This window comes from Syzygium oleosum, unplaced genomic scaffold (assembly GCF_021117445.2).
Source record: "Syzygium oleosum isolate NSW1041296 unplaced genomic scaffold, Sole_v2.1 Sole_v2.02, whole genome shotgun sequence".
NCBI lineage: Eukaryota > Viridiplantae > Streptophyta > Magnoliopsida > Myrtales > Myrtaceae > Syzygium > Syzygium oleosum.
The window spans coordinates 658082-781124 of NW_026607486.1; the positions used below are offsets into that span (position 1 = coordinate 658082).

General features: G+C 41.0%; 19 protein-coding genes and 1 pseudogene across 22 annotated transcripts; 6 read left to right on the forward strand and 14 right to left on the reverse strand.

Moving 5' to 3' along the window:
• The first annotated feature begins 8850 nt into the window (after positions 1–8850).
• LOC115686795 (agamous-like MADS-box protein AGL12) lies at positions 8851–12590 on the forward strand. 2 transcript variants are annotated; one of them, XM_030612200.2, is made up of 7 exons: positions 8851–9337; positions 9703–9790; positions 10701–10762; positions 11727–11826; positions 11959–12000; positions 12128–12169; positions 12281–12590. In XM_030612200.2, the coding sequence occupies exons 1-7, from the start codon at positions 9156–9158 to the stop codon at positions 12383–12385; spliced, it is 621 nt and encodes a 206-aa protein (XP_030468060.1). In that variant the 5' UTR covers positions 8851–9155; the 3' UTR covers positions 12386–12590. The 2 variants fall into 2 exon arrangements, with proteins under 2 accessions (XP_030468060.1, XP_056164721.1); XM_056308746.1 differs by lacking the exon at positions 12128–12169.
• Positions 12591–16862: 4272 nt separating this feature from the next.
• On the forward strand, positions 16863–19666 carry LOC115686792 (GDSL esterase/lipase At1g71691). Its single transcript, XM_030612197.2, has 5 exons — positions 16863–17199; positions 17638–17759; positions 18357–18596; positions 18871–19120; positions 19241–19666. The coding sequence occupies exons 1-5, from the start codon at positions 16938–16940 to the stop codon at positions 19459–19461; spliced, it is 1095 nt and encodes a 364-aa protein (XP_030468057.1). The 5' UTR covers positions 16863–16937; the 3' UTR covers positions 19462–19666.
• A 483-nt stretch (positions 19667–20149) lies between these two features.
• LOC115686791 (GDSL esterase/lipase At1g33811) lies at positions 20150–22895 on the reverse strand. Its single transcript, XM_030612196.2, has 5 exons — positions 22542–22895; positions 22201–22325; positions 21368–21616; positions 20684–20942; positions 20150–20591 (listed from the first exon to the last, which is right to left on the reverse strand). The coding sequence occupies exons 1-5, from the start codon at positions 22804–22806 to the stop codon at positions 20368–20370; spliced, it is 1122 nt and encodes a 373-aa protein (XP_030468056.2). The 5' UTR covers positions 22807–22895; the 3' UTR covers positions 20150–20367.
• Positions 22896–25020: 2125 nt separating this feature from the next.
• On the forward strand, positions 25021–28334 carry LOC115686794 (uncharacterized). Of its 2 annotated transcripts, none has more exons than XM_056308619.1 (8): positions 25021–25200; positions 25310–25376; positions 25626–25702; positions 26122–26266; positions 26824–26946; positions 27080–27304; positions 27873–28103; positions 28139–28334. In XM_056308619.1, exons 1-7 carry the CDS (start codon positions 25106–25108, stop codon positions 28011–28013), a joined length of 873 nt encoding a protein of 290 aa, XP_056164594.1. In that variant the 5' UTR covers positions 25021–25105; the 3' UTR covers positions 28014–28103; positions 28139–28334. The 2 variants fall into 2 exon arrangements, with proteins under 2 accessions (XP_056164594.1, XP_056164593.1); XM_056308618.1 differs by having other exon boundaries at positions 25022–25200; positions 27873–28119; positions 28156–28334.
• A 586-nt stretch (positions 28335–28920) lies between these two features.
• On the reverse strand, positions 28921–32064 carry LOC115686802 (uncharacterized). The gene is made up of 3 exons (XM_030612206.2): positions 31691–32064; positions 30071–30185; positions 28921–29276 (listed from the first exon to the last, which is right to left on the reverse strand). The coding sequence occupies exons 1-3, from the start codon at positions 31916–31918 to the stop codon at positions 29203–29205; spliced, it is 417 nt and encodes a 138-aa protein (XP_030468066.2). The 5' UTR covers positions 31919–32064; the 3' UTR covers positions 28921–29202.
• Positions 32065–34022: 1958 nt separating this feature from the next.
• On the reverse strand, positions 34023–35691 carry LOC115686789 (glucuronoxylan 4-O-methyltransferase 3-like). Its single transcript, XM_030612193.2, has 2 exons — positions 34853–35691; positions 34023–34692 (listed from the first exon to the last, which is right to left on the reverse strand). Exons 1-2 carry the CDS (start codon positions 35393–35395, stop codon positions 34309–34311), a joined length of 927 nt encoding a protein of 308 aa, XP_030468053.1. The 5' UTR covers positions 35396–35691; the 3' UTR covers positions 34023–34308.
• A 4340-nt stretch (positions 35692–40031) lies between these two features.
• LOC115686810 (isoliquiritigenin 2'-O-methyltransferase-like) lies at positions 40032–41848 on the forward strand. The gene is made up of 4 exons (XM_056308835.1): positions 40032–40562; positions 40822–41135; positions 41265–41334; positions 41434–41848. The coding sequence occupies exons 1-4, from the start codon at positions 40147–40149 to the stop codon at positions 41723–41725; spliced, it is 1092 nt and encodes a 363-aa protein (XP_056164810.1). The 5' UTR covers positions 40032–40146; the 3' UTR covers positions 41726–41848.
• Positions 41849–44727: 2879 nt separating this feature from the next.
• Positions 44728–51182, reverse strand: LOC115686755 (uncharacterized). Its single transcript, XM_030612149.2, has 10 exons — positions 50773–51182; positions 50331–50369; positions 49836–49959; positions 49420–49481; positions 48459–48526; positions 47660–47709; positions 46286–46355; positions 45579–45702; positions 45116–45232; positions 44728–45001 (listed from the first exon to the last, which is right to left on the reverse strand). Exons 1-10 carry the CDS (start codon positions 51061–51063, stop codon positions 44906–44908), a joined length of 1041 nt encoding a protein of 346 aa, XP_030468009.2. The 5' UTR covers positions 51064–51182; the 3' UTR covers positions 44728–44905.
• Positions 51183–51825: 643 nt separating this feature from the next.
• On the reverse strand, positions 51826–56656 carry LOC115686738 (disease resistance protein RUN1-like; annotated as a pseudogene).
• Positions 56657–59772: 3116 nt separating this feature from the next.
• LOC115686752 (lysine histidine transporter-like 5) lies at positions 59773–62895 on the reverse strand. The gene is made up of 9 exons (XM_056308774.1): positions 62852–62895; positions 62441–62524; positions 62159–62340; positions 61269–61652; positions 60734–61133; positions 60513–60618; positions 60271–60362; positions 60080–60148; positions 59773–59971 (listed from the first exon to the last, which is right to left on the reverse strand). The coding sequence occupies exons 2-9, from the start codon at positions 62474–62476 to the stop codon at positions 59873–59875; spliced, it is 1368 nt and encodes a 455-aa protein (XP_056164749.1). The 5' UTR covers positions 62477–62524; positions 62852–62895; the 3' UTR covers positions 59773–59872.
• A 2694-nt stretch (positions 62896–65589) lies between these two features.
• On the forward strand, positions 65590–69965 carry LOC115686754 (uncharacterized). The gene is made up of 3 exons (XM_030612148.2): positions 65590–65873; positions 68148–68275; positions 69041–69965. The coding sequence occupies exons 1-3, from the start codon at positions 65612–65614 to the stop codon at positions 69713–69715; spliced, it is 1065 nt and encodes a 354-aa protein (XP_030468008.2). The 5' UTR covers positions 65590–65611; the 3' UTR covers positions 69716–69965.
• A 456-nt stretch (positions 69966–70421) lies between these two features.
• On the reverse strand, positions 70422–75372 carry LOC115686744 (probable serine/threonine-protein kinase At1g09600). The gene is made up of 8 exons (XM_030612132.2): positions 73898–75372; positions 73293–73577; positions 72601–72918; positions 72225–72452; positions 71849–71949; positions 71558–71669; positions 71194–71481; positions 70422–70863 (listed from the first exon to the last, which is right to left on the reverse strand). Exons 1-8 carry the CDS (start codon positions 74360–74362, stop codon positions 70699–70701), a joined length of 1962 nt encoding a protein of 653 aa, XP_030467992.2. The 5' UTR covers positions 74363–75372; the 3' UTR covers positions 70422–70698.
• Positions 75373–76252: 880 nt separating this feature from the next.
• LOC115686739 (11-beta-hydroxysteroid dehydrogenase B) lies at positions 76253–79012 on the forward strand. Its single transcript, XM_056308921.1, is given in 6 exon segments — positions 76253–76612; positions 76614–76661; positions 77519–77711; positions 77870–77955; positions 78077–78208; positions 78584–79012. Coding segments are annotated over 6 exon segments (1170 nt in total). The 5' UTR covers positions 76253–76330.
• An 811-nt stretch (positions 79013–79823) lies between these two features.
• LOC115686831 (ethylene-responsive transcription factor ERF020) lies at positions 79824–80695 on the reverse strand. The gene has a single exon (XM_030612244.2). The coding sequence runs from the start codon at positions 80424–80426 to the stop codon at positions 79944–79946; it is 483 nt and encodes a 160-aa protein (XP_030468104.1). The 5' UTR covers positions 80427–80695; the 3' UTR covers positions 79824–79943.
• Positions 80696–83916: 3221 nt separating this feature from the next.
• Positions 83917–87223, reverse strand: LOC115686809 (uncharacterized). The gene is made up of 3 exons (XM_030612216.2): positions 86690–87223; positions 84519–84779; positions 83917–84413 (listed from the first exon to the last, which is right to left on the reverse strand). The coding sequence occupies exons 1-3, from the start codon at positions 87143–87145 to the stop codon at positions 84225–84227; spliced, it is 906 nt and encodes a 301-aa protein (XP_030468076.2). The 5' UTR covers positions 87146–87223; the 3' UTR covers positions 83917–84224.
• A 1198-nt stretch (positions 87224–88421) lies between these two features.
• LOC115686762 (uncharacterized) lies at positions 88422–93659 on the reverse strand. Its single transcript, XM_056308926.1, has 10 exons — positions 93221–93659; positions 92824–93131; positions 91950–92088; positions 91672–91793; positions 91325–91528; positions 90698–90757; positions 89797–89935; positions 89289–89407; positions 88920–89144; positions 88422–88790 (listed from the first exon to the last, which is right to left on the reverse strand). Exons 1-10 carry the CDS (start codon positions 93402–93404, stop codon positions 88596–88598), a joined length of 1695 nt encoding a protein of 564 aa, XP_056164901.1. The 5' UTR covers positions 93405–93659; the 3' UTR covers positions 88422–88595.
• Positions 93660–95246: 1587 nt separating this feature from the next.
• LOC115686807 (pentatricopeptide repeat-containing protein At1g71490) lies at positions 95247–98612 on the reverse strand. Its single transcript, XM_030612213.2, has 2 exons — positions 98512–98612; positions 95247–97841 (listed from the first exon to the last, which is right to left on the reverse strand). Exon 2 carries the CDS (start codon positions 97780–97782, stop codon positions 95620–95622), a length of 2163 nt encoding a protein of 720 aa, XP_030468073.2. The 5' UTR covers positions 97783–97841; positions 98512–98612; the 3' UTR covers positions 95247–95619.
• Positions 98613–100691: 2079 nt separating this feature from the next.
• Positions 100692–109045, reverse strand: LOC115686808 (uncharacterized). Of its 2 annotated transcripts, none has more exons than XM_030612214.2 (13): positions 108685–109045; positions 108027–108158; positions 107881–107907; positions 106895–106985; positions 105693–105736; positions 104681–104779; positions 103202–103259; positions 103060–103112; positions 102843–102944; positions 102520–102585; positions 101765–101883; positions 101257–101428; positions 100692–101109 (listed from the first exon to the last, which is right to left on the reverse strand). In XM_030612214.2, the coding sequence occupies exons 1-13, from the start codon at positions 108802–108804 to the stop codon at positions 101044–101046; spliced, it is 1149 nt and encodes a 382-aa protein (XP_030468074.1). In that variant the 5' UTR covers positions 108805–109045; the 3' UTR covers positions 100692–101043. The 2 variants fall into 2 exon arrangements, with proteins under 2 accessions (XP_030468074.1, XP_030468075.1); XM_030612215.2 differs by having other exon boundaries at positions 106895–106992; positions 108685–108844.
• Positions 109046–110717: 1672 nt separating this feature from the next.
• On the reverse strand, positions 110718–113520 carry LOC115686816 (uncharacterized). Its single transcript, XM_030612224.2, has 5 exons — positions 112924–113520; positions 112373–112487; positions 112181–112262; positions 111791–111842; positions 110718–111216 (listed from the first exon to the last, which is right to left on the reverse strand). Exons 1-5 carry the CDS (start codon positions 113488–113490, stop codon positions 111154–111156), a joined length of 879 nt encoding a protein of 292 aa, XP_030468084.2. The 5' UTR covers positions 113491–113520; the 3' UTR covers positions 110718–111153.
• Positions 113521–115438: 1918 nt separating this feature from the next.
• Positions 115439–116555, reverse strand: LOC115686806 (ethylene-responsive transcription factor ERF021-like). Its single transcript, XM_030612212.2, has one exon. The coding sequence runs from the start codon at positions 116494–116496 to the stop codon at positions 115960–115962; it is 537 nt and encodes a 178-aa protein (XP_030468072.2). The 5' UTR covers positions 116497–116555; the 3' UTR covers positions 115439–115959.
• Positions 116556–123043: the final 6488 nt, after the last annotated feature.

The window sequence follows — 123043 nt, forward strand, 5'->3', positions numbered from 1 at the left end:
GCTTTATATTAAGTATGAGCAAGCCCAACCGGGTAGTTGGCCGGTTTATTCAAGATTTTGGTTTGCTAGTCCGCGTTCACAAGTTTGATTCTTCAGTCTATCCTCGTCTCAGGAAATCTTGGTTGGTTTGCGAAGAACGGGCTTGGCTTAGGTGCATCACTAGTCTTTGTTGCTGCCTTAAATCGAATATTCCAGCAATGGGTGGGATAGGTCCCAATTCCGTTTGAACCCTAGACCGTGGGAAAATTGTCCAAAAAGTCCTAAACCCGTTACACTTTTGCCAATTCAGTCCTAAATCTTTTAAGTTTGCCAACTAAGTCTTAAACATTTACACTTCTTGCCGATTGAGTCCTAAACCTTTACACTTCTTGCCAATTGAGTCCATCCAGCTAATTTTGATCGGAAACCGCCGACGTGGACGTCGGCCGGCCACGTGGCGCTGATGTGGACATTTTTAAATAATATTTTAATAATTTCTGAATTTTTTATGGTTTTTTCTTCTTCTTTTTTGGGGATTTTGGAGTTGGCTGGCGAGGTTGGCCAGCCGACCCCTCGCCGGCCATAGGCGAGGGTCGGCCAGCCCTCACCTATGGCTAGCTAGGGTTGTCGGCCCTCACTTGTGGCCGGTGAGGGTCGACCGGCCAACTCTAAATCCAAAAAAAAAAAAAACAGAGAAAAGGAAAAAAAGAAAAGAAAAAAACCATAAAAAATTCAAAAATTTATTAAAATATTATTTAAAAATATCCACATCAGTGCCACGTGGCCGCTCGGTATCCACGTCAACGATTTTAGGCTAAAATTGGCCGGATGAACTCAATTGGTAACAAGTGTAAAGGTTTAGGATTCAATTGACAAACTTGAAAGATTTAAGACTCAATTGGCAAAAGTGCAATAGCTTTAGGACTTTTGGACAATTTTCCCCCTTGACCATGTATGAAAATAGTACAAGCTTCTCTTGTTTAAAAATCAATGTAAAACTAGTCCCATTATTTAACTAATCTTTTTTTTAAAAACTTTTGAAGGTGGACATTCATTTGCATCTTCACCTTCACTTTCACAGTTCCTTTCCAGCTACCCTCAGGGTATGCCATTATAGATTAAGCAAGAAGAAATAGAATTGAATCTAAGTGCACGCCAGCTGATTTATTCCTCAGACCAATATCAAGTACATGTCCGAGCTAAGCTAGGGTCTTGAAAGGCAAAACGTACAAGCTAAAAAATAGGCTCCACACCAAATTACTTTTTCATGAATGCTGGTTCTAAGTTTAGAATCGGGCCGAAGACATTTTCTTGAGGCTAATCGCCACAATGTCTTCTTTCGATAATTATTCTTTTGCGACAGGATGAGAACTATCGTGACCTTATCGAATCAGTTAATTATTCAAAGATTTATCATCATCTTTCTTTTCATAAACTACAATCAAAAAGAGGATGAGGTTTTGACTTGTTATTAGTGATTCATGTACTTTCATCAAGAACCAAGATGTTCTATAGATTTAAATGTTTGGATAGTCTGTTACTTTAAAGGCTCCCACCAAGTACCTCTATTATGCAAGACTTATGAGTACAATTATACGTGCCATATGACTATGAGCACACTAAAATACACAGAACGTATTGCATAGTACAGCTTGTGGGTGGCTACTGGCTACTGAGGATGAGTTAACGGGGAGCCCCTTTTAACTTTTTGCTATAGAATCCAATCCGATCTTTCTTCCTCTCCATAGGTGCCCAACCAAATATAAAGAAGCAAAAGACAGAAAAAAGTTGCAACAAAGAAGAAAAAGTTTTGTGGTGTGCAAAAAGGAGATCAAGAAACCCGAGACTGCGATGGTGTATGATGACTTGTCCTGTACCCTCGATAATATGTTTTCGCACTTGGGCCGATTATAATTATGCGCAAGTAGTCATAGCTTTTGAGCTTAATAGTGTCAGCTCGATCACCTTCGCTTTATTCGCATCTCGCTTTTTAACACACCCATCGAACCTGACAAGCCTGATCTCATGCAATGAAGGGACCAGTCTGATTGGCTCTTTCGTGGTCAAACCTTAAAACTGTTCAAAAATGGCATTGGCTCTTCTATGTTGCTGTTCCTCTTTAGGGTCTGTGTGCTTTAATGCGGGGTTACACATTCACGGATCATAATTCTCTTCAGATATTTGATCATACTTTGTCTTGCTTGAGAAATCTCGAAGTTATAAACTCGCTCTATCAATCACGATTAGAGACTATATTGGTTAGAAACTATATTGATGAAGTTAGAATTTCTTTGTTAGGGTCTTAGCGACGTACATCCATAACACCTATCTCCGGGTCAAAACTATATGGTAATTGAGCTGATTAGCCAGAGGGTAAGAAGTAATTTTTCTCGTTAAGTTAATTAAAGTGAGCATGCGTTATCTATATTTTCATGCTTCTTTTTACTTTTTCTATGATTTAATATTCCTTTTGATCTAGAGAGTTTTACAAAAAAGAAAAGAAGAAGCAGCATCTTCGTCCAGAATTTAATTCCCTCTGCTTCTGTGGGATATGCAATTAGTGACATAGTGACATCAAATATAATTAAGCCATAATTGATCGTGATCTTTCACGAACTGCACCATTAACAATAATTTTAATTTAAAAAATTGAACAAAAAAACACTGGTTGGTGGAGAGCCACACAAGAACTAAAATAAGAATTTTCCATTCGCCAAGAACCATCTTTCACTTTAGTCCCCTCAACTTGTGTTATTCAAATTACACTGTACCAAAAGATGTGGAATAATAAGCTTTATGCCACAAGGGAAACATTTATAAAACCATGCTTCCACGTGGCAACTCCAAAGGGAATATAAATATCAACGTGTCAATGATACAAACCATCTTCATGCTGCCTATGATCACAATCAAAGGGAAGATATCTTTAAATTGTTTGTATTGAACGTTGGTGTGATTTGACAAGATTCTTTCTTCAAATTTAAGAATGGGAGTGGAGCAAGATTAGCAAATGACCTTTCGAGGTTTTGATCTTATTGTATTTACCATTAGCGAAACACTCTGATTTTTTCATGTAATGTCCAATCAGATCGCGATATATAAGGTTTGGAATTCGATATTTGAACGTAAATTATAATTCCCGTCACAAATATCTCGCAACGAAACCATTCGTGGAAATTCAAACCAGGTATTTTATAAAAGTACAAAATAAATATCGAAAAGGAAGGCTATTTGAAAACAAGAAAAAAGCATTTTTTGGAGGGAAAAAAAAAGAGAGAAAAATAAAAGAATGTAAAGACCTTGGAATTCAGACAAATGAAAAGGTGAGGGGGTGTGGGAAAGCAAGACTTAATATGGGTGGCTCATTGGCAGGACGAAGAGATGGGACGCACATGAAAAAGCAAATTGGATGCTGAGTGGGATAATAGCATATGTCCCACATTTAATAAGTAAAAAGAAATGATTAAAATAAATAAAAGGCAGAATTTATATCTCCTCAAGCATGGGTTCTTAGGATACTAAATCTCAATTGAGAATCCCAGTTGTAAGCATGATTAGGCAGACATCAGATGTTATTGTCGCATTCCTTTGGCTTGATGTGACATACAACATCGGACGTAGGATGTGTTCGTTTCGAGAAAAAAATGAGTAATTTAAAAAATATTTTTTAAAACATAATCACTTATATCACTTATAAAAATAAATAAACGGAAAATTTTCATCACTCACGAGAATAATTAAGCATAGATTGTTATCGATGATGAATACATTTTCTATTGACTAATTTTTTTAAACGATATAAGCAATCATTTTTCGGAAAATATTTTCCAAATCACTCGGATGCACCCTAATGTTTTGTGTTAAACTTAGTGTTAGACCGATTATTTCAAATGCTTCATATAGGCATAATGTATTCAAAATGATCCTTACCATTAGTATGTGTAAACTTGTGCAGAATTACATCGACGTAATTTTCGATAAAGTTAGTCTTTGTAAGCACGGAGAGATTTGGATGAGTTGAATAGGGTAGAGTTGTATACAATTATTAACGTATTCTAATGCTCGTTTTTGAGTGAAGGTGGATATTGAATGGATAATGAAATCCTTTAATATGTGAACCAATATGCAAGAGGTATATGATTTTGTTAAGAAGCGCAGTGGGAGCAACTAGTAAATGCCAAATTGAGGAAAGTTTGTTATTTTCAAGTGCAATTAGTACGTGAAATGAAAATATTCCTCGAATAAATACGGTTGACAAGTGCTCCAAAGCATAGTTATTTTTTGATTTGACCTAGTTTTAATCCGCTCATAGATTTAATGCCACCATAATTGTGAACCGACTAAGTATGATTCGTATTATCTTGTTAATTATATTAGATTAGATGTGACAATGCTTTCCACCACACATTGTAGGAACATGTAGTCAAAGATATTCATGAATCAAAATCTTTCATTGTGGGTCCCCTCACCTCAAGCTAGTGTCTAAACCTACTGGTCCAAAGCGATTAATTAAGTAGTCTAGTATAATTACAATCCTCGACCTTTAATTATATGAACCCCAATGACCAATAAAATAAATAAATAAATAAATGTGTTCAAAGTTTTAAAACTTGCGAGGAAAGTGCAATTAAGTATTAAAATTTGTCACTAAAGCGCAATTAAATCTTAAAACTTTCAAAAAGTGTAATCAAGTACTAAAATTTATCAAATTGATCAGTCAAGTCCATCCGTTGATTGCATTTCCGTGATAAGTTTTATGACTTGATTGCATTTTTTGAAATTTTTAGAATTCAATTGCACTTTCGTGATAAATCCTAGGACTTTCTGTATACTTATCCAAAAGAAAAAAATAAAACGTGAAACCCCACGAACCATCTTGCCAAGGAAAATTGGGAAGTGTGGACACTTTGGCGACACTCTCAAAGCATCCCAATAGATTGGGAAACGGCAGTTTGGTGCACTGATCTTCCGGTCGAAGGCTTTTCGGCTAGATGCAATGATCGCCTGGTGGCTTTGGAGTACGTGATTGCTATGGAGGTCGCGATATGTACAATAGACGCGATGATCGCCCCGGAGGAGATTGTCGTGGAGATTTACTGAAACATCACAACTATTGCCAACCGCTGAGGCAATTATATGAGTCTCGTCGTGCTGTTGCTAGTTTTTTTTTTATATTTTTTTATAAGAATTTCATTGTTGAATATTTAATGTATTGGTTGGCACATGTGATGGATTTTTTTCATTATTCAAATATCTCTAAAGTAAAAGAAAAGTTAAACTAGCTAGTGACAACACGAGTTGAAGGCAAGGAATGTGGTTGTGGTGGGAGAGAACACAAGAAGAGTGAAGGAGAGAGACGGCAAAACGTCGGTGACGACCTGGTTGAAGATGCGAAAGATGTTTAAAACAATGCAATTCCTTATGACCAGACGTGCATCAATAACAACCGTCCTGCGATTGATGCTTCTGAAATTCCCAATCTCAATGGTGATTTGCAAGCCCACGACGACTTGTGCAGCTTATCCAACTTGCAGTATCCTGTTTGTTTCTTTAGTAAGCTTTTATGGAACCGCTGCCAAGTGTTTTAAAAGCTTAAACTTTTAAATTAAGACGTTGTTTATTATTTACATTGTAACACTCCCCCTCTTGCATAGACCGGACTTTGGCCTAAGTCTAAATCTCGGGAATATGCAATTGGGGAGGTAAATAGGGACGGGCCTGGAAAGACTTGAACTCAGGACGTCTTCTGATACTATGTGATATTTTGTGGGGCCACTCCCAAGTATTCTAAAACTTTAGTTATTATATGAAGGCATGAATAATAATTTAAATATTCGAACATCTTTTTCCCCTTTTACTATAGAAGTTATGCTAGGATTGTTAGAAAGTTCAACCAAAAAATTTAAACTATTAGGGGGAGAAAGACTACGTGAATGACGTGGGACAGTATTTCAATGCCTCACTCACATGCAAATCAGATTAATAGCGGCACTTGGAATTTGACTGATGGGTATGGACGTGCACACGCGAAAGGGAGCACTGGCTATGATACTTTATTAGAAAATCAGAAAAATTGTTCAAAACAATACTAAAGCTATTGTACGGCGGCTAATTCAGTCTAAAACCTTTCAAATGTGTCAATTTAGTCTTAAATCTTTTGACAATTTGCTAATTTAGTCATAAACTTTTCAATTGTGTCAATTTAGACCTAAATTTTTTGATGATTTGCCAATATAGTCTTTTTGGCCAATTTTGGCTAGAAATAACTAGTGTGGACACTAGCCATCCTACGTGGCACGACCGACATTGACGTTGATACTTTTTGCAATTTTTTTAATTTTCATTAAATTTGCATTAATATTTATGATTTTTTTTTCTTTTTTTCCTTTTCCTTTTCTTTCTTTTCTTTTTTTACTTTCTTTTCCTTTTTCTGTCGCTGGCCACAGGTGAGGGCCGTGCTCGCTAACAGAAAGTAAGGGTCACCCTTGCCCAAAATTGGCAAGGGCAACGCGGCCCTCACCCGCCGGCTATAGGCAAAAATGAAAAGAAGGGGAAAAAAAAAAGAAAGAAGAGAAAAGAAAAGAAAAGAAAAGAATAAAAAAATTATCCATATTAGCGCCGGTCGTGTCATGTAGGATGACTAGCGTCCATGTTAGTTATTTCCGACCAAAATTGACCGAAAAGACTGAATTAGCTGTCGTACAATTTAGGATTTTTTGAACAATTATCTTGTATTTCATGTTATTTTTATTTTTAATAACTACTCAACATCCCTAGACACTAATTGTTGTTTGAGAAGCGCTCATTGGGTCTGTTTTGCAACAACGCCAGCCGCATCAGCTGTGTTGCTTTACTTTCTCCACCAAGTCCACAACTTCAGTTGCTTTTGAGACTTTCTGTCTGCTCCTTGCGGAAAATAGACACCACATCAACCTTGCCACCCTTAAACGAGCTAGATTCCGAAATGTTGTTGAGCTGGTTTTCTCTTCAGCACATCAAACTACTTTTTTAAGATCTTAGTTATCCAAACTCAAGTTGACTTCTTCATTCATCTTGAGTTTAAGGGAAAATATTAGAAATAGTTAGGATTTTATCTAGAATATTATCCCAATGTTAGAGAAAATTATGATATTTCTCTTGATTTTTTGTATCTCTCAAGATTGCGCGTATATCTCTTTTTGATTGTGCATTCAATCACCTTATATAGTCATATAATAAAGCTTATAAAGCCTGCTTGTGTACTCTCCATCAAATATACATCAAAATACGCATAAATTCCACAATTTTCAATTCAGCATATTTCTTAACAAAGATAATAGGTGATTTGTTTCAATTTTGAGTAGTGTCCACTTTTTGTTTTTGGTCGTAAGTGAATATTTCATTCATATCTCAAGACGATACATGATAAGTTGAAAATAAAGCAATCTCAATTAGCAAAGTAGAACAACAAAGCATAAATTGCTACGATAAGCATACTCTCATTCATAAGAACATATATGTCTCTGTGTCAAAACAGAACAAGCAGCAGCCGATCATCAAATCTTGTATCATCATCAATGAGGCACACACCGTAATCTCGTTCTCCAATAGCTTGCCCAATGGGCAGTGTATGTCGTTCAGCGTCCTTAACACCATCATAGTATAGAGAAACCAAAAGCAGGTTGAATAGGCTCCCAAATCTCGATCTAGATCGGGAGAGTATAAACGAGCACATAAATACCTCTAAGGAACTCCCGAATCTAAATCTAGATCGGGAGAGAAGAGCTCCCAAATCCAGATCTAGAGGGAGACGAGGGCTTCCAAAGTTCAGAGAAGTCGTATAAATGCTTCCAATGCAACATGAACTCATCGTATTCCTTTGCGATCTTGTCATACTTCTTGGTTTGGAGGATTTGAAGCAACAAGTTGATTCCTAAAAATGCAAGCAGAAAATACACCTAGCGAGCAAAGAAGAGTATAAGCAGCAAGCAAAAAAAAAAAAAAACAAGATGAAAACAACAAAATACTCCTAGATAAGATCAGGAGAGAAAATTTCAACTCGAGTTGATAAGATGAAGCCTCCCTCGACTAAGTGTTATTTCTTAGTCGAGGGATCTTGGAGTGGAAGTAAAAAGCGGACCTAGAGAGAGGTGGATGAGGAGAGAAAGCTAAGGTTTCAATTTGAGTAGCGTCCACTTTAAACTTAAAATTTTATTAGGTTTTTCATACATGAATATAGGTTATGCTCTCTTGTAATTCAGCTTATCATTCGAATTAATAAAAATTGGAGAGGTATTCTAAGTGCGCTTTGTCCGTGTACTTTCATCGTTCGTGAGTTGCGATCGTGCCTACTCGTTTCCACGGCATCATTGGGACAATACGGTTTGTTTAACAACGTAGAACTTTTATGCGTTACACATCATTAAAAAATAAGTCGTGTGTCCATTGCCTGATACATTTGGTTGCAATTGGTCATAACCGAGGAGCTTGCATTTCTACCTTACATCACAATCCAAAAGCATGGCTAAAATGTCAAAATGCGCTATCATTAATTCAGCGACCGCGTTCGTCTCACTAATCAGGGAATCTTTTCATCTCAAGGTCGCTCGTATAAAATTGCTTTTTCCAACAAAAGCCATTGACAAAAGGAAAGGAAAAGGAAAAGCAGGGTTTGTGCTCACAGTATTGGGGAGGCTTGTGCTGTTGTGCGTTCCAAGTGTTGGTGTGTGGGGGGGGAGGAGCAGAAACGCAAGAAGAGGCCAAGAGAGGGAAGCACTTCTTGTTCTTAAACAAAATGAAATTTCCTTCCGGAAAGGAAAAGAGAGAGAAAGAGAGAGAGCGAGCGAGTGATGTGTAAAGGTGGATGGAGAGGGGGAGAGAGAGAGAGATGAATATTTATTCTCGTGTTTGTGGCAGTCTGTTGGAGAATCAAGGGGTGTGGTATATAAGACACGAACCTTGTGAAGAAGAATGGCAGATTTGTTCCCCGAGTCCAGCAAACAAGGAAGCAACAGTCTTGCAGCAACCAGAAGCTAGTTCAAACTAGTGGAAGGTTGTGTGCACTCCCTGTACTTTGTAAAGCCACCCCCAAGAAAGCAAAAAACCACAAGAATTAAAGCCTTTGTCGACGAGAGGAGTTCGTCGATATCTGAATCGAAGAAGAGCTGTTTAAAGTAGTATCTTCTTTTTCGGTGAACATGGCTCGCGGAAAAGTTCAGATGAAGCGGATCGAGAACCCGGTGCACCGGCAGGTCACCTTCTGCAAGCGCCGCGCGGGACTCCTCAAGAAGGCCAAGGAGCTCTCCGTTCTCTGTGATGCCGACATCGGCCTCTTCATTTTCTCCCCCCACGGCAAGCTTTATGAGCTTGCCACCAAAGGGTACCTCTCTCTCTCTCTCTCTCTCTCTACCGATCGAAATCATTTGATTTTCCCATTTGTATTTGTAAAGATTTTGAGATGTATTGACATCAAATACTCGCAACAGATATATCCGCACGAACACTTACCTCTATGCATAAGCGAGTCTTATACGTGAATGCTAAGAAGCTAACCGTGCGTCGAAACCACAACCGAGGGACGTCGTGTCATAGTAGCGCTCGAAATGACCGTCAAACATTTAACCTGTGCTTTCATACCGTGTTATAGGACTACATATGTCGAAAGTTTTAAGTTTGTCGATGCTTGGTGTATCACAAAGCGGATACTTCCTTTAGCTCGCTCAACTTATTTGGGTTTTGTTGCAGAACCATGAAAGGGATGATCGAGAGGTACATGAAGACCACCCAAGGCCAAGCTGCTCAGACTGAGGAAGCCACACCGAGCCAACCATTGGTACGAATGCTTTGCTCGCACCCTCTTTTTTTTATTATTATCTGAAAAGCTCAACATCTGTCAGGATAAGCTGCCGTATTAATCTATGGAATGATGTGGTAGAGTTCATAAAAAGTATGAGAAGGTGAGGGTCCAATTGTTTAAACACCCAATCCCGATCTGCCACGTGACTTTAATAAGTCGATTTAGTAGACCCTTCTTAATATGCTTGGCATCATTTCTTATTTCCTCCCATTTTCCAATTCCTCCAACACACCCGAGCATAAAGCTCCATTTCTTTCACAAGACAATACGTCAACACGTGTTCGACTTCACTCGAAGTACATAAACTATACGAATGGTTTTATACATATAATGCTTCTCTATAGACTCCCAAGAAATCGGACGAATCAATTTTAACGTCATTAATCTCCCCCTTGTCGCCCCACGCGACGTGATTACAGAGAGTGTGTGTGTGGGGGGGAAGAACAACCCGAAGAAGAACCCACCATATTATCTTTTAGATACGGGGTGCAGCAAGAATATTGCCTAATGCTCCACTCAAAAATTTCAAAATCTAGCGAAGAGAGATGCCTCTTCATATTTATCTGGCGGCGAATAGAATATCACTATTGACATATTGCATGCCAAGGAAGGGCATCAAAAATCATTCATATAGAATAGTTCTAAATATTCAGCGAATCATCAGCTGCATAGAAAACTGGAAATTAGGGTGTTCAATCAAAAACCCACATTTCCAAACAATGTCTCCACAAATTCTGCCCCATGGAGTGTTCCCAGCATCATGAGTACAAATAGAAATGTGTCCCCTCATTTGTTTCGTTGAATGATATCTCTTTGATTTGATGGCTGTCCAATTTGACATGCTAATAGCTGCTCATTGCCTTATGCTTCCTGTATTGAATTTCAGGATGCTAAAGAAGAGATTAACATATTGAAGCAAGAGATTGAAGTGCTTCGAAAGGGTCCCGGGTAATTGCATCATCATTGCTTTCTACGATTACTTTCTCCCTTGTGCAGTTCCAAACACTAGGATTAGAGCGTGGGCTGAGAGTTGCTGTTACTGATGTCTGCTAGTACTTAGAATAATAGTAATCATTCATCTAACTCTTTTCTCTCTCTATCATTGTAATCTTTACAGCTTCAAGAAATCTCAATCCTAGTGAGAGAACTTGACTATTTCCCAAGAATGAAAACTAGCTCGTATCACTAGTGTGTTGATTGTATGTGAGCGATAGCTTTTACTTCGTTATACAGGCAGAATTAAGGATGAATTAACATGAAGTATAGGTTCGAATATGCTCTTAAGTCTGATATAATCCGCTGTCACTTTCAAAGGAGTCTATTTCTTGTGGGTGAAAATATTGTACAGACTTAGTTTATGGGTATTGTGGTAGACAGAACCAAACACATTGCAGAAACTTTATAACTGTATGGAAACTTGTAGTACTTTGTCGGACTGTGCGATCCACGGAATTTTAAAATGCAATTTATTTAGTCTAGTAGACTTCTATTGCAATACTTGCTCATTACTTTTGAGCAAATATAATTGTTTTGGTTATCTCTCTTCCTTACTATGGAACATATTAATTGAAGCAAGGATGTGTAAATGTTTTTTCAACCAGAACTTTGAGAGTGTCGTGATCACATGAAATTTACATCTCTATGATTCCTATTCATAAGAAAGAAAGATAAATAAGTCTTTCCATCGAATACTATAATTCACTGGTGCTAGAAACTCAACTTTTTCAACACACTGGATTTTTCTAGCATCGTATGACATGTGTATTAACTTATAAACGAAAGGAACACATGGGTTGTGCAATCAAACTTATGTGGGAGTGTGCATCTATACCTAACTAATCAAATGAATTCGATATGGTGAGAAAATAGAGCTCATCCGACATACTAAATTGCTAAATGTGTGTTCACATAGGTACATGTTTGGAGGAGGAGCTGGTAATATGACGCTGGACGAGTTAGATGTTCTTGAGAAACAACTCGAGATTTGGATTTACCACACTCGCTCAACAAAGGTACATTATAGTCTTCCCTTGATCTCATATTAACCCGGATGGATATGAAGTTCGATGTTTTCATTGCTTTTTTCATAATAGATTCAATGTTTTCATTGTTTTTTCACACTCGTAAAAAAAAAATCAACGCAGATGGATATCATGTTTCAAGAGATCCAGCTGTTGAGGAACAAGGTTAGCTTTCTAAATCTCCGCAGAATAATTTTTGTTGAGGAAATTATGACTCGATTAATTAATTGTGAAAATGGTTTCCATTATTTTCGACGAAAATTAAAATCAGTCCCGTATTTGGTTTTTGAAGGAAGGGATACTGAAAGCTGCAAATCAGTATCTTCAGGAAAAGGTATCAAAAAGTTAAAAAAAAAATATCTTGCAAGACCTATTAAATCTTGGGTATTTCATGAACTTTTCGACCCACTAATTATAGTTATTTATTTATTTATTTATTTTGCAGGTAGAGGAGAACACTGCGATTACTAACATTGTGCCAATGACCACTAACTACACTTACCCACTAACTATACAGAATGAATTATTTCAAGATCTCCTATTGGTCTAGCCCCTCCTCTAGTGGAGTGGCACCGGTGTTTTTAGCATTAAAAGTAAGTGTTTGACCGTGCTTGCCCCAAGCGTTTTTGAGCAAATAAGTATGTTCAAGTGCTGTGTAAGTCCTTGAATTTGGGCTACTCTTTTGTTGGGTTCTGGTCACCTGGCTTGTATGGGACAAATTTGTGTTGTACTATTGGTAATGGGTTTGTGCTCTTGGTACTCTTGAATCTTTCACTAAATCATCAGTTCTCTGCATCACTGCGTGAGGGGATTAGATGCATCGGAATTACGAGACCGGACATGCAATCTGCTTTGAGTAAGGTATTCGTACCATCGAAGAATAAAAACAACCCCGTCTTGGTCAGGTTTGGTAAGGTTGAGAGCGTGGCTGCCTTTTGAAGTGCTAGTTGAATCGATGATACTTTCATGTTGCTGTTACGATGATATTTTCGATCTCCCATCGACCCATTCTTAAATGGGTGTCGAATTTTGGTTTCGGACCAACCATATGTTATACCCGTTCATATGTATAAATAGGGTGTTTATAAATGCGACAGCTTGACGGTCCTATTTATGCAGAAGTCCAACCACAGATTACTCCCGATTGAATTCGAAATACTTCCCCAACGCTTGCAATTACTTCAAGGTCGAAGCAGTTAGTCTTGTCCTCGGGAGTACAAAATTTTCACTTGGAAAGTTGATTGCATCGAAGACTGTCAAATTCAATTAAGTTTGGTTGACTTTTTAAGGGATCTGAAGACAATGTTCTTGACATTTTCGTCTCGAATTAAGATCGAGACAAAAAAGAAAGAAAGAAGAATTTAGTGTCGTCACGAAATCAGCTTGACATAGAGATCAAGACGAAATGATCAGCTAATATGTAAGATTAATTGCTTTTTTAGACACTTCGCCAAGAGATTCTTTTCTAATTTTGTGAACTGAGTAAGACACAAATTGAAATTTAAATAAACTCACAAATCTTTTGTATGGATTTTATTTACAAATGCCTCCTCAAGACACTTGTTAAGTAACCAATTAAAAAAACTTTGCAGTTTTCAACTTGTGCCGTGTGTAATCAATGTTTTACAAATTAAAGTATTCAAAGGAAATGTTAAAGAGTATCCCTGAAGCAATTATCGAGCGTTGTTAAATACAACTCTGAATATCTTAAATTTTCTTACGAATAAGTATATAGCTTTCTTGAAATAATGTTTCCTTAATTTTCAAGACTTTTTGCAAAACGTTATTTATACTTTTGGTTAACTTAACCAGTGATGTAGGAGCAAACCTTAATGTTTTTACAAGACCATTGTTCTAAATTAAGTATACTTAATAAGTGTCCTGAGACTTGTTAACTTTAGTCTCTATTTATGTCTAGCGATGTGAAAGTTTAATTCATGTAGTGACTTTAATTATGGCCGTCAAATGAGTGAGTTGGGTTGAAAAATGATCCAACCTAAATTGATTCAGCTATATGCAAAACAAATTTAGTGACATGTACTCGACCTGACCCATACACAACCCAAACTTACTCGACCCACATTACTAAAACACATAGATATTTAAAAACATGAACTTTTACACTATGTGTGTAGTGTGTAAATGATAAAATTTTTGATAGTTTTATGAGATTCCAAATAAGATTTCAACTTGTTTGTGACTTTTTTTTATTGCAAATACTTCGAGTTCCACAATTAAAGTATCCGACATCTCTTAAAATCAAGAAGTCAATAAATATTGACACGTAAAATCATATATTAATATTCACGATTTTCTAAAGCTTGAAAAATCATAAATATTTCACTATTTTTCAATTTTTTTTAAAAGAACAGAAGTAGAAAAATAAAACTAAAAAAATAAGTTGCCAACCCGAAAACTATTAACCGAATCTGAAGACAAATGAAAAGGGACAATAGGTGGACTGGGCTTTAGACCTATTAAAAATCCACATTTTATTGGATTTTATTACTCAAACCCATATCAACCTATTTAGCAAAATTGAGCTAATCTATATATGACACAACCCATCATATATGTGTTAATAAATGGTTCTTCAACCCATTTTGACACCTTTACCTTTAATTCACGCACACAAGCACATTATTAATGCTTTTTTTTCTTTAAGAACTTGTGTCCTATATGTTTTTTTTTCTTTCTTTTTTCCCGCCTTGATTGTCTTTTCTTTTCTCTCCTGATCTGTTTTAGGAGTTTTTGTGTGTGAATAAATTTCTGCAATTGATCTTGGGTGAACTTAGAGGCCAATTCGACCATTCGTCTAGTCAAAGGCCATCAAGGAGGATGTTCGTGATATGGCTACACAACCTCTTCGAGATTAGGCCGCTCTCCTCTCCCGATTTAGATTTTGGACTAGATCTAGGTGATTTACTCTCTATAACTAAATCTAGATATAAATCTGGGAGTTCTTTACATGTATTTGATATGTTTTCTTTCAACATATTGATGTTGGTGCGTGCCTATACACGGTGATGGTGTTGAGAACGTTAAACCTAGACGCATACTGCAAATTGTTGAACCTAGACGCACACTGCAAGCCGTTACAAATGGAGTGGGAGATCTCGGTGTGTGCTCATTACTAAATCTGGTGATCAGCCTCCAAATGTTTACAGTAACAGATATGTTATTGAGGAATGAAAGTGTGCATCTAGCTGCAGACTGTGTTTTGTTATTTGCATTCTGGCATTTGCTTTGTTCAGCAATTATCTGGGATTTGCTAGTCTTGAAAATTTTAATGTACCTCTCGAATATTATTCTGAAAAATGAATGGAATATTTTTTTTTTAAAAAACTTATAAAAAATTCTAATATCATGAAATCACATATTAAATTCATGCAACAGTATTCTAAGTTGACTTCATGTCGCCAACTACTTGCAGTTTACGAGGTTGCCAATATCGAGGCATAGGCATATCTTTTGACTTATCTCGACAATGGTTTAAATGTTCGTGGACTCAAACAATAAAAAGCAGACGTGCCTTATCGATATAAAAAATCAAAAGCCGAGGATCCACATTCGATTATTTATAATGTAATTAATTTTGCAACAACTTCTATAATTACTTTTAATTCTATTTTTGGTCCCAACCTATGTGTTACTTAGCAGGCAAAGTCCTACCATAGAGGCATAGAGTATGTCCTAATTGCAATGATTAGTCTTCACGAATAAATTCTGTAAGCTGTGTACACGTCTCAGCTACAAAGCCTCGCCAATTCAAATTCATTGAAAAAAAAAAGAAGATGACACAATAATTAGTTTAATCTCCAAAAAGTTCTTCTCATGCACTTCGAGCACCTCATAAATGCTATTTAATCAATCTCAACTTGGGTAATCTTCATTTGGGATTTTACCGCAATTTTCGAACCAGCTGGTACTAAACTCAAGCTACTTTCGTGTTTATTCAGAATATTCGATATTTATTAATTAGAAACAATTAATGCGATTTATCAGCACGAGAGAAGGTATAGTTAATAATCGCGCAAGCACTTCAAGCACCTATTCACAGTTGATTGAGTCCTTATTAGTCCTTGCAAAAAGTGATTTTAGGATTATTGGCTGCGATTTCTCCCTTTTAATTTTGATATACACGATTAAGCTCATAGTAGAGTCAAGTCAACGTTTGAGCATATCAAGCTTGCATGGATCGTTTATCAGCTTGAATCTAGAAAATGATCATTAAATAGGTCGCTTAATCATTGTTTCGCGCAGAAAACGTATCCAAACGACAGAATTACAACGCCTAGAGCATTCACTAGACAGCTTGATAATTAAACTTGATTTCCAAATGCCATGCTTCCGGTACATAGGATGTGAAAATATCTTGCATGCACCGGGCTCACAATAATTGAGCGAGCACACGTTAGATTAAATTGACTCGTACCAAGATCCATCTAAACCAAAAGCTTACGCTTACGTTTGGACCCACATAACTCGAGTGCACGGATACGTTACTAGTTTCATTTACGATTTCAAAGCTCGGGTCGGAGTCGGAGCCGCCATTTTTACAGGATCTCGAAACTGGGTTTGATAACTCAGAGCTCAAAAGAGGGTATCAAATTTGAAGACTAGGAAGTAGAGTGATCAGATTCAGAGGTAACTAGTGCTAACAAGGCTGTAATACGTGCAAAACTACTCTCTTTACGACTGACGAAGGGTCATTTACACCGTCAATTAGATTGCTAGGAGACTTGAATCATATTGCAAGAACCAAAAACCACTCCATGCACGCATGGACATGGATAATCCCTATAACCCTTCATTATCTTCTTCTCTTCTCAGCTTTGAATTCTCAGAACCAGACATAGAGAGAGAGAGAGAGAGAGAGAGAGAGAGAGAGAGAGAGAGAGAGAGAGAGAGGGTGGCTAAAACAGTGGGGAGGTAATTACTGTGGAGGAGGGGGAACAGATGAACGCATTTATGTCTCTCTAACCACCGCCTTCACTCACCCTTTCGTTATTAACCCCTCCTTCCTCCTCCATCTCTACCACACTGCAACATCGTTCTCCCGTACTCACACAGACGCGCACAGAGACACCGCTCATTCAATAATGGCGTCCGCCACAAGATCCGCGTGGTCGTGGAGGGTAGTGTTCATCATGGTGGTGGTGGTCAGTTCAGCAGCCGGCCAGAGGGTGAGGAGGCCGGAGCTGGTGCCGGCGATGTTTGTATTCGGGGACTCCCTCATCGACAGCGGCAACAACAACAACCTCCCTTCCTTCGCCAAGGCCAACTATTTCCCCTACGGCATCGACTTCAACGGCGGCCCCACCGGCCGCTTCTCCAACGGCTACACCATGGTCGACGAAATAGGTCCCTCCCCCTCACTCTCCCCATCCAGAATCTATGTTCTTGCAAGTCTGCTGCACATCGTTTATACGACGTGACATGCTGATGTCCTATGTCGATGATGAATGCAAAATGATTGCTAGTTTAGTGCTTCCTCTTTCGTTAGAAGAGGACAGGATGTGGTCAACTTAGTGGGATCCCACCAAATCTATCGACTACGATGGATATAAGAATCTACAGATGCAAGATTAGAGTTACATGGTCCACTGTAGTTGGTGGAAGAAAAAGAAAAGCAATTATATTTTCAGGAAGGATGTTATTTAGCTAATATATAACATACAAATATTTGTGTGGAGGCACAGAATTAGGTGAGGAAGGGTCAATCTTCATTTTCAAGTGTCATGTATGTCTACTCCAATATAATGTGGTTTCATATTTCTTTTGCTATTTGCATGCATGCAGCTGAGCTCCTGGGGCTTCCCCTGATCCCGGCATACTCGGAAGCTTCTGGACAGCAGCTGCTTCATGGAGTCAACTATGCTTCTGCCGCTGCCGGGATACTCGATATCACTGGCAGAAACTTTGTGAGCGCTTCCTAATCGATCTTCAATCAGCTCTATTTTTTTTTTTCGCGATTTTGCACGAATTGCGTGTGGATTAATCTGCTTTGCGCTACACTAGTCACGCTGTTATCTTGTGATTTCTAATTTATTCTCTTCAATTTCTCTCGAGGTGAAACAAACTCACTGCATCAGCACCCGTGGTCTGCATACTTCACATTGAACCTCAGAAAATAATGAAAAAAAATATCACCCTCTTTCTTGAATGAAATTTCTTAGTCTTATTGGCTGCATTTATTGCTTTTGTTAGAGTAGTGTTAATAAATATGATTGCGCTGTGTTTCTAGAACTGGTCATTGATGATATAAAATCTGACTCACGGTAGTCTCACCAAAGATAGTTGTTGCAGATAAGCATGCCATTTAGAAGTTTTTGAAAAGAAGTTGGTCCGTGTAAAATGCACCTACACTGACAGTATTTGCATGTGATGGGTTCCATGTGAATCTCACATGCTTCACGTTATTGATGTACGTAGTCCGTGAAAGTCCAATTCACACATGAAGAAACTGGGAAACTTAACAAATTAAAAAAATTGAATGTGCTTCCCGTCAATGTTATCAGGTGGGTCGCATACCCTTCAATCAGCAAATAACCAACTTCCAGAGCACGCTCGATCAGATCACGGATAATCTGGGAGCAGATGATGTGGCTCGGGCTCTCTCTCGGTGCTTATTCTTTGTGGGAATGGGCAGCAATGACTACTTGAACAACTATCTCATGCCAAATTATGACACCAAAAATCAGTACAATGGCCAACAGTTTGCTGATCTCTTGGTCCAGCAGTACACTCGCCAGCTCACTGTAAGATTTTCTTCCCTTTTAAATTTAGTCAGTCATCAGCGTCATGAAATCCGAGATAAGTTGCTTCCTTACACCTGTTCAAATTGCACATTACGATACATATGAGTGCTAGTCTTTTTTCGGGCATAGTCCAAGACCCCTTGCTAGCAAAAAGATGGAGGAAAAATAAGATGCTGGACAGTCCTAAATTTGCACCACAGTAATTCTTTTGCAGCATCAAACTTTATAAGGTTTGCACCAAAATCTCGGTTCTAAATGGGCCGCATAATCGCAGACCCTGTACAACCTTGGAGCCAGAAAGTTTGTACTTGCTGGCATTGGACAGATGGGGTGCATTCCCAGCATATTGGCGCAAAATGCAGCTGGAAAATGTTCAGAAGAAGTGAACAGACTAGTTCAACCCTTCAATGCCAATGTAAAGACGATGATCAACAACCTCAATGCAAACTTGCCAGGTGCTAGATTCATCTACATCAACATTGCTCGCATGTTCCAAGATATCGTCACTAATGCCAGATCTTATGGTATGGGTGCTAAATCTTCTGCTATGTACTGAGTTTTGCATTTCTGGCAGTTTACGTCACTTTGGATTATGACTTGGTTCGGTTTCCTCATTTAAATTTTTATTCCCAACTTTTCTGCAGGATTTAGCGTTGTGGATCGTGGGTGCTGCGGCATCGGGAGGAACGGAGGACAGATCACATGTCTTCCATTCCAAACACCGTGTACGAACCGAAAGCAGTATGTGTTCTGGGATGCTTTTCACCCAACCGAAGCAGTGAATGTGATTATGGGGAGGAAGGCTTTTAATGGTGATCCTAGCGTCGTCTATCCTATTAACATCGAACAGCTTGCTAATCTCTGAAATTGGACCTCAGAGAAAGAGGAAACGGATGCCACTTTCTTTTCTTCAAGTTTCTGTTTAGATTTTTAGCTGCTGATTTGAAGTTTCCATGTGCACATTGTGGAAGAGAATAGTTGTGGGGGGTAACTAGGTTTTGACACTGCTTGTGACTGAATTAATGGTGGTTGGACATTGCTGGCTTTAATTCAAACTTTTAATTATATCCTGGGCTCTCTCTCTGTCCATGGTTCACAATACTTGGTTTCTATAACCAGTGTTTAGAGATACTAATTGAAGTATTAGATGCGAATTACCAAAATCAAAGATCCAAATTTAATAAGCTCGAATTGATTCTTTGAAGAACTTGCAAAATGAAAAAAGATGAACCAAAGAAGAAGCAATTGAACATTTTCAACTGTTTGAAGTTTGGCTATCAGATTAACAATATCTTCTCTGCCAACTTCAGAATTTAATGATGCTTGATGACAAGTGCAAAACATTCTAGCCAATGTTCCATACGCGTTTCAATTTTACCCGTGAAAGAGGAAAGGTAAGTTCTCTGAAGAAAGTACAGAATGCCATTCCTGGATAGTGATACGATCAGTATGTTGGTCCAGTGCATTAACTTTCATAGACTTGGTTCATGTGAAGACAATGCATCTTTTCTTGACAAACATGGCATGCGAATACCCACATGGAAAATCACAAGTAAAGAAAACATAAAAGTCTTAATTGTTGTGCAGGTGCATAAACAGGGAACGATTGAAAGACACATCTAGTCAAACATAAGATGGAATAAATCCTAATCTCGAGAGGCCATTAGATAATGTCAAAAACTGTTCATATTATTGAAAATCAGAATCTAAAAGCAACTGCATTGAAGCCCAGGCCCAATGCCAAGTACATCCCGACTCGATTCAATTGTTTTCATAACTGAGCCAACCGTTGGATGTTGATTGGATAGGTGAAGGAGTGGGTTCTGGAGCTGTAGGATGTCTTGGCCAGCATAATATTGGCAGCTTCAGTGGGATGGAATGCATCCCAGAACAAGTATTTGGTCCTGTTTGTGCAAGGTTGTTGAAGCGGAAGACAAGTTATCTGCCCATTGTTCCTCCCCACTCCGCAACAACCTTTGTCAATCACCTCAAATCCTGCATCATCATCAAGATTAGCTCCCGCTAGCAAATTATGCAAAAATGCGCAAAGGATAATTTCCGTAAATGATTGGTATGCAAGAAATTACCGAAGTTTGCTGCATTTAGGTACAGATCCTTCGTGCTCTCGTAAGAATCCAAGTACACGAATTTAGCTCCGGGTAGCTGACCCTTGTTGAATGCATCGACCATCTTGCGGAGCCCAGAGTTGAAAAGAACAATTACATTGTTGATGTTCTCATTGCATCGACTATTGTTGCCATTGTATCTGGCAAGCTGATAAGGTATACAACCGATCTGGCCAACGGCAGTGACAATCACCTTCCGCGCTCCCAAGCTATAGAGTTGCTGAAACAATGTGAAACAGGTGAACTATAGGCTCCATTATAGCCCATCATCAAGCAAGTTTGCCTTTTTGGCCAAATCATTAAGCAAATTGAAGCTTGCACAAGAAACAAAAAATACGAACTTATTACAGGGCATCCATCCTATAGCATGCCAAAGAATTGCCAACATAACTTTGAAGTGAACATGGATTATAATAGAGAGGGAGGAATTGAAGTAGGGCCTATTGTATTATATACTTAGATTCTTAACTTCCATGAATTTATGTAGAAAGGTCAACATTCCTGTAATGACTTTCGAGTTATTTATTCCCCATTTAAAATTCAACATAAAAATTTACAGCTGAAAGAAGTTAACTTAGCATTATCGAGCCTGTTTGTTTAGAATTCAGATGAACACATGTCAGAAGCGAGAACTCGTCTACTTACCGTCAACTGGCGTGAGTAGTCCTTAAGCAGAACAGCTGCATAGGCTTTGGCAGTGTAGTCTGAACTCGTAGTGTAGAAATTCGGCATGAAATAGTTGTTCAAGTAATCGTTACTCCCCATCCCAGAATAGAAAAGGCATCGGCTTAGGTAGCTGTTGAGTGCATTGGTGTCTCCTCTAAAGTTCCTCCTCATCTGGGTCACTGTATCACCAAAGTTTGCAACCTGTTGGTTCATTGAAGCATGATCGCCCTGCAGGCAAAACCATTTCATTAGTCAAATATATAATTCCGCCATCTTGTGGTCTGTTGAACTTAGCATAGCATCAACTAATGACATGCTCAAAAAATTTGCTCCTGTTGTGGTGCCTGGATTTCTGTTTGCTGAAAACAACAAAATAGAATGCTCAGTTATAAGTGAGGTTTCCATATCGACAAGCAACGAATCAATGGAAGGAAATTTGCTGCGTGGTTTCTTTGATCGGAGGACACATGCATGTTGCAAAAAACAAATCATGCAACTACCCAACTCGAAGCATTTGCCTGTCTACTAATCAAAAACTTGTCGTGATACTTCTTTCTCACTTTGCCATACCAATGAAATTTTTCCACATCATTGTGCATGGAATAGACTTGAGCAAAAATTGTCTCCTAGCTTTTAACCTTTGGCAGTAAGTCTAACCAGTCACAGTGTGCAAAACCCCTCATATTTTCCTGGGGAGACTCAACTTGAATCCATTCTATGTTTTAGACAGCAGCATTGGACTTAGACTAGATAATAATCCATCCGAAAACAATACTTTGGAAAAAGCTAGAAGGTACGTCACGCGTCAGTACCAAATTATTCCCAGTTTCATCCCGTATACCGGCTGCTCCAGAAGCATAGTTCACTCCCCTCAACAAAGCAGGTCCCCTTGTTCTTGCATAAGGCGGTATGTAAGTTGGAAATCCAAGCAACTGTGCTGCAAGATCCCAACCAGAAACACTTTAGTCGCTCAAATCAACCACAATACCAAACAAATCATCAAAGTTCCTACACAAATTTTCCTGATTTATCATCTTGTGACTGATACAAAGTTTTTCTTCAGAGAACCATTAAAGTTCAACTTCTTTTTCTTCAGAAGAGACTTTTTCAGGTGTTTTTACTGGAAGAAAATGGAAATAAAATGAGAGAGTACCTAAAGCATCCACATAAGTTCTCCCATTGGTGAAACGGCCCGTCACACCGAGCGGGAAGTCAATGCCGTAAGGCCTGTAGTTTGCTCTCGCAAGCGTGAGCATCCGGTTGTTGTTGCCATTGTCGACAAGGGAATCGCCAAATATGAAGAAACAGGGCACTTGCGGTCCCTGTTGCTGTGAGCAAGCTCTCGTTGCCAGACAGGAAACCAAGAACAATGCGACACTCATGTCTCCCAAATGCCTCATCCTTAGTTTCATTTTCATTCAATCCGAGTATTGGTGCTGAGAGGGACCCAGATGGGCAAGCATTTATATAGTCTCTATATTCACCTCAATCTAGAGTTCTCGGCTTCTTTTCGCCGTCTCAGGACATCTGATGGGAGCTTTTATTGGTTTCATGGGGAATAAAGGACAGTGGATTGTGATCCGATCACTCCAAATTGGTATGCTTTACGGTTGCGGATCATGTGTGGCACGAAACTGGCGGTGATACAAGGTACCATCTCGTGATTATGAAAGCTGGAACATCCCATTTGAGGCATAAAGATCGCTTAACTTGCTGTAAAACAGTTGAAACATTTATGAAACAGAATCGCTTTTGCAGTGTTTCTGCTTTTTATGTGCTGCAGGTGATCTCAGGACAGAAGAATTCGTATGGCCAGAACGTTTGGCCAATAGGCAAATTGCAAAGCAACATTAACTGTGCCTTCAACAAACCAAGCAGCAGTAATCAGTGATATCTAAAGAAAGCGGGTCAACAGAGCATCAAAAGTAGCACCAAGCATTTACTGCTCGAGCAAGGCTTAGATAGTGACACAGAATCTGGCTTATTCTCAGAACTTACAGAAGAATGAACTATCTTAATTCAAACTAACCATCTCGGTTTCCATGTGTATATATGGCAAGAGTCTTGTTGACAAGTGCCTGTGCCCGTGCCGAATGAGTGATTTTGTTGAAATGCGTTGTCTCAAAATGTTCTTCATCCACCATGCTTCAATGGCCTCAAAAATGGAAATTCATTTGTTAGTATCAGATTTAGACGTTGAAAATCACGTTGCAGTCCTCTGAATAACGAAGATGATCGTCCATGCTTGCCCGTCGAATAAGCGGGCTAATTGGAGCAAGTCTTGCATACACCTGGTGAATACGGAATACGAGCCTTCTCTATCTTTATGATGGGATCACGTGTGGCCTACCTATTTAACGTGGGCCACATACTCTATTTATATAATGGCGAGTCTTTGCCAAGATGAAATGGGATTCTAATACTCAATATATGATAAATTCCTAGTCTTTTTCTTTTTTTCTTTTACCATGAGAAAAATTTTCGAAAGAGTGCCTCTCCGTTAATGCCTTGTCGGCTTATTCTTGGCTCATTGTTCATTGGATCGGGCAAGCAGACCATGGGCCTCACTAACTCAATAAAGCCCTGCCCGTTTCAGCCCAAATCTCAAATTGTGTTTTCGTCACAGAAACTGGCATGTCAATTTGTAATCGATTATCAAAAAGAAAAGATGTGTAATCGATTCTAATGTTTTTTTGTTTGTTTTCGTAGATCTCATTCCTATTTTACTTTTAAAAAAATGATAAAATGACATAAACAGTTCTTGAATTTTGGCCCAATGTGTAATCTGGTCCCTGGACTTTTAATTTGTTCAATGTAATCCCTGAACTTTAGCTTAAGGTTCAATATGGTCCCTAAACTATATAAAAATGTTTAATATTGTCCTTCCATTAATTTAAGTTCAGGGACTACATTGAACATTTTCATATAGTTTAAGGGCTAAATTGAATATATACCAAAAGTTTAGGGACCACATTGAATAAATTAAAAGTTTAGTGACCACATTGAACCTTAAAAAAAAGTTTAGGGACTATATTAAACAAATTAAAAATTTATGGATCAAATTACACATTAGGCCAAAGTTCATGGACTGTTTGTGTCATTATTCCTAAAAAAATTTACGATAAGGAAAAAGTCAATTTGACTTTCGAGAATTATCAGGAAAGTTATATTTGCTTATACATGTTAATCTTCGGATTTGCATTTTCTCGAAGGTTGTAAATGTTTCACATTATAAAAATCAAATTGCGAGGCTTGTGAAAAGTCAAAAAGTTAAAAAAAAAAAAAAAAAAAAAAAAAACAAACGGCTCCAAAAATCTGGCAAAGAAAAGAAGTGGCTAGTTTTTTGTGATGATTATGAAAATCGATTCACGTATTGGTCTTACTTATAATTGTAAATGCAAGAAGCTTCTGTCCCGAGCGAATCAATCTTGCTAATCATCCTCAAAAGGACTGTAGCATTATCCGGAAGCAGTTCGGTTCAATGGCCTCTTTTCTGTTTTTCCCAACGCTTAACGAAATGACACGTTCGTGGGAACGTAGTATAGTGGTGAAGAAATCGGCGTGAAGGGTGAGGAGGACACGACAAGGAGGTCCGTCCTCCAATTTGGTTTTGGACCACCCCCTGCTCAAGAAAACCATCAATCAACAAGAACAAGAACAAGACCAAGGAAGTGGAGGAGAAAGAGAAAGAGGAAGAAGAAGAAGGAAGAATATGTGATGGAAGCGCGAGTGAGTGGTTGTCCGAGTGCGGAACTGGTTGTTTCTCTTCCTTGTTCTTCATCCCTTCGAACCCCATCTTCTCACCCTCCGAGGTTCTTTCTTTCCCATTCCATACTCTGTTTCTTCCTCTGTGTTACGTTCATGAGGTACAATAACACGGCTGTCTTGTTCGTTACTGTTCTGTCCATTTCCCTCTTGCAGGTTCTGTCTGAAATCCTGGGCTGGCTATCAGAAATCCTTTAGGAAGCATTTTAGAGGTCTTGCTGGGGTACCCATCTCTCTCTCTCTCTCTCTCTCTCTCTCTCTCTCTCTCTCTGAATCAATGATGTTTGTTCTTGCGTTATCTGATAAGGACTAGTCTGGTAGTGCGGCTATTCCAAGGCAAGGTTAGGTGTCAAGCTGATGGGAAAGCAAATCCTGATTCATTTCTCCTGTCTTCTTTCTTGAAAACCCGAAAGTAGATGTTCATTAACTCCCAGTTAGAAATTCGACTGGACAGTTTTCGTTTTTATGGCAGACGTGGAGCTTCCACGTGAGGAAGATACTAAAGTGTCAAGATTTCGCTGAGGTGTTCTCGGTTCATGTGGTCGAAGAGTAAGTCTGAATTTTCAACAGCAAGCTTACACGTAGAACTAGTAACCCTTGGGATTTTATTCTTCATGGATCACGTGGGCTGTTCTTCAAATCAGGCGATTACTTGTCAAAAATCGATGGTATCACAATTTACAAAACATGCTTCTGTTTGGCAAGTGCAACCAAATGGCAGAACTTTTCGATACAGAGCATAGTGTTCTAGAGTTCGAGCTAAAATGAATATAGAATCAAAAACATTGAAATACTGAGTTGCTCCTCGCTGAAGTGTTGCCTGTGGTGACTGCCAAGTATAGTTAGATTTCCTTGATGTTTGGTTAATCATTTTGTGGCTTTGTAGAGTTGCCCACTATATATACTCATTTCATATGATTAGGTAACTTACTTGCATCAACCCACTAATTATGGTACCGTGGTAACAGGGGTGAAACATTGTCTTCAATATCAAAGCAGTATGGGATACCTATCCACACAATTACGACGTTGAACAAAAGTATTGTAGACCTTGACCTAGTTTATGAGGGGCAGGTCTTAAAGATTCCTCTTTCCAAGAGATGCACTGAAAAGGTGAGATAAACTCATAAACTTGACTAGTGGATACTCTGCCGTATTTTATTTCCATGCAAGATCTTTACTTAAGGTTCTAGATTTTGTGCCACATGTTTGTTCATGCTTACTTCTGTCTGTGCATAATTCTTGATATGTGAAGTTTGATTGTGGGTTTTTCTAAATCATTTGGTAGTATGAAGCTGCATCTTTCCAATATTTCATGCTGTGAAGTGGTCGGGTTATCTGATCTTGAATCTATTCTCTATAATCCAATCCAACTGAACGTATGAGTTGTGCAAATGCTCAATTAGCAAACTCATTCTTATATTGCGTGCCTTAATTTGTGTTGGAAAGTGCCACTTTGGACCTGAAGTTCTGTGACTTGGTCTTCTACATGAATATACTAAAAAATCTGTCGGCATAACTCACTGTTTCTGTTGCAATCACAAGTTTACTTGTGCTGTTCATTTTATCATGGTCTTCAGACCTAGGCCAGCACCATTTGATTTCTATGTTCTACTTTATATGGACCAGTCTTTTGCTTCTCCGTACTTATTCATGGCAGCCAATGTCAGACAGAGAAGAAGAAATTACTCGAGTTTGATTTACAGCAAAAGCAATGGAAGACGTCGAAGATGCTGGATCGCTTCTCAAAGAAGAGGAATTTCACTGTGTTGATCTCCCATCAATTACCATATGTACGTTCAGATTGTTCAGACTCAGGACTTTTGAAGCTCATGCTGTTGTAGTTTTAGAGATTTGAGGGCAATTTTTTATCTTGCATAATATTCAATGCTAGTGATCTCAAATAGCTTGTCATTTCATTATCAGGCTAAAACCACTGGTTATTTTCTAGTTCTGGTCGCTCTTATAGCATTTTGCATCAGATGCATAAATAGTGTCCTCTGCACTAGAGTTGCTGGTTATTTGAGACGGGAAGATATCATAGAGCCAAAGCAACACCATGAGGTCCCCAAAAGTAAGAGATGGAAATCTGCACTACTTGATGCCAGAGAGCTAGATGTTTCAGATCCTGAATCTAAATCAGACGTTGGTGTAAGTTCTTTGTTAACACGTCTTCTGTTCTTTCAAATACTTAAAAGTGGTTTTCTTGTTCATTAGCTTGTAAATCTGGTTTCCTGTAGAGCACCTCAATTCTGTAGCCACCAAGGTTGTCAAAACCGTTTCTTAAAATACGATCATTGTGGGGTCTATGAAATCGAATCGTAAGATTGCATTGTGAAATTAGTAAGATTATACAACTATCAAGAGGAAGCTAGATGTATAATATCATTCTACCATTGTATTTGACTCCTGAGAATTGTAATTTGAGCTATAGTTACTGATGACAAAGTTTGCCTGATTTATCGTTGTGAATTAAAAATGAGGATTCAGTGGGTCATGGACTGCTAATTCCAGAAACCTCTTCCATGAATGGCTTTTGCCATGTGTCTGTGCACCCGAGCTTGTGTTGTATTCCTGTTTCTTTGCTTAACAATATCTGCAAATTTTGTATTGATGAATCTGCTGATGATCTGTGATACAAAATATGAAACTCCTTTCTTTTTCTGCTTCTTGGGCCATGTGGCTCACGTCCTCATCTTTGGCACGAACTCTTGTGCAGTGTCCATCAGAGGATCAAGCTCAGAGTTCTTCTGAGGATGGCTTCCAGGCATATGGAAAACTTGAAGAGGATTATGAGAAATTCCTGTCGGAATGTGGGATAAGTTACTCAGGGTACTGGCGAGGAGGTCTGGATGAATAAAGTACTGGACCGTACTTAATACGACAGGGCTCGACAATTGTTAATGACTATATATCCATACGTGTGTGCGTGCAATTTCCGTTGTACAGAATAGTACGTCAACATATTTTTTTTTTTGGTAAGGTATAGTACGTCAACATATTTCATCCTTCATATCTGGATGTTCATGCACTTGCAATCATTCCAGATCATTTAACTCTGACCTGGTTGCAGATACCTGCTGTGATTTATGGATTATTGTAGGTGAACCCATAGTGTCAGAGTCCTTTTGGTTTTTCCTTTCATATTGGCTATGGAAACCAAACGAGTCGATATGACTTACGTTTGTTGCGTTGTCTTCTATTTATGCTTCAGAATGTAGGAAATTTTTGTTAGAATTTGAACTAGTTTGCTAGAGTACTTATTAAGGGAGTGATGAAGATTTTGTACCGAAGAAAAATAACGGATACATGAAAATTGTCCATGAGCCATTGGAGAAATAGAATTATCTTTATTTCCAAAGAAACACGAAGGATTAAATCATCGATTTGGATTAGCGAAAGTTCACAGCAGTTGTGATGAGGTATTTCCGTGATGCTATCGTGTAATCACCGAAATCCTCAATCCATAGACTTTACCTGGCCTTATGTTTTATGTTTAGGATCACTCCCTGAACATCTTCAATAGCCTCCAATTTGTTAACATGTCTCTCCGTTAAGTCCTGAGTTTTGCTCCTTGAAACGGAATATCAGGTCGATGCATCGATGGCATCTTTAGATGTAGTATTTCTGTTCAGGGACGCTACCAAACAAAATCTTTGTGCTTTCTATTTGGAATGAAGTCGCAAAGAACAGTGTCTTACAACAATGAGCACGTTCAGATGTTTTTGACACATGTATTCACTGTCTCATAAACGTGCCAACCTGACTTGTTTTCCAAGCTTCCAGGAGCAATTTTGCAAATAATGGAAGAGTCTCAGGATACACAACTTTGAAAAAGTACATGTGTCAACAGGTCCTGCAGAAAAGGTACAGAATTGCATGTGCTTCTTGTCTATTACAAAAATTTCACGTATCTAGCTCAGAAAGCTCAAGGACTGTTCCTGCTACAGTTTACCATCATAAACTCGACATCCCAGTTGAAACCCGGGATCAAACCAAATTGTAGCAAGGATGGTTTTCATCGAGTGCTGAATCCTATCACCGTATGTTCAACGAACACGGCGAGCTTTTTCTTCTTGTCCGATACCAAGCGATTTCTGCGCATTCGCAATTCCTTCTGGGTCTGTCAGGAGAGAAAAATAGGTCAACTCAACTGAATAGAATTCTAATGGTGAGAAAAAAAGAAATCCAAACCACAAATCAGACATTTCCACTATCATCCTGAGAAGGTAGACAGTGAATAAAGCTTCACTATTGAGTCACTAATTTCCACTTAGTGTCGTCACTACCTGAAAACTCAATCACTTATTGCAGTTTATAGGCCGCAATTCGCACTTTGTGTCACATTGGCGGCCCTTTTAAGTGTAGAGGAAGAAATACCAGATGGTGGTGATTCAGGTGTACTACTTAGCAGCAACAGGTGGGAGGATCTTATTGTTCTTCTGATTCTTGCATCATTAAATACCTTTTGTGTCATACACACATTGCTAAATTACCTCCATCCTGCCGTTATACTAGAGCTGTCACCTGATTGGAGTGTAGACAGGCTGGAAGTACCTCAACTATGACTCAAAAGTCAAAACCAAGCAAGGAAGAGGATCAATTTGATAATCCTCCTTTTCTTTAAGATGGATAAACGTGGAAAAGAAAATGTCTAGAACTACATGCAAAGTAGTCCATCATGAATTGAAGGAAGATAACCAGAAAAGCCCACATCCTACATGAATGTTCTGCACTTGATGCATGTCCTACCAGTTTTAACTGGGTAAAAGAAATCACAGGCACAATACGGCTATACACGGAAAGTAAAGCTGCTCAACCTCAAATATTATTAGAAATTTAGAACTTGTTAGTGCTGAAAGCCTCAAACTAGTTGTCTTGACAAGAGGAGAGGAGAATATGTCAGAAACAACCTACCAAAGAACTGAGTGAAAATACGCGTAAAGAAGCTTAGATTCCTGGAGACATTGTACGCCATGGCAGGTGGAAGAGGTTTGACAATGGTGTCAATGCTAAATACCCGCTGAAGGAACTGCAAGTGCAATAAATAATATATCAGAAAGTTATGTCGAAACAGAAAAGAACAAAAGAAAATGAGATTACACATGACAAGTAAATAGCTAAGTCAAAAAGTAAGGAGGGGAAAATGTAAGGGCTATAACTAACAAAGAGCTACACATATCATAAACAAGGAAGAGAGAGGGAAGTGCAAGCTCAATAACAGTGACACCACCAAAGGATTTCCCACAAGTGGAATTGGTTTCATGAATCTTTTCTCCAGCCCACGTCATAGGTGCTGTAGCCTCCCCTTAATAAAAACTATAAATTCACTGACCGATTGATACGGAAAGCGCAACGTTTTTGTAATGTACATAAAGGATACATCTCAAAACATTGCTTCGGTTATTAGTGCCATTTCCATCACAATTGAGTAGGTCCAAAGTTGATATTCATTTCATCATAACAGTAATGACAAGAAAAAAGTACGCTCATCTTGATAAAGATAAAGCATCATAATATTCAAGTATGATATTAAGCTGCTTGTCATCATGGGTACTCTTCAACCTTTTCTCCTACTAACCTCACTTCTATCTGAAAGAATTGCCACCCCAACCAATAAGACAGACATCAACAGCTTGAAAAAGGTACAAATGCCGTGTGACATTGTGAATGCTTGTGCACATAGAGCACACACCAAAGACTTACATCATGCGCCCACATAACATTAATGGCAACTGCATCCATGTAAATTTTCCATAAACAAAGAATCCCAACAAGATAGTGGTGAATGCAGAACGTTAGAGTTAGAATTCTAATTCTAATTCTAACCCATATTAATGCTGCTTTACATTGCCCTATAACAAACAAATGACCAGCTACTAAAAGCACTGCTTTGGGCAAACACTGTGAAGTACCACGAACTTCAATTAAGGAAACCAATCATCCGATGCGTCGCACTCACATCAGACAAATCCTCTGACTCATTTATTGATTTTCAAATGGTAAGTACTCCAGTGATCATTCCTGCAAAATGCCTAAGCTTATCTATTATTCCGATAACTAGACAGACAGGAGTGAAATTGTCGTGGAAATTCCATGCATTTTAACAGCCATGGACCTGAAAACATTCCGCAAGAAAGTACAGCAACAGCTAGTCCACCTACAACATTCATGACTCAAAGTAAGTTCAAATGGTCACCATTGCCATCACGCTCCGAAAACACAAGTCATTAGACATTCACCTTCGCTACCCAGGACTGACTCATCGACAAGGCACAGTCACTGACTACTTCAGCCCTCAAGCGAACACGACAATGCACAATTGAAATTCTCGGATTAAATTCACTGGCAAGCGCAAAGCGCGCTGCATTTCCATTCATATATCTCAAAAATTCGCGGAACGAACCAAAAAGACAGCACCAGAAAGGGGTCCAGGATCGCTTCGACGCGCGCAGCACCAGATCAAACACGTACCGTGCACTTACCTACTTCCCAATGAGTTTTAGAGCTCAATCGAGACTACAAGAGCGCGCGAACCTTGAAATTCCGCTGGAAGCTGTAGCGGAGCTCGGGATCGAGAGCAGAATCGTCTTCTTCCTCGCCGGCGTCGCCGGGCTTGCTCTTCTTGCGGGGGACGTGCATGGTCGGGGTCTGCCCGGGCTGGCTCGTGACCCTGAGCTTCGCGTCCTTGAACTTGTCCGACTGGTCGTCTTCCTCCACCCTCCATGGGGCTTTGGAAAGCAGCTGCTTCTTCGCCTTGGTCATCCTTCTTCGTCTTCTTCGTGAAACTTGGGGGGCGTTTCTCTCGTTATCTCATTTGCTTCTGGTATGAAGAAGAAGATGATGACGACGATAAGAGAGGATGGCCGAGGTTTTTCCCCCCTGTTTGGTTGCGGGTGGAGGATATTCGCGCTCGGGAACGGGACACACCGGAACATGGAAAACTCCGCCTCCTAATATACTATAGGGATAATGACACAAATAATCCCTAAATTTTGGCTCAATATGCAATGTGATTCCTGAACGTTTAATTTGTTCAGTGTAGTCCATGAAATTGTAGTTTAATGTTCAATTTGTTCCAGAACTATATGAAAATATTTAATGTTGTCCTTATATTAATTCAAGTTCATGGACAATATTGAACATTTTCATGTAGTCTGGGGGTTAAATTGAATATGTACCAAATTCTGAGCACCACATTGAATAATTTAAAAGTTTGAGGACAACATTGTACATTTCAAGGATTGCATTGAACATATTAAAAGTTCAAATACTACACTGCACATTTGGCTAAAATTTATGGACCATTTGCATCGTTCTCCCTTATATATACTCTACTAAATTCATGAACAGAAAACCGTACGAGCAAATACAAAAACCTCAGTAAATAGTCGATTTGTCAAACATGGGGTTCGGATCGGGTTTGAATGGACCAAAAATAAATTCGATCCAAATTGACCCGTTTAACTCTTATTGGCCTATTTTCTTGTAATACAGTTTTAATGATTCCGATCCGATCCGGTTTATTATACTCAATCCACCTAACACATTGTGAGTAGTGTTCCTGAAAAAACGTACCCGATAGTGAGTTGGATTCAAGAGTGGTACACGATCAGGCTAGCCAAAATTAAAATGGAAATAGAGGATCGAAAACCCATAATGGTAATAGACAATACCCAATCAAACTGCTAAAATTGACAAAACGGTGATGGACAAGAATCAAACATACACCTTGCTTATGGGTTGCTCTCGCAAACATGACAAAAGAAAATACTCGAGTGAACAATTTAATTCTTTAGGTCGAGTCAGTCGAGCTAATAAGATAAAACATACTAGGACAATCCACAATTTGTCTTGGATCCATTGTCAGAACTCGCTAATCCATGACACTTTTTGCCGTTCCACTTGAATTAGAATGGGTGTGAACGCCATGTATACAAAGGATAAGCACCTCCCTCTTGTCCAATTTTGCTCCTCACTCGTATCGACATTTGGAACTGAAATAAATAGAAACTGACCAAGCTGTTGAAGAGGTACGAGTTAATTGAAGAGAGATATTTCTGGTGTCGGATCTTTTCCTCACGAACTATCAAACGATGGTTTGTGGTGGGCTCGCTGGCAATTAAATCGATGGGACTGGGTGTTATTGGATATGACACGAGCACTGGCGATAAGGGGACCCAATGGCCGTGCAATCACACTCTATCGTGTTGCCAAACCAAAGACCAATCTTTTGACTCAAGAACTCAATTGAAGTCTGCTCATCACAAGATATTGAATCTTGAAGCTTGAAAAGATGCTGTAATAACGAGTGTCATTGTGGCTTGGGCTTCTCGGTGGAAGCCCCATTGAGATCTTCTCTGTAGATGCACAGTAGGCAAAGTGCAAATCTCTGCATAAGACTCGCTCCATTGACATCAATCAAGGTAATGCAGATCTTTTCACTAAACTTAGGAGCCACTGATGATGGCGAACATTGACATCCCAACCACCTCCGCCAAAGCAGCAAGAATGACAAAAGCCAGCCCTGAATGAATCATGACCATATAGTCGGTAATCGTTCGCTTTAAGGAACATCGCACGAATCCTATCTGCCAATTTGGCTTTGCATTCGACCAACCACAAACCAAAACTTTTGCTGATGTCATGACTGGTCCCACTATATTCCTCCCATCACGGGCTATCATTACGTGCGCACTCTTTCCTTAACATGCGGGAGGAAAGCTAATTAATTTAAATCCACCCCCTCCTCCCCCCCCCCCCCCCAAAAAAAATAAAAAAGAAAATCACTCGAGAATTAAATGTCAGGACAATTAATAATCTCGCCACTCACGTAATTTGTCAAGGCTTAGGAAAATAGGGGAAAAAATTGTAATTCACTAATTACAGTTATCTAGGTTTTGTTATGTTATTAGTAAGAACACTTATTAATTGGATGCAAATTCTCTATCGACGTGTCCTGGTCGTACGCACGCCCTAGAGCGAAAATAGGGAATGAATTCACCTCCCAGCAAATATAAAAATAAAATTACAAAAAAAAAAACAGAAAAAAAGGATTCACAAGTAAAAAAGAAATTCATTTCCCTCTTCGCAGATTTCCGTAAATACCCCCAGGAAAATGCAAATGAAAAAAGGAGGAGAAAGATTCGGGTACTCTAGGGGCAAAACGGTCGGCCGGAGCGAGCCCTGTGGCTGGGCACGGTGAAGTGGCGCAGCCTCCCCACCTGCTCCGTCAGGTATCCGTCGCACAGGAAGGCCCTGGAGAAGCCGTCCTCGACGGCCCGGTCGACGTCGTGCACGAACACGTCGGTCTCGCCGCTCTCCCGGTTCCGCGCCATGAGGCCGGCCGTGTAGATGGCGCTCATCCGCCCCGGGGCCTCGTCGTGCCACCCCGTGGGCGCGTCCACCATGATCAGGTCCCACTCCACGCCGTACACCTCGCTCGGGAACCCCTTGTGCGCCAGCTCGCACTTGGAGGACCTCGGGTCCGCCACCTCCCGGCACTCCTCCTCGTCCCGGAGCTTCATCAGGTTGTCGGCCTAATGCATCATCGATATCAACAGTTTTCTTTTGTTAGTGACGCGGAAAGTTGATCATGGGACGAGAAACATGCGACTTCAAAGCAACGTGGGGACGAAATGAAAGAATCTTGCAGTATCAATGACTAGAAAACTGCACGAGGCACGGTCAGTCCGTTACCTGGGTGACTTTGGTGTCGTAGGTGACGTGGAAAGCCTCCAGAGTCGGGAGCTTCTGGGTGATCTGGTCGATCCAGGCCTTGTCCTCCTCGAGAAAGACGGTGCGCCCGCCGTGGTTGAGGGAGGTCCACATGAGGCTGTCGTGGCCGAGGCCGAACACGAGGAAGTTGCACGGCGACTTCTTGGCCAGCACCCGGAGGGAGACGGAGACCTCGTCGTACGTCTGCTGCGGGGTGATGTTGGTGGTGGCGTAGTGGACGAGGGCTAGGGCCAAGGACGGCGGCGCCTTGTTGCACGTCACGGCAGCGTCGGCGGGGGTTGTGGTGGTGGTCGGGCAGTCGGTCGGGGTGGGGTCCCGCGCTTGTGTCGTCTGGATCGTCAGCTCGGTGCTGGAAGGCGTAACGGGCGGGTAGAGCTGCGGGGAAGAAGGGAAGGTGGTGCGGACGACGAGGAGGACGAGGAAGAGGAAGAGGAAGCTGAGGAGGATGATCTTGGCGTTGATGGCGAAGGGGGTCTTGCTCGCGCCATTGGTGTTGGAACCCATCTTCGATATGGGTTTGGACGAGAAGACCCGATCCTCTCTCGAATTGGCTTGTTGATGGTGCGTTTTACATAGGAGAGACCAGAGGACTGCTCTGGTCTTTCGCTTGAAAGTCTGTCTGAAGGAAGATCTAGCTTTCCTCCGGGCCTAACACATGCTGTCATAAATCTACCGTGATCCTTCTTCACCGAATGTCTATAAAGAACGTGAACCTGCTCGCTTTCCCCTGTTTTTCTACTATGGTTTCTGTTCGGTATCCTTTTTGTCTGCAGGACTAAACTAAGGGAAGTTTATCCGTGGAAAACGGTGCTTGACTTGGAATTATGCAAGATTGAGGATTAATGACCTGTCCGAACCACGGCAATAATACGGGCACACGTGGCCGAGCCTCATAGGATCGGTGGGTCCGGCTGCTGTACCCTCCAAAAGAATCATAGGTCTTGTTTAGTACATTATACACAATAGCCCATTATTTATCCTTATCTATCGCCATTAATAAAGATAATCACGATTTGGAGAGTCCATTAATTATCCAAATTCGTGGTGATTAATGTCAATCGCGTAACATATAGGTTGTATCGAAAATGGATCTTACATTTAGTTGTTGTCTAAATAGCGAACCGGGTCAAAATTCTTGGTCATATCCAACCAAGAATACACTGATTAGGTGGGTCTTGTTGAAAGTGTGAATACATATTTGTTGGGCAAAATGGCGAAGAGGGAAATACGTAGAGTAAAGAAACGTGAGCAACCATGTAGACTTCATGGGGGTTGTCTCTCTCTTGGAGATGAAGCAAAGGAGATGGGTCGCGGTCGATGTTGACAGGGAAGCTAACCCGTCTTTCTGGCGGGCCAACCCGGTTGGTGGATCTGCCGTTTCTGTTGAGTGGTGGGTTCTTTGCAGTTTTGTTTATTAGAATGTGAAGGAGTTGATGTCACTTTTATATTGGACTGGATCGAATAATGGGAGTGAAGTGTTCCAATCTGGATGGGGTTTGGTTTCTTTTGTTGGTTGAGTTTTCTGAGTGATGGAGTGGTTGTGGCCAATTGTTTACTCATTGTATGAACAGTCGTTGACTTTTTTAACTCGTTCTCCTTCACGATGATAAGCATAATTTTTTTTGCTTGCCCGAAAGAAAGGAAAACTTTGCGAATTGGCCCTCTCCCCGAAGTCCGGCGAAGCGATGTTCTATCGGAGCGTTAACAACAGGCGAATTGAAGGCCTAACTTCTTCGGTTTATTTGAATACGTTCGACAATCTTAGGACCCGCTTAGATTATTCGCATAACGAATGCTTTTTCCCCTTAATCAATGAGATTTTGGTCCTTGAATAGCCTATCTCAGTGTCCTTGAAAAGGATGCCGCTTTACAGAGTTGAATTTTGGCTGCTTTTGTGAAAGAATTGAAAAGATTGTGGCCATTTGATTCGAATTACGGATCTTTGTTTTCTGTTTTTCTCTCGAGGATGTGAATAGATAGGAACCATTAGGATGGTGGTCTCTTTCAAGCGGGCAATTTTGAATTGGTCAATTCAACTCATAAGCTGAGAGGATCCGTTCCATTTGCCCGGGTAACCAGAAGAACAATGACAGGCAAGACTATTTAATGAATGAGTAATTATAGCAGGCGTCGCCAATGTGATTCCTTTTTTTAATACAAGCCGTTTCATATACTGCTAATTTGAGAGGGTAGGTAGTTATTATCCTCAAATTAAGGGTGGATAAGGTCACCAATGTAAAACTTTCTTTCTACTAACAATGTTTGCTGTATGTTTTCCGAAGGAAGAAATGGATAGAGTCACTTAGCTAAATATTTGACGTATGAGTAGTTATGGGGTTCATCTGTGGCCTTAATTAAATTTTCTATTTACTTCCTATCCAGCATGATTAACTGGCATTCCAAAATGCTGGCATTATACACATTTAAAGTCATTTATATCATGTTTTGTTCGAAGTGACAATTGTTGGGAGTGTGCAATTTTGTATCTTCACTTGAGAAGATCGCCAAGATAGACTCCGAGTCCGAACCCGTTAATATATTTTATTGGACCCACCTTTATTCAAAAATTTAAACCAATGAGTTATTGGCCAACTTAGGTATATTAACTGTTTCACACCATATTAATTCTCCGATGTGGAATTTCCTTAACACAACTCACACGTGCATCTCAATAATCTATCCCTCACAGGTGAGCTCAGAGTGTTAGGTCTGTTCCCCTTTAATCCAAGTATTCTTCTACATCAAGAAATCTCAACTTCAATCTCCATCGACGCCTAATTTCATCCCTATTCTCTTTCTTCATATCGAACTATGAAATTTGTCATCGGACCCACGTTGCTACACCACAATGCCCACCACTCAAAAATTGCGTTGGTCACTAGATTCCTTCCTTAAGATATTTACCAAACAACCTCAAGTGACCTTGGATATGGGAAAGAGAGAGGAGCTAGCTATTGTTCAATGCAAGGCATTCAACATCTTTGTCGTCTACAATGGGTTTATGAGGTTTTGATAGCAAAGGATAATCTTGTCCTTTTTACCTTGAAGTGTTGTCCTAAAACGTTAAGGTTACGTTTGGTCGTCAAGACAAGGATTGGAATATGATAGTATAAGTGGGCTATAGAATCCCCGGAACAATAAATTCGGACATAACTAATCTTATCAAGTTTTTGGTAGACTTCAAGATAAGATTGGAAAAAAAAAAACCAATTAAATTAAAAAGAATTGAAAGTAAGAAAATTTAATAAAACTAAAAACTTGAAAAGGATCTAGGGATTGCGGCCACCGCCGCTGCCATGGCGGCTGCAATTGAACATGGCGACCACCATCATCTCCTCTGCACTGCGGTGCAAATACGAAGATTTGAGATCGCAAGAGCGGAAGGGCGGGGCAATTTCAGGTGACCACCAGCATTGCCTCCGCGGCAAAAGTAATAATGCACGAAACCATAGAGCGACGAAGGGCCTGTTTGGTTCAACTTTGAAAATGCTACTTGGGGGAATGCAAATACCTTTGGGTGAAAGCCCGGTAAAAATATTTTGTAAAGCTACTTTGGCCAAAATATAGTGTTTGGTGAATTTTTTTTGCAAATGCACTTTGAGAATTATCTTATTTATTAAAAAAATAAAAAACAAAACCTACCCATCGCCGGAGCCGGCCGCCCGGCGGCCGTCGCCCGAGGTCGGGCGACCCCGGCGAGCGGATCCGCCGCCGCCGGCGGTCACCCGAGGCCAGGCAACCTTCGGCGGGGTCGCACGACCCGGGCGACGGCCGCTTTGGGTCGCGCGACCCAGTGCAACGGCCGCACAGGTCGTGCGACCCCCGCCGAGGGTCGCCTGGCCTCGGTCTACCGCCGGCGGAGGCGGATCTGGCTCGCCAGGGGTCGGGCGACCCCCGGTGACCCTCGCCGGCCCTTCTGGTGAAGACGATGAACAGCGCTAAACCCAAAAAAAAAAAAATATGAACAGTAGCATTTGGAATGCCAGAATTTGGCCAATGCTAGACCAAATGCTAAACCAAATACTCTAGCATTTTGGGAAGGGGCTTTCGAGGCCCAAAGCCCCTTCCCAAAGCTGAACCAAACACCCCCGAAGTCATCGTGGGGGATCTCAGTCCAACTTCACTCCAGAACAATTGAGATCAGCATCAGATTCGAACCGTAATAGTTGGGCTTGAATATTGAAATAAAAGCCCAAAGTATAAATACTATTTTATCAGGCCCAGCCCATGTCTCTAAAAGCCCAACCCCTTTCTTTCTTCTTCATGAAATGGTGCGAGAGGCCTTCAACGGACAAAAGAAGGGAAGTGAAGAAGTCGCTCGTCCGCGAAAGAGGAAAGAAGAGAGATCCACTTCAGATCCATGTCAGCTTTTTAACGGTGAACCGTAACGGAAAGGTAAATATGTCACAATTAATATAATTTAAAATTTTTGTATCACAAAAAAAATTTGGGGTGAATCTATTATAATAAACATAATTTGGGGCTTTTAGTGGTTTTTCCCCTTTGTCCGATTGACATGGATGTCGGGAAATTGACGAGGACAGAGGGGGAGGGGACCGACATGAAAGTAACAAGTTGTGAGAGTTAATGAAAACTAAGGTACTTTGCGGATGAATTTTATCCCACTAGCAAACCAGTTCCGACGAAAATACTCTGGAGGAATTCTAACTTGCCTCTCAAGTATATCCACGCCGCATAAATATGAAATTTTACAAGATCTTATATGCACAATAATCTCCCTCAATTTGATATTTTACTTTGAACGTTCTAACTCTTTCTTCTTAAAAAGGGATTCATGATCTAAAATCACATGAAAGTTCAACCGATAAACCTCAATTATTAGATGGAGAAAGACGACATGTGTATAACGAGGCGCAATCAAATCTATTAATTAAATCATGTGTCCCAAGGGATTGTGCTTTAACAAATGTGATGGATCCCATATATGTGTACCCCCATTTTCCTATGCTAAAAGCTATCAATAATTTGTGCAATTACGCGACATGGAAGCGTGGCCATCTTGGACCACAGGACAAGACTAATCTGATTCATTGTTTAGTCATTCTTTTTTGGCCACTTAGTGGTGAGACCTACATGTTCACCTTTTGATTATTGTAAGTGCCTAGTGCCCATCACCATATGTATGCGATCCCACCAAAGTTCGTGAATCACTTCCTTCGTCGATTCATATATCCTCAAGGAATCAACCGAGCACCCATCCAAACGTTGTCCAACACAAGCATAGAAAGCGAAAGATGAGTTCCACGGAAAACCTAGTAAGACCCTGCCATGAAGAAGAAGACCCATGTCTCAAAGCCCTCTTGTACTCTAGCTTCCAAGTCTTCCCAAGGATCCTGCACGCCGCCGTCGAGCTCGACCTCTTTGGGATCATAGCCCGGGCGGGCCCCGGGGCCTACATGTCGCCCGCCGAGGTGGCCGCCCACCTCCCGGCCCGGACCCCCGAGTCGCCCGAGATCCTCGACCGGGTCCTCCGTTGCCTCTCGAGCCACTCGCTCCTCACGTACAAATCCGAGACGTTCGACGACGGGAGGACCGTGGAGAGGCGGTACGCGATATCGCCGGTCGGGAAGTACTACGTCAAGGACGAGGATGGCGGCTCTGTCGGCTCGCTCTCTCTCTTCGCCTTCCACCAAGCCACCATTGACGTCTGGCGAGTGAAAATTTCCATCCACGACTTTGGCTTGATATCAGAATATTTATTTAGTTCCTCTAGTTGCGTAACTAAAGAGTGAATCGAGTCTTAATTCCTTAATCTGTGAACGCATGACCTATCTATATGATTTGAAAGCGATCATGTGGGACACGCACGAGATACACTGCCGTCGCAATACCCGACAAGTGGAAACTAGATTCAGCAATGAATTGAATCAAACAAATCCTTCTTTCCCTTTTTTTTTTGGCAATCATAGGCTCCAAGTCAAGGAAGCAATTGTGGGAGGAGGAGGCAACTTGTTCCAAAAGGTCCATGGCAAGACCATATTCCAGTACATGAAGGAGGACTCATCCCTGAACAAGTACTTCAACGACGCAATGGCCGGTCTCTCCGCGACGCAGATGAAGAAGATCCTCGAGGTCTACCACGGGTTCGACAAGATCACGACCCTGGTTGACGTCGGCGGTGGAAAAGGGGCGACCCTGAACATGATCGTCTCGAAGTACCCCTCGATCAAGGGCATCAACTTCGATTTGCCCCAAGTCATCGAACACGCTCCTTCTTATCCCGGTACATTAATTATCACATACTTCCTCGGCTTAGTCGCACTTATTTTGGTCCAAATCATTTAGCACGAAATTATGTTTGCGAAAATCAGAGGCATAGGCCTATGACAAATTTGGTAAAAACGGCATGCAGGCGTGGAGCACGTCGGAGGGGATATGTTCGTGAGTGTCCCGGAGGGCGATGCAATCATGATTAAGGCAAGCTAATCGAATCCTTCCCATAAATTATGCTACTCAAATTGAAGTCGACTTTGCGAGCTGCGTCCTAACTTTCTAATGACCCCGCAAATTGGGCAGGGCACATGCCACAATTGGAGCGACGAGTCATGCGTAAAGTTCCTGAAGAACTGTTACGAGGCGTTGCCGGCGAACGGAAAGGTGATTGTGATGGACCTCATCATGCCGGAGGAGCCGGAGGAGACGATGGCGTCTCGATACGTGTCGCTGCTCGACAACGCCATGTTGATCCAGCCGGGAGGGAAGGAGAGAACCGAGAAGCAGTTCGAGTACCTGTGCAACGGAGCTGGATTCACGGGCTTTAAGGTCGCTGCCCGAGCTGTGTCTGTATTGGGAGTGATGGAGTTCGCCAAGTGATTGAATGACGCTTCTGATATGATGCTCTTTCTTTCGCTCTTTTTTAAGTTCCGTTTGTTTTGCAAAAATTGAATAATTTAAAAAATATTTTATAAAAATGATTGCTTGTATTGCGTATAAAAATGAATGAATGAAAAATATTTTCATTATCTACGAATATGTAGACATAAACCATTTCGATAATGAAAATATTTTCTATCAGTTATTTATTTTAAGCGATGCGAGCAATCATTTTTACGAAAATATTTTTCAAATCATTCATTTTTCACGAAGCAAAAGTACCACTAGTCTCTGTTTTTTTGTTTTTGTTTTTGTGGGACGTAGCAGGATTTGTACCTCTATTTGTACCTCTTTGTCCAGGACCGGGTGGTCTTATGTGCAAGAAGCAAATAAGCGTTGTGGATATTAATGAATAAAAAATGCCTTGGCAGGGATTTCTATCATCAAGATTTTTCTCTTTTGGTTTAGCCTTAGCTCTTATTTTAAACGAGTAAAAAAGACGAACTGAAACAGTGTTTGTGAATTGAACGCAAAAAATCTCAACATAAGTACATTATGGGCAAACAATTGATGCAGCCATTGATGGTATATGAATCATTAGACGTGTAAATAGAGTGAGTACAAATAAAAATTCAATTTCTTGATTAGGACCGCGGCCTGCTCAAGTAGACTAATTTTTCATATTGGAGCTCAACTCGGATGATATGTAGTCAAGCTACCTAGCCAAATTTGACTTTGGAATCAAGGGGAGTTTGACCAATTTACCAATGAGATCAAGCAGCATACTAACAACTTGACCCAGCTTCTATCCTCGAGCATCGTTTACCTTAACCCTCTAAAAGTGTGTCAGGGTGTTAAAAGGCTTGATTCGGATGCGACGGATCCTTTATTCACATCAGAATAGATACGTACACTTCTATTGTATATTATCGTCACGGGTTAGAAACTTCTAGATAAGTCATTGTAAAAATGGAAGGCGCGGGTCCTCAATTATTTTCGCAGTTTGCGGGGTGTAATTGGACCTCCATAATGTAGTGTCGATGCATGATCACGATGGCAATGGAAATAAACTATTCATCAATTTGCCACAGCTCTTGGATAAGTTTTTCGTTGGTGAAAGGGACTTCTCGCCCACTTGTCAAAAGCAAGCACTATCCGCCGTATCGGAGTAGACAATCATATCCTAAACTTGAATTTTTAATCGAATGATAACATTGGATATAAGTTTAGCGATTATATTGAATATTTATCAAAATTTCAGGAATCGCATTACATATTGAGTTGAAGTTCAGGAACCATATTGATCAAATTTAAAATTCAGGAACGATATTGCATATTGAGTCAAAATTCAAGGACTATTAGTATAATTATCCCGAAATGAAAAGTCATTTTATGGACACTCGGTGTGTGAACTGATGCCTCTTGTGCTCCGAGATTTCATGAAGATTTGGAACCACTAAAAGTGGGACTAGAAAAAGATCCCTTGGGATGATGAAACCCATGGACTGCCATCCTAAGACTTGGAACTCTGATAATGCAGATTTGGCTCTGACCGCAGGGTCGGGGGAGAATGGTAGGTTTTGATTTCTTGTTAGCGTTTCTGTAAGATGGAATATGAGTCTTTATGTTTGAGTGATATCACGTACTTATATTAAACGGCATGTCGTCGGCCGCCTTATATATTAAAAGAAACATCTCTAACCAAAACTGGGAGCAACATCAGATTCCAAAAGTTTAAGATTAAATTGACAAAATTGAAAAGTTTAGAATAGAATTGACATCCGTACGATAAGCTTACGACTAATTGGGCAATTTTCCTTCAAATAAATTATGCATGTTGTCCAGTTGGTGAACCCCTCACTACTTGTGTTTGTGATAATGTAAAATATAGTGCCTTGATCCAGAACGTGTCATGTAACAACCAAAAAATCCACACTTAATTTTCGTCACGTGCTTTTATACCAGGACCTCGATCTCCTAATCTTCCCAATCCAGACCAGCCCGTAACAACTGTAGGTCAATCAGCCTCAAGGTCGAGTCAGCACATCACCGATCGACCATGTAATTTGCCTCGACTTCTAGGGTTCACAACTTTTGTTAATAAATGTTGGCAGCGCGTGGCACAAATTCGATACCTTCACCTAAGAGACCTCCACGAGGGAGCGCAAGTCCGAAACGTCCCATGAACATATCCGATTATACTAACTTTCATTCAAAAGATTAAACCAATAAGTTATAAGTCAATTAAAATATATTAATCACTCTATATTGCATCATATCCCTGATGTGGGACTTCTATCGCCTAACAATTTCACTTATGCATCCTAACAATAATTAGTCAAACAAATGTTATTCGATTACGCGTTTCATATAAATAATGCTGCCGATACACAGGTGGTCGCACTAGTATGATTCTAGAGGTGGCTCCCAACAATTTTTCCTAACAAGGCTCAAAATTTGGCTCTCTCGATGTAGCACTTTTTGTCCCGCAGAGCACTTAGTTCCCACTAATCCCAAATATCGTCGATGTTTGATGCACATGACGTCAATCATTCCCATATTTCATATATGATATCACCAACAACAATCACATATTAATAGTACTGATTCAATTTACAAATAGAATGTAAGATACGATTGACATATATTAAAGAGGGTAGGAACAACTTACTTTATAATTTGTTGGAAAAAATTAGATAATATGAAAAGTAAGAATTGTTGGAAATCTATTGAAAAGATGAAATAATAAAATCAAAATGTTTGAGGCGTGCAAGCACTGTTCTTAAGAATAATCTCGCCCCTCGGAGTGCGAAATTCGATGCAATAAACTATAGCAGCTATTCTCCCAAGATATAATAGACCTTTTTTATTCCGTACAATTAGTAGTTTTCGTACACATTGAAATAAACTTCAAATATATCTTCTGTAAGTAACTTTTTACAAGATGAACTAAGTTTTCTATCCCCGTAACAAATGGGTTAGATCCGGTTCTCTGGGTCACGTAAAAAGAATACCCTTGCCTCCATCCGAACAGTTGGTCTGAGATTTTCTTCACATCTAAGTATATGCATGCGGTTCTTTGAAGATATACAAAGCACGTTTGCAGATATGCAGTAACATAGCCAAACTGGTGTAGTTGTTTGTACAGTTTACAGGTACATCTATACACTCCTAATCTTGCTAAGCAGCAGAAGAGTATGTCTGGAACAGGTAGTCCAGGATCTTCTTGTAGTCACCCATCTTAGCGCCCGTGTTGGGATCAATTATGAAAGGCACCTGCAATTTAAGACGTTGCATCGAGTTTCCTCTTATGGTCTCATCGATGTCAAATCATAGTATGTAAAATGTAGCTGGAAAATCGCACGATCTCTTATCCATGCACTAACCAACCTCTTTTGATCCGGATAGGTCCATAAGTATCTTTTCCCGACTAGATCCTTCTCCAACATTTTGCAGGATGTAAGGGAGCTCCAACTCGCAGAGCGCCTCACGGACAATTCGAGCATACTGAGGAAGATGGAACAGAGGACTATTTAGTATTTAGGGGGCAAACAAAGAAGTTAACATGAACAAGTAAAAGCTTTTCTTTGGTTTCACCGACAATGAAACGTGCTCATAAGTATGGACTTCTGTGTTACATTAGGTGATCTAATGAAAATGGATCAGGAGAAAGTTTTAAATTTTTTTAAATTTCTTACTAAGGAGAGTAAATCAAACTAGAACTGCTTCCGCTAAATCTCCTCCCCCCGCCCCCCCCCCACCCCCAAATTATCAGATCATCTCACTAATATATTCTGAGTAGGACACTATCATATCCTTGATAAAGACCAGCAAAAGCATTGCATTTTCTTACAGGATTGTTTTCATATGAGAAAAGTTCCAACATTTCTGGCAGTTGGTCTTGTCTTGCCTTTTCCCATAATGTCATTCCTCTACCTGCTCTAAGAATTGTCGGCATCCATCCCGTGAATAATGTACTGCATATCAGAGAGAGAGAGAGAGAGAGAGGAGATGAATGAAGTTAAGAGACGCAATATATTAGTTGTATCATATATTTATGACAGCAAAAACATTAAGCAGTCCAAACTCTCTTAACTTTACATCTTCTGCATGATATATGCACACCTCAGACCAATAAAGAATGCACACTCACATTCAAGTCCTAGATTACAACAGCATTTTGTTAATCACTCCCAAAGTTTCCAAAAAGGTTCTCTTATTTCTCACCTAATGAGAAATACAAAAAAGGAAAATCAAAAGCCTCAGATAACAATGTAAATATTGAGGAAATTACCAAATGTTATCCTCAAATTTCCATTAAGTTTCAATTTTTTTTCTTTTTACGTTCCATTGAATTACAGTTGGTCCTCTATCTTCAAAATTTTACTCTCCCCAAGATTTAAAAAAAAAAAACTCACAATATGAGTGTTCTAGAAGGTAGATAGAGACTGGCATATGGTACCTTTCAAGTAGAGATCAATACCTTCCTCTAAATTCTCAAACAAGTGAACAACTGATATATGAGTGTTCTTTATGGTAGACAGAGAGGGCTTACAGTACCTTTCAAGTAGCCCAGCACTCAGGTTTGTACCATTGCCATATTTCTCAAATAGGTAGTTGACTATGTCACCTGTCCAAACACAGAAGAATTGCCATAGTTTAGAGCATTGAGGCTTCAAAAGGGGGACAAACCAGCGGCTGTAAATTAACTCGATACTGGCCAAGAAGTTCTAGAAACTACCTTACTGTATATTATTGTAAACAACATTATGCACTTCATAAAGCTACCAAAAGTAAATTAATGATGATAAACATTCGCAGAATTGATGATAAACATCAGAGAACATCAGATCTACAGTAAAAAGTAAACATCAGATGGAAATTGTACAACATGGCTTTCCTTGCAGAGGCTCAGTATCTCTTTTATATATCCAAGTAAAGATCTCTGCTTGGATAATAAGAAATTAAAGCAAAAAATGGAACATCATTCATTCATAAACTGCATACACATACTCTTTTTGAGCAATGGCTACATTTCCTACACATCTGCAGTCTCTCTGCAGCCACAGTGCTGATCAGAAGAGATCAGCACTATCTTCTGTACCACCAGAATGGTGTAGATGTTGGACGTGGAGGAAATTAAGAAGAGAAGCTCATAGAAAATGGTAAATATAGATCAGATGAGGCTGTCTCAGCAGGAAATTTTTGTTCTATCCTCATCATCAAAATTCTTTCTCTTTTGCTTTGTCCCTAAGCATCTTTGCCAATCCACTTATTCTTTTGTAAAACTAAGATGATACATTGCAACCAAGAGGGAAGATCCTGCAGTGTGGTTTCAATCCATACACATAAGACCTCAGAAGCTCCCGGATTCCCCCTGAGCATATATTTTTTGAGAGGTCTAGTTACCTTCGTCTGTGGTATTGAAAGCGATCAAAAGAATGGACAAGTATGAGTTCTCCCTCAAAGTAGAGGTGGAAACTTAAGTAATATATAACTTTCCATCCGGCGACAAGTTTGTAACTAGTGGCAAGCCCAGTCATTAACTTCAATGGTTGCACAAATGGGATGAGAAATAAAAGAAAAGGCAAAAGATAGTTTTAGAATGTTGAGTAGCAGTTCTCATCCAGGTCACAGAAAAATCGCAGACAGTCTAGTAAAGATCACACAAGGTAAACTATCCAGGATATATGCCATTTCTTCCGAATTCCTTCTCATCTACGATAACCATGGACCGGAGAAAGTAGATCACTTGAGTGTAGACCAAACCACGGATCTTTTGCATGTCCAAAGATAACTCACAGTTCAATTTTCACATGATGTAGGTTTTCTTTATGCAATTGTAAAGAGAGTATGACTATTTCATGTAAATGGCAGAACCATGGCAATAGTTCCCTTTCAAAGATTTCCATCAAATGTAACTGTTTGACTTACCACTTTCATAAATTGAGACACCAGTGTTCGGGTCAATTAGGAAAGGAAACCTGCGAAAGGTCAAACTGTAAGGTTGTACAAAACGCATGGAATAAACGATGTAAAATATTCCTCACCTCAAGCTACATTCTGGAGTAAATAAGGAAAGATCAGTTCTGAAATGCCAAGGACAAATCTACACCACCAGGATAAAATATACCACCGCTTGGTTGATTTCTATTCTTTATTTACATTCAAATTTAATGGATTTGTTTGCAGTTGAGTTGGAATTATAAGGAGTTCTGGATACACACTCCTAAGGAAACTAGCTCTAGTCATCATTAGATGCAAATAGCCTCATTCGACACTTTTTGGGTTTCTACATTAAGTTCACAACAGCTCTCTTGTTTCCTATACTCATAAATATGCCAGATGTGTGAGAGCAGGCATTCTATTGTTCTTTTCTTCTCTTTTTTACAGTTGTGTTAGAGCCAGATAATTTCACAATTTACGATACAACTCTCTTATTTGCATGTGCAACAACCACATGGAAAGGTCATATTTGCACGCAAAACTGGGATGTAAGTGTTGTTACATAGATAATTGTCTACTTTTCAGATGATAATTAAGCTCAGAAACCAAAAACCCCAGGGGCCTTGAGGACAAGTTGTCATGTGCCCCAGTTCAATGTGGCTTGGAAGTCTTTTTGCATATAAATTAAATCCAAGGCTCCGAAGTCTCTTTAGATCTGATATAAAGATGCCTAAAGAACAATCATCATGCACCTCAGACGAAGCAGCTTTAAGAAGAAGATACATACTGCTCTTTGCCACCGAGATTTCTGACCAGTTCTCTGTGCCTTGCAGACCCTTTTGGGCAAGGATAGACCTGAGTACCCACATGAAAGAGTTAACAACAGGAAACCACACAAGCACGGATCTAGAACTAAGTGGGGCCAAACTTAGTAGTTAATAATACATCTTTATAAATCTTACTAATCTAAGCAACAAGGGTTATATGTACAATAACAATTATAATTTGTATGTGAACTAATTATTTCTTGATAACTACAAGACTGTCCATAATGGCTCCAAATTATGGGGGCAACAGTTGACGATATGTGGAATGATACCTTCTCTTGTAGCTTTTGTTGGAATTCCTATGAGGACCAGATTGAAAACTATTCAAGAACTTAAGTTTCATTAGTAGGTCATGGAATAAATGCATGGGGGCAATTCCCTCCCATCACATGGCATGGATCCCTCCCCAAAGCCACATGACAATGGTACGTTAACAGATGGGAAAAGTCACATGGGTTCATGACAACAAATGTTCTTCTCTGTCAGGCTTAAAGAAATTTAACATGTAAGCCTAACAGTAACGGCATAGCATATCAGACCTATCTCAGCAGCTCAAGTTTAACATGATAATTATATTTTGATTGCTACTAAATGATATATTTTGACAGCGCAATATATCTGTTGAAGTATATGTAGTAGTTCTAGAGATTAGCTGGTGGTTCCAGATAAGATAGTTAGGATTTCATGACTAATTGTGAATGTCTCTATGCTCCAGGAATAGAGCCTCTATGTAATCTTTCATGAAGTCAATTGGGCAGAGATGAAGTCATTTGCAATTTCTCTTCCTCTATCTTGCGACCCTAAAATCTTAATAGTATTAAAAAGAATAACATAGAGGTATCTAGATACCAATGAGAACTGCAGATTATAGCAGGAATTAAATTAAATAATGAGCAAGGTAATGTTGTTTGCTTCGCTTACCTCGACAGAAAGATCTAGCTCAGTCATGGCCTCACGGACCCTCCTGCAAAAGGGGCATGCCTCTGTTGAATGAAAAATAAGAAAAGAAATGTCACTAGATCTTTTAATTACAAGACATTAGAAAATAGAATTTGGTGACTAACAATAAAATATCTTCACCTAGCAAACCATGCTATATTTTCTTCTGAAGAAACAACAAGAGAGAATGATTGAAGGGGATAATATTGGAGACTCAAAACGCTAACAATGGCTATCCTTTCTCATACACGATTCACTCCTCATCTGATCTATCCACTAAATAAGCTAACATCTAGTTCTCTTGTTGAGAGGAAGTAAAGTCCCCACATGGTCTGTCTGCCAACTACAGGATTGACAAGCAGTATATGGTAAATAGAGTGACTGTTGAAGATCCTTACCAAATTCAAACAATTGCAAAGGCAGAGGAGGACCTGAAACCGTGATTTCACCATCTTTCGAATTCATTACTGATCTTGAACCCCACGGAAGTCTTGCCAAGGTAGACAAGGAAGAGGTTGCCACCTAGTACCGCAATACAGGAAAAGCATTAAAATCCTCAGGGTTAAAAGTAAGGTAAATGAAAAAGGCAATTTTTCCTTGAAGTACAACCATATGTGGCCACATAAAAAAACTCAAGACCAATTATTCAGATATGTTGGGCACATCAAAACGGGAAACAAGATTACTCTCTTCTTCATACCATAATAACTGAAACCGAATGATATTCTTCAAGCCTCCTATTACAAGAGTTCCAACAGGAACTACTAATAATAATAGTACGACCGCACAACCAGATTAAAAGTTCTCCGTCACACTATTGTGCGACAGGTACCGGTTTTTCATATATACTACTATAAAATGAACAAATCATATCGCATGTCTCAACAAAGTACCTCCAAAGCGTCGTTCCTTTGACCGGAGGGATCTCCTCCCTACAAGAAACAAGAAAGCCCGGTTGATATGGAGAACCATAAGCACAATACAGTACCCGAACCCAAAAGAGCCAAAGAACGTAGCATGCCAAATTAACTACCCTGGCGTAAAGAATGACATTGCAAAGGGCATTTTTTAACGCAATACGAGGACCTCTTGGATGCTGAAAGAAAAATGGTTCAAAATACAGTTCCAACATCCTCTTTATCTTAATCAATTATAGAAATCTCCCTAAACATTGGGATTATCACTAGCATTTTGCTAAAGCACAAACACTGCTTGCCTAAAGCTTTTGGATAAGCTAGTGATGCCAAGTGCCAGACTCTCGACTAAGTTGATGAAGGCGCAAGATCAAACGCTATCTAAGGACGCTAAAATGAATACGAAGGGCGACGAACTCACGGAAAAGAGCTTGAGCAAGGGACAGAGCACAGACAAGAAGCTGGTCGAAGGGCCACCGCCACTCTGTGCATTCCGTGCGGAGATAACTGGGTCATCGGAGTCGGCTGATTTCGCTTGGGACCTCGTCTTGCGACGAACCCACTTCCCATTTATCGACGATGCTCGCCGGTGGAGACGAATCGACGAGAATAGCGGGGAAAAAGATTGGATCTTTACGCTGAAAAGAGGAGGAGGTGGACCGAGAATTTGAGGAGAGGATAAAGAGCGAGTCCCAGAAGCGAAGGACGACATGTTCCTAGGCTGTCGTTTCCCCTCGCCAAGAAAGAACTGAGCCAGTTGGTTGTGTTGCTCTGCCTTCTATGCCATTCGCGGGAGATTTTCTTTTGGTAAAGGTACTTCTTTTCCTATGGGTTTGGGAGGCGAGGGTGAGGGAGATTACAAGTAAGGGGGTGACGTTTCCAAATTTGGCAAAAAGTTCCATTTAGTAAGAAAAAGGACCAAAATTTTCACGAAGAAGCACTTGAAGAGTTAGTTCTTCAGCACAAGAATTTTATCATATTGGCAAATCTTTTGGTGGTACTGAAATTCAGAAGAGGTCATATGTAAATAGGGGTTTGGACTGCTGTATCTACACCCTCCTGACCATGCCAAATGAGGGTGGAATTCAACACCAGATTTTAGTACATGGAGAGATGTAACTCTGACGGTCCATCCCAAAACAGGCATGACCCTATGGATTTGCTTACATCCACAAGAGTGGCAAGACCAGAATTTCAACCCTACGGAAATACATTCCCAGGGAAAAGTACTGAAGGTGGACTTTGCTATCCACCAGCTCCTAACTCTAGCTTAAGTGAACCTCTCAAGTACTTCCCGAATTTTCCCGATGAGCATGACCGATAAACTTCTGTATAATATTGGCAGGACATTGGCAGTGAGGCCGATGACTATACCCACCAGCAGAACGACAGCCATAGCAGGAATTTTGTCCACGTGTCGATGTAGAAACGTTGCGCAAGAAGGGCAGCATTTCGTGAGGATCAGAGATAACGGTCAAGCTAGCATGACTTGCAACCATATATGGATGTATTGTGAAACTAGGTATGGAATAAAGCTTCTGAGTTGGAGAAGCCACCACATATCATAGTACCTGATTGTTGAATATGTAGGATTGCTATCTTCCACAGAACTAATTTGACAGGCCTCAGGGCCAAAGTCATCATCGCTATCCCAAGCTGAATGATCAACAGATTGGAGAATATCCTCCAGATCTTCCTCATAAATAGGATGAATTCCACACATCTTGACATTCAAATTCCAACACCTGTATTCAAAAGTGGCATTAATTTCTGTACATTCTTCGCGGTTAATGACATAACAGCTCATCCAGAGGTGATCGGACTTGATATAAGTTTCGTAGCAGTTATCATAGCCACCAAGGGTCATGATGTTGTCGTTGAGAGACAGATGACATTTTATACCGCGTAGACAGCTCGAATGGACAAAGCCCATTGGTTTGTACTTGTAGACAGGGCATCCTTGAGTTATAGGAACTCCTGGGGGGAAAACTGTTCCTGCTTCTGTAAGTAAAGAACCGTCAACAGTGTAAATTCTTCGAAACACATGGTGTGGGTGGTCAGTGCCACACTGAACTATTGGTTCCTCAGGAGCCCCAAAGACAGCGCAAAGAGCAATCACTTTTATCTTAGATGCAGAGGAATACGGAGGGAATTGTATTTGCAACGTAGACCCCAAACTGCGATGTGTAAACCACTTTGGAAGTCTATTGCCAGGAAAGCTACACTCATACAGGTGCTAAGTGCATTCCTGCGAAACACAAGCATGATTTGTATGTGAGAGAGTGTTGCGGATCCTTAGCAGATTTTTAGGATTTAGTTTTTTACCTATTTCAGTTAGGATTTGTTTTTAAAAATTCTTCTTATCATTAGGGATAAATATCTTATTTATTTTTTATTTTTTATTCCTTGTATTTTGGGATCTTATTGTTTTTCTGTTCCTAGAGATAAGTTTCTACAGCTTATAAATTTGTAAGTAGCGATTCAATCAATAACACAGATTAGCTAGTCTTTTCTCCTTCAACCAACTCAACTTGGTATCAAAGCATGGTTGTTCTGACCTGTAAAGTTGAGAAAAAAACCATGGTAAAGACTGCCATGACAGGGGCAAGCAGAGGAGCAGACTCGGATGGTTCTACGATCATCTCGTCCTCCTCTACAATTGCTCCTACTCCTTCTTTCCTTGATCAATCCCTCTCCTCTCCTCAAATTACCTCACTCAAATTAAATGGAAAAAACTTCCTCTCTTGGTCTCGGTCAGTCCTAATGGTCGTTAAAGGAAGGGGTAAGCTCGGATATCTCTTAGGTACTCTATCAAAACCAGACTCAAAGGATCCGCAACAGAGAGCGAGAGAGAGAGAGAGAGAGAGAGATCTTTCAATACCTTAATGCAGCATAATGGATGGAACTCGATGTATCTTTTCAGCAATGTAAAGGCCATGATCTTGCCATACGGTTTTTCAGCTAGCTTGAAGCAATTCAGAAAATTCAACATCAAACCCTCGCCAGTAGATGCCAACAGCGGATTTGACAATGTACCAAGTGAGTCGCAATTATGTGCCTCAACAATAGTCAGACTAGGTGGAAGCTCCGGCAGCGATTCCAGCATCTTGCAATTATACAGTTCGAGATGTTTAAGCTTGGTTAGAGAAATGAGGCTTTCAGATATAGTGACTATAGCATTCCCGCTTAGATACAGACTCTCTAAGAAGATGAAGCTGTTAAGATCATGCGGTATTGCTTTCTGAGGTACGTTGCAGTCTCGTAAATCTAACTTCTTCAGAGACCGAGGAAGAAACAACTGTGTCGGAGTCAAACTCTTTCCGGGCATCAATGTGATTAAATAAGTGAACTCCTCCAATTAGGCCTTGGCTCAGACCTTCTCCCAAAGGATAGCCTCTCGAGCTTCTTCAAAAGCATGAGGGAAGGTGGGAGTTGTTGAATGGCAGTCCAACTTATATCGAGATCTTCTAGATTTTCCATGTTCCCCAAGTCCTCAGGCAATTTTTCCAACTTCGAGCAACCCATTAGATTAAGCACTCTTAGGTGCTTCAGATTACCAATGAAGCTGGGAAGAGAGATAAGGTTCCTGCTGTTCTCCAGATTGAAAAATTCTAGGCCTGTGACATGTCTCATAGTGAAGGGAAGTTCTCTTATTGCGATCCTGTCTAAGGAAAGTTCCAATAATTTCCCATGTTTCCCGATATGTCCGGAAACTTGTTGAGTTTTGAACAGCCAGAAAGTGTCATAGTTCTAAGGGCTTCCAACCAGATGTTATCGGGAATGCTCTCCAGATTTTTGCAGTTTCTCATGTTCAAAGCAACAAGCCTTTGAAGCCTTGCAACTGATGGGTGAACACTCAATAAACTAACACAATCTTCAAGGATTAGCTCCTCAAGATTCGGCACCGCTTCCAAGTTAGGGGTACTAACAAGATTTGCCGAGTGAGAAAGGTTGATAACTTTCAACTTCCCCATGTACTGAAAATGGAAAATTGGAAAGAATCATGAACATCGGTGGTAGAGGAACTTTGTACCTGAAGAAACTAAGCTGAGTACTTACCTCTTTCCTCTGAAAAAGTTGTTGCAGTTTGCTATAAGGCAAATTGAGTTCCCCGAGTTTGTTTGGCTGGAAGCTCGAAGGAAAAGATACTAATGGACACCCGCTCCACTTAATAAATCTCAACTCGTTAGAAAGATAATTGAGGCCTTCAGGGAGTCGCAGGTTTTTAATCTCGAGTAATCTCAGCCTTTTCATCTTTGAGAAAGCCTCGGCATCCACAGTAAATTCTTCTGTTTCGTCTGAACCAAGGACTATGCCTTCAACTTTCTCTGTCCCCTGACAAATCGGAGAAAACACTCATACCAAATGCAGAGGAAGGAATATGCAGCTACTGAAGAATAGCGAATTGAAGAAAAAACTCAATCCACAAAATAATGGTGAGATAGTAAAAATTTTCAGATAAGATAAAGGTGCTTTTACCGTATTATTTATCAGCACATGCCGAATTTCTCGAGTAAGCCATAGTCTGCTCTGTTTGCCAGGATCTTCAGGGCATTCTGCCCTTACAATTTCCCGACCCATCTTTTGCATCAAATCATGCATCTCGATCTTGTTTTCTGAAATAGCTATAAGAGACTTATCTTCCAGAACTTTGATCCCAATATCAGGATAAACCGCATTTGTTCAATATATCGTTTATGCAAACAATGTTTTTGGACTTGAAGAAGCACGCAATGTCCAAGAATATTTTCCTTTCAGTTTCCTGTAGTCCGTCATAACTTATTTTGAGAATTCTTAATGTCTTTTGGTCAGGAAATTCTTCCATTCTTTCCAATGCGCATCTCCATTCATTTGTGGTTCTACCACACAGAAAGGAACCTACCACTTCAACCGCTCGAGGAAGACCACCCACAAAATGTACGAAACGCTTGGAAAGCTCCTCATAATCTTCTGTAGGATTGTCTCTTCCAAAAGCTTTCCAACTAAAGAGCTGAAGTGCCTCATCCTTATAGTCCTTTGGCCATATATATTTCACCTACTCCATGGTATCTTAGCAATTGTTGGTCTCTAGTTGTAATGACGATCCGGCTTCTCGGACCAAACCACTCGCATTTTCCAGCTAAGAGCTCTAACTGCTGTGGCTCATCGACATCATCAAGAACAAGAAGTATTCTTTTACGACACAAACTCTCCTTAAGCGCAATAACTCCATCATGCACATTCGGCACTTTCACATTCCTGTCCTTCAGTGTTTCAGAAAGCAGTTGTTGCTGTAAATGATGTAGAGCACCTCTTTTAGAAGCTTCTTTCACATTGGCAATGAAGCTGCTACCTTCAAAATGACATGAAAGCATGTCATAGGCAGTGCGGGCAGTGGTGGTTTTACCTATTCCACCCATACCACAGATCCCTACCATGCGAATGTCGTTCAACCCTTTGCATAAGTGCTTACCAAGTTCTGCCATGCGGGCTTTTATTCCAACCAAGTCCTTCGTAAAGATTGAGCAACCACGAGCCAACTCACTCACTATAACTTCAACAATGTCGTGGATACATTTTGACTCATACCTATGAATCAGTTAAATACATCACTCATTATTCAACCACGTTATCCTGACATAAATATAGCTAAAAGATAGGTTTCAATTAAAGGAGAGACGTACTAAACGAACTCTACTATGGAAATGAGCCAGAAATAACTTACAGAAAGTCATTGATGGTGGCAGAAATTACCTGTCACGCAAATCCCATCCTGCGAGACCAGCCACTTCTGTCAGTGCATTCCTCCAGGTCTGCACCTTCTGTAAATTCCCTGTGAAATTCTCTTCATGCTCAGCGAAAGCTTTCGCAAAGTGAACTGTCTGTTTGCGTACTTCTGAGGGATCCACATTGTAGAATACCGGCCAAACTCTCTGTCCTATCAGATCCTTACACTCCAGAATCTTCACAAGTTCATCCAAACACCATCGCGAAGAAGCATTGTTTTTGGACAAAATCACTATAGGGAACTTCGATTCTTCAATTGCGCTGAGCAATTCGGGGGATATAGCTTTTCCTCTCTCAAGCTTTTCATCATCTCGGAAAGTCACAACGCCTTTCAGATCCAAAGCCGCATAAAGATGGTCTGTAAAGTTCTTTCGGGTGTCTTCTCCTCTAAAGCTAAGAAACACGTCATATTTGCAGCATCTTTTTGAAGAAAAATTAGATGGAGGAGCACTATCCTTTCTCCTGGAAGCCATAGAAGTATAGCAGCTTCTCTGTGTATGGAGTATGAAGACTTTGAAGCAATGTCTTAATCAGTTAACAATCAGCTGCAACAAAAAAAAGCCGTTATTGGGAAAGATAATATAGCAGTAAGATTCAAGTCATACTATTCACTTCCAATTTGGCACCTAGTGAAAATAGACCATGCATATGCATGCATCTTCATCATATTTCATCGTGGCAATCTTCTTGGGAAAGTGGAGTATTAATGTAAAAAAAATGATCCAAAAAGTGCTTCAAGTGAATGTAATTATAAATTATCGTGAAAATCGAAAGTCAAAATATGACGCTAAGTGCGCATGAATACATCTATGCGGCTATTTGACGAAAATGAATGGAAAACAATTTCAGTATTTGAGGCGTTTGATAAACTAACCAAAATTTCTATTCTAGAGTAGAAAAGAGAAATGCGTTTGTTAAAAAATTTTATTCTCAAATAATATTTTAATAATATTTTGAATTGTTTAATTTTTTTCTTTCTACCCATTCTTCTTTGGCCTGGCTCAAATATGACACTACGATCAAATTCAAGATACAGATTGCTGCAGGCCCGAGTGGGAAGAACAACACAAAAATAAGAAAAGAAAAAAAGAAAAAGAAGAAAAAACTGATTTTCAAAATTGTGCTTAGAAACAAGAAGCAACTTTTTCTTCTTGTTTCTCTTCCAACTTGTTTCGGCACAATTTTTGCAAAAATGTGTCCGGGAACAAAAGTTTACAAACGTTTGTTCCCAAACTATTTCGGGAACAAAAGAACGAAAATTTGTGTGGCCGTTCTTGCAACGGGCCCTAAGATCAAATTCAAATGTTTCAAGAGTCCGAGGTTCCTTACAAGAGTATATATATAGCACTATTCTCAGGAAATCCGATCAAAACTCTATTCAATATCAAACATCTCGCCACATTTTCAACATCCAAATGCAACTCATGAGATGTGTGCTTTGGACAGAAGATACAGAAGTTCATGGTATTAATGCCTAAGCATAGTTCCGCTTTGACCATCCTTTTAGTTTAGGCAATCCCTTCAAGACAAAGCGACGAGATTATCAGGGAAACTGGCTGCTTGTTCTACGGAGTCCTTGGCTGTGAAGCTGCTCAAATAGTCTAATCGGTGATGCGTGTGGCTCATGGTCATAGTCACAGTGACAGAATTTGGTATTCTAGATCCTCCAATTTAACATAGAACAAATTCTAGAAGTATGGCAACGAGAGATATTTGATTGCAAAAGTTTTTGTCTATCACTTGGAAAACTATATATAGATTCAATAGGACAATAACGAGAATTAGTCTGCAATTCAACGGAATCACAGCCACTGCCGATCAATCAATAGGAACTCAGCCTTTTTCAATGCATTTGAATTGCAGCAACTTGGCAAATTTTGATGTACATTTAAGCCAATGAAGACTTGAACTACTGCGAGATCAAATAAGATCCTGAAAAAAAGTGTAGCCAAGACAAAAGGTACTGTCAACTCACTGAGGCTCAGAACAAATCGATTCACGGGGCGGAAAGACAATCTTTATGTTCCAGAAAATCACCACCAGCTGCGCCAAGTCGAGCCTCGAAGTAAATCAAAGTCAATCAGTGATGATTAAACTTTTCGTTTCACCAGTTACAAAGGGATAGTAGTTGGTGGAGCCATCCATGGCCTCACGTCAAGAGTTGAACTTGAAGGATTCAACTGTATAATGTCTATGCTATTTTCCTTTTAAAGAAAGGGATCGTGCAGTGAAGTATGGAGTATAATCTTTAAAAATGATGGAAGATGCTCTTCTTCTTCTCCTTCTTTTAGCAACCTTTCCTTGTGACGCCCGTATATTGGTCACTCAAACCAGAACCATTTTAAGCTAGTTTTCGTAGTCTTGATACGAATGTAATCAATTCCAATCCTAATTTCTTTTGAGTTGAACCATAGGTGCGGCTATTTCCACGTTCATTTTGGCTTAAAATACACATTTCTAAGTTGATTATCTAAACTACCCCTCCAATTTAATCAAACTTGCACTGAATATAATAACAACTTCTTTAGGCAAATTTGTGATCCACAAATTGCAACTTCTTTATCTCTGTTTACTGCAAAAAATTTCAGCTTTATAATCTCTATTGCGCCAAGCAGGAAGTTCTATTCTTATAAATTTAAAGGTTAATACCGCGAAAAATCACAAACTAGTACTCCTGTAACAAATTTATTCAAAAATTATTTCTATGACCACAAAAAACCCCAGATTGGTAAACCTGTGACAGTTTTACCCTCCGTTAGTTTCTGTTAAATTTACCATCAAATTTATGAGTTGGATGACAAGTGGCAGTTGACGAGTGTACCGGTTTGGGATTTTACTCTCCTTTTGCCACAGATATACCAGTTTGTAATTTTTCGTGGTATTAATCCAATTCAACGGAAGGTAAATTTGTCACAAATGTACCAGTTTGGAGTTTTTATGGTAAAAAAATTATTTTTGAGTAAATTTGTCACAAATATACCAATTTGGAATTTTTGGTGCTCAAAAAATTAGTTTTGAGGTAAATTTGTCATAGATATACCGGTTTGGGATTTTTTGTGATATTAATCCTAAATTTAAAGATAAATATGGAAAGAAAAGGAGACGAAAAGATTATGACTAAACAATCTTACTGTTCTACCCTGAAGAAAGTCGTATATATTGTTCGTACTCCAATATTTCCTGCCCTCAACATTTTTTACTACGATAAAACATGAGTTCAAATGTGAAGAAGCTGTAACCAAGTTTGGACCTCCATCAATGTCCAGAAAAAGCGTGACTCAATGATTTTCTACCATCTCAAACCAACAAGATTACGCCGTCAGGCGTCGGCAAACTCATTAAACGAAAGTTGTCTTCTTTACATGGTTTTGGACAAAAAGACATCTTTTTTTACCGGTGATTCACTTGTCAAATTTGTGATGAAAAATATGGTAATGGACTCGAAAACTTAGCAGAAGTATGTTGAGTGACTCGAAAACTTAGCAGATTATGCAGTTAAGGAAGCCTTAATGTTTGCAAAAACAAAAGAATGAGCAACAATGCATATTACTGTGGAGGTGGATACTGAATTGACTCTATTATCCAATTTCCAACATCAACCCAGACTTATTCAACTCTCTAACACCGCAGGATTCAACTTATATACAAACGCAGATAAATCTAATGTGAAATCATCTCTGAAACATTAAAGAGATGACCCTTTGAGGAAATACATATTACTAAGCTTCCCATCCTACACAAACTGTAAAACCCAACTAAGAAAATATTCTGTAGGTCTTGGCTGAGAGAACAATCTGTCTCACTCCTCCAATCGGAGCAAGCACTGCTATCAACACCCCGATTATGATAGAAATCTGTTATCAAAACACATAAACAAACAGATGTCGCAAAAAAAATGAGAAGAATTTGATGAAAGGTGCATAAAAATGTAAATATCCTTGCTTGAGTCTAAGTTAACATACCCATGATGCTATCCAGTGGAAGCTCCAACTCTTAGGCCGGTGGACTGCGAGCCACATGATGCAGGGTATCTGAAATTTAACGTGGAAAAGAAACCAATATCATGTTAAAACGTTTTGATCATTTTACTGTTTAAAAAGAACCATTTAATTAGAAGCGTCGTTATCGATTATCATTTCGTCTTTCGACTTACAAAGTAAGAAGTGGATGCGAAAACAAGTCCTCCGAAGAATCCCAGCAGTCCCCCGAAAAATGGGATGCACATTCCGATGAACCCAGTTAAAGCTGTCGTCGACACAGAAGAATTCTCAAATCAGCCAGATGATTGATCCCAAATAAAGTCAGATGATCGATTTCCTTCTGTTATTTAAGGAAATCTCCCTGGTGGATCAGTGAAAGAGTTGAGCATTGAGGGAAGTATGATGATCTTCTTACCAACGTAGACACTGCGAGATATGAGGCGAAGGGGACGTCCCGGCTTGTAATTCAACCGTTTGACCAGGCATGACTCGATCTGATCGAACACGGGCATTGCAAAAACCTATGATAGGAAACAAGTAGTAACAAGTGAGGTAATTGCATACAGTTCTGTATCTTCTTTTCCCAAAACACAAGTAAATATATATAAACCAGACATCCTGCTCTGAGAATGTTACCTGATAGCTTCCAAGGACGTGAAGAAACACCATGAAGTTAGCCACGGCAATGAGCCAGTTTGGCTTCTCCAGAGAAATAAGGATGTCGTCTTCAACGAGCGAGCCGAATGCCCAGAACCCGGAGGCTGCAACCGACAAGTAGCACAGCGCCACGACGGCATAGGCGACGATCACGCCCTTCCACATCGGCTTCTTCGACGGCTTCTCCGGGGTCGACGGAATCGTGGCCTGGATCTCAAGGACGACGCTGTGCCCGGCGAACGCGAACGCGATGGTCCCGAGCGCGTTCAGCGTGTCGAACACCTTGCCGGCCGTCGTGTGGGATCGGACTCCGTACTTGATCCCGTGGTGGTGGTGGGCCCCTCTTATGGTTGAGGTGACGAAGGCCACCATCGAGTAACTGCATCCATGCAAAATTTTGATAAAAATATGGAAGCAAATTAATAAAGTGCTCGTTTTGAACTCTATAATCCAAAATTGCATAACAACTTGACATGAAATTGAGAGCCAGAGAAAAAAAACTTAGTCTTCTTACCAAAGGGACATGAACGCAGCGAGCAGAGAGACTCCCTTCAATGAGTTGAAATTAGGAGTTTGGGAGAGCAAAATCTGCAGGCCAGTGAAGAAGAGTATGTAATACGTCTGTCTGACGTTCGCCATCGCTGGAAATACCAGCTCCAGGCACTTCTTCAGCGATTTCCCTCCAGTCACGGTGTACACGATGTCCGTTGCAACCTGGACGAGCGTCTGCTGAGGCATGATGGACCAGTACCCGACCTTCGAGCCGAAGGCGTGCTCGGCCAGCTCAGTGTACCGGTCAAACCGCTTCCCCGGGACCACCTCGTGCATCTCCACGAGTTGCCACAACGTGTACAAGGTGACCAACCACGAGACGATGATCATGCCGATTCCAGGAACCCTGTAAAAGTTGCGCTTAATTAACGAATTTCGACGGATAATATTATGACTTGAGCCAGTAGACTTTCAGTTCGCTGGGATTCAATATACATCCCAAATTGAGGGCTATGCTTATTCAGAAGTAAATATATGCGACTTTAGCATACATCGTCAGCCTAATAAAAGTTTTACACAGGCGGCTTTATTTGAAACTGTGGGTTGTTATAATCCTCAAACCAATGGTGGATAAGGCTATTTGTGTAAATTTTTTTCTTTTGCACTCGACGTACTTTGATAAAATAGAGTGATTGTGCTTTAAATTCATCAAGGATTTTCATCTTCTCTAATAACGATCGAAAAGAATTTGTTCATATAGATCCATCGCTGAGATCTATGTAGGGATGGGATGATCACAGAAGGCGATTTTATATGCTTATCTAAGATAGGTGCGAGGACGTGAGAATGCATACAAAATTTTGGGAAGTCTAAAGTTAGTAACTTAGCAGATAAAACTTATGAGAAACATACCATCCAATTTGAGACACCGCAAAGGGCAAGCCAAGAACACCAGCGCCAACCATCGCAGTGACATTGTGAAAGGCCGAGTGAGTCCAGTTTGCCTTCCTGGATGCTGTAACCGGAAGCCAGTCGTTCAGATCCTGTTCGTCTTTGTCCATCTTGCTTGCATCTCCTCCGTTACAGTTGTTTTCCTAAGAAAATTAACAGTAATGTTGAATGATATCTGTCACGAGCGAAAAATGGCCAGGGCTTGCTTTGGCAATTGGGAAGTGTTGCGAAAAACAAGCGTACCATGGCGTTATGAACCTTTTTGTCCTCGATGTCCATGTTGCAGATTGTCTCGTCTCTTGGAATAAGGAATCAGCGAAGATTCTTCTGCATGAACAAGAGCCTCAACGTTATCTATCTCCGCACGAAAAAAACTTGAAAGAAATTTGTCTAGTGTGAAAATCATGCCATAGGAAAAGAACACAGCGATCCAAACACAGTTTTTCGAGATTTGCGCATCGACGGCGACGATCAGAAATCTTAAATACAGAGAAGAACAAGACAAACAATTGCATAGCAGCCAAACAACCACCCAAAAACAGAACTTTTGTAATGCTATTCAGGAAAATCAAACAACATACGAGGGCAACGAACGATGATGAACCCCCCCCCGAAGAACGCGAACGAGTCAAGAACAAGTGATGTGTGGAGAACGTGCAGGAGATCTGAATCTTGCCTCTTAAGGAAGGAAAAAGAAAGAGGAAGCTGAAACCTCGGAGGGGTGTGTATATAGGCGAAAGACCAAGGTTTCAAAACCGACGTTGATGCGTTTACTCGTTCAAGTCGAGGTTTTGGTTCCGAATCTCACTAGATGTCAGTTGGTTTTTGACAGTTGAAATCGTGCCCTATTTGTTGCCTCAGGTTCCTAGCGCATGTGGGTCTAATCTCTCTCTCTCTCTCTCTCTCTCTCTCTCTCTCTCTCTCTCTCTCTCTCTCTCTCTCTCTCTCTCTACTTATCTGAAAATCCAACGGTTTGCTGAATTTTGAGCTTCCATGTTTATCTGCTGTTATGCTGTAGTTATCTATATCCATCTATAGATATGGCAAATTTGTATCAATTGATGTGCCTTATCCGAGCAAAATAAATGCTTTAAAAACTTAGATTTAGCATCTCGTTGATTGCGTGATTTCGATTACTGTATTAAGGAAATTGGAGAAATCGAGTTTAGGATATACCCATTTCCCACTTTACAGAGGAGAATGTCACCAGAAAATGTGCTGATTAAAGTGAATGTCATGCTTGCATTTGTGCATGCATAAGCCTAACAAAATATAATTTATTTACGCCGATGCACTGCTAGGGTTTCCTTAGCTTTGCAGAATAAGGGCCTTCTGTGTTTGGGCCGTTTTCTGTTGCATTAGGCCTTATGGCCTCCTGTTCCTGCTTGTGTTGTTCTAGGCCTCTTTTGCTCTGTGTTTCTCTTGTGTCTCTGTTATGTTTCCAAGCCTCTTTTGACTTGTGTTTTTGTTTTTGTTGCTTATATGATTGTTAATCTTTATCTGCCGAAAAGGAAGAAAAAAAAAGTTAGATGAGGCGACTGTGATTAATTAAGCTATAGAAAAATTTTCAATTTCTGATTTATTAAGTACATTGCCGCACTGCTTTATCCATTTGATATAACAAGGTCATTATGTTAGGGCGGGATGTGCAGAAGTTGTAACCCATTTTCAATGTAAATCGGGGTTAGAAACCCTAATCAGGGCGATATAAAAGCATAGGAATTAAAACCACGATTTCGAGAACTTTTTGTTCATATGAATGTTTTGAGCAAGTTTATGGTAGCAATGGAACGGGAATTTTGGAGAAGAGTGACGAAATTTTTAAACTATTGGACTTAAAGAGTTAATTAATATTTTACAACTACGAAAGAACACTATGTAACAAATTAATGCAAAAAGTGAACACTTTTTTTTATTTTGGCTGAGATAAAAATGCTAAAGAATATTGATGAAATAATCCTAGTAAACGAAGTGTCCACACTAAACGTTGTGGAGCTTATCGTTCTTGAGAGCCAACAAATTCGTCGCTTCAATAAGATTCCTCTTAAATAAAGAAACTTAATTTCATCATAATCTCGAGATCTTTATAAAAATCAATGCGCATTTGACCTTGAAGCTTGTATCGAAAAGGATAATCCGACTAGCCCCAAGACTAGATAGCTGTCCGCTGCCACGACCAACAGGGGTGGGGGGACCGAACGGTCGACACATGCCAGATGGGCCTTCCTATTTGCAAGAATTCGCTTTTATCCTTCGACACAAATTCAATGCGGCTAATGGACATACTTTATTTTTCGCATCGTCTTACGAAGTTACTAAAAATATGTTCAATCTCTAATCATGATCACGAAAATGATTAACTTGCGCACAAGCTTAAAAAAAAGAAGGGTAAAAAGGAGCACACGAAATCCGAGCGTTCGTCGAAGGCTATCTCCCCTTTAATTTTGACGGCGTTGAGCCGCGCGCATGTTCAAAAAAGTCAAAATAACTGACTTCACCATCCCGTGTCAGCAGTAAGTCCTTGAAATGGTGACACGTGGCAGCCCCTTGCTTGTCCCCGCCTGGCCGCGTGGCTGATCCAACGGTTGAAGTTTTTTCTCCGTCGTTTTCAGTTTTGGCGCACAAGATTACTGGCGGCTCTCTCTCTGCCGCTTGCAGATAAAAGGGAGTACAAAGAAATGGAAACAGCTAGACAAAAGAACCATTAGAGTTAAAAATCGCGAAAATTCTCGGAACCGGTCCGCCCGTGTCACATTAACTCAAACCGATTCGCATCGTAAATATACCCCACTATTGCCTTCCGCCTAATATCCCGCGAAATCAACAATTTGTACATCTCGACATGACAGTTAAATCCTAAATGAATCTCTCGAACGATATCGTTTTGGAAAGCCGAATCCAAAGAAAAGGAGTCGAAATTGGAAATCCACTCGCCTTATTCTGGACTTCGATATATCCGTCTAGGATTTTCTTTCGCGGAAAAAAGAATAGATCGAAATAAGCACAAAATTTCTTCTGGCCAAGAGAAGAGAGAGATAATATTTCCATTCTTGAAGATATAGGAAGAAAAAAAAGAAGATGAGGCATATTCCCCTCTCTCTCTCTCTCTCTCTCTCTCCTCTCACTGGCTTACGAGAAAGGCATCGTTTTTCCCCTCTGTTTTCTATCTCGCTCGACAAATCTGTTACTTGATTTTCTCACCACCCGCAATCACCCCTTCTCTCCCTCTCTCTCTCTCTGTCGCTCACGCACACAGTGGCATTGTTTATTGCGGTCGCGACCCACCAAAAGTCCAACTTTCCTCCATCAAACCAGCACTCTCTCTCTCCCCCACCTGAGCGAGCTGCAAGAACGTAGTTCGAGCCCCAATTCGTCCCCCCGTTTCCCTTTCCTTTCTGGACCCAAGAAAGCAGCATGGATCTGTGGTCTCTGAACGTCAAGAACGCAGGCGGCAGCCCGTGTCTCCTTGGCAGTTCGTTCCGGGAGGTTTGTGGGCAATCTGGGAGAGGATCCGCCGCCGCCAAAGCCGCCGCCGCCGCCGCCGGGTCGAGGGTCTTCGAGATCAGCGCGTTCAAGAAGCGGAGGCCTTGCCACGCGCCCCGTCCCGTTCCCCACCGATCCCTGGCTGTTCGAGCTCTGGCCAAGAAGAATAACGGCTCCAATTCTTCCTCACCTGGTGCGTTGAAAAAACTCGTCGTCTTTGAGAAACGGGAGTTTTTTTGTGGGTTGTGGGATTTGTTTTGGCCCTTGTTTGATGTGGGTTTGTGTTGTTTGGTTTCCTCGCGTTGCGATGATTCTTGATGGCGACGGCCCTTGTCGTCCCTTTTCGTTTTCATCCGTATGTGTCATCAAGTTTGACTTTTTCTTTTTTTTGGCGGTGAAATCCCTTTGAGGATGGGAAAAAGGAAAAAGTATATGTTAATCTGCGGAGGCCGTGATCTGTGCGGATTTTGAATGCGTCAATTCGAGCTCTAATTTTGCTAATCTAGTGGATCACTAATCGTGATAAATCAGAAACCTTTTTATGCATGCGAACGACTTTAAATTGTCCTTGGGCACTGGATGAAGGCGGCGATCAAATGGAAAAAATCGGGAGTTGCTCGCTTGTTTTGATGTTGTGCTCCAAAGGGTTTCATGATTATCTTTCACTCTGCAAGGCTGCATGTTTCGGCTTGTTGAGTTTTCGACTCATGGATTGCTAAGTCATCTGTGCATTGTCATCAAGATTATTTTCTCTGGGTATGTCTGTGGTTGTGTTGTAGCTGTTATGATATGTTGTAACTTGCAAATTTGGCAAGCGTATCCTTTATAGTTGTAGGGGCTGCTGCAGCTGTGGAGTGCTTGTCACACACTTTGCAAATAGCTGCAGGACCTTTTTCACACCTCCAGCTTCTATGAGAAAGTCATACGACTGTCCAAATTGGTACCATAAATTGTCAATTGCTACTATTGGCTGTTAGTACCGTTTAAGTGGGTCAGCTCTTAGTTGGTTTTCCTGTTTTGGCAGCTCGGGAAAATGCTATACCTTTAAGCTAAGGACTAGAAATTTTCTTTTCTTTCTATTATGTCGTTCCCTCTCGGTGGAAAATCTTGTGGAGCTATGTAGAGCAAAAATAGTAGCTCAGGTGAATTAACAGTCTCAGGTTTCATATTTTGATGCCCCTGGTATGTCCTGTTTTTTTCCCAGGGTGTAAGTCCCTTTCTGGTAGTCTTCTGTGAGTATGTATTAGACATGTATACGCATATCAAGAAGTAGGAATAGAAAGAGTATTGCTGCAACTTTATTTTCAGAATGTATGATTGATTAAAAGCAGATTGCTTTGGAAGATACTGGATACCGCAGTAATGCTAGAACAGATTGCAACGGCGGTTTTAATTTCCACATTGACCTCTCTGTGGGGCAGTATTTAATCTCTAGCTCAGAGGATGATAACTCTAGTGTCTTCAATCCGTTAGGACATGAAAGGATTTGTTTTTTTTTTTTTTTGTTGCTTTTTGAGTTGTGATGTTCTAGTACCATGTCCTGAAAGGAATCAGGGAGAAGAATGTGTTTGGTGTGTCGGTTGCTTAAAGATAGATATATACTTCTTCAAAATTATCGCTTGGGAAGAAAGTAGCAAAACAATTGTATTGAAGCCAAATTCTACAACACTAACAATAATGTTGACTTAACGTTCTGTAAGACTTCTTGAAAAGTAGGCCAAGGTAACGGTTGTAAAGAACTACAACTCATTGTCATCATAGCAAGGATAGATTAGATTAGTATAAAATTGAAAAATGCGACATGAGAAACAATAATACCCTAAAAAAGTTTGTCGTATATTTGCTTGCTCTTTTCAACATGGAGCTTTTTGTAATCTAAGGAATGGAATGTTTCTGTTGCCTGATTAGTTTTTGTTGCCCTCTTGCGTAGTCCTTGGGTTTTCTTTTGCTAAAAAATTCTGAGCAATTGGTATTTTAGAGTCCAGGCAGAGAAAGGAAAGACTCGGAATTGAACCTTGATTTTATGCGGTCTGGACTTGTGCTAGACAATTCTCAAAAAGCTTAGTTAAGGAATTTTTTGAAAGCTTTTTTTCCTTTAACCATCAGTAATCTCTGTGGAGACAAAAGCTGCATGAACCAATTGTCCTACAGCTGTTACTTTTTGGCAACGAGGAGCAATCCTAGCTCTTGACTGGCAACTTCTGATGTTGATCAGGGGTTGTTCTTTCTATCAAAGATATTCTGTTTAGCATTTATACCTTTATCTAATGCAAGTGAGTAGATATTTACTGAATTCTCCTTTTGGTAATTTGTAAGTTAATGGTGATGTGAACTGAAGAAGTACTCAAATTGTAAGTGGAAGAGATGATTTTTGCAATATACTATGCATAAAGCACTAGACAACTTGAGAGTATGTAAAGTCGGGAAAGTCTTGCACATCATGGACTTTTTGGTAACTTTGTCACAGGAAATGGCGATCATTCTACTCCAGATTCTTCTGATGTCAACAGATCCAATGATACCGCTTCTCAGAAGTCTAACCATAAGAATCCGGATTGGAGAGAGTTCAGGGCAAATCTTTTTGCAAGGGAGCAGGTAACGTTATTTCACTTAATGGCTATTCTTTATACAGAGACTCAGAGAGGGGACTGCATGTCTGGGCATGTCATTGTTAGTCGTAAACAGTTACATCTAAATATCCAATCATGAGTCTATTTTGGTGTTAAAAGGGCCTGCATGCAAGATTATCCTGGTCTGACCTGTCTTTTGTTGTATGAAATTACCCTACAAAAGGTAAATACAGGCTGAAATTGAACTGATTGAATGAGGACAAATGGTGGTGTTGGTGGAGAAAACCTTGTTTTGGTTGGACAAAAGTAAAAGAAGGTGAATGACAATGGATTATGAGCTATTTGAAAGACTCTGTCTATTGCACAAGTTACAAATTGACCTATACGCCAGAAGTGTGGTAAAGATGCATTTTGAAATTTCTAAGAAATAAAGGTGCAATTTTAAATTTCTCGAGAGTAATATACAGTCACTCCAATCTCTCTCCAATATCTCTCCAACTTTATAGAGAATGTGGGCCCAAGAGATCTTTTGTCCCCTCTTGAATCCTCTCCTCAACGCAAGGGAAGAAAGAGTCCACCATCCTCTATCAGTCTTGTCTCACTTTCTATCATACAATCCCTTCCATGGGCTAAGGTGTCAGTCTGAGATGTCGAGCGGACTTTGTTGGAGCAGTTAAAAAATTTGCAAATCCTAGTGGACAGTTTGACTTAATCCTCCACTGGTGATGAATATATGCTTCCCTTTAATGACTTGGATGAGTGGTTATTTACTTCTTGAAATTATTAACAGGCAGAAAAAGCTGAATCAGAGGCTCACAACAAAGATGAGGGTCATCATGAGTCCAAACCTCTAGGCATCAAGTGGGCACATCCCATTCCAGTACCAGAAACTGGCTGTGTCCTTGTGGCTACGGAAAAGCTTGATGGGGTCCGCACTTTCGAGAGGACAGTTGTTCTCCTTCTCAGATCGGGAACTAGACACCCACAAGAGGGGCCATTTGGAGTAGTCATCAACCGGCCACTTAACAAGAAGATCAAACACATGAACCCCACTAACCTCGATCTTGCCACAACATTCGCCGACTGTTCTTTGCATTTCGGTGGCCCTCTCGAAGCGAGCATGTTTCTACTAAAATCTGGGGAAAAGGCCAAGCTTCCTGGCTTTGAGGAGGTGATTCCTGGTCTATGTTTTGGCGCCCGCAACAATTTGGATGAAGCAGCTGCGCTTGTCAAGAAGGGAGTTTTGAAGCCTCAAGATTTCAGATTCTTTATGGGCTATGCTGGATGGCAGTTTGATCAGTTGAGAGAAGAAATAGAATCTGATTATTGGCATGTCGCTGCATGTAGCTCAAATCTGATCTGTGGTGGTTCATCGAGTTCATCCTCAGGCCTCTGGGAGGAGATCCTGCAGCTAATGGGCGGTCACTATTCAGAGCTCAGCCGAAAGCCTAAGCAAGATATGTAGATACTTGTGGGCTTGAACTGAATAAAGAAGCTCGAAAACAATTCAGATCTTTGAGCCAGAATCTTGTGGAAAATAGTATTAACTCAAATGTACAGTACTATAGCGTAGGTCTTCCTTTTTCCAACTTTTGTTCCTGGATAGGAGCATGGGTTGTTGGTAAAGACATGTTCTTGTTTTCTTTGATTTGATTAATGCACTGTTATTTATCTTTTTAAAGAAAGGTGTGCTAGATACATTCTCTTGGCAGTAACCATGTGCCTATTCTGTAAAAAACTCGAGTAAATGGTTACTTGTTATTATTGTTAATGCTTCTTGACTAAGCATTTTGGCGATATCTGTCCTGCCTTCCCTAGTGATTACACTGTGGGAAACATCACAGCGGCTCATTATTTCTTGACTCCTACTTGGTTTCATAAATACCGAAGTTGAAACATGAACCAGGAGTTGACAATAATACATGTCGAGAAAGGAAAAGGAGAGAGAACAAGGCTGAAGTACCCTGTTTCAAGTTTTTCTCAGTAAGCATGGTTTGTAACTTACTCATGAACCTTAAACTTTGCCTACACTTTTTCCCGACATAAGAGGAACTCGGAACAATAATTAAGCTAAACTTGTGCTACAAAACTAGAGTTGACTTTGGATGCGTGCAAAATTTACTGGTAAGTTTCGAAGGAAAGGGAAACTTGTTCCCCTTATGGGCTTTCACTTGACGAGAAAAAAACACTCTTCATGTTGTACCCAGCAAATTTCCTTCCAAGATTTACAGAGTGACACAAAATGCCAAGAGGCCCTTCTTTTCATCCACAAAATAGAGACGAATATACATTTAACAAAAGCTACACTCCCCATTTTATACACGTAACACCTTTTTATTTCAGCTTCGTAATGAAGTTCTTGAGTGTTTGTCACAGATAGGTGTGCTTTCACTGGTAACAGCAGCCATGTCCTAAGAGAACATTCTCCCTGTTGACACCTCCTCCAGACTAATGCGATTGCCCATACTTGTTGGTTTTGTTCCTGCCCAACCGTGCATTTCGAACTGCCTGCTGGATTTGTCTCTCGTGCTCTTTCAGCATATCATCGATGTTCCCTCCTGGTGGCACCAGCGGTCCTGAATAGTGGATCCTGTTTTTCTTCGGTACATATCCCTAATTTGCAATTACAGAGGATAACTTAGCAGGTGTAAAGGCAGAGCCTGGAAGTTCTTTGCTAGGAAGAATTTCACGGCGCATTTATGTGCTTGTCTAACATAACACCATGTGATTCATAGAACCCTTCGGAGTACAACCACAAGTCCAAGCTGCATTTTCCGTTTTTAGAAGCGTCGGATCAGATATATTATGACTCGATACACCTCAGGATGCATGTGAATTTCATGACAGCGGCATATATTGTAGTCAATAAACTCAGGCTTTAAATTTCAGGTGATATTTTAAGTATTGTAAGTGACTGAGCAGAAAATGCAAATGTGGCTGTACCTGCACCAATTCTTTAGGAGGCCCCCCCTCGTCCTTTTTAAGAGATGCATTTGACAAGTCTGCTGTTGCATGGGGCATGAGAGACTTCTGCGTGTTCAACTCTGCTTGATGCTTCCTGGAGCTACCCTTACTGGTCAATGAAGATTCGGTTATGCTGGGGTGAATCATTGAGCTACAATGAGAATAACCATTCGGTCTGTTTACTCTCGGAGGCTCAATTGGGAAACCGGACCCACTATCCTCCTGGGGATTGAACTTATGACTAATGCTTATGGAATTTGACTGTCCCTGCAAATTTCCAAGTTTCCATAGTGAGAAATTGAAGAGAACAAAAGAGAATGTTTCCTCATAACCTTACTCATACCTGCAAACAAACCTCCCCCTTAGCATCAAATTCTGGCGTCGGCAATTTACCATCTCTTGAACCCCTCCTAACAGATTCAGGTCCTCGTCCCTTGACTGCCTCTGCTTTTTGCCTGAAGTTCAAATTCATAAGTCGCGTATAAAAGCCTCCCATGATTAGGGAAGAATAGCAGAACATCGTAAAGGGCAACGGAAGCTGCAGTAGTATCCTCAAACGTTGCCAAAAGAAAATTCAAGAGCCACAAAATTGTAGAATGAGAAGATAAAATGGTCTACAATGATACTGGCATACCTTCTTGCTTCCACATTTCGTAGCTTGGCGTCAAACTCTTTGCTTGGAGGATACTTTGGCAGACTTGATATGTCACATGGAAGGGGTCTTGTCATAAAAAACTGAAATGGAAACTAAACTTAGAACTGTGGGGGCAAACCAGGAATATATCACCCCATATTTGCAATCTGAAACATTTTTAAGTTTTAAGTTCCATTACACTATGAATAATTGAAAAACATCACCATCTCGAGAGAATGAAAACAGTCTCTACGTATTTCCCATCAGTAGAGGCAAATGCACGTTTAACAAGACAACCAAAATGACTCAAGCAGCTTTCCTTCCAAAATCGTAATGAAATAACCCGAAAGCCTAGAAAATAATAGCAAGTTATCACCTCACTTTTCAGTGCAGAAGCAGCGGATCCTCTCTCTTTTGGTTCCATTGCTAGGAGCTTTTCAATAAGTGCCAGAGCGGAAGATGGAAAGTCTTTGAATTTCTCGGCTACCTGGCGTTTATGATGTTGCTGAGTTCTGAAGCTAGTTGCTTGTGGAAACCTTGTATTACGCCAGTAATCCTCAGAAGGAGAACCACACAACTTGAAAATTTTATGCAATTGCTCCACCTAAGAATGTTCACAATTTTGTTGGTCAATCATAGCAAGAATTTTAAGTGTTAAGGAATAATCAAAGAAGCAACTCTCAAACTGGGAGAGGTATATTTTCGTTAGTGTAGATGACACAATAGCACAGAAATCACATTAGGGAGGCTACCTCAGTTCTTCCAGGCATAATAGGCTCTCCTGCAAACAATTCGGCAAGGATGCAGCCGGTGCTCCATAGATCCACGGCAACTCCATACTTGGTAGCACCAAGCAGCAGCTCAGGTGCCCTATACCAAAGAGTTACTACACGACTGGTCAGTGGCTGCTGTTGGTCAGGCTGAAAAAATGTGGCAAGACCAAAGTCGCCAATTTTGAGGACTCCATCATTATTGATAAGGAGATTAGAACCCTTAATGTCTCTATGCAAAACACCACGTTTATGGCAGTGTTCCAGTCCACGAAGCAGTTGTTGCATATAACATTTAATCTGCAAGATCACGAGGAAGATCGTAATTAGGCGTCCCTGTAATGCAGGAAAGTGCTCTCAGTAATGTCTGAGATAAACAGAAGAAATTTAAGGATTAAACTTTTTAAGCAGTAAAAATAAAAATAAAGACAGAAATTTCGCTGAAAAGACAAACCAAAGTCGAACTCTAAGTTCTGTGAGTCAGAAGTTTAAGCTAGAAAATGTTATGTGCCTTTTGTTCAATTTTGTTTAAGCTCTTCCAATTTGATAGGCTAAAAAGAAGGAAAAAGCATGTCCCCTTAGAGATCAAGTCTATTAGACTGATGGTGCACCACAATCATACTTTCAATGACTACCTCTGACAATTTTATAATGTTACAGCAGGAGAAACATACCTGAGGCTCGCTTAACTTGACACCAGGCCTGGCAACAAGGCCAGCGAGATCATGCTCCATATACTCGAACACAAGATACAAGCTCCCTGAAATCCTGGAAGTGACAAGACCCTCAAGCTTCATAACATTGGGGTGATCAAGTTTCCGCAAGATATGAATTTCCCTAGCCATGAAGCGCACACTCTCGGGATCCATGTTAGCGAACCTCACTTTCTTCATTGCAACAATTTTACCTGTTTCGAGGTCACGAGCCTTGTAAACAGTGCTGTAGGTCCCTTGTCCAATCTACATGAACAGCATTTCATTCATTTCATTTACATAAATGACAAGGATGAAGTGGAGACAATCAGCTAATTATCCTAGAATCATGAATCAGAGGAATTCATTGTTACTCAAACAAAATGAATGGTTAACATAATTCCAACAACTAAAGTTGCTTTAAGAACGTGGTTACACAAAAATAGGAATTAACTATCATAATTGTAGCAAAAGTGCATTGATGTTCTTTAGTACTGTACAAGGAGAATATCACCAGGAACTCTATTCTTTATATCATCAGGAGCCAGGAATTAATGCAAAAGAATAAGGCCAGGAGGAACACTCACTTGGTTTAACTTCTTGAAGGACTCTGCTTTCCTAGGCACCAATCCTCTGATAGCATCTCCGGCGACCGAAGTTAGCCAAGATGGCCATCCAGCAACAATTTGCTCTCCTTCTACACCGTGAGGCATACTGATGATCCTCGACATCCCCTGTTGTCCTCCATTTTGTCCTAAATCCATGCTCATCCCTCTCTGATGTCCCTTTGTGGGTCTCTCAACAATCCTGGTTTTCTTTTCAGCTTCTTCTGCTGCGCCGTGCACAGAACCCCGACGCACTTGCGAGGATGCCTTTGACATTGGACGATTTGAGCCATCTTTCCCGCCATTCCCCTGTAACTCTATTGCAATATCCTCTCTCTTGGCACTGGGAGGGACCAACTGGACAGAGGACTTGCTCAATTCCGCAGCCTTCACATCTTCCTCAATCTTTTCGTCAACGACTGCTTCTTTCGAACACAAGCAGCCCATAATTTCACCTCGCTCTCCTGGCCGCCCAACAGATATATTCTGAATTTGTGAAAACACCCTTTTCGAGGCACCTTTGAATTAAGCATATAGAATCTTGTTTCTTTCCTGATTGTCCCTGTAAATTACCTGCGTCGTTTGAGGTTATCCCCAGAGTTTTTTCCAGCCTGATATCTTGAGAAAGGATTTGATGCAGCACCCTCAATCCGACCAGATATCTTCAACCAATATCCAGAATGAGGAGGGTGGCGAAAGGCAATAATGGAAGGAACCTGGAAACGTTTTCCGGAGACAGAATGAATGGAATGCTGCTTTCAATGACAAAGAAGATTCTTCAGGGACAAAAATCGCAATATGTTTATGATGTTTTGAACAAAGTGGGCCAACAAGAAACGAGATTTATCTTTCACAGATGGAACAGAGAAGACAAGGATGGATGAAGGAGAAGAACACAGAATCAATCAGCCCTCTCAAGAACAAGAAGAAAGAAAAGAGCCCAGACCAGAAATCCCAGCTCTGAACACCCAGAAAAGAGAAAGGGTAAGTTTACAAAATGAGTCACATTGAAAGGTTCGTTGATGCAGGAGTTCTGGCCGGTGTTTCTGGGTGGCAGGTTTCTCTATCTCGGTTTCCTAATTCTGAAAAGCCGAAAAGAAAAACGCCTAAATTCACGAAAAACGAAAAACAAATAAATTTCTGCAAGTTCTTTGAATAGGCAAAGCCAGAGATGTGCGTGTGAGAGAGAGAGAGAGAGAGGACGGAAACGGAAAATCTCAAAAGATCAAGGGAAAAGGGGGAAAAAAAGAATAATGGGATTCGCAGTTTCTTGATTTCGGAGATGGATAGTGGGTGACAGATGCTTCAGAGAGAGAGAGAGAGAGAGAGGTGGGTTGGGTGTTGAGAGAAGCCCCCTAGGAACGCGGGAGACCATTGGTTTCGAGGAGTGTAAAGGTTGGAATGATGGTGTTCATCTCTCTCTCTCTCTCTCTCTCTCTCTCTCTCTCTCTCTCTCTCTCTCTCTCTCTCGAAGGATGACACTGGAATTGTCAAACTGCCATAAACAAACATTCGGTACCAACAAGAAAGAAGTCTCCTCAGTCTCAGAGGAATGTTGGTGTGCGGAGTGCCTGAAAGCAGAGGGACGTGCTCTGCACTAACATGCTGCAACCAAGTGGGACCAGCTGTCCTCAGTGCCACGTCGCAAATCGAACGAAAAATTCTTAATTTTAATCAGTGTGCATGTGAGCTCGATGCATCCGACACTTTCGCCGTCATGAGGCCCGAAATACACTAGCTCACACGGCCCTAGTGCCCATTGAAACCATCTCTCGACTGTAAGGGGTCTGCACAAATTTCTGGTGGGGTTCTTCCCATTTGATAGCATAAATAGCTCCGATGCAAACTAACAATGGCGCCTTGCGAAACTATTGCATGCACCTAAAGAAGTACACATGGGCTCGATGCATGCGATTGGTTAATCATTCAAGATTCACATGATCAAATGGATCGCACGAGGCAAGGCCCGCCCCATTTCGTGCCCGACCTCCCCTATAATCGGTTGTACTCAGGCCGTATCAAAAACTTAACATAAAAAATGACAAGGTGGATTTTTATCGGACGGAGTGCATACTTTACTATTTTATATTGAAACTTAGGACATGGGCACACGTTTTCCAAGTTAAGGTTTCACGATGAGTCCACATCTAGTCCTCTTAATTTATGATGCTGGGACAGGAGCAAATATTCCCCGACTCCATAAGATCTATTCCTAGAGAAGATTTACGTTCAAGTAATTTTGACTTTAAGGAAGAAGAAAAAGATTAATTATTCGATTGTAAACGTTAATATGAGCTCAATCTCGAGCCAGCTCTCGACATTATCCATCATGCAATAACGTCCAAAATTCCCTTACATTCGTCGCAAAACTAGCTCCTCTCTCAACACGGGTCTCGTTCTGCATGAACACATACAATGGCGTTGCTGGGTGTTGCTCTCTCTCTCTCTCTCTCTCTCTTCTCTGCTTGCCCGTGTCTGTTTCTGCCTCTCCTCCTTAAGACCGAGCATTTTCGAGCGGTTTTGATCGAACCCCTTCCTCGAGTGTTCCAGCTATCGGAGCTGATGGATCTGGTGAACTCGTTCATGAACTGGGTGGTGCCGCCGGCGAGCCTGGTGATGCTGGCCTTCGCGTGGCCTGCTCTGTCTTTTCTCAATGCATGCGAATGGCTCTACAACACGAACCATGGCGAGAACATGGGAGGACAAAGTGGTTATCATCACCGGTGCTTCCTCCGGTATCGGAGAGGTGAGAAAACAGAAAAGCTTCTGCGAATTGTCACCTCTTCAAGGCGCGCGCGCGCAAGAGAGAGTACTTACTAAAACAGAGATGATCAGGCACAAGAATGAGAGGATTTAACATAGGCCCCAATTGGGATCAGAAGAACACTGTTGCACGGTTCGATAGGAATATTTGGCTTCTGTCAGATGTTATTATGTGTCAGATTTGTAAGTGTGATATGTTGCTGTTTTATTTTCACATTCGCATGACCCTGTTACACATGATGAGTGCCTTACCTTTTGTGAAAGTTTGGTGATGGTTTTTAGTATTTTCCCAGATGACGCTGTACTCTAGCATGTGATGGATGCTTTAGTGTTGTAGTACAAGCGAATTCGCATGACTCTCTGTTGATTATAATCAGGGCAGTTTTCTACAAAAGAGTCATGAATCCTCTAGACATAACTATACCATTGGATTACGACATTCCGAGCAGTTTGTTTTGGGCGATAGCGGGCCGATAAATGTGGAATTTGGGGTGAGAGCAGCTAGTCTTGCTGTCGATGCAAATGAGTCATTGCTTTCTATAGGTGAATGTAACTTCGCCTGCCCGGCTGAATATAGCAAGTTATCAATTTAGAAACTCTGGTGAGGTGTAGAGAGTCTCAGAGTCGCAAGAGAGGGCTACTTATCTGCTTGATAACACTTTGCTGTGTATGCGTCGACTTAGAAGATCTATTGTTCTGGATTTCTTTTGTCTGAGTTAGTTTGACTGCTCAGAGTCTTGGCATGTCCAATCATTTGATCCATCTTGTTAGCTGCATCATTTTATTTTCCTTCCTTCTTGGTAGATCTATATAACTACATGAACTTGACTTTAACCTCAGCAAATTGCTTATGAATATGCGAAGAGAAGAGCAAATCTCGTGTTGGTTGCACGGAGGGAGTTTAGGCTCATTGGTATCAGTGAGAATGCGAGGCAGATGGGTGCAAAGCATGTCCTGACCATCGCTGCAGATGTTGTTAAAGAAGAGGATTGCCGGAGATTCGTCAATGAGACCATAAGTCTTCACGGGCGTTGTAAGTATCACTTAATTCTAACTCGTGTGTGACTATGGTTGAATGATCTACTTATTTACTCTCTGTTACTTGACTTTGGAGTACTCCAAAAGCGGAATCGAGCCTTTTTTCCCCTGTCAATTTTATAGCTTGATAGAAATTCTCTTAAATCTTTGCAGTGGATCATTTAGTGAACACAGCAAGTCTTGGACATACATTCTACTTTGAAGAAGTAACAGACACATCTGTTTTCCGGCATTTTATGGTATGATCTTCTTGTGCTAGTCAAGTGGATTTCTGAGAGTACCACCCAATTTTTTGCTCTCCAATTCACGCATATCAATTTTAGCACAGACTAGTGGCAATGTCTCGCTTCATTGTTGCAGGATATAAACTTTTGGGGAAATGTTTATCCAACTTTTGTGGCGCTGCCTTATCTACACCAGAGCAATGGGAAGATTGTAGTAAACGCATCGGTGGAGATCTGGTTACCTCTGCCGAGGATGAGCCTGTATTCTGTGAGTATATTGAGATCAAATCCGGCACGTTCGAATATGTTGTAGAGGACGTGCAGTTGACATATTTTCATTCTTTAATGATTTTTTACAATAAAAATCAAAGTGATTGTAGTTATGGCTGAATGATGAATCGAAATGTTGATTCTAACTTGAAAAAAAATTGTTTCGTGGACTATCAGCAAAAATCAATGCCAATCATCATGTGCATTGTGTACATTATTGCATTTGTATGAAAGACGACAGAGTAAATCTGATCTTCATGGCGATTAGTTACCCTCAATTGGAGAATTAATGTGCTCGAATCGTCATCCGACAAATACAATTTTGGTATTAGAGAACTGTGGTCCTCTACTTTAATTCTACTTTGCTAACTAGGCAGCGAAGGCAAATAATTTGCTTATCACTCACTGGTTACGCTGTCACAAATAGAGAACCATTTTCTGGTTTGGTTTTACGAGTTTGTCAACTATTTATACGCAGGTACATGTCAGTGGGGGGCCCGTGGAAGAGTTTGCAAAGTTGATCGTATCGGGCGCTTGCCGAGGAGACCCATACGTCAAGTACCCGAGCTGGTACGACACGTTCCTCCTCTTCAGGGTCTTTGCGCCAAACGTGCTCCGGTGGACATTCCGCCTGCTCCTCGCGACACACGGTGCTCGAAGGACGTCCGTGGTGGGGAACGGGAGGCCCATCTGGGAGGGGGCAGGGAGGCCGATTCTGGAGGGCCCTTCGCCAAGGAAGCTGATTGCTAGTCCGGTCACCTCGTCGCAGCTCAACCCTCAGTATCAGCAAAATGTGGAATGAATTGGGGAGGCTCCTCTTGATGACTAATCACGTTGTGCAACTTCACATCATCTTTTCGGGTGCCTGTGTTAATAATCTCTGCTTGCATTTAGATTCTTGTGAGGGAGAATAATATGAACTGAACTTGACTCTGTGCTTTGTTGGAGAGAAACAACAATAAAGTTCGGCTGTTCTTTTAGTAAACGAAACTGAGCTTGATTCTGTGCATATGGTGTCAATCACAGTGGAACTCGGGTAAGCATTTTCAGAACATTTTAATCGAACCAAATCGAACCAAACGGACCAAGATCGACCCGCGGGGGTGACCGTTATGCTTTTAAATCTACTTCCGTAATAAATTGTTCAAGTTAGTTTATTGTGAATATGACAGTCAAAAGGTTGAAGTTGAATATGGTGTGGTCAGACAATCTTACCTACTTTGGAGAGTCTCATCTTGTCTCCTCCGTTTCGTTTTCTCGCAAGCTGTACGAAGACTTTTTCACGTCCTTTCACGTGTTCTGAGTTTGGCTCGGTAAAAATGGTTAAAAGGTAGGGTACAAAATATAACAAAAGTTGCCACCCCTTTGTGGACCCGATCCTGTCCGAATACGACCGTTATCCAAAAAGTCTTCTCTTCCTGATCGAGTTCTTTAATCATTTGACCGATACATGCTCGGTCTGTATCTGTCGATAAATAGACCATTTTTAAGTTCGTCAGCGTTCGCGAAGTGAATTGCATGATCAATCAGAGTTACTGTCGTCAGAGCTCATTCTACTAGATACAGACAGCAAGCTCCATATGAATCTACCGTTGTCTATCCGCGATACACTGTTCATCAAACGAGTTTATCTAATTATTTTCGGTTCGACCAAGCAGTCGGAACTCGTAGTCAACTAGTGTGGTTCTAATAATATACACAAGCTATGTTGCATTCATATGCGTTGGGAAAAATCACAAGTAGTCGTCCACCGAAATGCTCAAACCATCATCTGCTCTCCTCCCTCCCCAGGTCCCAGAAGAAGCCTCATTCCCGTGCGCACATTCCCAACCGGCATGCGCGCCGCCACCGCCACGGGCCCCGGGGTGGTGGCCGGCGCTCGTCCCGTCCGCTTCCTCGCTCGACCTCCTGGCGATGTACTGCGCGTCGACCGCCATACCGGCGTCCGAGGCGGCCCTCTGTACCGACCTCGGGGACATGCCGGGCTGCGCGGTCGGCGGCAGCAGCGAGGGGAAGTTGAGCTTGTCGAGGCAGGATGGCCCGCGGAGGCAGTAGGAGGCGATGTCGTGGGCGACCGCGGCGCCCTCTGGGGAGGCGTAGGAGCCGAGCCAGAGCCGCTCCTGCGTGCCGGGGACCCGGATCTCCGACACCCACTTACCCCACTTCCTCCGCCGCACCCCGGCGTACTTGGACTCCTCCGACGACGAGCTGCTCATCCTCTTAAAAGAAAACCTCGGCCCCTTCGCGCGCGCTCTTTTGCTTCTCCTTCTGTGCTGTGCGGTGGGTGTGGGGTGCGTGTGTTGCTGCGGGAGGAGCGGAGGAGAGAGGGGTTATATATATATAGGTTGAACATGGATGCGAAGGTCAGAAGGCACCAATAAATGGACGGGCAACTTTCGGGAGATATCGCAAGTGGGGGTACGACCCGAACAGAGTCAAAATTTTCAAAGGTCAAACGTTGAACAAAAAAGGAAATAGAGAGAGAGAGAGAGAGAGAAAGATTGGCGTCCTTTCTTTCCCGCTCATCCCTTCGCTTTCTGGACCAGTCGAGGAGGAGGAGGAGGGGCGGTGGGGTGGACGGTGGGGGGGCGGGAGGTGAAAGTTAGTGGTCATTTTGTAGCGGGTGACGTGTTGAAGGGCATTGATGGCGGAGGAGCTTTCTTTTGGGGAGGATAGACTGATGGATGAGGGAGGGAGGGAGGGGAAGAACAGTAAAGACCACGTGGGGTGGGGTGTTGCTTTGATCACAGCAAAGGTTGGGCTGAGTCTCTCTCTTTGGCTCCACCACCACCCCTCCAGGAATTTTGTGTACCTGGACTGAGTCATTGGGACTGGGGCGAGCGGCTGGCTGGCTGACTGGTCGGTGATTTCAAGTGATACCGCCTCCTTCTTCTTCTTCTTTCAAAACGATTTTCAATATACATGTATATTATATATATATATACATGTATGTACACATCTAGAAATGTATATGCTCCGATGGGTGACGCGCCCTTTATGGTGAATTGGGCTCTAAAGTTTTGGATGACGATCGATTCCTTCGTGGAATGGAGCAAAGCACCCGCAATTATTATGTTCTGACGGTTTTTTTCTTCTCGTTTGGCAGTTGACTGATAACTCTTTGAGATAGCGCGGCGGACGGTTAATGGCGATTTTCGATTTTGAGTGTCGAATGAAGAAAATGGCCTATGAGTGATTTTTTTTTGAGTTATTAGCATAATTTGGGTTTCGGGTAGTTTAGACTGGGAGTTAAAAGTGGAATCTCTCCCTTAGACTATAATATAGGTACATAATAACAACCAATATTTCTTTCTTTGGTTTCTTGGTCTTTACTCTCAAGAGATATTGAATTGGGTGAATTTTAAATGATACTTGACATCTGTCCGCTACATGTTACAAAACACTAGTTCCTGCCATTGTGCTACTTATTTTGTTCAGCTTTTCTTATGATTTAGGGTCACTAACGTAACTAGTTAGCTATCTGAAGACAACAAGCACGGAAGCCCACTACCATAATCTCTTACTTAAATCCGAACTCTCCAGCGTAAGAATCGAACCCGCGATCATCAACCCTTGAGTCGAAAGGATGAGATCGCTCTTACCACCAAATCGATCTCGAGGTGCTACTTTCCTATCGATACGAGGCTTTCAGATTCGATTTCTTTGCATTATAGCTTTCACTTTCATTGTAAGGGCTTCACACATCATATTGAAAATATAGTGCATCTCAGCTTTATATGACCATCATATTCATTGAAGTCTCTCTTGTTTCTGTGTCATTCCAACGTGGTACTCTTTAAAGAGGTCACAGGCTGAAATTTTTTTTTTTTTTTTCTAAACTTTCCTTTATAAATACAACAAAACAAGATTTCAAGCATAACCAGACAATGCTCGAGTTCAAATCAAACCTCAAGAAGGACTCAACTTCTACATGTGTACTCTTTTGCGTATAAGCGCAAATCTGTCAAATCCATACACTTATTATGTACGTTCAAATTTTCCAGTAAAATTTACTTGCGAAAACGGATATATATATCAAGAAAAATCCTAGACTTACCGAGACTGATTAACAAAATTCATTTACTAAATCGTGTGGTAGTCTGTTATTTATTATTGAACATGACCCACATATCTAAAGGGTCAGTTACAGTCCGACACATCACTTAATAAATCGATTTTGTAAATTAGCCCAAGTATGTTTGGTATCAAACATAAGCAGACAATGCTCGAGTTCAAATCAAAACCTCAACAAGGATTCAACTTCTAGATGTGCTCTTTTGGGTATCTGTCAACTCCAACCTTTTGGAATCCTCTTCTCAATCATGGCCAAAGGTGGAGTTAGGCCCCTACACGTGATAATCTGAAACGGGCCACGGAGCATCATGTAGTCATCACATACGCACTTGCCCCCGTGCCACTACAATAGTCAAGTCAACCATTGACCAGGGTTTTATTCCACATGATTAGACTCCTCGCCATGAAGGATCAAACGACCTCAGCCACCAATTGATTCCTCGTACCATCGCGCACCCATGTCATTTCCATTCCGACGCAAAGTTGAGGATGAGGTTGCATTTACATTGACAAAGTTCGAGAGATCGCGTCGCAAGTTGATCAGCTCCTATTGTGCTTCGGGATTTTCTTTATGGCATCGATATGCATCCGTTCGGGTCTGCATCATATTGGGTTCGTTTCGTGTTTGGATTGGGTCGATCTCGGATTACTTGATATTCAAGTCTTCTCGGGCGTTGCTCGTCAAATCAAGTTCGGATGGCCGACTTTTCTAAAGCGACTTGAGTATCATCAGGCGGATTCATCGAGCACGGACCTTTCAATAGTTTGATTCCGACAGTCGACCTTTTAATAGCTTGATTCCGACAGGCGACGACAATATCGCAGTATGAAGTTTTTGCTCCAAGTCGTCTTTAACCTCGATTGAACGGCAATGGAGAAGTTAGACTCGTTCAATCTAATTTGGCAGCTGGCTGTTTTATTGGCAGAGCCAGGGGGTGGTTTCAAAGTCACCTCGTCCCAAGTAGGAAGGTGGCGGCTGATAGGTAACTCAATTATTGAAGAAAAAATTCAAACGGGTCATTGAGCACTTTTTACCTCGGGATGCTCCAAAGAATTTCATAGCTTTGACTCGTTCAGCTTGCCACCTCCAATAGTCGCAAAAACTCGATCACGAACGTTCGCTTTCGGACAGTAAATCAACTGGTTTCCCACGGTCATGCAGATAATCTTTGCCTTCTAAACACACTGTAAGAACTCACTCAATTGGGTAATTGCCACGTGGGGACTAAGCACTTTGGAGAGTCCAGGAAAGATAGGAGACAAATGGGTGTGGTAGGAAAAGATCGAGCACATCAGAATTTTGCACAGTAGAGGGATATTCAGAAGCTAAGGTTAAAAGAAAATGGTCAGGATCGGAAGTGGAACGCCTAAAGGCAGGCGAAAAACTGACTTGATTTTGCGTCCAGATTTGATTTCGCGTCATTTACCTTTCGATTGTAAATTTCCTGCCTCTTTCCGGATCAGTTTTTGTCTAGACAGATCGGCAGGAGTTAAGAGGCACTCGTAAAGTTATAACAGCTATTTTATAAGTTTCCCCTGATCAAGTACCTCGATAACGCATAAACACTTCAAAGGGTATGCAACTCTATAGTGTCTCACAACATTTTGCAAATCAGATGCAGTGAAGACAGATGAACACACGGAAACCTACATGAATCTTGAACCATCTAACAATCTAGAAGACAATCAGTCGACAGCCGCTCTGCTGTTTGGTTTGGCTAATCAAGACAATCTTGTTCTCTATCCTCATCTTTTGAACTTACAGTAGATATTGATATAAAAGAATTAAATGTGTGAACAAAAGTATCAAATTCAGCATGCAGTATACTTCTAAGCATCTTTTATGCATCTTAAACAGATTAATGTGCCTACAGATAAGAAGGATATGCTATAAAAGCCCTACTATTCAGAGACTTCTCATCCTCAAAAGCCTTTGATATTTACTTGAAAGCATTTGAAGCAGCGTAAAGGAAGTCCAGAAATCCAGTTCCTTTAAGAAGTCCTTTCCCGGTCAGCAGTTCGAAATCCAACAACAAGAGAAAACCGATTACGGCAGCTTTCCCATTTATCAGTTCATTCTTTCCGGTGAAACCAAACCCCACAAATTCTTCATCAACCACCATTCTCACCTAAATAACATGAAATAGGGATTTCACCAAATGAATCGACAGCGCTGGCTAATGCTTTTGCTTGGGGAGAATTTTTTTTTTTTCAGAAAGTTTAGATGTCCTTACCTCATCCACGTTGACATCCGTAGCAGTAACACCAGGTTGAGCCTTCCCGCTAAAGACTATCTCCGCAGATGCATCAGATCTCGCAGTCCCTTTCATGTTAATGAAAATATTCTCTTCATCGGTCTTCACAGGATAAACAAAGAGTGTCCTCAAAGCGGGAGTCAATACTCTAAGTACTGGGTTTTTTGGGTACCAATCCTTGATAGCCCCACTTTGTAGATCGAATGTGCTATCAGTTGTTGGACAAACTATACAGCCATCCTGCAACAAGGAGTGAAAGACTTCTCTTCTCAGGGCATCAATTTTTCACAACATTTGAAATAAGAAATAACAGCATAGCAATAAAATAAGCAGAGAACATAGAGAGAACAAGAAAAGGTCCCCCGTTATATCCAGGCTCAAATAGAATAAAGGTTATCCATCAGGGTGTAAGATTATCATTAGTTAGACCTGTCAAATGGTCGGGTCGGGTCGGGTCGGGTCACAAATGGTCCGACCCAAATTGACCCATTAACCCATTTATAACCCATTCATGCGCAATGCAATTTTCTGGACCTATACCCGACCCGACCCATATTGCTAAAACACTTCCATATTTAACTAAATCTAGGAAAACTCATACCTAATATGATATGATAGTGCGGAGTGAGCGAGTGCGAGATTGAGTCGGGGCAAGAGAGATGAGTTGAGTTTAAATAAGTTGTAAACCCATTTACGATCCATTTAACACCTATATTATACCTATGCCCATTTATGACCCATTTACTAAATATAGCTAACCCATTTATGACCAATTTATTAATATATGGATTAAGAAATGGGTTTATGACCCATTTTGACAGGTCTATCATTAGTTAGATGCATTTCAGTGCCAGATTAACATTTATGCTATTGAAAATGTCTGAATAATCCTGCGAATAACAGATGCTACATCTCAAGATAAAAAAATAGTAAGCCGTGTGATACTGAAACCTGAAACATAGGAGAAAAATGGCCGACACAGATTACTGCCGAGAGGGACAGAGAAGTTTTTGCGGAAACTGGAGAATCAGTCTGCAGTCTATCACAGGTTGTTTTAATTAGATTTAAAAGGAATGAGACATGGAATCTTGTTAGCCATGTGATCCTGCTGTCAGAAGTACAAAAAATTTAGCTGCAAAAATTATGTGTGAATCTGCTGTAAGTGAGGTTCAAGCTTTAGCAAACGACAGTTTGATCCCCTTCAGAATTTTAATTAGAAAAAATCAGCACTTGTTATCCCTGACGCTTCACCAAATTGCAATGTAGTCATTCATTTTCAATATTTTGAGGTTGTAGTCCCTAAACTATTATTTCTGTGCAATCTTGGTCCCTTATCCTCGTTCGAGCAAAATTTAAGTTGGCGACTCTTGCACGTGAACTAGAATCCAAAGGGTATTCTGAAGTAACTTTTGAACTGTCCATGTAGACTGCGTGACTCAGCTTGGTCACTTGCAAGAGTTGGGACCTAATAATTTCCACTAATATGAGGGTTAAGAGCCAAAACCTTGCAAGACCAGAAGTATCGAGATAGAAACTAAGATCCTCAACGATTATTGGTCAAGTACTAAACCAAAAAACAGGACAACAATTAGAAAAGGTGGTGAAATGAACTCGGAGATTATTAACTGCATTCAGTCCTACTCTCATTAGGATTGATTACACAGTATAAACAGCTATATGCCGTAAACAGACAACAAAATGAGGTATAATAATTAAGCTCCGATTGTTTCTTCCTTCATAGGTCCCCTGAAATTCCAATGCTACAGAAAGCTCCTTAATTTGCACACAACGCAAGACGAAATTAGCTTTTCTGCGGATCAAACAAGCATGGTGTTATCAGTGCGCTTGTGCTTACATGCGTTAATATTACCAATTCAAAGGAAGCGAAAATGAGCGAGCACACGAGATATTGATCAAGAGCAAACATCTGCATCAGACCATTAACGTCAGACCATCGATTGGTTCGTTAAGATTCCATGAACAGGTTGGTTATGGGAAATTCGAATATACCAATGTTTGCCGACTGATAATTGCCAGGCGCATTTCCACAAAATAGGACTCACGATTCACACCTCGCACCAAACTGAGAAGGCATAGAAGCTGCGAATAACAGTGGAAGCTTAGAATTGAGCAAGAACCGAAGAAGTTACCTGAGTGAGCTTGGCATTGAGCAATCCCTCGCTGTAGGCGCCCTCGGCGGGCGATCTGTTCTCGATGGCGAACACCTGGTTCTTGTACCACAGCAGCAGTATCGTCTCCCCGTCCTGGATGATCACCCTCCGCTCTCCTCTCGGAAGCGCCGTCAGCGGCACCACCGGCACCCAGTTGTCGCTCGACGAGGACGACGGCGAAGAAGAAGGAGAAGCAGAAGAAGAAGAAGGCTCGTTGTCCGCCAGGGAGACCTCCGTCGCCTTGCACGACACCGCTCCCCGGCCGCCGGCGGGCGCGGTCCTGGGGCGGCTCAGGCGGAGGGCGGCGCGGACACGGAGGCAGGCGGAGGCGCGGGAGGAGATGGAGGGCGGCGGCTGGGAAGGAGCGAGGGAGTAGCCGCGGTTGGGGAACGCGGGCGCCAGCGGCGGCGAAGCGGAAGGCGCGGTGGTGGCCATGGAAGTTGCAGAGAGAGAGGTGCGAACTGCGAAGAGAGAGAGAGAGAGTTTTCGGTCACCACGAAATTTTTGGTTTTGTTTTGGATTTTTTTTGGGTTATTATTTATTGGGGGGATAATGAGTGTCGTGGTGGACGCTCGGGATCCTCAATTTCTTTTCTTTATATATCATCCAAGAAAAAGGACCGATTAATTTTTCTTTTTAATTTTTTTCTTTTAAGCCCTTATTAGGAGTTTTCTATTTGAAATTTTAAACCCAATAGAAAGAATTTTAAATGGACGAAATATCATTTTGCATGTCCACGCGCGTGTATACATATATAAATATAAGGAAGTCTCGTATTCAAATGATAATATAATCGTGAGAATCGAGTTAATTTGAACCCCATGAAGACCTCCAACCCTCCTTTAGTGTGTAGGCGGCACCATCGCCGCCCTCGCCCCAATCAGCTATGGTCTTCTTTGGCGCATGGGTCGCCCCTCCTAATTAGCTATGGTTTTCCTCGTCTCTTTATCTCTAGTTTTATTTGTTTCTCAAAAAATGAATAATAAAGTGATTGCTTATATCACTCATAAAGATAAATAATCGAAAAATATTTTCATCATCCGCAATAATGTTTAAACATAAACTAGAATATAATTTTTCTTGATCAATTATTTTAAGTGATACGAATAATGATTTTTAAGAAAATATTTTTTAAATTATTTATTTTCCGCAAATCAAACAGAGCCCCGCTTATTTTCTTTCCTCTTTACCAGATTTTTGTTTTAGGAATTTTTGGAAATATATTTGTTTTGTTTAATATCTTAAAATATTTTTAATTGGCAAGTAGGATGCCAAGATGACACTTAACAGAGACATGATGGCCACAGGACCAACTCGAACAAAAGCAATGCAGTTCAAGGATCCAATTGACCACAGAAAGCTCAATGACCAAATTAAATAAATTGTTAAATTTCAGGGACCACGAGTACTTTTAACCCTCGATTAGAAGTACCAATTTCGAATACATTTCTATGTAAGGTAAAGCAATTTCGAATGTATTTAGAATCACTACAAAATCATAATACCTATTCCAATCATCTAGCAAAGTAAGGACTCTCTAGCCAGTTTATATTGACCACGAATTCATCCTTTTCCTTAAGCAGGGGGAAAACATAGAATTTTAGCATTTTACACAAGAAACGGACCAGCAAGTTCTCGAGCCTTGAACACACACTCCTTGACATCGCTTTTGCTAATCTGAATCGAAGTATAATATAAAATCGGGCGAGTATGACTAAAGTACGAAGAAAAGTCGAATTTCACGAGATGACCAATGTAAAAGGAAACGGTTTCGATCGAAGGAGAAGAGGTGGAGGATGGAGATGGGGTACTTCACAGTTCCCATGCAAAGGAAGGCAACAGAATCCATCAAGGTTGGTATACGCTTTAGATATTGATGTCAAATCTATTTACCAATGCAAAACTTGCCAAAAATGTTGGACAAAACTTCTTCAGAGATGTCTTCTCCACTTATCTGACCCAAAGCTAGTGCAGCATCTCTCAAATCGATTGTCCAAAAGTCGAGCGGCATTTCTTGCCCAGCCGACGTCTCCAATCTCTTGAGAGCTTCCTTGGTCCGAACAAGCTGCTCGCATTGCCTCTGTCCATAAACAATCCAGTCGCAGTTAAAACGCCATGTCAAGATATTAAAGGACTCGAATTGCCCCACGGCATTCAACGGCATTGACAATTTCAGCAAGATCATGTCCAAGAAATATTGGGAGCAAACCTGGTTCACAGTCCACCGCCGCCCACCTGCAGGGATCCTGTTGAGACCCACAATCTCCGACACTGCCCTTTCCAGGTCTTGCACGCCATGACCGGTCAAAGCAGAGGTGAATACATGCTTACTGAAGAAACTGTCGTCCGCACCATCCCACTCCAAGTGAACAGATGGGACACGGTCCATTTTGTTGATTACAAGAATAGCCAGAGTTGAAGACCCACTTGATTTCTGCAGTAGCAAAAGAAGCCGTTTCATCAGCGTCAATAAGACACTTCTGTCTATATAGTATGATTTTTGAATGAGTCAAGAGACATTGTAGAGAATATGACTATGACATTATGATGATGCCATTATTTTTGTTTTTAAGCAGACCTTAATGGATTTAACTCTCTCGAGAAGCTTAGCATCTTCTGAAGTCCATCCATCAACTGCGCTCATTACCATGATTACGACATCAGCACCCACAGCTACAGCTTCAGATCTCTCCACTCCTGGAGAAAAGACACAAGAAGACTAAAATTAAGGATAAAATAGCCTGGCAATTGAAACTAACGGCACGATAAGTTACACTTATGAGGAAGTATAAAACTCTGAATGTCATACTTAAATTCAGTAATATAGGGGTAACATCCGTGTGATACTGAAATTTGCAGCAATGACCAAAATTCTAAAAATTCCAATGCATTAAATAGAGTATTGTTATCCCGTCACCAGAAAGAGGACAAGACGAGGAATTTGATGATAAGTTTGGTAATATACAATTTAGACTTCAGTCACATCACAAATATGAGGACTTCTTCGCCACTTCAAAGAATTAGAGTTTGCTAATAGAAACAACTGGGAATTCTATCCTTTAACAATAAAAGAATTGCTCTCTTACCAATTTTCTCCACGACATCGTTGGTTTCCCTGATGCCGGCCGTATCAAGTAGCGTCACTGGAATGCCATATACGGAAATGCCAGCTTCAACCACATCCCGGGTGGTTCCAGCAATTTCTGTGACAATCGCTCTCTCACTCTGCATGCTAAATTTAAACGTGGGACTCAAGGAGAGGTACCGTGGAATGAAAAAATCATCTAGAGCAACATCAACTTGCAGTAATATCTTGTCTCAATTTGTGGTGTCAATAATGGGTGCATGGTTGCAAATCTAAGCTCTAACATAAGAGCACAGCAAGGAATTTTAGACATTAATCATTCCACGCGTGGAAAAGAAAATGGTACATTGTTTGTTGTTTAGTAATATAGATCTGTCCGCAGCTTTAGCAGGATTAAGTAGAGATGATCATCCCTGATCAACCATATCTGTCGAGGTTTCTTTTCCCTGTAATTTAGGTCAAGAGCCTCATCAGATGGAATCTGAACAGAATATAGATCTGTCCGCAGCTTTAGCAGGATTAAGTAGAGATGATCATCCCTGATCAACCATATTTGTTGAGGTTTCTTTTCCCTGTAATTTAGGTCAAGAGCCTCATTAGATGGAATATGACCAGAAACAGGTAGACAAGGAGTTGGGTTCCTGAAGTAGGTGAAGGCTCTGGCAAATTGATTATTCCTTCTTGAGTTCAAGAAAATTTAAGGAATTTCAACCCTAAAATAACCAGACAGGATCAGCAAAGTTATTCATGTTTGTGTTCACAATCATTGATCGAGCATTACGCCCAAGGCTTCAATTGATAACACCTAAGAATGGGGCCAAAAACCAACTTATGGTTGATAAGAAATTATTTGCCTACTTACTGAAGAAAAGAAGTAACACCAAAGATTTGCCGAAACATACCTTGCTCCAAGCATTTAGAAGGCTCGACTTCCCAACATTTGGACGGCCAATAATTGCAATCTGTAGGTAATGATTATCATAGAATGAGTAGACAGTTCCAAACCTTCTGTAAAGACACATGACAAGAACTATAGTTAAACTTCTACACAGATCAGGAAATACCTCTTTTAAAAATAAACATATATTAACGAGAAATAAAAATCTCTTGCAAAGTGATCGGTCTATGTTTGACTTTAATTAACATTCAAACAATGATTGAGAAGTCAAATTGAAGTACAAAAGTTATACAACATATAATAGCTTTCTCTACATATCTAAAACAAATTTCCAAATGACTGCACACAAGGTATGATTCATACACCCGGTGTATTTGGAGATTTTCATGACTCCGAAGAGAGGGCTTAGACAAACCACAGTTAATAATTTAACAACCGTAGGCTATAATCAAATGAGCACTAAGATATTAGATCCATCTAACTTGGGCATTGTCATTTGAAAAATGTGATGCCAGAACCATGATTTAATAAATACTAAATTCACATGCACCGGTGACCTAAAGATTGCACAGTGAAGAGGAACTTATTACACTAGGGTTTCAGCAGCCTTTATTACATTCTCACGATTTACCTGCAAACCAGATTGAAGAAACTTGTCATAGTTGGCTGTTTCCAAGGCTGTCTCAACATCTTTCACCATTGAATGTATGGTATGCACTATTAAATCTAAGTCAATGGGTGGCATCTCGTCATCAAAATCAAGTCGAGCTTCAATCTCAGTAAGCAATTCAATGCACTGTGATCTTAATTTTTTGACCAGAGAAGAGAAACCGCCCTGCCAAAAGTTACAAATCTCAAGAATTTTTGGTCCAAACTTTTATATCACTGTCTAAAGTTTAACAAATACTATTCAATGCATGAGATTGTGACATCTAGCAAAGACGTTGCAAATAAGGCTTTCATCTTGAAAAAACATGCCTGAAGTCCAGCTAATGCTGCATCAGCTGCAACTGTCGACTTTGCTGAAATTAGCTTTCCAACATTTTCAGCCTGGGAGAGGTCTAAGCGGCCATTAAGAAATGCGCGGAGAGTGAACTCACCTGAATGGGCAAGAAATTGAATTTTTATAGAAATGAAAGCATCTAAAGAGCCTTGTAATACCATTCCTGACTTTGCCAAGTCAACATGGTCGATATTTCGAAGGTTTCAGCCACATCATAGTTCATCAAAAAACATGTTGAAAACAGAAGACTAACCTGGTTCTGCAAGCCTTGCCCCTGCTTCAAGACAGGCCCTCAAAACTCTATGTAAACAGATGTCGCTTCCATGACATTGAAGTTCAACAATATCTTCGCGGGTGTAAGACCTTGGAGCTAACATTGGCACAGCCAAAACCTGATTAATATGGTGAGGAATACAAATATGTGATCAATATGGAACCACACTTTTCCAGGACAAAATGTGAAGTGAGCAGGAGAAAGCTTAAGCTATCATATGTTTTTGATAGGTAGAAGCTTAAGCAATCATATAAGCAGCCTTATAAAATGCACATGATATGGCTCTCTCCATGTCCATTAGCGAATGCTGTGCAGACTTTATCTCCTTAACCCCCTCTCAAAGTTCACCAAGTATTACAATGACAATAGCAGCTAAGTTGATTCACTTTGTGATCTCAAGGGTCAACCTATTGACAAAGTAGGGCAGACTAACTATAATGCTACTGATAATATCAGAGGCAGACACGACACGAACATGATCATACTACCAAGAACTGCAAACCACCGTAAAAATGGTGTATGGCATAAGGTGGTCACATAAAATCTGTAATTCAGACCTACTCAGATTTCACTTCATGTACACCGCATAGACAATTGATCAAGTTCGAATCATTACAGATGATGCCAACAACGAGCCCCATGAAAAGTTTGAATAGCCATGCCGTTTTAATCACAAATTTAATCAAATTGAAGACACTTTAACCATGCTAACTTGATTGCAAGCACTAAAATGGAAAGTACCTCTGCCCTTCGGGAGAAACTAGTAACAAACAATAAAACAACGATCATAACACGACAAGCACTATCCTGGTAGAGTTTCATTGATTTGGAGAGAGAGAGAGAGAGAGCGAACCTCATCAACAACATTCCCACTGGAATCCATAACCAAACCATATTCTACCATATGGCTAGTGGGCCGCCAAGAATTCGAGGACACCGTCCTCCTCCTCCTCCTCCTGGTTTTACTCGCTGGCCGGAAAACCCGACTTGCAATCGCTACAGCGGAAGGACCAGATAAACGCACGATCCCGACCGCGCCAGGCGGACCCCCGACCGAAGTCACGATAGCAGCAATCGTACTCGAATTCTCGACACGTCCGATCCCATCGACAGCACCAGAGCACCCCACCCGCTCATCGCTGTTAAGGACCAGAGTCCTCTCTGTCGCATTCAATCAGAAAAGAAAAAGCAATCGCCATAAGAATGAGAAAACATGGGATTGGGTATTTGGGTATGTGCAAAGATCGTACCTTTCGGGGCGAGATGGGACGTGGAGCGCGTGGAGAAGGCCTTCCGGGGCTGGGAGAGCAGGGAAGAGAGTGGCTTCTGAAACTGGTTCAAGATGGATGAAGCGACGAACAGATGAGGCGTTAATGGCGGAGATGGCCCGAAGAGATGGGCGACGATGCAGCGGAGAGCTGGAACGACAGACATTGGGGCTATCGCCGGGGAAGCTAGCCAATCAGTGAGCTTCGTTAGATAGGCGAACTCCCTCAACCATGAGTATCGGCTCCTCCTCCGGATCCCTTTGACCGGAGAGAGAGGGAATGAACTGTGAACGAGGTGAAACAGAAGCAGCGGACGACTTGAGCGACGGGGAAACTGTGAAATGGGACGGGCGACGGCGACGGCGGCGGTGGCGGCGGTGGCGGCGGCGAGCACTGGACGGATGGCTAGAAGGCGGGGACGCTCTCCCTGCGTGAAATACATTTTAGAATTATCATCTCGTCTATCAAAGGCCGTGGGCCGGGCTTATGAAAACCTTTCAAGTTTTCTTCCTTGCTTTTAGTTCCCATCTATATATCGGTTAATATGAAAACCTTTCAAGTTTTCTTTTTTGCTTGCTGAAATTTTAGTTCACCATCTATTTTTAATATTTTTTTAAATTTTTTTTTTTTATCTATATATATTATTTTTTTTTTTTTCACTTCAACCTACGGCCGGTCAGTCCGCGACGCGGGCGAAGCGCGAGGGTCGCCTCTGCCCACGCGAGGCCGCCCTCGACTCCGAAGGCGACCCCGGACGCGAGGGCCATCCTCGCCGCCGTGAGGGCGCTCGCCGGCCGACGCAAAAGCGAGGTCGCCTCGCCGGGCGCCTCACCTCGCGCGAGGCGCCTCGCCCCCAAGGATGCCGGCGGCGGGCGACCTCGCTCGCCGGGCGCCGGCAAACCGAGGTTGAAGATAAAGAAAAAAAAATAAAAGGAAAAAAATAAATAAAAATAAATAAAAAATCGAAAAATAAAAAATAATATTAAAATTTTAATTCGGTAAAATTGTCACATACATGGGGTTTTTGTGGAAGTTAGTAAAATTGTCCTGATGTCTGGGGTTTGATGGTCAAAAATAGTGTACAGTTGGGTTTTTATTCAAAAATAGTTTGGGGTAAATGTGTCCAAATGTAGTTTAGGGTTTTCGTATTAACCCTATATTATATAGGACCAATACACGAAAAACCTCAATCTACGTCTGCGACATATTTACCCTCTTTAGTTTGTTAAATTTACCTCAAATTCTTGTGTACCAGTTTGTGATTTTACCACTCTATTTGTGTTTACCAATTTGTAGTTTTTTCATGATATTAATTCAATTTAACGGAGGGTATATTTGTCACAAATGTACCAGTTTTGGATTTTTGGTACTCAAAAAATTAGTTTAGAGTAAATTTGTCACATGTGTACTAGTTTAGAGTTTCTTGTGGTAAAAAAATTATTTTAGAATAAATTTATTTCAGATGTACCAGTTTAGGGTTTTTCGTGATATTAATCCCATTATATATTGCTCTGAACATAATAATTTGCATCTTTTTATCCAAATCTTTTCAATTTTGTCCACTGTTAACAAAATCCGATAGAAAATAGAGAGATGATTGCAACTCCAAGTCCAAGTAAAATTAAACCCAAGATACAAGCAGCCTGTCGTTATTTTCTAGTTTTGTGGTCGAGCTAAGCACCTACAGAGGAAATTGGAAATGTGGGAAAGGTATGCGTTCTTCTATAATCTTAAGCGGTTCATGTGTCTGGCCAGAAAAAATCACTTAGCCGTTATTTACTCAATAGTTCCATATCTCTTACAATCAAATTCAGTAAGTGAAGCACGCTTCATGAATTCAGGTTGTTTCATCCGATCATTAGCGAATGCGAAGCAATGCCTTTTTCTTGCTAAACATTGAAATGGCGCTATCAATCATTCTGGCGCCACAGATGATATACAATCTCGAGTTTTTTCTTAAAATAGCATCACCAAAATAGAAACCATAAAGAAGGGTGAAGTTCGAATCTTGAATAAGAAACCGGCCTGACCTTCTGACATTAGGAGATTATCAACACTGGACATCAGTCAAAGGAGCAACAAGAAGAAAATGTTCCATCTTGCTTTTACATCTATGTCAAAACCAAAGCATATTCATGATTCTCCCTAGACTCAGATAATAAATTTATATCAATCAAGAGAACAAAGGGGGTATAGTTGAACTCGGTCATAATACCCGTACAGCTCAGTTTACAGGGAGGTAACATCTCAACAAAGTGTACTGTAGTCATTGCGGTGTCCACAGCAAATATGGTTGCGGACTTTGACAGAACCTTACTACAACAGAAGAATACTCCACAATACTTCAAACCCATTGACCATTTCCCTGCGCGAGTCGAAATTTAGAGAATCGCAACTTCTGCATTCATGTCCTCACAGTCAGTAAGACCAGCATCCTTCATTACATCACTCAACCCCTCCATTAAAGGGTAGATCTCGTGAGCATGAGGATTTGATGCATCATCCGCAACAAAAGGCGAAAAACCAGAACCCGCATCCAGCCAAGCACAACCAGGCGCCTTCTTAACACCCAAGTCACGCATGTGAGCCCTCACCACTGCGAGCTTACTCCAGCAACCGGCAGCAGCATACATGTTAGCTACAAGCACGTAGTAACCCGAGTTCTCGGGCCTCATCTCCAATAGTTTTCCAGCTGCCCATTCACCCATTTCTAGACTCCTATGGTTTCGACAAGCTCCTACAAGAGTGGCCCACATGGCAGGAGTGGGCGAATGAGGCATTCGGGCAATAATATCCCTCGCTTTAGATAATAAATCGGCCCTCCCATACAGATCCACCATGCACGCATAGTGCTCTAAATATGGAGTTATTTGATAAACTCTCTGCATATCCTCAAACAACTTTTCACCTTGGATGACCATCCTAGCATGACTACAAGCTGAGAGGACCGCAGCCATGGTTACATGATCCGGTGTGATTCGTGAATTAACCATTTCTTCGAAAAATCTTAATGCAATATGTCCTTCTCCCTGCATCCCATACCCAGAAATCAGAGAAGTATATGTTACCGCATCCCTCTCTGTCATCATATCAAATACTTTTTTAGCTGCCAAAACTTTACCTGAGCGTGCGTACATGTCCACAAGAGCATTCCATAACAATAGATGGTTCACAAAACATTCTCGTCGTACAATGTAGCTATGGAACTCCCTACCATGCTGGAGGTTTGCCACTCGAGCACACAGGGGGAGAATGCTCGCGATTGTGACAAAATTTGGTTCAATTCCTGTCAACAGCATTTCTCTAAAAAGGAAAGAGGCTTCCTCAGATCTTTCCATGTGGCAATAGCCAGAAATCATTGAGTTCCACGTAGTGATACTTTTCTCTTCTGTTGATTGAAACAAAATGTAAGCATGCTTTAGGTCCTTGCACCTGGAATACATGGTAATCATCGCGCTTCTCACATTATTGAACCCGTGATAGTAACCACGGATAGCAGAGGCATGAATCTCTTTGCCCAACTTCAAGGCCCCTATGTGAGAACATGCTCCCAAACCAATGATCATTGCAACACAATCCAAATGATTGCCGTGAATTTTAATTTGAGAGATCAACTCCAATGCAGCTCGGTAGTTACCCACCGATAAGCAACCCCCAGCAATAGTATTCCAGGTTACACTAGTCAATTCAATTTCGTCGGTCCACATGCTCTCAAACAGTTCAAATGCTATCTTCCACATACCCTTAAATGCATAGGCAGATATTAGGGTATTCCAAGAAACAGCATCCCTCTCTGGCATTTGTTCAAACAAGTCGCGGACAACGTCAATCTCCCCAAACCTTCCATACATGGACAGCAATGCATTCTGGACAAACAAGTCCCGACCAAATGGACTATCGGCAATTAATTTATGAACTTCCTTCCCGAAATCAGTATCAGTCTCTTCGCCGCAAGCTTTGAGAACGGAAGGGTAAGTGAATTTATTTGCTCTAATCCCCTTACCCAGCATCTCTCTAAAGATGGATATAGCTTCCTTACACGACCCATTCCTAACATGACAAGAAATGAGAAGATTCCAAGCAAAAGGCCGTGACACATCCGAAGTCCTGACAAGAACACTCGCATCGGAGAGGAGATCAAACGCCGTATAAAAACTAACGAGCCTCGGAACCAGAACAGGGTGATGCTGAAGACCCAGGGAGACAATTTGCGAGTGTAGCTGTTTCCCTTGGAGGAGCAGCTTAAGGTTGGTGCACAGTAGCAAAACAGAAGATGCAGAATGTGGCAGAGAATCCCTAAAGCCAGAAGAAGAAGAAGAAGAAGAGGAGGAGGAGGCATGAAGCCTGATGACAGTGAAGGTCCTAAATGCATTGGACAAGTCGCCTTGCTTAAGGAAGCCTTCAAGCAACCTCGAAAGAGAATCTATCATCAATTCATCACTCGACGCAGAGCCCGACTCCACACGTCTCCATTGTTTCGGTACGAACCTCTGGATATTGGACAGAGAGAGACGTCCTCGAAGTGACAGAGACGGACAAGGCATACATCATCGACAACATTGCAAGCGTCACCAACTTCAAGCAAGGAACTAATGTCACGGACCTAGCGAAATATTCAAAATACACGGCATATTAATTGGGATAGGCAGTAGATAGAAAGATTCAATCTCAATTGTTGGATCAAAGGGAGATCTACAGTCATAAATAATGGGATTCACGTATAAATAAGTCACTTCTCCAAAAATCCAACACAATGAGTACCCATAGAAAAAGGAAAACGAATCAAAAGAAGCTAAATGCTGCACGGTCTCGACCTCAAATGTTGGCCCGCGGCACTAAGCGCAGGATGCTACTCGATCGCCAACATATCGAACATAATCCTCGAGGGACAGCATAAGATCGTGTAATGTGCCCACGAGTTCCTCCAAAACCTCACCGTAGATTGAGTTTGCGGAGCCACCAAAATCCTAACTAGATGAACAGATATTCGGTGAAGATGCAGGCCCCGGATGTTTTTAGCTACTGGACATCTTCTTAACTAAGAGGAACGAAGAGGGACGGGGCGACGACGAGAGCACGCCTCGAGAGATGCGGCGGAGGCACGTGCCGCCGGGTAGGGGTGGTGATAACAGTTCGAGCGCATCAATTGCCGAAAATGAAGAATGCCCCCCTAATCTAACCTACATCCCGATCCTAACAGTTCAAGAGGCATTGAAACGGATAACCCAGCCACAAAGAACGGATCGATTACGACGGAAGAAGAAGTTACTTACAGGAGAGAGGGGAGCGATGGACGGAGGAGGGCTGGCGGTCGTCCAGCCGCGAGCGAGAGGGGACGGAGGATGGCGTCGCGCCTCCGAAGAGTCGACGCCGCCGCCGCCGCGAGCGAGAGGGGGTCCTGAGGATTAGTGAGGAGGGTGGCGGGAGACCGAGAGGCGCGACTCCTCGGAATGAGAGTGGAGCGTCGTGGCTCGTGAGCGAGAGAGGCGTGTGTGGCTTGAGCGTTGCGCGTGACTGACGGTGAAGAGTGGGCATGGGCAATTAGGGTTTTCAGCGAAGAATGGACCAATTCCTAGGATTTTCAGTTTTGTAAGAATAAAGATAAAATGAAATCTTTATGGTCTCGAATAGTCCGGATGGGTGAGTCCTCACCAGGTATAGGAACCGGATCGATCTTCGCCTCTTCCAAATTTTAGGAACCGGGAATGGGCCAGAACCGGACGATTCAATCTGGGATGCTCACCCCTACTTGCCGGCAGTGGTGCTGGAGAAGATGAAATGCCGCGCGAAGAAATAGGAAGTTTCGAGACAACGCCGAGGCGAGAAAAGACTGGGAGGGAGGCAAAACTCTATGTTGGCTCGTGAAAGTTCGTGGCATAACTTAATCTCACCGTGCTTGCAATAATTAAGTTGATTGATTCCAAAAAAAATTGGAGAATTCTAACGATCCACGTAGAGTGCTAGGAATTTGCAAAATTTTTGTAAACTAGAAAGATGTCGTGCATTATACAAATATAAAATTATATCTGTTGTATTATTATTTTAAATGTTGGTATCGACATTATTGCGGCAAAATAATTTACATCAATCAAACTCTCTGCTATGTTCACGTGAAGTTCGGTTTTTTGGTATGAGCCCCATCATACTGACTTATCCTCCAATTCATAGAAAACGTGAGACCTAAAATTGCAATAATTTTCAATCATAATATAAGTATATGGAATATTTAGAGCACGTAATTATAGGAATCAATTAGCTTTCCTTTCATTTGTTAGATCCTTCACCATTGTGTCGTCAACTTGGTGTGGAAGAAGTCAACAAGCAACTTGGACTCTTCACTCTCTGGCTCGTGGCAAGGCCGACCTCGTTGTCACTAAGCGAGCGACAACAAGAGAGAACCCAGCGACGACAAAATCGACCTCGCCTTGGTTGGGCGAGGTTGAGCCCAAATAGGGGCAGGCGCCCTCGCCAGTGGCCAATAAGGGCGACAGGCTGGCGAGGTCGTCATTACTAGCCAAAGGAAGAAGAGCAAACAAAAAAAGGAAAAATAAATAAATTCAAAAAAATTAAAATTTGTGCACATCAGTGCCCACGACACCATATAGGACGGTCAAAATCTATATTAATAATTTTTGGCTAAAATTGACTTGATGGACTCAATTGGCAAAAAGTGAAAAGGTTTATAACTCAATTAGCATAATTAAAAGGTTAATGACTGAATCAACAAAAGTACAATAGATTTAAGATTTTCTAAATAATTTTCCCAAAATTTTCAGACAAGGCAGTCAAATTATCAAATTAATACAATCGAATCATTCCATTAACTCGATTCGATTTGGCTGACATTGATGTCGACTTGGCTGCAAACCTGCATTTGAGTACTCGATACGATCAATCGATATTGAAATTTACGAGTGAACATCAAAGTTCACTCACCATAACGATCTCGAGATAAGTTTCCCAGCTTATACTTACCAATAAATGTCAAGCTTACCAACTTATAATTATGAATTAATCAGGAAGGCTTTGTTGCGGAACAAGAGGGGATGAATATAACAAAAGCACTTAAAAATTCAACTTTTCCTTTTAAAAAAATCCAATTTTCATCTAAATTTTCATCCCGTCAATTTTTCCTCGTTTCCCCAAACATCGCATAACTCCCTATGGAAAATTACAGGGAATAAATAAGCAGCTAGTCTGGAAAATTGTATGTTTTTAATTGAGTTCAAAATAGATTCGAGAGCTAACACTGAGGTTATGATCTGGCCATAAAACACAACACAATACCCATGTCTTCTTTAAAAAAATATTTCAAGCACATTCGCAACATTTTAAGAAAGTTCTCCACTATTTTGGGTAATCTTTTTGAAAATGAGAGGAGGACAAAACGTGAAATACAAATCAAGAAAAAGAAAAGTCCCTATTTACGCAGACAGAAGTCTGAAGGATGGGGTGCTTGAAACAGATCCCATTAGCTGGAGAATTCTATTTAAGGGTTGTAATCACATCCCTTCTGCAGAACCTCGAGTATCACATCTCGAGCATCGAGATTGTGATCGAACATTAGAAAAATTCACTGATGAATAGAGAATTTTACATCTACGGCGCAGGTTTTCACTTTTTCCTCTAGAAACGCGAGGATACGTAGTACGTTTAGAGGAAAGGGGAAAACAGAGATGTGTAACATATGGTACAGAGGGAAGATATTGTATGAGGTCTAGACAAAATTTAGGCAGGGAGGCGTACTAGTCAGAGAAAACTCTACATTGTGCAGTCTGCAAAATGATGGGGACCGGGCCAGGTCTTCATTTCAGCACCTGGAAAGAAGAGGAAAGGATCTTGAAGAGGCCGTCGGGGTTGTCAGCATGTACCTGGCAACAGAAAAGGAATTCAGCTATGAGAACCATTAAAAACCTCTTCGCATCGAGCGAAGAGCAAGAGAGGAAAGCGAGCGTTGTGATATGATGATCCCAGCATGTCCTTGAGCAGAATCAAACAGAGGAAGCGACAGAACATACCCAGTGGCCCGCGTCTTCAAGGACATGCATTTCAACTGCTCCGCCTTCCTCCGCGGCTAGCTCCTCCGCGGCGCGAATTCTCTGAATGTCTTCGAGTGCCCATCTGTGCAAGCTTCTTTCTGCCTTCAAAAAGTTCACATGCACTCCTCCAGGAACATCTTCTACTATTTTCCTGCATTTGTACAAGTCAACACTGAGCAAAGGGTGGCGGAAGGTTGGAAATCTGAATCATGTGCAAGACTATTTTGACAGGTGACGAGTGCATCTGCTCTTTCTGGTGTCTCTCTTCTTTCTTATTAAAAGTTAAAACAAGTCAACCACAAGGTTGTGCAAAGTAAACAAAAGACTACACCGCATGATTGACTGCAATTTACGTCATTGTCACTAGGGAACCAGAATGAGTCACCAGTTCCGTTAAACAGATTAATGTTCACCATCCACTAACATAATGCAACCTACTAGAGCGATCAGATGGAACCACTATTAGCTAACTGAAAGCAGTAGATACCATAGATTTTTTTCTTCATATGATTGATACATTTCAGCGATTCCCTCAAGATCAAAGACCCAGGAGAAGCTTGTTGGTGAACCAGGAGACTCCGTTGGTCGAAGGTTGGTTACCACCCACTAGACAAAAGGCAACATTAGTCAAAACAAACAAATGTCGCACAAAATTTAAAAATGAAAATCAACGACCATTGCGGAGAGTGAAAGAAGAAATAAAGTGGATGAAAGACTTAAAGTGAGGATTACCAACATTGTAGATCACATTTTGACACGCCTAAAGATCATCTCAAAGATGAAAATTTGACTGACATGAGAGGCACATGCATCACAGAAGTGGGTAAATAGCTCAAAGATTATTACCATACATTCATCATGAAACACATATTAACTATCCGCTACTATAAATCTATTCAGGTGACTATCTCAGCAAGCACATGAATGACAAAAGAAACAAAGGAGAAAGCACACCGATGGAACTGACTCCAGGGAACAAAATAGCAAGAAGAAACCACTGATAAAGGATGTCAAAAGGCTAATATTATGGAGTTTAACATTCGATTAGGAGAGAACAACGAATTGACCACAATCTTAATTAAGATGGAATGATTTATCAACAGTTCCAGATGAACATTTTCAACTCAGCTAATGTTAATTGATCTCTCCTTCAGTGACATCATCACGCAAATCATTAATTTTCTCGTCCAGATATCAACTTGCAATATCCAAGCCCAGCAAATTTAGTATCTCCAAAATTACCTGGGCAACATCCATAGAAAATCCTTCTCGGATAAGAGAATCTATTATAGTACGCTTCGAGGAAACCTACATTGGAAATGGAAAAGATTAGTATATAAATGCCACAAACGACCACATGAGGGATGGTGAACAGCAAAGTCTATCACTAACTTGTCACGCACAATAAATGCAAGGTTTCCCCTTTCAAGCTAGAAGACCAGCTAATGTCCAGCTGGTAACTAGGACAATTCATGACTAATCCCAAACAACGACGTAATAAAGACGCTAAATGGGGCCAAAACACGCGAATTATTATGAAATCAACATACTGACCATACACGCACCTCCTTAGGCAGTGTGCTGAGGAAAGAAATTAGCTCAGCAGGATGGTCCTCTTTGTTTCCACCTGGCCGAACTTTTCCCGGAGTAGCATCTAGGACCCAAACCTATAGGGAGAAGATGATCACTTACGATATACAAAAGAGGAACTCATTATTTTGGCACTACCAGGGACTTAATATGCTTGAAACTATGCATGCCAACATCCATTAGGTTACTTACTCTGACTGGTCGTGCAAGAGGTTTTGCAGCTTGTTCAACCACGCTCAAAGCAACTGCATCATGGTTAAAGATTATAAAGGACTTCGAGATACAGCAATAAGAGAGAATGATAGCAGCTATCATTGCTTAACCAATGGAGTACCTTTTCCTCCAAAACTGTGACCAATTAAAATCCGGGGCGTTAGCCTAAGCTGTGCGACCTACTTTGTCCAAGAGAAGAAAAGGAGATTAATGCCAGAATAAATGGAAGGCATAGTAAAGATATAACCATGCACTCATAATTGCAAAATAACCGCTTCCTATCATCTGAAATTCAAGGTACAGCCAGAAAAACACTCCAAATTAGTTATATGAAATTGAATCAAACATTGGACGTAAACTGGATTTTTTACAGCAGTACTGCTGTTTGAAGTTACATTCAAAACGGAAATGGAAAAACATATTTCATTGTCGGATTAAATGTCAATCAATTGGAATTTAGGAACATGGTTATTAAACTTGACGTCTTTTGTTGCTGAAAGGAGAAAATCCATTCGATTCATTTGAGTATGCATCTTTTTCTCAGGTCATGCCAATAGGAACAACCCCTAAAAGTGGATACTCTTTGAATAATGATGAAAGAAAATATTAAAATGCTACAGATTTTAAGTCATGATGTGTCAATATCTGTAAGATATTGTTGAAATGCTACACCAAAATGCATTCTCATTTTCTATCATGATGCACATTAAACATTGGACTAATATTTGACAAATGTGAAATACTATGCTTGATACACATAAAGCTGATGAGAAACATTCATCAGCTGTGATATGTTCATTCCACTCCTTTGACCTTACACAATCGGGATCTATAAGAAGATACAAGACATGCAGGTTCTCAATAGATAAACTTGATAGTAAAAATGTCTAACATCTTTGTATGACAGAGATATGAAATGTATAGAAAGATTATCCAAAGACAAATTGAAAGAAAACAAAGAACAAAAATTCACCTAAGAGCACATACTGCTTGGCCCAAAAAGAGAACGCGATTAGATACAGCTACGATGATTGTCAAAACAGTAAACAAGAAAAGGTGCCTCGAAGAGAATTCGCACGGAGTAAAAAGCAAGAAAAGTGAAGGTATAATGTAATGGGAAATAGGTGAAACAGGGAAAGGTCTAAAAAGAAAGATAATGGCAAAAAGGAGGAACAGAATATTAGCAATGAAAATTTTTCCACAGTACCACATCCATTTGAAAAAATCTATGGAAAGGGTTCATGAGCAATTGGTGCAAGTTTACATAAATTGATAGCTCCTTGGGTTACATTTATTGTTCCCCTTGATAGGTGCCCGGAAACTACTGGTACATCCATCATTCTCATTGATAGGTGCCCCAAAGAGTAACTGTCTTTAAAAAAATCTGTGCATATCAGGTTTGCAAGTCCAGATGTTAGTGAACTTTACTCTAGACAAAACGGAATAAGTTTAAAAATGAATACCAAAATAACCAGTGATGGCACAGTTCGACAGCAGACTCATGCAAGCACACATATTATGTAAATGAGTATGCTAGAAAAGGAGAAAAGAGAGACAATCCAAGCATACAGTTCATAATCGATGCTCATACAATACGCACCAGCTTTAACACGTCGAGGGCAGTTGAGGAAACCGTATGAGGGCCTCGCTTTTTCATCGATGCAGAATCCCCATGGCATCGCAGGTCAACCAAGAGAAACTGTGTTAAAACCCAATTATGTGTGAGAATCGAGCATAAACTTTTAGAGTAATGCTACATCTACTAAAGGTTCACCAACTCTGGTTTAACAAATGATGAACTTCTTGAATTCAGTTCATCTTCTTTGAAGAAGATGAAGAGCAAATTAACTAACTAGATTGAAGGGGTTTAGTCCTCGTCAAGCCAGTTCATCTTCTTTGAAGAGGAACTTCTTGAATCCTTCTTCAGATCTTCATCTCCTTCAATTGAAGAAGATGAAGAGCGCCATGTTTAGCTAAGTCCAATACACCCTGATTTTGGTGGAACCAGACATAGAAAACCCCTTAGCATTGCAAGCGCGGCACTGGCAGAAAGTCTGACGACAAGTCGGGTTCACGATATTGGAGGCGGAGAAATTAGGCAAACAAGCTCAAACAGAGATGAACAGCATTGAGCTTAGCCAGAGATGTTGCTCGGTTTCCTTTTTCTTGGAGAGCTAATTCATAATTTTTTCAATTGTCCTTTTTTTCTGTTTGTTTCCTTACTGAGCATTTTTAGTGACATAGCAAGTCCACATAAGATGCCACCTCATTTAGTATACCAATCTTAATAGACCTCTGGTAGATGTAGCATTACTCCAACTTTTAACAGTCAAAAGAAATCTACACTACATGCTTAGTTGTCCTTATTCCAAAGAAGTTCCAAGACAGAGAAGACAAATGAGCTCAAGAAAACCAGCAGCTGCATATCAAAATATTTTTTTCCTATCACTTAAGAGAGACTATAAAACAAGATTAGTTTTTCTAATCGGAAAGGATTATCTTAAAACTCATTATCATTTGGCTTAAAATTGTAATTGTCGAACTGCCTTGCACGTCAGCACAAATATGTTATAGAAATTGATCATCATAAAGCAAAGATTTGATTCACATGCCTGCCATGTCGGGAATTCTTGTGCTAATCGTCGAGCAAAGCTTCCTGAAACATAAATATAAACCACTTAGGTTCAAACTATTGATATGCACATGAATGCCTTAAAAATCTCAGACTATCGATATAAACACAAGCCATCAGATAGAAAATATTGTTGAGCACCCTTGTTTCCCAAATTGCACCTTCAACCATATTTTATGTCAACAAACTGAAGAAACCACAAAAATAAATTAAATTTACGATCTCACAAAAATGTTGTTTTCATCCTTTGTTGATTGTTTGTATAAGGATGGTTTCCTTCTTAAGTTTTTTTTTTTTTTTTTGGTCGATGTTTCCTTGTTAAGTTGGAAGAGTAAGAACGATTATGGAATATACCAGGGAGAAAGAAAAGACTAGCGAACTCAGTTGTTCAAATGGTGTAAAAAATACAGGCCCACACAGGAACGAACAGCAAGCTGTACACTGTATACCTTGCCAAGCTGTACACTGTATACCGTACCAAAGGTTTGAAAATCGAAATGAGTTAACGACAAAGAAAGAGACATCAATTGAGTTTAGGACATTAATCAAGGTTAATGAATGACGAAAAAATAATAATGATCTTGACAGGAGGACGAGTAATGCTGTCATCCACTCCAATCAGGGTTCCCCAAGCAGACTGATTTGTTTGTGATGCTAAAGTTGCCATTAAAATTAGTGTTCAGAACTACAATTTATAAGAAGATGTATCACTTGTGCTTGCACTGTTAGATTTTTCAAATTGATCTATTGATTGGAAGCTTTAAAAGCTCAAATCTAATGCACAGTTTTACAATCAGAACATGAAGCAGGGCATAGTTGTCTGGCTTGTGTTTCCTGGAATAAACGGGGCATAGCTACTGATGAAAAAAAAATACATGATGAACCGTAATCTTCACAAAACTCCTCTATGTGATATGAGTGAGATAACGTTTGTGGCATTAATGTCCATGCACTTTCCGAATTCGCCATTAGAATGTTTATACGTCCATATGCGACACCTTTTCGTGACACCTGAGTCCACAGTCTTTTCACTGTTGTAAGCAGTCAGAAAAAACTAAGTGATCCTGAAATGTCTGATGTACAGGATATGGTTTTTCACCTGCTTGAATATGAGAGTTTATAAATCAAATTAGATAACCTAAAACAAAAACCAAAAACTAAACATCAGATTATAGTACCTACCCCAGTTCTTCCTGCAACCTAAAATTCCATGCAGAAGGACAGCCGTTGGAGGATCCGGTAGCGACTTGTCAACAGTGGAACTCCATCTAACCTGGACACTTAAAAGTCAAAAGCAAAAAAATAAGATGTATGGTAAGGAAATAATAACTGTTAAAGGTCCACTCAGAAAGCTTCAGTTGAGTTCCAAGAAGCAAAAGAAAGTATTAAGAACTTTGCCTTTAATACATGTTCTTTGGTAAAACAAAACAAGGGTATCATTCAAAAAAGTGAATCAAGCTCCTGTTTAAACTCCTTAGATACTCTAAGCTTGAGAGATAAAAAATTCCATGCACAATAAAGTCCGAGAAACCACCATATGAATGAAAATCACATGTCCAGGTCTTTTTCTAACCAGGACAAAGCTCATATGAGATCCTAATACATCTGGAAGAAAAAAGCTAACAGCAGAGAGAAAACAAGCACGCATATAACATAATAAGATTCAAATTTCTCTGAACTGATAAAAAGTTTTGAGCTTCGTTTCCCTCAAAACTTTAGGAAGAAACATCTTCAGTAGGGTATGACAATCCGACACCAAATATTCCTTAGAATCTCTGAAGTAGATGAACTCACTCAAAGACTCACGACCAAACCTGAAACTGTATCATCTCTCTAAAATAGATGAACTTACTCTAAAACAGACAATGATGTCTCATATGTACTATCTTACAAAGAACATTGATTTACATCTCAGTGTACAAATCAAACATTACAAGGAGCAGTAGACAACATTTTTAATTAAAGGAAAGCTCTTCGCCCATTTGAAAACTAGTGGTAGAGTTGAGCACTTTGCCTCCTAAATTAAAAACTTAAAGAACTTAACCACCCCAAAATTTCACTTTTACGGCATCCCTGAGGCTCATTACTCACATTATACCTTCCTTCAGCCATGTTAAGCTGCAGAATTCATATTTAAAAAGGAGATCGAGAATTTTCATCTAACTCACCAATGCCCCTTGCACAAGATCGTATGCCTGCAAAGAAACATCAGACAAGTCAAACTACTAGTGGCAAGACTGGATATCTTGTATTTAGTTTTTCCTTTAGGCCTTCTATCAAGATACAGTAGAAAACCAATAGAATAGTTCATTACCAATACTCCAGGAGGCTTAGCCACGTCTCTGCTACGAGCAAGCCTCTCATCCACTAGGGCCATGCAAATATTGGGATGTTTAGCTGTCCGCCTCGAAACGGAGGCCAACTGACAGTTCTCAAACCTATCGTCCTGCAACATGGATAAACATAGCAACATTTACACAGGTCATCAAATATCAATAAATACTGCGCTTTTACAAGTGATTACACTCCTACGCAATCAAAGAAGCATCATCATACAGCAGAGAGTGTAACGGGTTAGAACTAAGGAGGAGGATCGTCCACATCAAAAGATTTGTCGGAAAAAAAACTCTAATTCTAGGAAGGAATTCCTTCTGCTGGAATAATCTTAGAGAGAACACACACGGGCGATTTGCCGATAACAGCAATAACACATAACATTTGTACATTTGTACATTTGTACATGTCACTCTCTCGCTGATCGCTGTCAATTGGAGTCACTGCCCTCTTTCAATCAATGTAAAGCTAATGCTAACGAGAAAGGACACGGAGGCCTCCCTACGCTACCGCTCGAACGTAAAAGCGCGCGCAGCAGCAGGTGGACCTAGGGTAGCTCGCCGAGCCACCAACATCATCCATCCATCGAAAGAAACGCGAGATGCTCCCCGCGCTAACGAGGGAGGGGGAGAGATAACCTTAAAGAGAGTGGAGATCCTGGTAACGCCGCGCCATCGGACGCCGGCGCGGCTCGTCTCGGCCTCCGCGGGGGGGCGAACGGCGCGGCCGGACGCGGTGGGGTTGGGGAGGACGGGCATTGTCCCGGCGGCTCGCGGATCGCGGCAGCTGAGGCGGGAGAGATTGCCGCGAAGGCGATCCGATCGGCGGCGATCGGCGGCGGGGGGGGGGTGGCGAGGAGGCGGAGAAAATTAGGTCTCTGCTTTGTCTGAGCGCCGATAGAGAGAGAGAGAGAGAGAGAAAGTATCGAAGTTGGAGGAGGCGGAGACACCGAAGCTCCGGGAGCTGCAAATGGCGTCTCTCTCTCTCTCTCTCTCTCTCTCTCTCTCTCTCTCTCTCTCTCTCCCTCTGTGTCGCTGAAAGGGACGAGCGTCCCCTTCCTGTGAAGCGTCGTGCGCTGCCCCGCGTTTGTGGTTCAACTGTTGCGCCGAAAGGAGGGGGGAATGACCGAGCTGCCCCCCTCCTTCCAACTGTCCGGAGCAACGGCCGGTGCAGCAGCAGCTGACGTGGCTCCTGGTCGGCTGCTTTCTTTCTCGCGAGAAAATGTCGGGAGTTGAGACCGACCGACACGACGCTCCATTCAACGCGCGACACGTGTTTGTTTTGGGAGGTGGAACTCGTAAAGAGGGGGAGGAAGGGAGAGAGAGAGAGAGAGAGAGAGAGAGAGCAGAGACAGTAAACGGAGAACTAACGGAGAAAGAAAAGAGAGGCGCTTTCCAAAAAAAATTTGACAAGTGGCCCGCTGGACACACGTGTTCCACGTTGAATGGAGTGTCGAGGTGCTGACTTGGCAAGTCGGTATCATCACTAATATTTTCTCATTTTCTCGCTATGTCTTTGTTCGAAGGACGGATTACACGACTCGGGTCAATGGACCGTATCCAGACGCATCGGTCTCATTTACCATTCTTTGCATAAAAAGCATTTTTCATGTAAAACACCAAACAACCTGAATCTCTAAAGACACACACACATATATACACAAGCGGGTCATCGTGTCGATATGGACCTTTTGCTATCATTTATGTCCTTCGACTTAATTTTCTCCAATTAGCGAAAATATTAAACAAGCACCTTTTCTTTAAAAAAAAAAGTCGTCTTTTTATTTGAGAAACAAACGAGATCTGAAATACTTATGAGACTATCGCCTTGCAGACGGGCGTATCAAATATCGCATCGACAAAGGATGATTTGATCGAGCATATTCAAAGGGTCTTTAAATGATTTTGAATCGTAAAGCAGATCTCATAAATTTTATTTTATATTTTCGAAGAAAGACATTTGTTCAAAAAAAGAAAGGAGAATTTCAAGGACAATCTTAAAATTTATCAATTTCGGGCAATTAGGCTCTAAAACTTTATCTCATCCATTCAAGCCCTAAAACTTGCAACCTCAATACCCTTTTTAAGTCGACGGAAGGATTGATCAAGATTAAAAGTTACAAGTATAAGGATTCAAATGCACAAAAATGAAAGCTTTAGAATTTAAAGTGCACAAAGTTGACAAATTCTCGAATTTTCATGTTATTATTCACACCAAAAAAATTTTTTGCAAGGGCTAGCCTTTCTGCATGTCCATAAGGTATGTATGGTGAAATAAGAGACAAGAAGTGAAGGTTCTGTTTGTCTATTTATTTATATAAGTCTGAGTGGAGGCTGTCAATTTACCGACGTTAACAAAAAAATTTGCAAAATGGCAAATCTTTAAAATGAGTAAGAGCGGTTCGTATCTTTCCAGAACCCTCAATAAATAAATTGAAATGTAGACAAGAGCAAGAGTTCCAGAAGTCTACCGGACTGCGAGTCTTCATCCATCCATTTAGACCCGACCAGGAACGCACTTACTGTCTAATGCCGTAGATAAAGCATCAAGGATCCAAAGGTTCGATATGGGCATGCTAATTTCACCATTTGACCAATAGCTTATCTCGTCCGACAAACTTTGAATCCGGGCAAAATTCCAGTTTGAGTGGTTCTACCAAGAGCAGCATGACGAACATGACAAAGGGGTCTCATAGATAAAAGAACATGGTCCCCTCAGAAGAAGGGCACATACACCCATCACACGATGCTTGCTTACAAACACGAAAAGTGCTGAACACTTCTGGAGAATCTATTTAGGGCTGTACATGCTCATTTCTAGCTCGTTCTGCATATTCTCATGAGAGTGTTCATCTGAATTATTTCGAGTCGCAACAACTTACGGTACAATCGGCCAGAAAAGCCACCAGAAGTTTTTCTTTTACGGTCTTCCCCAGAAAACATACCTACATATGCTTCCCGGCTCAATTCTCCCTCGGCTTACAGGGGATTTGCCAGGTAGACGCTGCCGAAAAAGCGCCCTTTTGAGGAGAGAACTGAGCAAGCGAGAGAACTTCACTTCTTAGAGGGGGCCTATTCATCTTATTGCAGTTCGCCACACTAATTTCCCTATAACCAATCTGCCAGCTGCGGAAATCTCTGAAGTAGCCCTACCACACCTCTGATTGCTACCTGCAAATGCAAACACAGTACAGCAATCGACCACATTGAGCCCTTGTCGTAGGTAAAACGACTACATTCCATCCATCAAAAAGTGATTCTCTTTAAAGCCAAGCTTAAGAATCTCAGACTGTCATGACCCCATTTTTTCGGAGGCGGTGATCTGGGACAAAGTAAACAAACCAAATTTTTAACTGAACTGTGACTGATTCAGGAATTACATTATTTTCACGATTTTTTCACTCCATAGTTGTCAACTAAGCCTTTTGTTATGCTTAAACATGATCTCCTCTTCCCGATCATATTTCTTTCCAAACTTAACTTCAAAACCACAACAGAATCGTCAGATTCTTGAGCTTTTTCGTGTGACAACGTGCATGAGAACGCACGAGCATACAGAACTCCTCAAGGCCTGAGCGTCCGGTTAACTTAATGTCATTGCAAATGCCACAGGCCCAAGAATCCCTGGCTTGTTATTAGGTGTCCCACATCATTCGTCTCTACCATATTCATTTCCTCTTTACACTTACTTCATTGTCAGGTAAATTTTTGCCACAAGAACGCAAGAAATAGCTCAGAAACATACCAAGGCAGTCTCCCCAGGTTTTAATGCAGGTTCGACACTGTCTCTTCCATAGCTGTTCCACAAGGGACGAGTCAGTTCGCGTCCACATAAAATAAATGCAAGTTAAATTGAGCTGCTACCATGAATTTCTCATTAAGGTACTCTGTTTCTAGAAGCACGCATAGCATTTCGTATAGCATTGAGGAAGGAATGGTGATATTCCCATCAGATATAGACAGTAGAAGGTAACACAGACTTTCTTTGGAGTTCCTGAGGGGTAGTGAATCAGCGTACAACAAACTATTTGGTTTATGCAGAGCAGCACATGTTGAATAGTAGGACACCACTATTTAACAAGTTAACTAAGATTGGTACACAACTATATATATAGCTGGAAGGAAGCTCACTCACATTATCTGTCTCTTTCCATTGATGACTTCAAGCCGATAAAAACTGCATCCTTTGCTAAATGGAAAAGGCTTTCCCTTCCACTCTGATGAGAAAGTCTAAAGTCAATTGACAAATAGAATTGAACAACAGACAAACGGAACTTTAAGGAAAAGAACTTTTAGAATGCTAATTAAAAAAGATGGTTCAAGGTACCTAAATGCCATGTGACGCCTACACCGGAAGAATCCTCCTCTGATATGTCGTCAATTACAAAGCGGAGATCCGTGCCTATGATATCGCTAAACTTCCCGAAGAAATCTAGGATTGCCTGCACAAATATTGCTATTCAGCGAGCAAATTCGCACTGCATTCTTCACCAGAGAAATTGAGGATACATTTAGGAAATCCAGCAAACTAATGTGCATCCCATATAAAACCAGTTTCTTGAATCCACTCTTTACAGTACAGTGAACGCCAACATGTGCGCCTCAAGAACCATGGTCATGGACTTGAATCTCGGAGAAAGCAACTTCCTTTCCTTAAAATCACTCCGAGGAGCCTCCTGACTGGGTAATTACTCCGTCGCATTGCCGGGAGTGAATGTGATTAGTCGGGTGCCCTACGACGCCCAATTGTCATGAAAAGAACAGACATCTTCCAATTCGCAGTTGACGAAAGATTTGGTCTTTTTCGCTCATCATAAGCAAGTCTCTCAGTATGTAACCCCAAATATACAGAAGCAATACCAGACAAATCCATCTTACCTCGCGACCGACGAAGGGACGGGGAAAGACGAGGTCCTCGTACACGCACTTGTCGGCGATGAGGCCCTCCACGGCGGAGAGGTCCCGACTGTTGATCCCCCCGTAGAACCTCCTGACCACTTCCGCAGCAGAATCCTGCTCCAGTGCCGGCGGCGAAGCCACGACCGCCGTCTCAATGTCCGAAACCGAAGACGGCGGCGGCGGCGACCACGAGACGCCTCTTCTGGGAGTCCTGCTGCTGGCGGGTCGGAGCGGGATCGAGGGAAGAGCGCGCCGATTGGCGGCCGAAGCAATTCGCGGCGGAGCAAGCGATGTTAGTGATGCCGTCGTCGCGCAGGTTCGCATTGCTCCAGCCATCGCTCGCTCCCCTGAGATGAACTCGCTCAAATCATGAACGTTGATCGAAGTACGTGGAGGCAAAACAACCGCAACGGTAGAAACTTCCCCGTTTTGGAGCGCCTCTGTTTTCTGCGAATCTCGGATGGTGTGACGGCGAGACGACGACAAAGTGTGGTTTGCTCGGTTGCTTGTCAGCCACCAGAAAAGTAGATTGAGTTCACGTGGCATTCGTTGGCGCACGCTTTTCAAAGGATTAAGGCTTGTAACGAGGAGTCTCCCTCCCCCTCTCCCTCTTCCCATTTCTTTTAAGTTCGCCGTCTTTCGTTTTCTCTCTCGATCTGTTCTGAGAGCTTGAATGTGTGAATAAGTTTCTGCTGCTGATCTTAGGTGAACGTAATAACCAGTTCGACTGATAGCCACCAAGGAAGATGTCGGTAATATGGCTCCATAACCTCTGCTGCTCTTTCTTACCGGTTTATATTTAGGTCAAGCTTTAGGGTTTTACTCTCTCGAACTAGATTTTGACAAAAATTTTGGAAGCTTCTCACAGCCTTTTTTTTTTTGGGGGTCATACACAGTTATTTGATATATGTTCTTTCAACATTTTGAATTAGTGTCTCTGCACGGCGATAGTGATGAGGAGGTTGAACCTAGACGCACATCTAGAGCGAGAGACCTCGGCATGTATTCATTAGTGATCTCCCATCATTAGATTTGTTTTTAAGAGATAAGAGTACGCTTTTAGCTGCAAATTGTGATTTGTTATTTGCTTTCTCGCTTTTACTTTGTTTTGTATATATTTAGGATTAAGCCTTCTATGTACCTCTTAAGTATCATTCTTATATATGAATGGCATCTTTCTTTCAACCAAAAAAAAAATTAAGAAAGGAAAATAATACAAATGATCCATGAACTTTGACTTGATGTGTAATGTAGTCCATGAACTTTTAATTTATTCAATGTGGTCCTTGAACTTTTGATACATGTTCAATGTTATTTCTAGTCCAGAGACTAATTTGAGTATGTATAAAAAATCTAAGGATAACATTGAATAAATTAAAAGTTCATGGACAACATTACATTATAGATAAAAGTTCAGGGATTATTTATGGTAGGAATAAATGCAAGTTTACTTATTAATTGCAAATAAAAATATCTTAAATTTTATAAAATTAGGAAAGATTATGTACCCGTTGAGACGTTGAAGGCGATTTAGTCCAATAGCAAAAAGTTATCCTAATGGTAACGATTTTTAATGTTCAATGAACAATAAGTTTTCAAAATCCGGAATTCAATTTTCATTCTATCATCTATCAATATTCAATATAAATATAATTAATTGATAGGATCTCGCCCTTATAAAGGTGCTTAAATATTTGAACTAAGACGATTCAATATATTCAAGACTCTCAAAATAATGACCTTTTATATTTAAAAATTTACTCTCTATTTGGAAAGCTCAATAAGTTGTTTATTATTTTTATTTATGGGTTTCCCTTTAAAATTCGAAGATGCATATATTTGGAGTCTCAAGAAGTTATGAATAATTTGTAAGCGATTACACGGATTGACCAAGAGTTGACTTAGGATTGACCAAAAAGGCAACTCTAAAGTCAACCTCGGATTATCGAAGGAATCAATACCTAAGTTTAGACCGAATTTAATGGAACTTGAAAAACCTCAAAAAAAAAAACCTAAAATGATTATTTTTGGCCGAGAAACGGGCCCTTGTTGTGATCAGGGACCCGATCTCATTAGCCGATCGGCTTGCGCGTGCGACTCGCATGCTTATCCGGCGGCAAAACGGCAACATCTCGCGATCTTTTTGGCAGGGCTTTTGGTAACGCCTCGCCCGCGGCATAAATGATTATAATAAGAAATAGTAAAAAAGCAAACACACTGACGGAAAAACGAAACGATGTGAACAAAAGAAGAATCAGTCGGACCGACAATAGCTCACGACAACAATCGATCACAATCAAACGAACACAAGACAAGCCAATACGTTTGACTCGAATCAAAAAGCCCCCACCGCCCCCCCTCGAGCAGATAAGAAAAAGGTATAGTCATACAAGTGAATATCCCCACTCCCCCAACACATCAACATCAACATCACCGGCACAACATTTGGCACGCGTTATTCTAAGCAGCTAGGGCAAAAGAATACATGGCAATATTTCTATAGTCAATTTCGAAGGGGGGGGATGACCCGCCAAGCACTCTTCTTGGCTCCACTTTCCACGGCCCAATCCGATCTTGCCTTGGAGATCAACACCTGGACGGACCCTACAAGCATTCATTCAATGTGGAGACCTGAGAGCCATGCAGTTCTTTCTTGGAAAATGGTTAAAAGTTTCTCTTATTGAATGGGACTGGTGAGTTCAAAAACAATCACCACGTTTGCTGTTTGCTGTTTACTGTTTTGAACCAGAAGAATGGGGAAAATGCAGCAGCATAAGTTGAAGAATACCAGCTTTCTTTTTAGGACGAACTTGAAAGAAAACGAAGAGAAAAAAGAACACACTCTGTTTTTTTTTTTTTTGGGGGTTACCTGAGGGTAGGTCAAAGTACGTAGATAGTAAAGCTCTGAAGGTGTTTTTCATGCATGCATGCGGAAGTATACCAGATTCTTGTGTGTATGAAGTACGTGCTAGAAATGTAATAGAAATTTAGTTAGTGGGTGAAAAGGATAGCGTGTTAGAGATCCCAGAGAGAATCTTCAAAGTCATCCTCTTCGACATCGTCGTTAGAGCATCCGGGCGCCAGAAGATCCTCCCCCATTTGCATCCACATCTTTGGAGAATCCAGGGTCGACTCGTTGATCGCTTCGATTTGGCTCGGCGAGAGCCTCACGGTGAGCGGCGCCGGATTAGAGCCAGCCGAGCTGCTGCCGCCACCAATGTCCTGGGATTGCGCCGGTGCCGCGGGAGCCAGCCTCAGCCGCGCCGCCGCCTCGTGAGCGGCCGCACGGACGTCCTCGGCGCTGGGGCCTGCGGGGCGAGGGAGGCTGTCCATCAGCTCGGGGAAGTTGAGCCGGGCGCCGCGCCCCCTGAAGTGCAATGCCGCCACGTCGTAGGCGGCGGCGGCCATCTCGGGCGTCTCGAAGCTGCCGAGCCAGATCCTCGTCTTCGTCCCGGGCTCGCGGACCTCGGACACCCACTTCCCCCACTTCCTCTTCCTCACACCTCTGTAACACGATCTGGTGCCTCCGTGGTTGTTTCTCTCATCCTCCATAAGAAACCAAGAAAACTTTGCAATGAACTTGAATCTTTTGATGAATAAGAAGCAGGAATTGGTAAGCGGTGATCAACCAAGGAGTGCAAGCCAGCTGTGCATGGGTATATATAGACGTTGATTGGGTTCTTGTACCTTTGTATTATCTTTGGTTTGTGGGCGTTTCATTGGCGAAACGTGGAGCCATTGCGGGCCGGGGGAAGGAGCGAGCTTCCGCGTAGCTTCGGACAATGGAAGATGATCATCATGGGCATGCTGAAATACATGCACGTTCGTATATTTCCATCGTAATGCCTCCCAGGTTAGCTTTTTCTCTGTGTTTAACAGCACAAGCTGATGGAACCATCATCTGTCATTTTCATATTTTTTTTTTTCGAATTTTCTATCTTTTTATTTTCTTTTCTTTTCTTTATTTTGTTTTTACATCTTCGGTCGGCAAGGGCCATCGACCCTCGCCTAGTCTAGGCGAGACCGTCGCAGCCCTCGTTGGTCACGGGCGAGGGCCTTCGTGCCCAGATCCATGCGAGGGCCGACACCCTCGCCTTTGGCCAGTGAGGGTGTCAGGCCTCACCTGCATCTGGGCGAGGGCACCCGTGGCCCGCGACCTCACCGGCCAGAGTTGTAAAAACAAAGCAAAGAAAAGGAAAAAAAATTGTTGAAAAAATAAATAAATAATTAAAAAAATCATAAAATATTAAAATATTATTAATATTGTCTATGTCAGCTTGGCCGGATGGACTCAATTGATAAAACATGAAATGATCTAGGACTCACTTGATATAATCAAAAGATTCGAGATTGAATTGGTAAAAATGCAATAGATTTACGAATTTTTCCCGACAATTTTCTCAAATATTTTACGTTCTCGAATAGAGTCAGAACGGACAATCGATCGCCCACCAAAAGTCAGTGCGAAAAAACGGGACAAATCTTTAGATGAGGAGAAGACGAACCGTTCTGTGTCTCTCCTGTTGAGAAACGCGGTTTCCGCACGTGAGGGCCCACGCTAAAATCCGAAGGTGGATAACCGGATGACGTCAGAGACGCCGTCACGGACATATGGTCTTCGGATTGTCGCATAGAATAATGTTTTCCTTAAGGAATCTCCCGGACGTGTCCGAGAATTTAGTGAAAGAATCTTTTGGTACCGACGGAATACGTAGAGCGAGTACCGTAACGTCCTTCCCTTTCACCAACCCTAGACGGAAATGAAGTGATCTTAGAATTTGAATACTCCTTTCACGTAGCTGTACTTAGTCAAGACGCCCCATTTGACTCTTCTTCGCTTGGGCTCCTCCCTTTCCCCTTGTATTTCGAGACGCTTTTTTATATTGTCCGGCTAGCCTAACGGCATTGTTTCTGCTTGAATCAGTAGCGGTGTTCTTGTGATATCTTATATGGGAGAATTGGGCTCCTCCCTTTCCCTTGTATTTCGAGACGCTTTTTATATTGGGAGCGGTGTTTTGTGATATCTTATATGGGAGAATTTGAAATATCATAAATCATTTAGCGGCGGGGCAATTCAGTCATGAACCGTTCAATTATGCCGATTTAATCCTAAACCTTTTGAGAATTTGACAATTTAGTCTTGAACCTTTTGACGATTTTTCAATTTAGTCCTTTCGGTTAATTTTAGCCGAAAATTGCTAACATGACAGTCTAGTCACAGCCAACGCTCAAGTTGGCAATTTTTTTAATTTTCTTTCTTCTTTTCTTTTTCTTTTCTTTTTCTTTTTCTTTTTTCCCTTGTTCCCTCCGCCGGCCCTCGCCGGTCTCAGGCGAGAGCGTCAAGGCCCTTGAAAGGTTTAGGTCTAAAATGGCTGCAGTACAATAGGTTTATGACTTTTTGAATAATTTTCTCAATCCTAAATCATAGTAGATTGACAACCGGGATTATGACAAATTCGTGGGATGACAAGGCTTATGCATTTTATAATATCAGTGCTAAAGAAGAGGGATTTTGGCATTAGAGTTTTAAACTCTTATAAGAGGAAAGGTTGGGAGGAAAAGCATGGTGCGGCATTTTGTTGCGGTCGTCAAAGTTACAAGATCCAAAAGGAATTAGTTAAGTCAAGACCAGGAAGATTAGAATTCATCTTGACGAGTTTTAGATATGGGAACTCACAGAAGTTGTACCCGATCATAATCACTTACAGCTCCTACAAGCGTTACACTCTTCACATCACACAGAAGTACTGGAACCTAAACGAAAAATCGAGTGGCCTTTGATGCATGTATTAGAACAAATAAATCGTTTCTAGTATTGGTTGTTGAAGTAGGAGCGTATGAGAAATTAAATTTTAAAGAAAAAGATGTTAGAAATCATGTTGCATAGTACAAAAGGGTTGAATTTGCAAGAAAGAGATGGGCAAGCACTTTTCAATTATTTTTCGATCAAGTAATTGAAAATTTCCAATTTTCACTTGATTTGGGTGGTGATCAGCAAAGACAATGTAATGATTCTCGGGCGGATGCACGATCAAAAGATGCATACAGATACTTTGGGGGTGTAGTCAGATTTGACACCACTTATTTGACAAATAAAATATGAAGTCTTTTGCTCCATTTGTCGGTGTAAATCATCACGGTCAATTAGTTTGGTTAGGATGTAATTTGCTCGCGGAAGACACAAGCATCTCTTTCATCTGGCTGTTGAAGTCTCGGTTGATTGCATGTCGGGGTGCAGCTCAAGCTATTATTACCGACCAGTGTAAAGCTGTAAAATACAATTTCTGAAATATTTCCCTTTGCTTGTCATTGCCTTTGTTTATATCTTATAAGTTACAATGCAAAAATTGCCACAAAAATTAGGGGGTTATTGTCAATATAAGGGTATAAGTTACCTGTAGAAACAGTAACATAATCGTTCCTCAATTCCCACAAAGTGAGAGTTTCCTATTGTAATTTTCACAAGGAAATCGCTTAGATAAGTTCGGCTTCCTTCGAAAAATTAGAGGTGGAGAAGCCACCGCGTCTTTTTGAAGACTTACGACGACTAGCTAATCCTATTCCTTGTTACATACATTACAGACATCTTTATCAAAAAGTTATTTGAGACCTTGCAAAGAATGAGAACAATATAGTGTCATGAATTGGATTTGTGTATTTATTGGTGGGAGTTACCGTAGAAAATGATTATCCACTTACTGGTGTATAGTATTTACACCTAATAAAAACCCGTGCAACTTCAACATTGTTGAGTTTGAAAAAATTGCATTAGATTATAATCGATCCATTGGAATCGATGATAAGGATCTTCTAAACTTAGAAAGGCAAAATTTACATTTGCAATCGATCTCCTTCTAGATCATCAATATGTCATCAATCGGCTAAAGGGTCTATTTTAGCCAAATCACTCATTTGATTTGTAGGAAACTCACACATATGCACATCATATCCTAATCTCCAAAATCCCCCCTTCTTTCTTCACTCTCATCTTTGTATTCGGCCCGCGCCTTCTCCATTACATCTGGTCGTCGTATATCTCAATTGAAAAGAAAATGAAAAAGAAAAAAGGCTTTTGGAAAAAGAAAGATTAGGGAACATATCTCAAACTCAATCGTTGAAATTCTATGCGCCAATTTGTCTGTCCTTTTGTTGGTTTTTCTTTTTCGGAAAACTAACATAAATAGTCTTTGAATTTTGGCCAAATGTGTCATAATGTCCATAAACTGTAACCTAATGTGCAATGTGGTCCATGAACTTTCAATTTGTTCAATGTAATTCATAAATTACATGAAAATGTTCAATATTATCCATGAACTTGAATTAATTGAACATTGGATATTTTTATATAGTTCAGGGATTAAGTTAAATATATATACAAAAAGTCTAGGGATTATATTGAACAAATTGAAAGTTCATGGATCACATTACATATTGAGCTAAAATTTAGTGACCGTATTAAATAAATTAAAAATTCATGAATCGCATTTGATATTAAGAGAAAGTTTAGAGGGTATTTATGTTATCATCATTTCTTTTTCTGGTAGAACGTAAGTTTCAGAGGCATGTTTAGGTAGGTCCTCAGGATTTCAACCTCAGAATCAATGGCGGTACTTGAACCTTGGTGTTTCCAAATCTTTCAGGGACGATATCCAGATGGGTCCCACTTCTGTCTGGTTGACAAGATCCATTTCTTGGAGCACCAAACCCTCCCCTTGATCCCAGAAGCCAAGAATCAACACTGACCACCGCACACGCACAGACACAAACAAAAGCTAGAACCTACTATGTTCTCCAGGTTTGAAAGCCTCTTGATTTGACTTCCATGTCCCCTCCCACTAACACGCACGACACGTCAAACCGAGAATTTTCGCGAAACAAATTAATCTTTTCTGCCAGCTTTCAAGATTGCAACGTAGCTGGTGACGCATTCTGAAACGGTCAACCCGGTTTCGTCTCCTCCGTTTGCTTCGACCCATGTGGCTCGTCATTTCATTTTCAGGGTCTCTTGAAACACCGCGCCCCATGTTTCACTCCCGGCTAATACAATTCATGTGCAAGGGCATGGCGGTCTGACTCCGACCAACATAAGGCAATTGAGATCAGATAATCTATTAACAAAAACTAAAGGAAGGCGACAGCACTGAATCCAGAGCTCAAAAGCCAATGATGTTGGCCCAATATGCACCGACGGGTCGTGGGACATAAAAAAGTGTGATGCTGTTCATCGTGCACTAATTTGGAAAATTCTTGCATAAAGGGAAAGGGATGATTTGTTAGAACAAATTGGAAAAGGCAATGTGGGTCGTAGATCTTTGGTCCCGACCACTTGAGAAGTGAAAAGAAAAACACAAGGGTGTGTCTTAAACCTTTTGGAGCCTTTGGTCGCGAAGTTTAATAATTGATCAATTGCTGTAACCCAACAAGAAGAATGAGTGATCATTTCGGACTATGGGAAGCAGCAAGATTCCATATACGGCCCCGCCAAAAAAAGCAACTTCCGACTTCTTTTTAATGCTTTCAACGTTGATAGGCAGAAGTGTTAGGATTAGTTACACAAACACAACGAAAGATAAAGTAAAAGCAAAGAAGAGACAAGGTTTTATCTCGATTCACCTTTAAACTAGAACTATATCCAACAAATTATTTTCACTTTAATTGATACTTCACATCTCTTTGTTACAATCTTTAATTACAGGAGAATTATATATGCTCAGTAATTATTCATAGGCCCAAATCCAAAGTACCAATAAAATACATGCCTAAATTATAAAAGCGCCCTGGTTGCTAGGGAGCGGGCCCCTCGAACCTCTGCCAACTCGTTAGGGAAAGGGACCCCCATGCTTTCCTGTCGATGAGGAGTATGAACCACACTCCAATACAAAGTCCCACCACGGTCGATGAGCACAAATCACGAGTTGCCAAGTGTCCGATGTTTCTCTCGTTAGTACATTCGATGTTGACCGGCGTAGCGGGCTAGATTTGCGTGGGCTCGAATCTACGTGGATCGATTCGATCTCAACCATCCATCGGGTATGGCCCGCATGCAGCCCATTTTCCTAACGAAGGGTCTCCACCGCAAAACCAGTTGATACTTATCTAAATAATTCGATCTAAATTTTTTTTTTGCAAAAGTCCTGAGAGAGTTTACCTAAGCACGATCTTAAAAAGTTTTAATCTCAGTTTTCATCTAGACCTTGAGATAATCGAGATGTAAAACTCTAAGAGGGTATTCCCTCGCCTTGAGGAAAACAAAGATACATGGGGAGGCACCATCACTGCTTTGCAAACGGACATACCACAAATGTCCCTTTTTTTGGTGAGATTAACTCTTAGCCGAACACTAAGGATCCATAGAAAGCCCCAGGTATAAGAGCATAATAGCACTGCAATTGATCCTGGCCTTTTGGGTGCATATAATTAAATCCTAACGAAGTTTTCCTATTCTAGGTCTGTTTTTCATGGACGAAAAATTTAGTTTCCATTCATTTGTTCATGTATCTATTGGACTTAGATTGCATAATGGAAAAAAAAGGTTTCAAGACTAAATTATCCTTTTGGTGTAAGTCATATTAAGTAGCTTAAATTGATAGGTGGAGGGACACCACAAGTATATAAATATGGTCAAGCGATGTGGGATATTTCAACACTCCCCTTACATGTAGGCCTAATTAGGAATGAACGAATTTGGCTCCGATACCATGTTCAAAAGTTCAACTCAAAAATTTAAGCTGTTAGATAAAGGCATGATTAATATTTAAATGTTCTAACACTCATCTTCACGTGCAGGTTGGATGTTAGCCTAAGTTTAAATAGCAGAAATATGTAATTGTGGAGATTATACGAACCCTGAAAGATTTGAACTCATGGCTTGAAAAAGATTTGGACTTTCTAACACAAATAAACTCCATAGTGAAGTGGTATGTATATTTCAAAAGCATTTAAGGCATGAAATCGGGTGATCTGAAATCGTTTGATAGTCTTTCCCTTCATTTTGGACATGGATTGCGTACATCCTCCGCTCGTTTCTAGTACAATGCCCCTAAATCTACATCAATCTTTGGTGCCACTCGATGCTAATGTGAGAATCACTTCGTGCAGT

Coding starts and splice junctions, on each gene's coding strand:
- LOC115686795 (XM_030612200.2), top strand. CDS start 9,156: ATGGCTCGCGGAAAAGTTCAGATGAAGCGGATCGAGAACCCGGTGCAC. Junction 12,001..12,127: donor TCCAGCTGTTGAGGAACAAG/GTTAGCTTTCTA, acceptor TGGTTTTTGAAG/GAAGGGATACTGAAAGCTGC. Junction 12,170..12,280: donor ATCAGTATCTTCAGGAAAAG/GTATCAAAAAGT, acceptor TTTATTTTGCAG/GTAGAGGAGAACACTGCGAT.
- LOC115686792 (XM_030612197.2), top strand. CDS start 16,938: ATGGCGTCCGCCACAAGATCCGCGTGGTCGTGGAGGGTAGTGTTCATC. Junction 17,760..18,356: donor ATATCACTGGCAGAAACTTT/GTGAGCGCTTCC, acceptor CAATGTTATCAG/GTGGGTCGCATACCCTTCAA. Junction 18,597..18,870: donor AGTACACTCGCCAGCTCACT/GTAAGATTTTCT, acceptor GCATAATCGCAG/ACCCTGTACAACCTTGGAGC.
- LOC115686791 (XM_030612196.2), bottom strand. CDS start 22,806: ATGAAAATGAAACTAAGGATGAGGCATTTGGGAGACATGAGTGTCGCA. Junction 20,943..21,367: donor ACTACTCACGCCAGTTGACG/GTAAGTAGACGA, acceptor ACATTGTTTCAG/CAACTCTATAGCTTGGGAGC. Junction 20,592..20,683: donor CCTAAATGCAGCAAACTTCG/GTAATTTCTTGC, acceptor ATGATGATGCAG/GATTTGAGGTGATTGACAAA.
- LOC115686794 (XM_056308619.1), top strand. CDS start 25,106: ATGGAAGCGCGAGTGAGTGGTTGTCCGAGTGCGGAACTGGTTGTTTCT. Junction 25,703..26,121: donor TCGGTTCATGTGGTCGAAGA/GTAAGTCTGAAT, acceptor CCGTGGTAACAG/GGGTGAAACATTGTCTTCAA. Junction 27,305..27,872: donor AATCTAAATCAGACGTTGGT/GTAAGTTCTTTG, acceptor ACTCTTGTGCAG/TGTCCATCAGAGGATCAAGC.
- LOC115686802 (XM_030612206.2), bottom strand. CDS start 31,918: ATGACCAAGGCGAAGAAGCAGCTGCTTTCCAAAGCCCCATGGAGGGTG. Junction 30,186..31,690: donor GCTTCCAGCGGAATTTCAAG/GTTCGCGCGCTC, acceptor TTGCACTTGCAG/TTCCTTCAGCGGGTATTTAG. Junction 29,277..30,070: donor TATTTTCACTCAGTTCTTTG/GTAGGTTGTTTC, acceptor CTCTCCTGACAG/ACCCAGAAGGAATTGCGAAT.
- LOC115686789 (XM_030612193.2), bottom strand. CDS start 35,395: ATGGGTTCCAACACCAATGGCGCGAGCAAGACCCCCTTCGCCATCAAC. Junction 34,693..34,852: donor ACGACACCAAAGTCACCCAG/GTAACGGACTGA, acceptor ATGATGCATTAG/GCCGACAACCTGATGAAGCT.
- LOC115686810 (XM_056308835.1), top strand. CDS start 40,147: ATGAGTTCCACGGAAAACCTAGTAAGACCCTGCCATGAAGAAGAAGAC. Junction 40,563..40,821: donor CAAGCCACCATTGACGTCTG/GCGAGTGAAAAT, acceptor TGGCAATCATAG/GCTCCAAGTCAAGGAAGCAA. Junction 41,335..41,433: donor GCAATCATGATTAAGGCAAG/CTAATCGAATCC, acceptor TGGGCAGGGCAC/ATGCCACAATTGGAGCGACG.
- LOC115686755 (XM_030612149.2), bottom strand. CDS start 51,063: ATGTCGTCCTTCGCTTCTGGGACTCGCTCTTTATCCTCTCCTCAAATT. Junction 49,960..50,330: donor AAAGGAACGACGCTTTGGAG/GTACTTTGTTGA, acceptor TTGCGGTACTAG/GTGGCAACCTCTTCCTTGTC. Junction 46,356..47,659: donor TGTCTCAATTTATGAAAGTG/GTAAGTCAAACA, acceptor GTGTTTGGACAG/GTGACATAGTCAACTACCTA.
- LOC115686752 (XM_056308774.1), bottom strand. CDS start 62,476: ATGGACATCGAGGACAAAAAGGTTCATAACGCCATG. Junction 62,341..62,440: donor AAAAGGTTCATAACGCCATG/GTACGCTTGTTT, acceptor TAATTTTCTTAG/GAAAACAACTGTAACGGAGG. Junction 59,972..60,079: donor TCCACTGGATAGCATCATGG/GTATGTTAACTT, acceptor TTTTGATAACAG/ATTTCTATCATAATCGGGGT.
- LOC115686754 (XM_030612148.2), top strand. CDS start 65,612: ATGGATCTGTGGTCTCTGAACGTCAAGAACGCAGGCGGCAGCCCGTGT. Junction 65,874..68,147: donor CTCCAATTCTTCCTCACCTG/GTGCGTTGAAAA, acceptor ACTTTGTCACAG/GAAATGGCGATCATTCTACT. Junction 68,276..69,040: donor ATCTTTTTGCAAGGGAGCAG/GTAACGTTATTT, acceptor AATTATTAACAG/GCAGAAAAAGCTGAATCAGA.
- LOC115686744 (XM_030612132.2), bottom strand. CDS start 74,362: ATGGGCTGCTTGTGTTCGAAAGAAGCAGTCGTTGACGAAAAGATTGAG. Junction 72,919..73,292: donor TCAAGTTAAGCGAGCCTCAG/GTATGTTTCTCC, acceptor GTGATCTTGCAG/ATTAAATGTTATATGCAACA. Junction 71,670..71,848: donor CGAAATGTGGAAGCAAGAAG/GTATGCCAGTAT, acceptor TTTGAACTTCAG/GCAAAAAGCAGAGGCAGTCA.
- LOC115686831 (XM_030612244.2), bottom strand. CDS start 80,426: ATGAGCAGCTCGTCGTCGGAGGAGTCCAAGTACGCCGGGGTGCGGCGG.
- LOC115686809 (XM_030612216.2), bottom strand. CDS start 87,145: ATGGCCACCACCGCGCCTTCCGCTTCGCCGCCGCTGGCGCCCGCGTTC. Junction 84,780..86,689: donor TCAATGCCAAGCTCACTCAG/GTAACTTCTTCG, acceptor TCCTTGTTGCAG/GATGGCTGTATAGTTTGTCC. Junction 84,414..84,518: donor CGGATGTCAACGTGGATGAG/GTAAGGACATCT, acceptor CATGTTATTTAG/GTGAGAATGGTGGTTGATGA.
- LOC115686762 (XM_056308926.1), bottom strand. CDS start 93,404: ATGTCTGTCGTTCCAGCTCTCCGCTGCATCGTCGCCCATCTCTTCGGG. Junction 93,132..93,220: donor GTCCCATCTCGCCCCGAAAG/GTACGATCTTTG, acceptor TGAATGCGACAG/AGAGGACTCTGGTCCTTAAC. Junction 89,408..89,796: donor CGATGTCGTGGAGAAAATTG/GTAAGAGAGCAA, acceptor TCTTTTCTCCAG/GAGTGGAGAGATCTGAAGCT.
- LOC115686807 (XM_030612213.2), bottom strand. CDS start 97,782: ATGCCTTGTCCGTCTCTGTCACTTCGAGGACGTCTCTCTCTGTCCAAT.
- LOC115686808 (XM_030612214.2), bottom strand. CDS start 108,804: ATGCCCGTCCTCCCCAACCCCACCGCGTCCGGCCGCGCCGTTCGCCCC. Junction 102,586..102,842: donor TCAGCACACTGCCTAAGGAG/GTGCGTGTATGG, acceptor TTTCCAATGTAG/GTTTCCTCGAAGCGTACTAT. Junction 101,110..101,256: donor TTGAAGACGCGGGCCACTGG/GTATGTTCTGTC, acceptor TTCTGTTGCCAG/GTACATGCTGACAACCCCGA.
- LOC115686816 (XM_030612224.2), bottom strand. CDS start 113,490: ATGCCACGTGAACTCAATCTACTTTTCTGGTGGCTGACAAGCAACCGA. Junction 112,263..112,372: donor AGGCGTCACATGGCATTTAG/GTACCTTGAACC, acceptor CTTTCTCATCAG/AGTGGAAGGGAAAGCCTTTT. Junction 111,217..111,790: donor AACCTGGGGAGACTGCCTTG/GTATGTTTCTGA, acceptor TTGCATTTGCAG/GTAGCAATCAGAGGTGTGGT.
- LOC115686806 (XM_030612212.2), bottom strand. CDS start 116,496: ATGGAGGATGAGAGAAACAACCACGGAGGCACCAGATCGTGTTACAGA.